The 125,677-nt window shown below is 46.6% G+C and overlaps 8 protein-coding genes and 6 non-coding genes across 26 annotated transcripts in view; 11 read left to right on the top strand and 3 right to left on the bottom strand.

The window, feature by feature from the left end:
* Positions 1-15,647: 15,647 nt before the first annotated feature.
* Positions 15,648-40,741, bottom strand: ZWILCH (zwilch kinetochore protein). 2 transcript variants are annotated; one of them, XR_003570694.1, is made up of 17 exons: positions 39,959-40,047; positions 39,729-39,847; positions 38,852-39,048; positions 38,353-38,432; positions 37,915-38,070; positions 37,637-37,708; positions 37,227-37,320; positions 36,812-36,867; positions 36,063-36,165; positions 35,385-35,464; positions 35,047-35,203; positions 34,512-34,540; positions 33,952-34,088; positions 33,591-33,686; positions 33,397-33,515; positions 32,845-33,044; positions 15,648-15,658 (listed from the first exon to the last, which is right to left on the bottom strand). XR_003570694.1 is itself a non-coding variant. In XM_027879260.1 (17 exons), the coding sequence occupies exons 3-17, from the start codon at positions 39,821-39,823 to the stop codon at positions 32,953-32,955; spliced, it is 1,563 nt and encodes a 520-aa protein (XP_027735061.1). In that variant the 5' UTR covers positions 39,824-39,847; positions 39,959-40,054; positions 40,694-40,741; the 3' UTR covers positions 32,510-32,952. The 2 variants fall into 2 exon arrangements, 1 of the variants encoding a protein (XP_027735061.1); XM_027879260.1 differs by lacking the exon at positions 15,648-15,658 and adding an exon at positions 40,694-40,741 and having other exon boundaries at positions 32,510-33,044; positions 39,959-40,054.
* Positions 24,138-31,610, top strand: LCTL (lactase like). The gene is made up of 13 exons (XM_027879265.1): positions 24,138-24,264; positions 24,951-25,111; positions 26,095-26,182; positions 26,405-26,514; positions 26,765-26,893; positions 27,382-27,477; positions 28,145-28,199; positions 28,293-28,454; positions 29,011-29,285; positions 29,597-29,723; positions 30,112-30,311; positions 30,819-30,882; positions 31,495-31,610. The coding sequence occupies exons 1-13, from the start codon at positions 24,138-24,140 to the stop codon at positions 31,608-31,610; spliced, it is 1,710 nt and encodes a 569-aa protein (XP_027735066.1).
* A 620-nt stretch (positions 40,742-41,361) lies between the features above and the next one.
* RPL4 (ribosomal protein L4) lies at positions 41,362-47,226 on the top strand. The gene is made up of 10 exons (XM_027879258.1): positions 41,362-41,459; positions 43,199-43,370; positions 44,191-44,297; positions 44,596-44,734; positions 45,380-45,504; positions 45,702-45,831; positions 46,227-46,383; positions 46,528-46,611; positions 46,820-46,940; positions 47,021-47,226. Exons 1-10 carry the CDS (start codon positions 41,457-41,459, stop codon positions 47,156-47,158), a joined length of 1,176 nt encoding a protein of 391 aa, XP_027735059.1. The 5' UTR covers positions 41,362-41,456; the 3' UTR covers positions 47,159-47,226.
* On the top strand, positions 43,029-43,128 carry LOC114055302. Its single transcript, XR_003570703.1, has one exon. It is a non-coding gene; the product is annotated as a small nucleolar RNA SNORD16 (small nucleolar RNA).
* Positions 44,045-44,115, top strand: LOC114055296. Its single transcript, XR_003570698.1, has one exon. It is a non-coding gene; the product is annotated as a small nucleolar RNA SNORD18 (small nucleolar RNA).
* Positions 44,436-44,535, top strand: LOC114055301. The gene has a single exon (XR_003570702.1). It is a non-coding gene; the product is annotated as a small nucleolar RNA SNORD16 (small nucleolar RNA).
* Positions 45,101-45,171, top strand: LOC114055298. The gene has a single exon (XR_003570700.1). It is a non-coding gene; the product is annotated as a small nucleolar RNA SNORD18 (small nucleolar RNA).
* Positions 45,872-45,942, top strand: LOC114055300. Its single transcript, XR_003570701.1, has one exon. It is a non-coding gene; the product is annotated as a small nucleolar RNA SNORD18 (small nucleolar RNA).
* Positions 47,227-47,465: 239 nt separating the features above from the next.
* On the top strand, positions 47,466-49,088 carry SNAPC5 (small nuclear RNA activating complex polypeptide 5). The gene is made up of 3 exons (XM_027879259.1): positions 47,466-47,584; positions 48,245-48,334; positions 48,822-49,088. Exons 1-3 carry the CDS (start codon positions 47,495-47,497, stop codon positions 48,927-48,929), a joined length of 288 nt encoding a protein of 95 aa, XP_027735060.1. The 5' UTR covers positions 47,466-47,494; the 3' UTR covers positions 48,930-49,088.
* A 1,721-nt stretch (positions 49,089-50,809) lies between these two features.
* MAP2K1 (mitogen-activated protein kinase kinase 1) lies at positions 50,810-79,211 on the bottom strand. The gene is made up of 11 exons (XM_027879257.1): positions 78,966-79,211; positions 66,216-66,426; positions 64,778-64,924; positions 61,549-61,626; positions 60,939-60,990; positions 56,809-56,933; positions 54,992-55,199; positions 54,472-54,536; positions 53,622-53,683; positions 52,674-52,719; positions 50,810-51,732 (listed from the first exon to the last, which is right to left on the bottom strand). Exons 1-11 carry the CDS (start codon positions 79,043-79,045, stop codon positions 51,619-51,621), a joined length of 1,188 nt encoding a protein of 395 aa, XP_027735058.1. The 5' UTR covers positions 79,046-79,211; the 3' UTR covers positions 50,810-51,618.
* Positions 79,212-84,814: 5,603 nt separating this feature from the next.
* On the top strand, positions 84,815-90,392 carry TIPIN (TIMELESS interacting protein). Of its 2 annotated transcripts, none has more exons than XM_027879256.1 (8): positions 84,815-84,895; positions 85,260-85,419; positions 86,186-86,273; positions 87,123-87,198; positions 87,398-87,520; positions 88,041-88,104; positions 89,273-89,500; positions 89,788-90,392. In XM_027879256.1, the coding sequence occupies exons 2-8, from the start codon at positions 85,287-85,289 to the stop codon at positions 89,922-89,924; spliced, it is 849 nt and encodes a 282-aa protein (XP_027735057.1). In that variant the 5' UTR covers positions 84,815-84,895; positions 85,260-85,286; the 3' UTR covers positions 89,925-90,392. The 2 variants fall into 2 exon arrangements, with proteins under 2 accessions (XP_027735057.1, XP_027735056.1); XM_027879255.1 differs by having other exon boundaries at positions 84,836-84,895; positions 89,273-89,487; positions 89,790-90,392.
* LOC114055297 lies at positions 88,524-88,666 on the top strand. The gene has a single exon (XR_003570699.1).
* A 500-nt stretch (positions 90,393-90,892) lies between the features above and the next one.
* DIS3L (DIS3 like exosome 3'-5' exoribonuclease) lies at positions 90,893-105,197 on the bottom strand. The gene is made up of 17 exons (XM_027879254.1): positions 105,005-105,197; positions 101,980-102,133; positions 101,309-101,437; positions 100,632-100,767; positions 100,316-100,492; positions 99,511-99,589; positions 98,578-98,757; positions 97,858-98,027; positions 97,391-97,552; positions 96,384-96,631; positions 95,522-95,614; positions 93,972-94,505; positions 93,042-93,196; positions 92,777-92,946; positions 92,286-92,431; positions 91,475-91,649; positions 90,893-91,402 (listed from the first exon to the last, which is right to left on the bottom strand). The coding sequence occupies exons 1-17, from the start codon at positions 105,138-105,140 to the stop codon at positions 91,085-91,087; spliced, it is 3,162 nt and encodes a 1,053-aa protein (XP_027735055.1). The 5' UTR covers positions 105,141-105,197; the 3' UTR covers positions 90,893-91,084.
* Positions 105,198-110,842: 5,645 nt separating this feature from the next.
* MEGF11 (multiple EGF like domains 11) overlaps positions 110,843-125,677 on the top strand; it is a 247,115-nt gene continuing 232,280 nt past the window's right edge. For 8 of the 11 annotated variants that reach the window (XR_003570692.1, XR_003570693.1, XM_027879247.1 and 5 more), the window contains exons 1-4: positions 110,843-110,893; positions 112,633-112,895; positions 117,608-117,717; positions 118,636-118,780. The gene's annotated coding sequence lies outside the window, so the exon portion shown is untranslated. Of the gene's footprint in view, positions 110,894-112,632; positions 112,896-114,234; positions 114,329-117,607; positions 117,718-118,635; positions 118,781-120,318; positions 120,340-124,470; positions 124,598-125,677 lie in introns of those variants that run through there. The other 3 variants (XM_027879241.1, XM_027879244.1, XM_027879243.1) reach the window with 3 other exon arrangements.

Genomic DNA, 125,677 nt, shown 5'->3' with positions numbered 1-125,677 from the left:
CATGGGAGGTTTGGGATGGACAAACAGCTGTCCAGAGTGATTTTGGTGTAGGAGAGCACGGGAAGGGAGTAGGAGACCTTCTGAAGAACTTCCCAACCCTCTCTCCCAATTTCCTGAGCATTTTCATGTCACCAGCTGGGTTGTCAAGCGCTGGAACAGCTGCCCAGGGAAACGGTGGGGTCACCCCCCCTGGAAGTGTTGTGTGTGGCACTTGAGGGCGTGGTTTGATGCTGCCCGTGGTGGTGGTGCTGGGCTGACAGATGGAATTGGTGACCTTAAAGGTCTTTTCCAACCTTGACAACTCTGTGATTCTATGGTTGATTTGATTCCTGTTCTTCCCTGATGTTACAGTAACAAACACAGCTCCAACTTCATCCATCATCCACAGAATGGCTCCTAAATCACCTAAAAACCAGGTATCCCCCAGCAAACACTCCCAGTGAAGATAAAACACATCCAACCCTGCCAGAAATGACCTGCCAGCCTCAGCCACCCCAGCAGAGCATCCAGCTCCCGGCTATTCCAGATCCCTGCCCAGAAAGCCGGCCGGCTCCGAGGAGCGGTCGTTGGGAATTCCAGACGAGCGGCTGGTTCTGGCACCAGGACAATGCAATAAACACACATTTCAAAGCCACTTTCCTCAGGTTCCTCTGTTGTTCGCTGGACAGTTGCCAGAAGGAATAAAAACGTTACCCAGGGGTGAGCTCTCCGAAGGCATCAGGGGCTGGAGCTGAACTCCTGCGCTGATGGATCCTGCAGAGCCTCTGTTAGGAGGATGCCAGGAATTCTCAACTTACGGCAAACAAGGTGATTTCTTAACTTATTTTTAATTTATTAGATGGAGCAAAATACAATTAGTGCTCCAATACTGCCATAGGAGATTTCTTAAAAGGAAAGGGGGAAAAAAAAAAAAGGAATCAGAACTAAACCAAACCCCCCACTCACAGTAACCATCAGTCAGCTGTTAAATGAAACCTGCTCTTCCTTTCAGATCAGCTCCTGTCTAGTGGTCCATAATTAATATTGATTTGAAGGCAGCTGCCCAAGGGATCCAGAACAGGGGAGTGCAGCACGTGCTGACACATGAACTACCCTGATGGCCAGTCTGCAGCACAACTCGACTGAGTATCTATCAGGAGGGAAGGGTTTCCCCCCTCAGACTTCCACAAGATGAAATTCTAATTTCACCAGGTTTCAGACACTGGAAAATGGAACTGATATTTGAGGAAAATGGAAAGCCCTGATCTGTTTTTTTTTTTTTTTTCAGTAACTTTAATCGTGTTTTTATGTCAAGCCCAGACTGGGAGTCTCAGGGAAGGAATTCCTTGCTGAAAGTCAATGGACTAAAGGATGGCATTAAAAACCTGCATTCCTGGTGGAGTTTGTGCCCCTATTCCACAGGGCAGAGACCTCCCAGCACCATCAGGGGAGATTTACTTTCCTACTTGTGAAATGGGGGTTACAGGTCACCTCAAAGAGGCACACAAAGGATAAAAACTGAAGAGTTCAGGACAATCAGGCCTCAAAGGGTGAGAAGACCACGGCCTTCTGCAGCTCAGAAAGGCAGTGGAGGGACCAAACTTGGACACACTGAGTGTTTTTAACCAGTGTTTTGCCTCATAAACACAACCAGCCCTTTCCTCAGAGGCAGAAACACGAGGGGGGCAAGGGAAGGGTTATCAGTGCCCTCAGGAGCCACCTCAGAGGGGGGAAAGGAAGAAGGGAGTCCTTCTTGCAACTGGAGCAGCATCAGAGCTCAGGAGAATTCCTGCCCTGGCAGCTCCTGACGTGCAAGGGAGGTCACTAAAACAGAGAGGAACATGACATAATCCAGCAGAACCCGTGCTCATGACCAGGACAGGAGCTGGAAAGATTCCCTGTGTTTCCATAAAACATCCCATTTCCCTCTATACAATCCTATCTCAGGAAATAAACACAACAAAACAAAACCTATTAATTGTGGGCTCTAAGACTAAAGAAGGAAATGACAAGTTATATTAAGAAAAAGAGGGTGGCACTTTAAAAAAGAAAAAAAACCTGAGATGTGTCCCCTTTGGTGCTGAAGCAAAACTGAAACAGTCCTAGAACTACCCCCTTTTCTCCAATTTATTTTTAAATTAGAGTGCTGACTGATAGATTTATCTCAATTTAAAAAAAAAAAAAAGAGGATTAATCACAGAAATTATTAACATATTTCAACGAGATTATTTAATCCCCTTAAACTGTTTGTTTCCAAGCCTGAAACAGTCGAAAAGCTCCCTGTGTAAATACCGGCCTTCCGAGCGTCCTGCTGAACTCAAGAGCACGGAGAGGCACCCTCAGAACTAACACATTGTTTGCATTTTTCATAAAGACATCAAGTGTATTTCATCCCTCTGAAACACGATCCCCCCCCGGGGGAATTACGGATGAGCAAAAGCAGAACAAGTGGAAGTTTCATTTCTTTTTTTTTTTTTTTTTTTTCTTTTAAATGCCGAGAAGCCAAACGGGTTAAGCTCTCAATTTATCTTCGTTCCTCCAAAGCTCTCTCGCAGAGACATTAAGGGCTGAGACCACACCTGGCTTTCTTGAGCGGTGGCCCTGCTGGAAATATTTGTCAGGCGGTTGTGTCAGATCCCAGAGCGCGCATTCCTGCGCTTTCCCCATTAACCTTTCAGGAGATTCCGTGGGGAAAAGGCAGGGAGTGACGCTCACCCCGCTGGAGGGTGGTGATGCTGCCAGGGCTCGCAAACAAAGCCCGAGAGCGCGGCCGGAGGAAACAACCCGCAGCCAAGCGCTGACAGCCAGCCAGGAACGCTCTGCTATTTACACAGGAGTCAATTCGATATCCATTGGAAAAGGGGGGAGAAAAAAAAAAAGGACAGATGAGAGAAAGCGACCCTTCTAATCAGATGTGGTCAGTGGGATGAGCAGATCCAGAGAGTAAAACCTGAGCAGAGGGTGGATTGACACTGAACAGACCCCTCCTGCCCCTCACCCCAAACACCTCCAACAGGTTCTGCCATCTCTGCTGGCCTTGGCACTGCCCCAGCCCGTTCCTTCTGACAGGGTTTGCTCCCTGGATCCGTGTCAGCTGGGGCAACTCCAGCCTTGTTTCATTGAGAGTTTATCTGGGAGACTCAAGCAAAAAAGTCAGAGCCTGCCCGAGTCCGGGCACTCGGCCAGATCTGCAGAGACAAAGAACTTTGTCCAGCACAATGCTAATAAATGATTACACCCTCCTTTTACAAAACATTAATTCACTTGACTCGGGCCACAGGATTCCTTTTCCAAGTATACAGGAGGGGGGTTGAAGAAAAAGAACGTTCCCATTGCAAAGCAACTGCCCCAGACCTGATCAAACACATTTTCCCACTGCACACTGAACAGACCCCTCACCCCACACCAGCCACTTCACAGTAAATGAAGTGGTGGGAGAGGCACAAAAGCAAATGTAATGCGGGTGCTTTGGAGGGAGAAGTGTCAGGAGCACAAGGCAAAGGCTCTGCCGCGTTCCCCCGTGCTCAGCACGTGCATCATTCATCAGCAGGAGAAGGTGATCCCTCAACACCCAGCTCCTATTATTCTGCCGAAGCGCTGCCTGTGGAACTGCTGTCCCATCCCAGCACTCCAGCTTGGACCTCTGCCCGAGCCACATGTTTTTTCCCTTAAATCCCTGCTGCAGACTAACGCAGGAGCGCTTCCAGAGCCCCCGGGCTGGCTCTGCAGTCCCTGGAGGGGAGGGTGACAGAGCTGCCGAGTGACAGGGCCGGGACCAGCAGCCCTGGGGATGCAAACCCTGCGAGCCCCGGGAGAACATTCCAGGTTGTGGAGCACCATCTGGTGGTACCTTGGCCACCTCCACCTGAGGCTGCTCCTGGGAGAGGAACGACGACAAGAGCTACATTATCCCCTTTTTCCCTTGCAAGTTTTTGTTGTTCTTACAATAGTCCTGCAGTCCCAGAACCTGGCTTGGTTTCTCACGGCTGGTGTTTGGCCACCCCCTGTCTGAATCAGCCTCACCTTTGTTTGGAATTTATTCCATCACCCCAAAGTCCATCATTTGAGGGTCAATATTTAGCAGCCCAATCTCACAAATAAAGTGCAGGATGCCCTGCTGAGAACAAGGATTTTTCCCCAAAGTCCTGGGAAGGATTTCAGGTCTGTCAGGACAACCACAGGTTGCATGATTTCATCTCCATCCCCCTGTCTAATTTCTGTTGCTTCTTGATGAAAGGTATGAAGGAAAATTATAAAGTTCACTACAACAAAGCTTTAAATACTACTTTGATATCAGCTTTTTTTTTTTTGTTAAAGGCCTCAGGTATTCCTTTTGTGGTTCAGAAGGATTCCCTGCCTTAAATCATGGAAAAAGCTGTGGCCACAAACAGTTGTTGACCAGTTACCAAAGAGAAGGTCTCACACTCCTGCAACCAGGACAATGCGTGGTTTAAAGGTGATTTGTTGGAATGCTCCAGGCCAGGGAGCTGGCAGCCACTGTCCCTGCATTCCCCAGGAGTCTGTAAACTCCCCACTGGAGCACAGGGAGAATCCCTGCATGTGCTTCCTAAAGCATCTGATACTCAGGAACATCTGGGATTCCCACAGGACTCAGCTTTCTCAGGGGGATACCTGGTGGTCCCTCCCAGGCTCATTTGGGGGTTTTAGTTAATTAAAAAGACTTTAGACCAAGTAAATATTTGGAGCTTCCACACGTTCTTCCCTTGTTGAGTGACTTCTCAATACGTGGACTTTCTGAAGTTGTTTCTGTCAACATCAAGGATTTCTGGCTTTTTTTTTTCCTTTTTTTTTTTTTTAAATAAATTCCAAAAATCCTTGAAAAACACCAAGACAAAGGCATGACTCACATTCAGAATTTCCTGTTGATTTTTTTTTTATTTTTTTAAATGGCCAGGATGTCATTGGACAGCTTGTCCTAAAATAAACTGATTACAATGATTTTAAAAGGCCCAGGGATGCAGAAGGTTTAAATTAAAGCAGCAATTCTGCCCTAGCAGCCCCTTTCCCCTTGGAGTGGGGCTCCCAGGGGAATCCCTGGGACTTCTGCAGGTACAACATTCTCAGGAATGGGCTTTAAAGGTCCAGTTCTCACCAAGGACTCACAAGGCTGTTCCTGTAAACCAACAATCACACTGGGATAATGCTGATGATCTGTCGGCTCCAAAGAGGGAAGAGGTCATGGCAAACCCCACAAAACCTCAGAATCCTGGGGAATAGGGGTGGGAGGGGGAGAGGAGGAGGCAAAGAACCAGGAAAGTACTGGGGAAAGACACAAAAACCCACGAGGAGAGTGGGTTTTGGTGAGGCTGAAGGGTCAGCAGGTGAGAAATGCCCTGCTGGCACACACAGAGATTTTGCTGCCCAGCAAAGCCTTGGTCCAGATTGCAAGAGAGCCCATCCCTCGATCCATCCTCAGCTGGTGCTGCTCCCACAGCAGGAAGCAGCTGAACATGGGATGCTCAGACAGGAGCAGCCTCACTTTGCTCGAGCTGAGACAACAACAAAGCAGGGAGGGAGGTGGGAAAACTGGGACTTGGGAGCACGGCCTGGATGAGTCATTCCCCAAAAAGAATATTTCCAAGTCTTCCAGCTGAGGAGCAGCCAGCCAAGAGACTGCTGCTAGTCAGAAATTTAGTATACAAGGAATAAAAGCTTGTTATGGAGTTGCATATGGCACTGCATCTGCAAATATTTTACATTTTCAAATGTTTAGAGAATCAGAGAAATACTAACTCCTCCAGCCTCCCTGTAAATGTTCTGGACACGTTTTATGGGAGCAGCAGAGGCAAAAAAGTAGCTTTTCCCAAAGCCAGACAGTCAGTAGTAGCTGTGAAGAGATGCAGAGCTAAGAGATATTGCAGAAGATTTCAGAATGCTCACTTCATGGCACACACTGATTTCCCTCAGCAGCATTCACCTCCACTTTTATTCTGATGGCTTGGGGATTATTACAAATTTTTAATTAAAACTCCATGCCATATTTGTGGAAAGGACAGTGGTGGCACCACCACCTTTACACAAGGTACGATAAAACAAATAAAAGAGAAGCCTTTAGTTATTTGTGGATACTTATTATTTCTGCATCCATCTCCTGATATTAATGTTGCCAGTGAATGTTGAGAAAACCAAGGACTTTGTGCAATAATGAACCATCCAGATCAAAGACTCCTTTGGAAATCCTGATTTAACTCTTCCTATTTACAGATTCCCAGTCAGGACACAGAAGCCCCATCGAGCAGTTGAGTTGCTCAATCAAGTACTGGAAACACCAAATGATGAAAGAAAGAGAAAGCAGAAAAAGCTGAAGAACATTTTCTGGGCTCTAATCTGTTCCCAGGAAATGGTCCCTGCCCAGTAAATAAGAGCAAAGCAACACAAATGACATTCTGTCAAAGAACAATCTCTAAAGAGGGGGAGAAGTCAGGAAATCACTGACTGCAGGCTCTGCTCAGGAGCTCCTGGTTCCCATCCCCAGCTCTGCCTCCTACACCACGGTGGTTTCTGCGCCACGAACTCCAGCTGGAAAAGGAGCTTTGGGTCTCCTGGTGGAACAAAAGCTGCAGCCCAGGGACTGGGAACATTCCTGGGGTGGAGTTTGGGATCTGGAGCTCTCAGCTCTCATCCATGTGCACACCCCCAGCAATCAGCAGGGACTGGCACCTCAGGGAACAGCCAGAAAACTCCAGAGTGCTGCTGCTGCTGCAGCCACCTCGTCCTGGAGCTGCTGAGACCTTCCCTCCCTCCTTCCCTCTCTGGGAGCACAGATGGCCAAGCCCAGGCGTGGTTTTAAGGGCTCCCAACTCCTGCCCGTGGATGTAAGCAAGTGTTTTGTATGTTTGTAAAGGACACAGGAACTGAGACAACACATCTGCTCCCACAACACTGGTCCTTTCATCTGCTGGGGTTTTGGCTCCTCGCAGAGGAAGTAATTGGCTGTTAATTATGGGGGCTGAGGACTGGGCACATCCCAGAGCTGCGTTTGCAGGCATGATTCATGACAGCATCATTTCTCAGCAGCTGTCAGCAGCGAGGGCTCAGCACTTACAAGAAACTATTATAATATTCTACCAGCAAAGGATGAAGACAAACGCCGTGCACAGCTGAGAAAGCAGCAAACAAAATATTTTCTTAAAACCTTCATTCGACGGAGAATCGACTTGAAACACGCCGGGTCCTCAGGAGAGATAAACAACAACCCTGCCAGCGTGGCTTCCCAGCCTGTGAAACCCAAATCCAAACTCCTCAGATGTCCTCCCCAGGGCTGGATGAGAAATGAAAGCCCCTTTTCTCATTAATAGCTGGAGATTTTAAACTTGCTCTTATTACTCCCCAGCCTTTCTTGTCTTGTGCTTGAATTGTTTGCTCCTTGGGGAAGACCTTTTGATTTGTTATCTACATACAGGCCCTTAGGAGACCTGGCCAAAATCCAGCCCTGGAGGATTTAAAACCAGGCAAACAATCAACCTGCATCAGATCAGAAGTCCACACAGAACAGCCTCCTGTCCCCAGTGACTCCCAGTAGCAAGCACTTTGGGGGAGAAAATGCAAATATCCGAGCACGTGTGGACTGAACTCCTTCCTGCCTGTGTTTTCCCTGCTCCCTTGCAGCTGAGGGACGAAACAATCAGCGAGGAATAAACCTGGCCTTGTGGCCTGGGTGCACAGCAGAGAGATGCCAGGGCCACTTCTTGTGCAGTCCCTGGTGTTTGTGCTGCCAGAGGCAGTTTTGGCAGGCAGGGCGAGGTTAGTGCTGCAAAGAGTTAACTCCTCCTGGCAGATCTCACCCCCTGAGGCAGCTCCAGGTCCTCCACCAGACCCTGCAGGTCCCATCCCCTGAGGCAGCTCCAGCCCAGTACCCATTGTCCCCATTTTACAACCCTGTGCAGTGGCAGCTCAGGTGAAAATGTTGGGCAGTAAATTGGGACAATCAAGGATTGCCTTCCACAGCTGCCCCTGCTGGAGGGAAAGCAGGAGTGTCCCATCAGCCAGCACTGCTAACTCTGCCCAGACACGTCAGACAAACACTTTTATCACTCTAAACAAAGGCTCTCCTTGGCCAAAAAGATTTCTCCTAGAAACCAAACATCAGCACGCTGGACACTGCAAGGGAGAGCTGCACACAAACAGCTCATCATAACCTCGGCTCTGGTTGGGTTTCCACGGCAGGAATAAGTTCTACAGAACCTCCAGAAAGCTCTTTCCTCCTCAGCAACAAGCACTGAACCTCCTGTTTGCCAGAGCAAGCCCCACGAGGAAGGAGATGGTTTAATGGAGAGCACCTCTGCCCCAACTCAGTCACCAGCCACGGGGAAAAGCAAGGTGGCCCCAAGACAACACCCAGCAAAGAAGACACTCTTTTATATATATCAGAAATTAAAATACTTTTATATGGGCCTCAAACTTCCTGGTGTGGTTTAACATCCAGTTCCTTTCTGGATAATTGGGGCTGGGGAAGAGTCTGGTTGGCAGGAAAAACTGAGGCTTCGTGTTGTTTGTGGGCTAAACCAAAATACCAGGACTTGGATGTAAAACAACAAATGAGAAAAAGGGAAAAAAAGGTTATAAAAATCCCTCAAAGCAGCCTAAAGGGAGCTGAGAGATAACACCTCTAACCTACAGCCACAAAGCAGGGCCTGGGCCTTTTTCCCACTGAATTCCTGAGACTTTGGAGGAGAAACTCAGCAAAATGTTTGTTTGTCAATACCCAGGGAACTTTCAACTTAGGGCTATTTCTGTCAGGAAAATGGGAGCTTTAGGAATTTGAGGAGATGATGATATGCTGCCCTCGAAAGTCTGATTTTCACATCACAGAGAAAAGAAAACTGGTTCTCCCTGGGATTAGAAACAAAATACTGCAGTTTTATTGATGGGGGAAGTGACTGCCAGAGAGAACAAATCCTTTGCCCAAGAACCAGAAAGTGAAAATTAATAATAATTTCTTAAATACCTCTTAAGGCTAGCCAGGGGCAGAGCTGTGGTGTCAGGATACCTCGTTTGGAGGTATGGACAGCACACAGGAGCACATTTAGGGCTGGAGATTAGATTTTGTCTTTTTCCTTCCACGGTGAACATGAGCTGGAGGAACTGGAGGTGCTTTGAGCCCCACAGAACTGTGGCTTATGATCCAACACCATCTGACTGAGCTGAATGGGATGGTGACCAGTCCCTGAGTCATAAATCTTGGTGTAATTTTTCAGGTCGAGGAACTATTGACTCCAAACCCAGTCCCTCAGCACCAAGTCAGGTCCTCGAGGGTGACCAAGGCTCTCAGCACAGAGACACAAACACACAAACCACCTCATGTCCTCACCCCTGTTCAACGCTCCCAATCCCAAGATAAATGAGCGCTGGCCCTCCTGCCAACATTAACAGAAGCTTTTCAAGGAAAAGCAGTAGGGAAGCCTCTGCTCTGGAAGGTTGGAGGGCACCAGCCTGTGTTTGTGCAAGGCTTGTACAGAACACACAGAGTTCTGATGGCAGGTGAGATCTACCAGGTGAAGAATTTAGCTTGTATTACACATCCCACAGAGCAGAAACACCCCAAGAGTTCAAGGGCTATTACCTTAATGAAGAAAATCCACACCGTTATCCAGCTCGTCTTCAGAATTCCTGAACCTCACAAGCACCCAGAAGAGCACGAGCTACCCCAAATTCAGCACCCCCACAGGAGTTTCCAAGACACTTGTGTCTCCTGCTAACACCTCCTCAGCTCTTCCAAAGGTTTCAGGTGGTACCTATTGGACACTAACGAGTCTGCCCAGATTGGCATCACCTGGGAGGATTTCACTGCCACCTTCCCCTAGACCAGGTTGCTCCAAGCCCCATCCCACCTGGCTTTGGCACCTCCAGGAGGCAGAGCTGGGGTGTGAAACACAAACCTTGGCTGCAGCAACTCTTCCCTGTTTGATGGGATTGCACCAAAAGGGTGCACTTGGTGTCCTGGACAGGCTTGGAGGCGCTGCCTGCCCGTCCAACCTCCACTTCCAACGAACTTTGGAGGGAAAAAAAGGAATAATGTTGAAGATCCAGCTAAAAACAAACATCTCAGCTGGATAATCTTTAACCAACTCATCACAAAGCAAAACAGAACTCGGGAGGGAACGTGGACAGTTCCTCCCTGGCCAGATTTATTGGAAAGGTTTTAATAAACACAGATGTTGGGAACGGATGGCTACTGTGTAATCATGTGTGCAAAAAGCCAAAGGACAAAATAGCCCTTAATGAAGCCCCACAGACCGTGCAATATTCCAAAAACAAGGCAGGAAGGAACAGGGCTTGCTGGTACAAACAGACAAACTGCAAGAGCCCAGATGCCAATATTTATTTGTTTTAAGATGTTTAGTTCTTCTCCCACCCCGTTTGGAAGGCCTTGCTTTCTTTGAGTAACACACAAGGCAGCTCAAGATTTCGAGAGACCTACGTGGCATTTCAGTCAGTTTTTAGAGAATCACCCCCAGTTTTAAACTGAAATACTGAGATGGGAGAGGGCTCTGGCTATTTCTGAGATCCTTATTTAATACTTATTGGGGTTGCAAGGAGTGCACACACCTCTGAATGTCAACAGGTGCTTAGTTGAAGAGTTTTAACTGGATTTTCATAGAATCTCAAAGTGGTTTGGGTTGGAAGGAACCTTAAAAAACATCCAGCTCCACTCCCTGCCATGGGCAGGGACACCTTCCCCTAGCCCAGGTTGCTCCAAGCCCTGCCCAACCTGGCCTGGGACACTTCCAGGGATGGGGCAGCCACAGCTGCTCTGGGCAATTTAAGGTTTTAGTCTGTTCTGATTTGGTTTTTAAAGGTATAAAAAAAATATTAAAAGGTCTCCATGAAAATATCTGAGGAATGAACCCCTTATTGCCCTCTGCAATTCCCAGACTCTGCTGTGACCAGAAATAATCCTGGATTAGCACAGATGTGTTTTCTTCTTCCAGAGAAGAAAAGAGAAAAATAATTGGACACTGAAGCAAAGAAGTCTGAATTTCTGGCTTTTACCAGTTTTCAGCACAAAAATGACAAATTTTAATTTTTCTTGAGCTGATTATATCATATACTGGGAGAATATCTGAGCAGCATTTTTAGGGAATTTTCCCCTTCCTTCTCCTCCTTCCTTTGGGACTTTCATTCACTAATCACAACCAAATCACCCCCAAGGAGAAAGAAATACTTTTGCCAGTCCAATATCCCTGTTCTGCCCGTGAACCTTGCTGAAGAATCCCAAACTCAAGAATCTATTTTGTAATATTCAACAGAATAGTAAATCCAGCACATGACACAGGAAATAATAATCAGATGATCTCAGCCCCAGAAGTATTTCAGTGCTGTGGAAATGCCAGGTTGGAGAGTTCATGTGGAAAAGGAAAAGCCTTGTAACTTCTCCAAACATCAGTCATCACTTCCAGATACCTCTAAATACAGCCATTCATTTCACACTGCAGGATATTGTATTGAAAAGCAAGGCAGGGCCAACCCAGCACCTTCTACCACTAAATATGCACTGCACAAACCTGAGCTAAGTGTGTTTTTCCTATTTGGAATAGGGCTCTTTCATTTCCAGAAAAGAGCTCCATGCTTCTCGCTGAGCAAAAATATTTATAGCCCCAAAAAAATATATATATATAAATAAATAAAAATATAAAAGAACTGGAACAGGCAAATCCAAAGGTATTCCAAGATAGCTCCGTGTCAAATACAGAATGACTCATCCAGCTCTTTCAATGAAAATGTTCATCCCAGGCAGATCAAAGGCCCCGAGCACACCAAGCCCTTTTTGCTAAACCTGGCAGGAGAGTAAAAAGGTTTTCAATCGGCAGCCACTTGGTGGGAGGTCTGGGAACAAATGAAAGCCATAAAGACGCTGGCATTCGAGAGAGAGCCCATCCCCTCCAACGCACAATAGGGCCCATGCACAGAGTGTAAGCCCAGTTTGGGAGGAATAAAGGAGAGAGCCTGGATGGGTGTTTTTGTGCAGATGGATCTGATATGAGTTATGTGTTGTTTGAGACTTGCAAAGATCTTCCTCGCTGCCCATCGCCTTCCCAGTGCCTTCCCAGGCACGGCTTTGCAGGGGGGGCTCTTATTGTGCTCCCTTCCCAGCCAGGCTGGATCCCGGCAGGTCTGAGGGGGTCCTGCAGCCCCCGAGTCTCCTTCGGTCCCGTTTGGAACGACCTAACCTTGGGCTTCCACCTCTTCCACCCCCATCCCCGCACAGGCTGGGCTGGGGGGGGGAAGGCAAACCACAAAGCACAGGACAGCAGAATGCCCAGGTCTAATTTAAAATAACCCTGCCCCGCTGCTGGCGGTGGGGACACAGCACAAAGATCATCTCGCACAGTGGCGTTTTGTGCCTCCCGGGATGGTCCCGGGTTCCCCCCGGGTCGATCCCGGTCCCCCCGGCCCCAGTGCCGATCCCACGCTGCCATCGTGCGGCCGCTCCCGGCTCCTCGCACCGCTCCCTCTCCCCCCTCCTCGCAGCCACCCGCGATCGTGGGGTCACAGAACCGGGGAATGGTTTGGGTTGGGAGGGACATTAAAGCCCATCTGGTTGCACCGCGTGGGCGGGGACACCTCCCACTAGACCTTGCTCCAAGCTGGCCCTGGACACTTCCAGGGATGGGGCAGCCACAGCTCCTCTGGGAATTCCATCCCAGCCCCTCACCACTCTCACAGGGAAGGATTTCCTCCGCTATCCCATCCAACCTTGCCCTCCCAACCTCAACCCTGAATGCTTGTGGGAGAACAGCATCCTCTAAAGCTTCCTTAACTCCTTCCCAATTTTCTTTGTCCTCCTACTGCTGTTTAACCCTTCCAGCAGCAGACACAGCAGGCCAGGAGACCTATTTACATCCTGCAGAGTGGGTAACCCCTGGCCAGAGAGGGAGCAGGAATACACAGGCTGGCCAAATCATTCCCAGTGAAGGAAGAGCTGCCTCAACTTTTCCATGCACAGGGATCATCTGGGCCAGGATGCTCCAACCCCACTCCTCTAGCTGAACAGAAAGGTTTCTGGAGCATATTAGGATGAGAAAAGCTGAGCTGCAAGTTTTCTGAGTTGGAGGGTTTTTTGCTGAATATTTTAAATATTAACTGTGCAGAACTGACAACTTCTACAGAAAGGAAAACCCTGACACCGATGTACCCCTCAGCCATAAAGAATTCGTGCATTTTACCCCATTTTAAAACTCACTAACCAACCTTCTGCAAGAAAATTTTCCACGACCCAAAGCAACAAACAGTCTGAAAACTTCTCTGGGCAACAGCCGCCTGCAAAGCACTGAAAATTGATAAACTTCTGGTACAGTTTGTGCCATTTATCACTGCTGAAGTAAATGGAAGCAAAGGAATCGACGATGCATCCTCAGGAATGTAATGCAATGTTAAAGAACACCCAGTGGAGTAGTTTGGAGGCTGAGGGATCTAAATCACGGGCTGGGAAACCAGCAGGAAGATGTGCAGTGCCATTTGTTGGTGGCTGTGGCTGTCACTGCTGCTCTGGGCTCCAGGAGGGACAGCACTGCTTTGCTGGTTGTGTGAATTAGAAGAGAAAGGAGATGTGGGACAGTGGGATGGACTGGGGCACACGGGGAGGCACAGGCACAAATCCTTCCTGGGGCAGGGGCTGTGCTGCTGCTGCTGCTGCCGAGGGAGAATTTTATCAGAAGGATCAGGACAAACCCTGATCACGGCAGAGAAACTCTTAAGATGAAAATGAAAGTGGAAATTCCTTGAGTGTTTATCTTCATTTGTGTATATTTGGCTGTTAAGATGGACCTGTACACAGAACCACCCCCAGTCAAATGGTGAGTGGGTTTATGGAAGATGAAGCAACGTGAACTTCATCTCAAAATACTCTTTAATTCATGTTTGGGTCTTTAATATCAAAAGATATATATTATTTTTCTGGTATGCTGGCCAAACAGTCTCATTGCTCCTCTGGGATAATTATCTGTATTATTAGTAGATTAGCAGCTTCTGAAATCATGGAAACAATTTTCAGAGTGCTCTGTACTCGGGGTTTCTAACAAGAAGTTTCTCACCATCACCATTACACGATAAAAGTTTGGAAGAAAAGAGCTAAAAGAGCCTAATGGCTCAAAACCACAAGGGAAGCAATGAATTTTGAAAGCAGACTTATCTGCTTTAAGCTTATGGTCTTTAACAAAATCTCCCGACTTTGGAGAGCAGTTTTTGGCTTTTGAAAGCTCCCCCTTGGATCTCTAAATGCTGCTCTTCACAGCCACTTCCTTAAAACCCGTGCAGAAAACATCTGGGACTGACACTGGGAGCAGAGAAGGCAGCAGGATTCCCATCAGCACCACTGCTGATGGAATGCTGTGCTTCCCTGATGGTTTTATGGCATAAATCCCATTTATATAACAAACCAGCCCTGCTTTATCAGCTCCCCAATAACAGGGATCACGCCCTGCACCAGTGAGCAAATCTGCCCCAAAAAAACACGGAGATCCCACTTGGCTGGCAGGATTATTTCCCGCAGGAGTGCACGTGGAATTGTGCCTTCCCAGGACAGCTGTGCCTGGCTGGGGGCTCCAAGGGGAAGTTCCCAGCAAGGAGGAATGTGCCAAGAGGACAGGTCAGTCTTCAAATGTCCAGTCTGATGCTACCAAGGGAAAACTTGGGCTGGGTGCACGTGGCACATCCCAAATTCACTCTGGCGGGAAGGAAGGACCTGAGGATCCCATTCCCAGCTCTACCTGACAAGCTGCCTGGTCATCCCATCTCCACCCCCAGAGCCAACAAAGCCCCAGTGAGGGGTCCTCCCACAAAAACATCCCCACCTGTCCTGTGTGGAGACCTCATGGAGTGCTAAATTAGACTCTGAGCTCTTTGAGGATGCTTTGGGAAAGGATTAAAAGGAGGATATGTTCATATTCTAATATTCTGATTATATTCAGTGGAGGGTAAAAGTCCAGTCCCCAAGGCTCTCATTTCAAAAAGCCCCTGCAGGACACACACACACAAACGCTTTGGAAACAAAACACCATAAAAAGATCAAAGATCCCTCTGGGAATAGATTCTCTGCACTCTTCAAAGCCAAATGTCCCCTCGCTTGCCCCCTCACAAACTGATTCATTTCAGTGGGAAGAATCTGCTCACACAATCAGCAAATCCACGCAGGGAGAATAAGTGATTGTCCTTGTTAACTCAGGGGCTGCAGCAAAACCCACAGAACCCTCTGTGTTTTCCTCTGCTTTGGAGAAACAACAGGATTTATACTAATTCCCATTTCCAAGCTGCAAGTGGTATTTAATCTGCTACCAGGCAGCTTTTCCTGGAATCATTTTGCACGTGGATCAGATGGAAGCCCTTGCTCCGAAAATCCAAGCCATCCTCGGCCGTGCCTGTGTGTGGTCCGAGCAGGCAGCTCGTGCAGCGGGGAATGGGAAGCCACTAAAATGATTCTGCTTCTAAATATTTTGACCTTTATTGACATTTATAAGTAGCAGGCAGTTTAATTACCAATTCAAGGAAGTTATTAGCTACAAAAGGAGCCTGTTCTTTTTTCTCCCCCTGCCTCGTGGCTCCTTTCCCAAGCCGAGTGCTGTTGGATGGGATTTGTGTGGCAGGACAAGGCAGAGGAGCCCAGGAGAGCTCGGCTACTTTAGAGCAAATCTGTACAGAAATCCTTGGACAAGCCAAAAACCTTCCTGAAATGGAGACTCCAGAGGTTCCAGCAGAACAACAGGCTCTGCTGTTGGGGTTAAAGCCTTATATTCCAGCCCTGTCACCTTTTCCTCCATGGAATTGCTTGCTGGGCATTCCTGCAGGCTGGGTTTGTTTCTAGCACACCCATGGAAAGGCCATTCCAAACAGCTTTTGGGGAGGTTTTTCCCTTTTTTTTTTTCTTTCACAATATACATTTAAGGCCTGGCAGGAGGAGCTGAGGATATCCAAGACTTGGCTGCTAATCCTGAGGCATTCTGTGAAAACAACTGCGAGTTTTGCCCCAGAGATGGATGAATTCCTACAGCAAACAGAGCAGCTCCTTTCAAATCACCTCCAGCCCAACTGCACCACCAGGCTCACAAGGGCTGGCAGCTCTGCACACACTGAGGGTCCCCCCAGAGCACCAGGATTGTTTGCTGGCTGAGGGCACTCACGAGAACCTCTTCATTAGAAAATATTGATGACAACGAGCGAGGCCCTGCCATGATTTTAGGGTACCTTTCTTTCAATAAACATTAACTCCAACACATTCCAAAACTGCAGTGTGAGCAGAGCCCTGAGCCTCAAAGATCATCAGCACTTCCAGTCATCTGTGATGGTGCCCAGCACCTCCTGTCCCCGTCAGGAGTGACCAGCAGCTCTCCTGGCAGCTCCTTCCCAACCAGCCAGGACAGGAGGGATGGAATGGGATCCCCCCCTCCTGTGGGAACATCTGCTTATCAAATATCTGAGCTTACAGTCAAACATATCTTCCTGAAGATGAATAGCCAAGGAAACCTTGTGCAAACATCAGCCAAAGCAGGCTCCAAGTCAAAAAGCGAGCCCAATTCACCAGCCCAGCTATCAGCAGGAGTGAAATGTCTGCATTTTGACAGCCTCGAACAATTCAGTGAATTCTGACCCTGATGGCAGTCAGGCAGCTGCCCCTGAGAACTGGGCACTGGCTTCTGGGAGGAAGGAAATCGCTGCCACATGCAGTAAATAAAAAGAAGGTTTTGTTTTTTTTTTTTACAAAAAATACACACATAGTTGTGCTGCAGAATCATTCCATTCAGCCTGGCCTGAAACACAGGCAGCTACAACCCCATCATTCATCTCCAACATAAACACACAGTGGGTCGGACTTGCAGCAACATAGGTTGGGATTTTTAGGAGATGACATAAATAAATGTATTTTTATATTTCCTGACCACATTAAGCTCGAAATCAGGAGTTCTAAAATGTGAGCCACACACTGTAAGGCTCCTAATGGCCAATAAATCCAGCCAGTCACACTGGAGCAATGTTTTCTCCTTAAAGGTACGTTTTGCTGCAGGGGATATAAATACAAGGGGACTTGTTTTTTTTAGGGCTTTGTGATTATATGTAGCTGAACATGATCATTCAATCAGGGTTAAAGTTCTCTTAGGAGGACAGCAAGATGGAAACCACTTCAGAAGGCACAATCTCAGATCCCAAATATTATTTCTACATGGCAAGACGTTCAGTAAGGAGAAGGGGGAAGGTTGGGGGAAAATTGCTTTCTCCCAAAAATAGACCAGTTCTGAAGAGGAGAAGTGAAACATCCCAGCTCAAGAGCATCAGTGTGTTCCTCTGCTCCTGTCCCACCTCTGCTACAAAACAAGTTCTTATCCTGCCCAGTGGATCCACTTCCCGTTTGTACAGTAGGGATTACAGTGCAGGAATTCCTTCAGGGGAGGTTAAAGGGATGAACGACCTTGGGAGAATCACCAGTGACACTTCAGAGCTAAAACACTGCCATGCTGAAGGTTATTTTCACTCTTCAGCCCTCTCAGCACTCCAAAGTGGAGATCAGAGTGATCCCCACGACATCCCACACTGGGAAATGGAATACAACAGGGAGCAGGAATTTTTCAGCTTCTCAGAACGGGTCAGTAGCAAAGCCAGGAGTGATTCTGGGGAGCAGCTGGCCAGGAAGCACTGGCAAGGTGAGTAAGGAAACACCTTCAAGTGGAGTTTTGCTGCATGATGGCAAATAATATTAATAAGAAGATTAATAAGAAGCTCTCCACCCACCCATGTGTTAAAAACCCAGGTGGAAAAGTCAAGTGTTCAAGAGCCGGAGCAGCAGAATTAAGGCTGCCACGTGCAGTCCCAATTCACCTCTTCTCTGTGACACACTGAAAAGGTATTTTCCCCCATGGCCTCACCCCATTCAGTGGGCAGGATGAACAGAGCTATTCAGTATTCCTCTTTTTTTTTTCCACCTTTTGGAGTCAATGTGTGGCCTTGGCTTTATTTATAGCGTGTCATTTAAACTCTTCACTGAAAACAGGATTATTCATACCCCTGTGGGTTTTAATACACCACTTATCACAGAAATATTTGCTTCAAAAACATAACAAATGTCTCCTGACAAAAGCCCTGCCAGGGAGGTGGGATGGCAGCACAGCCCCCAGCGCTTCCACAGAACCAGGATTGTTTGGATTAACATGAGATCATCTGAATGGAACACCCTGTGTAACCTATTCTGGGTTTTTACAAACCAGCAGCAACAAAATCCCATTTTTTAATTTCCTTTTTCAGAGAGAAAGCTCCAAAACTTGCGCTGCCCCAAGTTCTGGGTTTGAGGAGCCATCTGCTTGCACTCAGGGCTGGCCACAGCATCTGCAAACCTTGTTTGCTGTGGTTTGAAGCCCCTCCTTCTGTGACCACGGGGCAAACACCCAGCAAGGCCTGATCTGGAGAGAAGTAAAGCAGCAGGGTGAGACTGGAATGAAACTATTCCCTGATTTTGGAAGATTCCCACTGAAATTAGCATTTTAAAAGGGAAAAAAAAAATGACTCCTACCTTTGTTTGCATGTCCTTACTTAGCAGTGTGCATCCATGTGGTTATGGAATGCACCTAAACCCAAAGGTTTTAGGTGTATTGCCAACAAAATAATCACATCTGATTATATATATATTATATATTATAATAATGTATTGTATATTAATTTATTCTATATAATATATAATATTAGATAGTTTATATAACAGAAATAACAATAATATGCAGAATAATTTAATTTTTATGTTAAAAATCTTATCAAAACTACTCTCAGTGTCTTTGGTCATTAAAGTCCCTTATGTGCCACTCCCAGCCAATCTGTGCCTGTTTGGGGCAGGAGACAGGGCCTGCTGTCCTGCCTGCCAGGGCAGCACCACAGGGAAAGTGCCCAAGGGGTGTGTTTTAAGCTGAATTCGAAGCACTGAATTGGAATGTTTCATAATCTAAGCTGACTGCCCACAGAAGGAACAATTGCATGATTTCAGTAATGACCTAATTCAATAATGAACTGATTCAACCCCTTCCAAAACAATTCGTGAACTCTTACCCATTATCAGCTCAGGGACCTCCATTAATTAGCACTATTCTTCCCTCTGTCTGTGTTTATGTTATGGGTGCAGGGCAAAGACGCACATGCAAAGAAAACAGAACTGTGCCTGTTTTGTTCCCACTCACCAACAGCGACAGGAAAACCTCCAAGAGCAGTCTGGATGTTTTGAAGTTGTCAGGACACTTCATTTTCTCTCGTTCCCGAGCTCCAGAAGCTTCCTCTTCTGTGATTGCAAACAGATGATGGCAGGGTCCGCAGCGAGGCTGATCCCAGGGAATTCCAAGCAGTGGAATTCCAGCTTGCAGGGCTCCCAGCAAACACAGGCCCAGTCCAGACGGAGCTGTCAGCAGGGAGAGAGGAAGGAATTCAAACTGATTTTTAGAGGCAAACTTTCATGCCCTTCCTCACAGCACCCAGGGAACAGTGGAAACACCTGTCATTTATTACTGGGATTGTCAGCCAGAAACTGAGCCCGGGCATTCACAATGCCAAGATGCACCTTTGTGTCACTGCAAAGTCTCAGGAGTTTTGACCATCTATCTGGGAGTTCCCCAGAAGGGGGAAGTGTCTGCTCCTCTCTGCATACACCAAGAAACTTTATAAAGAGTAAACAATTCAGGAGCTTGTTTGAGAATGACACCTTTTAAAATTGCAGCTTTTAGGACAACTGGAAGAGATTCTCAGATTTCTCTCCTCTCCCTGCCAATCTTTATGATGTTTCTTTGCAAAATAAGAGATGGCAGATTCTCAAGCAGTTTAATTTTCCCCCAAATTACCCCAGGAAAAGCGAGTGATTTGTGACAACAGCTACTCCATGGGCACAAAACAGGAGTGTGGGAGCTGCTGAGTAAACAGGGTGTGAGTTTTAGCCATCTGCACCTCACCTCAGGGATCTCAGGGATCTCAGGAATCTCAGGATTCAAGCACAAGATCTTCCAGACTCTGCAGGGTTTCTTTCCGTAGGGATTGTCTTCAAGAGCTGCCCACAGAATTCCCAGGATACAAGATTGGTGTGGCCACAGTGGGAGTCAAGCAAGGCATCACTCCCAAAATTTCCTATTTTTCTCTGCAAAGCAAGACCAGGCCATTAATACAGACGAGCTTCAGACAAAAAAAAAAAAAAAAAACAAACATTAAAAACCATCTAAGGAAATGCAAGGAAAGTCATTTTGTAACACAGAAAAATCCAAGCACAGTTATACAAGTGTTCTTGTTCCAAGAACAATTGTAAGTGGGTTTTGTTTTGATTTTGAAACCCCTCCAATACCTCAGTGTAGTTGCATTAGACCACACACTGGAAAAATTACGTGGTTTTCTGGTTGCTGTATAATAAGAAAGGATGTTTCTCTCTGAGACAGAAAAGGCCTATTCAAGGTTGGAAAGGGAGTGTAGTTTGGAGGAATGAAGAATCAGGAAGCTGGGGAGATGGGTCATGATTGTGTGAGGATGATTTGGTCTGGCTGTCTGAGCAGCTGCCAGGGAATCAGGAAAGCCAGGCTCTGCTTTTTAAGTGAAAAAAACAATAAATACCAGTTTTAGGGTATCTTCTGCTCAGAGTGACCCCAGCCCTGGTGTCTCTCTGAACTGTCTAGCTAAGAGGTTTGGCAACACAAAGATAGAAAATTAAGGGGGAAAACGAACACCAGTTTGTTTCAGGTAGTGGGGTGTGTGCCACAGCTGCTCTGATACGGTCACACAGTGTTCCACAGCAGGAGAATCCATAAATATCTACATACTGATGGACGAAGATCCACTCCAGGCTGTGGACGAGTGAACAGCAGATAAAACATCCCCAGAGTCAGTGGTGACTCTGATTTCACACCCACGCAGTGAGCCCCTTGCATAACCCACTTCCCAGGTTACTTTACTGGGAAATTCTGGATGGAATCCACCAAGCACTTTTTTTTTTTTTAAACCATTCTTTTTACCAATAAAACACAATGAAAGATTTTACAGCCTTGATGTGTTTCTGGCCCCTTTTAAAAACCGCTGCTAATAAAAATTTTTGCAAGAGGGAAAAAATGACAAAGCTGTCACAATATCCCCTGGTTTTCCTGCAGAAAACTGGGAAACAACATCACAGGAAAAGACGGTGTCAAGAGAGAAAGCTTTAATCCCCACAAGTCTGGCATCACACAGCACTGCAGCCACTCCGCTTTGTTGCTTGTTCTATCGGGCAGCATTTTGACGCTTCCACTTTATCGAGGAATTGGCCACGAGAGGGCACCGGTTCTGCTCTAAAATAACCGGCCAAAAAAAAAAAAAAAAAAACAAACCATAAACCCGAGGAGCTAAACAAATAAATGGGGGGTTGTTTACAGAGCCTCCCTCTGCCCTTTCATGCAGGTCCCTTCCCTGCTGCTCTTGGGAGGCTCTTCCCCTTCTCCCTGAGCACGGGAAGTTTTTCCACACCTGACAGCAGTGTTTGAAAACACAGTTTCATGGCCTTTTTAGTGCACTTTATCCACGAGGGGGGACTGAAAAGTAACTCACACGACTGAAAGAATGAAGAGCTCGGGCTGAACCTCCAGGCTGTTTTTCCCACAGACAGCACCCCAAGGAATTCCTCTGGAAACAAGAGAAAAGAAAAAGTATGTTATTTCCCAAGCTTGCATCCTGATTCACAGTGATCCACGTGAAAAACAAAGCCCTTGGTCTGACAGAATCTGGCAGTGAGATCGTCCTGGGAAACACCACTCAGGACACAGACATTTACACCAAGAGAAAAATCATGGGATCACAGAATCCTGGAATGGTTTGGGTTGGAAGGGACCTTAAGGCTCATCTCATTCCACCCCCTGCCATGGGCAGGGACACCTTCCACCAGCCCAGGTTGCTCCAAGTTCATCCAACCTGGCCTTGGACACTTCCAGGGATCCAGGGGCAGCCACAGCTTCTCTGGGCAACCTGTGCCAGGGCCTGCCCACCCTCACTGGGAACAATTCCTTCTCAATATCCCACTTAAATTTCCCTTCTCTCAGTTTGAACCCTTCCCTCCTTGTCCCATCACTGCCATTCCTGACAGCAGAAGTCTCCCAGCACTGCAGATGTTTGGAGATCTGTCTGCAGACCCCGTTCGGGATGTGAATGCACAGACAGACCCCTGCAAAGCTGACTGTGCTCACCCAGGAAAATCCCTCCCTGCTCACAGATTCCTCTGGTGAAGCTAAAGCTTGTCCTGCACCCATTGACTGTGGATATAAAAGGATTGTTCTTTTTTGTTGTGGCTCCAGAGTGAACAGAGTGCTGGCTTTCACTGGATGCTTCTCCCGACTTTTTGTGGATTCGTTCGACGCAATTCCCCCTGGGAAAGTCACTTTGTTCTGAACGCCCTGGCAGGTTTGGGGCAGTGCAGAGGAATCTCCCAATTGGGACACATCTGTTGGGAAGAACAGCAGGTAAGGCAGGAATGGGGTGGGGGATTAAAATAACTCTTGTTTATAATCAGGGCAGAAGGTTCTGGAGCTGCCAGAGAACATGAGGGTCAAAAGGGTTTTCCAGGAGCAGCTTTACAGCCTGAACTTATTGAAGCTTTTTGCACTGTTTGAGTAGCTGTTTATTCTACTGCTTTGGAAAGGTACCTGCCAGAAAAACAGAGCAATGCATAGTTCCAAAAGGGATGAACTGATCTGAAAAGTGATGGATTGGATATTCCACAAGGGAATTGTTTCCCTCAGTGCAAGGGGTTGTAAAATCATAACGTGATTCCTGTGCTTGAGCAGTTCATGAGGTACTGAAATGATTTCTGATACTGCTACTAACAAGGAGAATAATAATCAGGCCAAAGAGTGAAAAAATATACTGATTTTGACTCATTATCCTTAGCTCCACTTGAGCTCCCAGCTCCCAAAATACGAATCAGATAGTTAGAAATGTCCAAAGCCATAATAAACACCCTAAAATGTTCACTGGCAGACCCCTCAGAATACACTTTGTTTTTTGCCTTCTTTCTCCATGTGACTGTTGGTCGCTGCTGGCAAAAACACCCAGGGGAACACTAAATATAAATGGACTGAGTGTGCTGAAGAGCCACATTGCACTGTCAGTGTCTAAATTAAAATCACATGCATTTGCAGCCCTTTGATTCCCAATAAAAGTACTTCTAGAGCAGTTAGAGCTGATGTTTTAAATGTTTGTAGCCTGCTCTTTTTTTCTTTTTCTTTTCCCATTGCAATCTAAACGTTCCCATTCAAAATGCAGGGGTGGAGGGATTTTTAATCCCAGACTAAAGGCTTTGAAAATGAACCAGTTCCATTTTTGCCAAGCCAGCTGTGCAGCCCCTGTGTTAATCAGGAGACAGGGAATGATCATTAATAAACACAGAGGAACCAGAGCTCCCTGAGGTTGTACATTTATTCCACGTTCTGCCAAAGGGTTCCTTTGCCTTTTGGGTTTTGCCAAACTTAGGGGTTTATTTTGGTCAGGGACCAACCTGCAAGCAGCACAGGCACTCCAGTGCAAAACCTGATTATTTTTTATAAGATATTTGTACTTTTTCTGAGGAATCCTCGGAGAACTGTATCAATCTGGGGGAAAAAAACTGCTGTCCTACAAAGCCCTTCTGAAACTTCAACACAGTTAAGATAGTTAAAACTATTGGTCCAGCGAGAGTTTAATTTGATGTCAGGGTTCAAACTGAAAACTGAGGCTGGGACTGGATGAAAGGGACATCACTAAGATAAAAGCTGCAGTTAATGAAAGCTGCAATAATTGCAAGAGTGAAATTTTCAGTACAACTTCCCCCTCCCCCCCCCCCAGGGTTTGTTGCCGTCACAGATTTAGGTGTAAGAGGCAGATTTCAGGGGTTTAGTCACTGAATCAGTGGGAGAGTCTGACATTCAGAACAAATCAGAACGAAGAGACTTTTAGAATAAAGTAATGATGGAAAAGAGGCAGGGTGTAGTAATTATGATCAGGTGCTTCATTTTCCCCTGGTTCTCCTCACCCTGCCAGCAGCTGCATCTTCCCCTTCACCCAGCGCTGCTTTTGGCCCTCAAGGAGCACTAAAAGCAGCTTTTCCCTGGGGTCCCCCAGCCCGTCTGGGCAGCAGCAGCTCCTGACAGGACCCTTCCTTTTGCAGGTGGCACCTTGCAGAGAGGCTCTGCAGGCTGAGGATGGACATCCTGGGGCTCTGGGCTCTGCTCCTGCCCCTCCTGCCCCTCCTGGCGCTGGGCACGGCCGATGACTTCCAGTGGACCAAAAGCAACCCCGGCTCCTTCCACTATGGCACCTTTCCAGCCGGTACCTGCGAGCCACTCTGGGCTCCCTCCCTCCCTTCTCATCAATAATCTACAGTGAACAAAACATTTCCAACTCAAAATAACCCTTTGCTGTGCAGCTGACTTAAGAAATAAGTGAAATAACCGTGCTGGGCTTGATTCCAGCTGTTAATATTATCCAATCCATCCTTCAGTACTGATTTATGAGCTTTACCCGTTCTTCAACATATATTGATATACACATTTCACTCAAGCAAAATCAGAACTAGAAGGGTATCTGATTGTTTTTAAGTGGTTCGTGAAATGGATTCCTCGTGGTATTCTGTATATTTCTATTTATTTTACATAAGAGCTAAACTTGTGGTTGCTAAAACCACCACTAAAACCAGCAGGGAGAAACGACGTGAAAACCTCATTATTTTTTGTTTGGTTTGGTTTTTTTTACAGTAGGATCTTCCTGCCACGTTATCCAAGCACTACCTCATCACTACAAACTAGATTTTATATGCTGAATAAATGAAGGAATGAGATTCCTTTTCCAGTGCCTTAGAACACCTGCAGTTCATACCCTGTTTTCAGACAGTCCCTTTTGAGGCACTGATGGATTTTCACATGGAAAACACTTCCAGTTCCTTCTCGTACTCAAACTGGGTACCAAGCCCAGCTGAGCAGGAAAATGTTGGAATAACTCCCTTGTTTTCCCTTCAGGTTTCCTCTGGGGTGTGGGAAGCTCTGCCTACCAGACCGAGGGGGCCTGGGACAAGGATGGGAAAGGCCCGAGCATCTGGGATGCTTTTACCCACAGGAAAGGGAAAGTGCTCGGCAATGAAACGGGAGATTCAGCCTGTGATGGATACTACAGAGTCAAGGTATCATCTCCCTCTCCTCTGCAAACATCCTGGAGCCATTCCATGCTCCTGATTTCCCCACTTGGAAATAACAGCTTGACTTGCTCTACAGGCTCATTGGATTTAGGAATCCCAGGGACGATGTTCTTAATTAATTCTTAATTACTTCTTCTTTCCCAGTAATCTCGTTGAATCAATCACACCACAGTATTTCCCAAATATGTCTCATTTTGTGTCGGTCTAAATCTGGTGGAAATTCCAGATCCTTAGTTAAAACACATTTGAGCTTGGAATAAAACTGACTTTTTTTTTTTTTCTGTGTGTTTGAGGTTTTCTATGTATTTTTAAGAGGCTTTGAACTCCAGTCTGAATGTTTCCCCTTTTTTTGAATGGGTAACAAATAAACAACCAATGCAGCTCTATCCACAAGATGTTTTCAAGCTTAAAACTGTCAAAACCAAGTTTCACATGAGTGTCCTGGAGGAAAGACAGATCTGCAGCCGGAGGAATCCAAATGCCTGGGATAAACCAGTAACCCATAATTGGGATTCCACCTAGTTTTCAGTTCAAGAGCTCAGAGGAAAGGAGCTGTGTGATTTCTTACAAGAATTTAGGGTTTTTTGGAACTGCAGGGTAAGGCAGTGAATGAAAGCCTGTGCACTCATGTTTTCAGACTAAGCTGGAATGTCTGAGGTCAAGATTTACAGGCCTCTCTTATTTCCTGACAAATTCTGACATAAATATAATTGTGGTGCAAAACACCTCAACTTACATTTCTTTCAGTCCTGGGGGTCAAACCCTTCCATTTCCATAGTTACCCAAAACATCACAGGACTCCTTTGGGGTGCCCCCCCCCAAAAAAATTATGCCAGCGGAACAAACCATCTCAAAACTGAAAATAAAGGATGGAATCCCCTTTTTGTGGAACTCCTGTGTGGATTTGCTGCACTCAGGACCTGAGGAGGTTGTGCTCAGGCTGGGGATGGGGGGGTTTCTGTTCCCAGGATGACATCCAGCTGCTGAAGGAGCTCAGAGTGAATCACTACCTGTTGTCCATCTCATGGCCTCGGATCATGCCCACTGGAATCAAAGGTGAGCACAACAATTTCCCCCCATTCTCACTGGCACTTTTGTCAGTGATTTTCCTCCTGAATAACCCACAGCTGTTTAAAATTACTGTTTTAAAACTACAGATTTCTGCAAAGTGTTCCCAATGCTGACACGTAAAATTCCTTAGTTTAAATGTTTAGATTTCTGTTCCTTCAGTTCTTTGAGAGCCAATCCAGGGGATTCCTTGTCTGTGCTTTCCATCAGCTGAGCAGCTGAATGAGAAGGGAATCCAGTTCTACAATGATACAATTAACAGCCTCCTGGAAAACAATATCACCCCAATTGTGAGCCTCTACCACTGGGACCTTCCACAGGTAAGACAATATCGAGATTAGTGAAACATCAAATATAAAGTATTTCCAAGCTTAAGGTCTTAAAGTACTTAGAAAAATTAATGATATCTGCATGATTGTAAGTACTTTCAATTATTTCCTATTCATTTATATTTTATGTGCATTGAAGTTTTGAAAAATCTCCTTCTGAGCTACTGAAATAAAAGTCTTCGTTAACAAGCAGCTGGACTTGAAGTATAACTATTAATTCTTGCAATTCGTATTCCCAAAGGTTCTCCAAGAAAAGTATGGAGGCTGGCAGAACATAAGCATGATAAATTACTTCAATGATTATGCAAATCTGTGCTTTGAGAAGTTTGGTGACCGTGTGAAACACTGGATCACTTTCAGTAACCCTTGGGTAAGTTATTGACGCTGTCCTTCCAAACCCTTCTGTTCCCAGAATTCCAGGGAAGTGACACTATAGAGGAGAGCAGGTTAGAAATTGGAGGGGGAGAGGGAAAGGGAGAGACTGAGACCATCAATCTTCGTGGCCAAAAATCTCAGTGGGCAGAGTTTGCACAAAGGCAGAGTTTTAAGATGAAATTCCAGTGTGAAGTTTTAAAAAAATCATCAGCTAGAAAGAAGGACAGGAAACAGAGAGGGAGAGGAATCAGAGAGGGAGAGGAATCAGAGAGGCCCTTCCTGAATTCCATCAGCTCACTCCACTGACACCAGTTCCCAACAAGCCCCAGCACGTTACCCACCAGGCAGGGGGGGAGCAGATGGGGAGCCAAGGGGAGGGAAAATGGGCTTGGAGAGGGACATCCCGTGCAGGGGAGCACAGAATCCCAACCCACAGGATGGCAGCACGTTCCCTGGAGAGGAACTAACTCCGTGTCTTTGCAGGCAGTTGCTGAGAATGGTTATGAGACAGGAGAACACGCCCCAGGACTGAAGCTCGGCGGGTGTGGAGCATACAAGGCTGCTCACCACATCATCAAAGTAACACTGATGTCATATTTTAAATTATATGTCAATTAAGAATTGTTTAGCCAATTTTACTCTTTAAACAGAAATATAGTGTCACAGCAATGGAGTTTCCAAGTAGGACATGGAAATTATCACCTGCCTTTGAAGCACCTGTGAATATTTCAGTGTAGCCTGAAATTGGAGGTGCTTGATGTGACACTGCTGCAACAACTTCCATTTTCCTTGTAATTTAAGTGCCTCATAGTAAGTTTCAATCTGGATGAAAAGAAAATATCCAGGTTACTCCAGAAACAAGCCATAATATCCTGACCTGTTGAAATGAACTGGAATTTTGCAAGGGACTCCAGGGAGGGAAGGAAATTATTAAAATTAATGTTCATCTGCCTGAATAAATTAGGCAAAGACATCCAGAGACTGGGGACACGGCCAGCACACTGCAGTGACTGCACATAAACAGTTACTGTGTCTGTGCAGGAACTGTGTGTTCCCTCCCTGGGCATCTCCAGGAGTTCAGGGAAGGGATCTTGCATCGATGCTTTTTGGCTTCTTACACGAAATGAAAGCTCCTGTAACACACCTGAAGGAAATTCTGTGACATTTTCAGGCAGCTCTTGGTGCCAAAGCTGCTCTTGGCACAGCAGGGTCGATACAAGGTGATTTCTTGTGTCCTAATTCGCAGACTCACGCGAGGGTTTGGCACTCCTACAACAGCACGTGGCGCAGCGAGCAGAGAGGTAACCACCAACCATCCTGGCATTACCCTCTACTGGTGTTGCAGGGCTTAAAGGTGATGCCCAAACTGCAGAATTGTCCCTCTGTGTTTGAAGGGATGGTGGGAATCTCCCTGACCAGCGGCTGGGGGGAACCTGTGGACCCACACAGCCAGACGGACAGAGAGGCCGCTGAGAGGTACATCCAGTTCCACCTGGGCTGGTTTGCAAACCCCATTTACAGAGGGGACTACCCCGAGGTCATGAAGAATTATGTGGGTAAGTGCCAGTGACCAAGTAAAGATGAATGAATCCCACACTCTGAGCACACTGCAAGGGAACAGCTCCTGCCCAGCAGGTGCTTTAGTCAAGGATGAGGCCACACCGATGGCCCCAGGCTGGGCACGGCTCCTGAGCAGTTTGGGGACACAACAACACTTTAAATCACTGGTTTTCCATGTATTGCACCCAGCTCGCTTCTCCAAACCAAAAGGATGAAAGATTCTTTCCCAAGTGGCCTCTACACTTACACCAGGCTCAGGAAAACCATCAGAAATCCTTCCCTGGGTGGGTGGGCAGGTCCTGGCACAGGTTGCCCAGAGAAGCTGGGACTGCCCCTGGATCCCTGGAAGTGTCCAAGGCCAGGTTGGACAGGGCTTGGAGAAACCTGGGATAGTGGAAGGTGTCCCTGCCCAGGGCAGGGGGTGGAACAAAATGAGTTTTAAGGTCCCTTCCAACCCAAACCATTCCAGGATTTCTCTGATTTCCTGTTGGTGAGTAAAGCAAACCATCTCCCTGCTCCTCAGAAGAGTCTTTCCTGCCATTATTTTGACAGGCAGGAAGAGTGCCCAGCAGGGCCTGGGGACATCAAGATTACCAACTTTCTCAGTGCAAGAGAAAAGCTACATTAAAGGCACGTCAGATTTCCTGGGCATAGGGCATTTTACCACTCGCTACGTCCTGCAGAAGAACTTTCCCTTTCTCCAAGTGTCCGGTTACCACACTGACAGGGACTTGGCTGAACTGGTGGACCCCAACTGGCCAGCTCCAGGTCCTAAGTGGCTTTACTCTGTTCCCTGGGGGTTCAGAAGGTTGCTCAACTTCATCAAGGTGAGTAGAGGAGATGTTTCGTTAAAAAGGAGCCAACAAAACGCCTGGTTACACACAGGAGCTGCATTTACAATTTACACTCCTTTAGATACTCAGCAATTCCACCTTATATATTTATCTTTGCCCAAAAAAACCCCTTTAATTTCAGTGCAGAAAACTACAGAATTCAATCGTTAAATTAGTTAAATTCCAAGCTACCTTTTTCTTACTAAGTACACCTGGAAAATTGCTTTTAAGGCGTTTTGCTGATCTCATGTTGTCAAAGTGAATTTATTTTATGTGAGCCAGTGCAAACACAGCTCTGTTTGCAGACCCAGTATGGGAACCCCCTGATTTACGTGACAGAGAATGGAGTGGCTGAGGCAGTGCCGTGCACTGAGCTGTGTGACGAGGGCAGGATCCACTACCTGAAGGGATACATCAACGAGATACTCAAAGGTAAACTGAAACAGCTCTTTCATCTTGGACTTTCGGAGTGTTGTCACCCTTCTGATTATCTCTGCTTGTCTTTCACATCATAAATATTAACAGGTCAAAGGAGAGATAGTGAACTGTCAGCAACACGACAATCGAAGTGTTGGTGCTAATAAATATAATAAATAATGAGATTTAATATTGCAACGGATCAGCAGCTTCCACTGTCAGAGAGGAGAAATTGCACTTAATGACCACGTTCCCAGAGCTCTGGGACCCCACTTTTAAAGACTCTACATGACTTCCTAATTTGCTTTTTTGCTGTGCTCCTCCCCACCTCGGCCTGGTACAAACCCAAACACATTTGGTGCCACAAACACGTTTACCAGAGCCTTTTGGTTTGTGTTTGCAGCTCTCAATGACGGGGTCAATGTCAAAGCTTACACTGCCTGGTCCCTGCTGGATAAGTTCGAATGGAACAAAGGATTCTCGGAGAAATTCGGGCTCTACCACATCGACTTCCAAAACAAGAACAAGCCACGGTACCCAAAGGCATCTGCTGACTACTATAAAAAGATTATCAGTGCCAATGGATTCCCAAATCCAAGAGAGGTGATGTGAACTGCTGGTTTTGTTCTTTTTTATTTCAATATATGGGCAAATATCTCATGGAGAATTTCAGGAGATTTGGCTGAATAGGGTACATGGAATGATACTTTGGTTGGGTAAATTAGGGATGTGTTTAGCAGACAGGTGTCCATACACTGAAATGGGAACAGCTTCAATTACTGCTTCCAAAGCATTCCAAAAACTCCAACTTACTGAACCAGAAGTTAACAGTGCCCTGTCAGATTTCTGGGCTGAAAAACCACATATAGCCCACATTATCCTCCAGCAAGGTAGTACATACTAGGATGTCATTAAAAAAATTTTATCAAACAATTGACTTGGAGAAATAAATTGCAACAAACCTCACATAGATACAAAGAAACCTGGAGAAAAATCATTGAGGTTTTGAGAGAATAAAGTAGTTTTAGGTCTATTATAGTGGACAAGTGCTGAGGGGCAGAGAAGGGGCACAATCTTGCACTGTAACAGAACTGCTGTCGACATTCCCAGGTGGAAAACTGGTACAGGAAGGCCATGGACTCCTGCTCTTCCACACACCAGCACCTCTCTGCAGGTAATGATGTGTCCTGTTTGGGTTTAGAAAGCAGATTATGGAACTTCCAGGCTTGAAATTTCTCAGGGAACAGCCCTGTTAGCAGGTCCTAAGAGGGGTTTTCTCCCTGAAAGCACAAAAAGCCTCTAAAGTAAAATGTGTTGATTTAATTTACTCTCTCCAGCTCAACCCACTGGAGGGGAATGGGTTAACTTCGGGTGATGATGGAATACATGAACTGACAGAGACGCTGCTCAACTTTCTCTTGCATAATTTCCTACCCTTTCTCCTTCAGGTGGAGGGAATAAAAATCAAAGGCACAGTGAAATGCTGTTAACACACTGACGCTAATTCCTAGCAAACGTCATTTTTACAGCCCTTTGAGCACTGAATGTCTTCCAAAAATTACCTCAGAAAACAAAAAAAAAAAAAAAAAAGAGGGAAAACTGTCATGGATTTGCTCCAGCTTTTGCAGACTGATGAAATTTTGATTGTTTTCTTTGCTGTTTATGCCAATGTCAACAATTTTATGTTAAAAAAAAAAAGTCTTTAATTTATGTTAACTCTCAGTTAGAAATCAGTGCACTCCAAAGGAATAAAATTCTTACATATTCCTCATTTCTCAAATTTTAGATTCCCTGATAACTCACATGGAAATGGTGACAGAGATTGTTCTCCCTACAGTTTTCACACTCTGCATCCTCATCTGCATTGTCCTGCTCATTTTCTACCTTCGGAACCACACCTAAAATGCCACCTCCACACACTTTTACCTTGCAAAAGGGACAAGATGCAACTGGTTTAAGTGGTTCAAATTTACCACAGATGCCTCTTTTCAGACCCCTGTAAAGAAATTTGACTTTTCCCCCTAAGCTTTTTCTGCTCAATTCCCAAAATACCACTTTTTTTTTTTAAATCAGAGCCCAAAGTACTTTCTACATCAACTTCTACTGATTTGAAGTAGCAGATTTGGCATTATTTTGGAAAAACGTTATAGATTTGCTCACCAGAAATACATTTAAGATTAAAGTGATCCCAATCTTGACAGCACGAATTTCAAGGGATTAAAAGCTGCTTGCAAGTCCTGATTTGAGTCTGTTCATCACCAGACTTTTAATTAGCATGTAATTGCGATTGGAAGAGAGACAGGCACCTAATTTTCAAATAAAAAATGAGAGCTTTTCTCCAAATTATTAAACTGATATTTATTAAGATGTAATATTAGGAAAGGGGTTAAGAAATAAGATTTACTGAGGAGAAACCAGAAATGGTAGAAGTTTAGTTTTTAAAGGCATGAATGTTGGAGGGTTTGCTTATTCTTATTTATCAGTAGTGAAGTTTCTTTATGCAGATTGTTTCTGTTTCAAATTATTTAGTCAGCATGAACTGTGCGAGTTGTTTAAAATCAGACCCTACACTATCCAACCAACAAGACAGATGCAACTGCCAACCCAACAGATTTAAATGATTAAGCCCAGCCAATTACACTGATTTGCTTTTCAAAAATTATGCAAAACATACAAACCAACACTGTTAAAATAACTCACTTCACACTGGAGGAAGGGAAGAATCCTTTGAAGAGCAGAGAGAAGCGTGTCCAAGAATACTCCCAAATATAAATACCCCAAAATATAAACACAGGGACAAAGGAAACCAGACCCCAGGACCCTGGATGAACAGTTTCCAAATCTATGAGGATGATGAAACATCACTTGATACTAGGAAAACATGACATTATTGCTTGGCTTGTTGGTTAAGATAACTGACCCTTTGAACAGTGTCTGACTGCACTTTTAATGAGCAAAAATAAATATATGAAACCCCAAAGTGCACAACTTTATTGAATGCTTGTAAATATAACAACAAAAAAAAAATCTATATTTTCAAAGTATTTATACTGTACAGGCTTAAATGCACAATATTTACAAACAAAATAGGTGCCTACAGGTGAATTGTGGCTGTGTAGGTCCCACTGACACATACTGCAGTGAGATGAGCTGTTCTTTAAATCAGTGTTCCTAAATTATCTGCTGGGACACAGAAGACACTGAACATTCCCTTTACTGTACCTTTCCTGCAGAGTAACTGGATCTATGTGAAATGCACCTGACTGCTCTTGGTCACTGTGATAAAATACAGCCTTTCCTCGGTGCTTCCATTCACTGGGGAGTCACAAAGGAGACCTGGAGGAAAAAGGGGAAGGTTGGGATCAGTCCCTGTTCTTGGGAATGGCACAGATCCGTTCGTGGAGCAAAAGATTTCAAAACTAAGTTTCAAGGTTTTCTGGATTACACTTGATCGTATCTGGAACTGTGTTGTCATTTCAGTTTTAAAAACATAACTCAGTCAAGGTGAGAAGGCCAAAAGTCACCACTCCCTGAAAATCTCCAGTTCTGTAAATACCACCTCACTCTTAATTTATTAAAAGGCAGAACACCATTTTGCTCTGATGGAAAGTAAAATGTAAGTACAAAAAAGCTCAGCCCCACTGACTGAATTGGTTTGAAGTGTGTCCCTTCATTCACCATTCCCTACCTGAATGGTTTGATGCCACATGTTCCACAGGAGGATCGGTACTGACTTGCCACGTGGTTTTCACCTCCTTTGCTCCGTGTCCACTGCTTATCTCCACCTTCCATAACTCAGGGTGTTCACTGAGAGAACAGAAAAGCCATCAAAGTTCAGTCCCATCTGAATTTTAATGCTGCAAACACTGAAGTTTCTCTTACTTTTGGTAGAATTTCTTGACAAGAGCTGGTCTAATGGGCAGCTGAAACACGTGCTTCTCGTTGAGGGGGTTCTCCTTGTAATACTTCATGCAAATCCTACAATACACATCAACCAGCTCATTTCTTTTGGAGAAATGCTTGTGCAAAAATTAACTCTACTCCCACACTTTATCATCTCCTTTAGTTTTCAATTTTAGCCACAGAGCAGCGTTCAGCAGCAAGATCCACCTGCCCCTTCTGCAGCCTCACAAACATCAGCGTTAAGAAGGGCTGCTTTTTTAAAGTGTTCCTTTATAACTGTCAAAGAAATTCTATTTTTTATTATCATTTAAAGAGCAAGAAGTAAAAATGCAACAGTTACTGTGTCAAAGGGAAGAGGTTCTCGTGTCTGAACTGGAGTAGGACTCTGCAGTTGACCATTATCTCCAGCATATGGTGAAGCTTTTGGACACGATGAACTTGCTCCTGCAGATCCACTGATGTGGAAATGAAGTAATCCTGGAACAGCAAAGAGCTCCTGCTCTTACCTCAGCACTGGATTTCTGCAACCAGCACATCCTCAATCAACTAAAAAAACCTCCCTGCTCCTTCTGAAAAGCCAGAGTTTTAAGAGAGGCCCAGCACATTCAGAACAAAGTTCTATCAAAGTGTGAACAAAGGTTCACTGCCCTGACAGTGACTCCTCTCAGATACCAAACAACATATAATTTATTATATATATAATACAGAGATAATATAATATTTATTATATTAAACAAAACAATGGCATTCCTGCAGTTTGCTGTTCCAGCCTCATGATCTGCAGTTCTGTTTCTCAGCTGATAAGTAAGACATGACTTTTATCCCACCATCAGCTGAGCTTGCTCTACTTTATACTTTCAACTGCTTTCAGAGTTTAAAAATAAAAATAAAGCATCTCACCAAGCAGGTTAATGTTGCAAGTTCCTGACCTGTAAAATGATCAGGAGAAATTAAAAATAATTAAAATTTAACACACAGGATCAGATGAAATATAAGTAGGATTTGGGTAATCAGACAGGGAACTCTACCAAAGGAAAGTGTAAAGGAATGTTATTTATTGAGATGATTGCTCTTCAAAACAAGAAAAAAAATCTGCCAAGTGGCCTGGTAGAGGCATGATTTTATTTACCAAAAAGGCTGCCCAATGAAAAAACCTATTCCATAATTTACACAACCACCCTCCTGGGGACACACGGGTTTACAAGTACTGAAAATAAAAAAGCAAATGAAACAAAGAATGAAAACAGGATGACAGAGCAAAGCAGGAATGAAGGGATTAACAGCAAAGCTAAAAATTCAATTCTTAAGGAGGCTGGAAACTGTACTTTGGCAGATGGGAACAGGAGAGAGATGGAGGTTACCAGAAAGGTCATTATTCCTGCCTGGAGCACCTTTTCCCTTGAATTCCTGATCATGGAACAGGTCTCAGGCTCACCTACAAAAAAACTGACATAATCCTTCTTCATCTTATCCAGCCCAATCTCGAAGAGCATCTGGATGGGAGTGATGCCAGTGAGGGGAACCACCTCCATCCTGCCGTGGTAGGACTGCTGGATCAGATTCCTCAGGGAACTGCTGCTCCCCTGATGGATCTAAGGGTGGGAAAGGTGTCCTCGTCAGGTGGAACATCAGGGACATCAGCACCACGAACAGAAACAAACTGTGACAATAATATAACACAAGGGAGGGCAGGGAAACGACAGCAAACATGTTTTGCTTGACTCTACTCAAAATCTTGAGATTTATTGTGAAATATGAAATACAAACGCATACCCAGGGCTGGATCTCACCACGTTCCAGGGATGTTATGACCCGTGTGAAACAGTCTGTCAGCTCCTGGTAGGAACTGACACCTGCAAAGGAAAAGACACAATAATTTAATTATCAGTCCAGGACTGTGAAGTCAGTAACAATAAGCCAACACACAAGAATAAAACCCTTTAATTAAAGAATGAGAGCTGGACTGACAGACTGCACTGCTTTTTGGTGACTTTGTCCTATGCTGGCTTTAAAAAAGGTCACTAACAAATATAAATTATCAGAGACCACTGAACTGTGTGTGATTTAGAGCATATTGTCATACACAGATTTGGGCATCAGTCTCTCTATTTACATTCAAAATTGTTTTTCAGATCTAAACTGAAAAACTGTATAAATTTTCTTTTCAGTTTTAGGGCAGATGGGCACTGCTGATTGTTTAGTACCTTTTACAGTCAAATAAAATAAAATCCAGGATCTGCTGCTGGATGCTGGACTGCCTCTGGATGTTGTAAGAAAGTGCATCAACTCACATACCCAAAATGAGCTCTTTTAGAGATTGTTCATATCAATTTTCTGAAGAGCTGATCAGGCCTTGAAACTCAGAGATGTCCTCCCATTTCCCTGGCAGCAGTAGTGCCCAGCAGGCACAGAGAAGAGGGCAGTGAAAGGAAAGCCCCACCAAACACTCACTTCTCATTTTGCACCACAGCTGCTCAGCAAAATCCAGGTCTCCTCTCTCGCTGAAGATGGATTTGATGTAACTGTCCACTGCAGCCGTGTCACATTTGATTTTCTGAAAGAGTTGGGTGACTGAGATTCACAAACTTTATATACCTGAACTTCTCCAGGGATCAAAACTGGGTGCGTCACTAACTTTCCCACTTTTCCAGGGAAATTATCACTGCACAGTAATTTGGAAGCACATTTTTATTTAGAAGTGAGTCTGATCCTTTCCAGGATTATCACACTGGAGATCTGCTGGCCTTGGATCAGGAAGAAAAGCCTCTTGTCACAGAGACCTCAGATCCCAGCAGTGCCCTGGGGGGCCAAAATGCATCCAAAATCTCCAATCAGAGAACTAATTCCCTGTTATCTTGATAGGGAATATTTCTGGTTTACCTGATAGAGAAATCAACATATTTTTAGCTTATCAACAAAAATGCTACTCCTCTCTTGGTAGAAAATAGACCTAAACCTTTCCTTGCAGACTGAAAGGGAAGAGAAAATCTTAATATAATCAAACACATTTTTATGTGTTAATTTGTACACTGCTTTAAAATATCATAAACTTTTAATAAATAGGACAGATATCCAGTTGATACCATTACACTGAGCTGAAATCATTAAATTAGGCAAGAAAAGCAAATTAATGATAGAATTGCCTGCAAAACCTTTTTCCATTATTTTTACATAGGAAAAATTTAGGAAACTGCGCAAACCTCTGTTTCATCCTTGCTCCCAGACCCACAATCTCCATCCAGCTTCTTCTTTAAATCTGGTAGAGGAACAGAAATAAATTTCACCACCATGAAAAAGAAATACCCTCAAACCAATTGCATTAATCCCCAGGCACGTGATAAAAACCCACAACTAAGAGACAAAATGCGCTCAGGATATGGCCTGAAAAGATTTTTTTTTTTTTTTAGTATTTTTTATTATAATTATTTTTATACACGATATTAGGTCAAAGGAAAATGACAGATATTTGCTAAGCTTTTAACTACTCTGTGCAGGTGGTTATAGCACAAAAAAAATGAACAACTGCAGTTCTAATGCTTTAGAAATTGTAAGTGGCACTTGCTTTTATTTCTGTGAAATGTGAAACCCTCCCCCCGTGGAAGCAGCAGCCATTACCAGTCAGGAACTCCTGGACCAGCTCAACAGCTGATTCACACTCCAGAGGTTCAGGCCACTCAGTCACACCCGTCCTCAAACCTTCAGCCAAAGCCTAAAGGCAGAACGAGAACCAAAGCAACAAATCAGTTCTTCTGGGAGGTTCTGCACAAGTCACACTTCAAAATGTAAGTAACTTTGCCAAGAATCATCAGTCTCTGCACAGAGAACCAGGAATTAAAAACTTCCAGAATTTCTGGATGAGCTGTCCTTTTTGTATCCAAAACTAAAAGTGAACTCAGAGTTTAATTCAAAATAAAAGCTTAGAGTTATCATTGAAATGTGATGAAGCGTTAAATCAAGTAAGTTATTAACACATAAAATCCCTATTTCATGTAGGTGTGAGATGGGAATTCCTCCCTGGAACTCACCAGGAGAAGCTGCAGCTCCCGAAACACCTGGTACACGGGACTCCTGGGATCCCCAGACTCCAGGGCAATGTTCTGCAAGTTCCACAAGTTCCATTCAGTTCCAAACTTTACAAATCAATTCTAAAACTGTCCTTAGTGAAATGCACGTCAGCATCACTTCCAGTTTAGATGATGAACTAATCTAAAGGTTTGTTGTCGTATTTTCTGTCCTTTACACTGCTCATGATGTAAGCTGTGCAAAGAGCTTGGGTTTGGTTGCTTTTCCCAGCTGGACTTACCAGAGTGGCAGCTGAAATCAGCGGGGGAGTCTCCAGGATCTTATCAACAACATTCCAGGTAATGTCAACACAGATATTGCTTCCAGACTCTACGATGGTGTCCTCTATTGCAGCAACTTGGATCAGTTCATACTGAACAAACCCTTTTGTCGTCACCTAAGAACGAACAGATTTAAAAACGAACACAACGCAATCACCACAGCGTGGATTGGTTTGGGTGCAGGCAAAGCCACTTTAAAAGCACTTCACAAACACACAAAAAAAGGTTAATATCAGATAAACACATTACAAATATTGCCTCAGCACAGACTCTTGTACTACAGAATCATACTGAGTTTCTCTATAGAATCTATAAAGCTTTTCCAAACCAGCACCATAAATCCCAAAACAAGAGTTTTTAAACTGAAATTGAAGCTGTGATAGGGTGTAAAAACCTACAACACATGAATGATGTCTTCTTTTGTGTTCCATTTTGAGCTCTTCCAGGTTTGCAAAACAGGTTTTATCAGCTGTAGGACCTAGGAAAGGAAAAAAAAGTGAGAATTAAAAAAAACCACATTTGACACAACTCAAATCTGACACTTCAAATTCATTCTCAGATGCTCTGTTTGGTCAAGAATGATTCCTGATATCCTTTAAAAAACAGGGATTCTCCTTGCATTTGTCCTGTTGATAGGAACTGCTGTGAACACAGAAGGGTTTAGTGTGAGTCAGACTGCACAGACACAGCTGAATTAATTCTATTAAAAAGCTATTTTCCCCACACAGCACTGGTTAAATTCATATTTTCTCTCTTTTTTTTAATCCCTTTTGTTTTTTAAAACCAGGAATATAGAGCGTTCCCAAGCAAACATCACACACAAAGAGCAAAGACAGCGCCGCCACATCAGAATCCCCGTATTTTTAAGCCTTACTCATGTGCAAAGTAAAAGCTTACCCTCACATGACACCGTGTAAATGTTGAGCCCTGTGATTTTCTGTCCAGCTCTGAGAGGGTCAGCTCCAAGCCAGCAGGTGTGCTCAGGATCAGAACCATCACACCTGATCCAGAGGGGAGGCAGCACCACCGGGTCGCTCAGCCCCAAGTGGGTCACGTTTGGATTCTGCACCATTGCATACAAGGAAAGCAACTGCCTACAAATGGGAACAGCAGGGAAATCAGATGCCAGCAAATATCCTAAATCTGCCCCTTAGTAAAACTTGACTGCTCTCTATCGTGCTTTGTGAGCAGACTCAAATCATTTCACAACAAGAATACAGGACTATAACCCTCTTTTTAAAGGTAGCACGGTTAAGTCACAAAGGAAGAAGTCTAAGATATTGTACTTCAAAATATAACCAATATATTAATTTAGATTGAAGAATCTAAAATCATATTGAATTTTACATCTTAAACTCATTAAAATATATTAATCAGGTAAACCCCATTTTGGTACCATGCCTTGGTATTTTAATAACACCAAAGAACCCAATCATATTTTAAGCTTTTTTTAACAGAACCTTTAGTGGAAAAAAAAAAAAAAAGCAGTGAAGTCTTGGGAAGCTTTTTTTGGTCTCCTACACCCAGTGAATCCCATGAACCCAGTGGCACAGCTCACAAGTGCTTTCCCAGTACCTTGATTTGAGCTGCTTTGTTAAAAACCTTTAACCAGAGGAGACAACTTTGCAGGATGGAAAATGGTAAAATCTCCTCACAAACTAATGAGTGATTTTATTTTGGGGATTGAAAATGAGAGGTTCTGAATATTGGGAAGAGGGACAAAAGCTGCAGAAGAAAACTACATCAACAGGGCAGGGAAACCTTTGAGACTTACTTTGCTCTTCCCACAGAAAGAGCTGCTGGTCCAGGACTCTCCTTTGGCAAAAGCTCAGAGTGAGAAAGAGCTTCATCTTCTTTTGATTCCTCCATTGAGTCACTTTCTTCATTCTGTGCCTAGAAATGTGCAAGTAGATCAAAAAGTGCAAAGCGTGTGCAAATATTTGATGGGAATCCAAAAGCCTGGATTACATTTAACAAAAATTAACAACTGACACGCCAACTTACTGCTTTCTGCAAAATATACAGTGGGCTGCCCCCACTCCAGAATCTTTCCACGGGACTTTTGCAACTGCCACCGACCAAACGGATCTCCACATCAGCCTGGAAAATCACAATTAAAACTTTTTAATACACAACACAGGAATGCTGCATTCCATCAAATTTTTATACCAGAAACTGCAAAATTAACTAATTCCACGGCCTGTTTTCCAACCCTGTCGCACCCATTGGAGAATCCCAGTCTTTTTTACCTGAGGAGAACACAGGTACTGCGTGCTATGGGTGGAATCAAATCAACTGGGAAAATGCAGCGACTTTCAGCTAATCATAGAAAACCTAAATTCAACTGCTGTCACCAGATATCCTTGAGATGGAAGATGCTCCTTTAGAGTAACATTAAATATCAACCAGTTGCTTTTTTGAATGTCTCGTGAGAGGTCTAAACGCTGTTTGGAGACATGAAAAAAATTACCTCTGTCTCAAGAATGAAGGAATATCAGTTTTTACTTAAGCTTCCCCAAACAGAGAAGCATTGCTTGATTCTTTATATCTAGTCCGCTCTTTTATATTACTATATATAAATAACTATATATATATATAACTATATATATATAAACAACTATATATATAACTATATATAAATATTTAAATAACCACCTGATTTTATTTTCGAACTATTATCAAACTTACAAAAATCCCAAGATTAACACAACTATCAAAACAAGCATTCTATGATTTTACCTCGTAGAGATACGGATGTTCAGGGATATTCTCCCTTCCCTCTTCATATATTCTGAAAGAGAACATTGATTTATATGACATTTTCCCCTCAGCATTCCTAATCAAACAGCGAATTACCCTCCCACACTCAACACCACCACGACCGGCGGCTCCGCCGGGGCCACAGATCCCTCAGGGCGGAGATCCCTGGGAATGACCCCGACCCCCAGGGGAACAGGAGCCCGAACAAGCCCGGGAATGACCCCGATCCCCACGGGAACAGGAGCCCGAACAACCCCGGGAGTAGCCCCGATCCCCACAGGAGGAGAAGCCCGCCCAGCCCCGGGAATGCCCCGTGCCCACCGCCTCAGGAGCCCGCCCAGCGCAGCCCCCGCCCGCCGCCGCCGCTCCGCCATCGCCGCCACAACCGAAAGTCCCGCGCGCCGCAGCTACTGGAGCGCCGTGAGGGGAGGGACGAAGCGCCACGCCGGATCCCTCCGCCGGAAAAGAGTCCCCCGCTTTGGGAGGGGGTAGAGAAGGACAGAGGCGGCCGGAGGGCTCGGGAGGGCACCGAGAGACGCGGCGGAGCCGAAGAGACCGGGGGCTGCCCGGAATCCCGGCTGGGGTTGGGGCTGGGTCGGGAATCGACCGGCGGGCGCGGCAGAAGCGGCGCGCCCGGCGCGGAGGGACATAGATGATAAGTACAGGAGGGTGACGCGTCCTTCCTTTTCCGGGTGGGGCGCGGCGCGGACGGGCGGCCACGATCAGCTCCGGCGGCGCCGCCATGGTGAGGGAGCGCCGGGCCGGGGCAGCAGAGCCGGCACCGGGCAGCGCGGGGGGCCGAGGGAGCCGGAGCGGCAGCGGGGCTGGGCCGGGGAAGCCCGGCCTGGCCGGCAGGGCCGCGCCGCGGGCAGCGCTCGGGCCGCGCTGGCGGCGTGGGGAGCGCGGCCGCCATTTTGGACCCGTCAGCGGCCGCGTGGGGACCGGGAGGGACCGGGCCGGGCCAGAGCTCGGCGTGGGGGCCCAAAATATCCCCCCTTCTTAGGGCACAGCGGGATTTGGGCCCCCATCGCCACCTGGAAGGGCCTTTTAGTTGAATCACGTGTTACTCTAAAGCAAAACAGGCCCCACGGGAGCGTTTGGGCCCACGTAGAGTGAAGAAGAACGGCTTCTCTAAACTCCCTGTTTGTGTTTTTTTTAACCTTTTCTAACTTATTTTATTGCGAAACAGGCTATAGGAGGCCTTGGTCTGGAACCAGTTTGCAGATGAACAGCTTTTCCTGCCAGTAACAGTTCAGGCTGTACTCTGGTCCCTTCACCCCACTCGGGTTTGCTGCTCGTGTGGGGCTCTGCACCCACGGCAGGGCCAGAGCCACACGCACAGATAGGACTTCCATCGCCACGAGCTGGTTAATTTTAAAGGGGTTTAGTTTTTTCAATACCTCCAAAGCGAATTTTGGATGGGAAAGGGAAGGAATAATACAGTGTAATGCTAAAACATTCTTTTTTAAAGGGTGCTGTTCACACTGGCAAACTAATTTTGGTGCATCCTCTCAGCCTCTTTTTTTCAGGCAACTGGTGCTGAGGGCAGTTTAAGTCCTCACCCTGCAGATTTTGAAACGCCAGGAATTTTCAGGGAGCCCAAACTTCACTGACAGTTTGATAGCCTGCAGTCATTGAGAGTGTCTGAATTGTGTTGGAGAAGTTGGTTACAGCATTTCAGCTGTTGAACATAATCCAAATAATGTTAATAAATGAATTATCTAAATAAGTATTTATCTAAATAAACAGAGGTTGCTTTTCCATGGGCTATTTAACAGCAGGTGGGAAGTAGTTTGGAAAGTGTTTGTAAAGAGTGCACAGATTCAGTCCTAGAGTGATTCTGCCCAAATTCCTTGGAAATCTATTAAATTTGAAACCTAAGTAATGCTAATATTAATAAATGAATTATCTAAGTAAATATTTGTCCAGACAAACAGGTGGGTCGTCCATGGACTTTTTAGCAGCAGGTGAGAAATAGTTCAGAGAAGGAGTTAAGGTGGTGTTAATTAAAGAGTGCAGAGATTCAATCCTAGAGTAATTCTGCCTGAATTCATTGGGAATCAATGAAATCTGAAACCTAAATAATGCTAATATTAATGAAATATCCAGGTAGCCACATGTGGGCTTTCCATGGGCTGTTTAACAGCGAGTGGGAAGTAGCTTAGAAAGGTGTTAATCAGAGAGGGCCGAGATTCAGTGCTGGAGTGGTTCTGCCAAGATTCCTTGGAAATCTCTTGAATTTGAAAGCTGGGGTGTAGTTTGTGGCTGTGGATTGTGCTGTGGAGTTTCCCACTCCCACGTGGAGCGGGAGCATTGCTGTGATGACGTAATTTGCGTCCTACCCAGTGCTCAGTGACAGTTGCCTGCTGTCGGTGAGCTGGCACTGCTGGGTGACGACTCCTGAGTTCTGAGCAATATCCCGACCCTGGCGAGCCAGGAATTCAGGAATTGCCTGTCCCTGTGCTAAGAGTTCACCCTCCCCAGGCTTGTGCTCGGCCGCTGATCTCGGTGTACTCGGAGAAGGGGGAGGCCTCGGGGAAGAATGTGACCCTCCCCGCCGTGTTCAAGGCGCCGATCCGGCCCGACGTGGTGAACTTCGTGCACACCAATCTGCGCAAGAACAACCGGCAGCCCTATGCCGTCAGCGAGCTCGCAGGTACCCGGCACCACCACCACCACCACCACGGCAGCCACGGCTCCCTGCAGCACTCCAGGGATTCCTCACCCCTGGGAGCTGCTGCCTCACCGGCTCGGCCACGAGTTGTACCTAAATACGTAGATTTGGGGTCTTCAGTACCTCGGGGTGGCGTCAAGGGAAGCCATGGGTTCCTTCCCAAGGGATTTCTGTATTCGTTTAGGGCTCCTGGGGCTGCCCTGGGGGATGTGATGCCACCCCACCTTGGTGAAGTTTGACCCACCACAGGGTGGTTCTGAGCCAGTAATAATTGATCTGGTGTCTAACACCTGGGAATTGGAATTAAAGAAGCACTTTTAGTAGGATTCTGGTTATTAACATTGTTAATTATCTCAGTTCTAAATTGTGTGATGATAAAGCTCAAGGAGGAGCAGAGGGCAGGTCTTTCTCAGGCCTGGTGTTCAAAGCACCGTTAAAATTTTCTTTGTTAAGTCTGGTGTTCTCGACCTTGGAATAATTTTTCCTGAAATCCTTCCGCTGCCTGGCATTTCTAAGGTTTTTAACCCACTAAGAACAGCAGTGCCAAGTGCTCCAAATGGAGGATCAAGCTTAAAAATGAGTGTGTTACACATCTTAAGTCAGCAGCAAGTACATTAATATGCTGAGAATAACTTTATCTGATCCGGGCTGTTCTGCTGAAATGATGAGGTTCCACTTCATTGGTCCGTGTTTCTGAACCACATGATTGTGTGGAAGTTCTGATTGGTGCCTGGAGCTGAGCAGGTCCCTGCCTTTGGGGGGGTCAGTGCTGTCACTGTGAATGCCCCTGTGTCTCTTGCAGGTCACCAGACCAGTGCTGAGTCCTGGGGTACCGGCAGGGCCGTCGCTCGCATCCCCCGCGTCCGAGGGGGTGGCACTCACCGCTCCGGCCAGGGGGCCTTCGGGAACGTATCCTTCCATGGCTGTGCTTCCAGCAGGGGCACTCAGCTCAGCCAGCTGAAAAGTTATTCCTGAGTCTCTAAAAGTGAACTGGGATCCTCCAGGGGTTGCCTCTGCACCTCCTGAACCACCTGATACGTCCAGTCTTGCCGTGATGTCGTAATTTGCGTCTTACTCTGTGCTCAGGGACAGTTGCCTGCTGTCAGAGTCCTGGCACAGGTGGCTGACGACCCACTAACGCTGAGCAAGCACTAAAGAGTCACTTTGGGAAGAGTATTCCAAAGGGTTGTCCTTAACTCCACGTCAGATGTGCCGAGGCGGCCGCATGTTCGCTCCCACCAAGACCTGGCGGCGCTGGCACCGCAGAGTGAACATCACGCAGAAGCGGTATGCCATCTGCTCTGCTCTGGCTGCATCTGCCCTGCCAGCTCTGGTCATGTCCAAAGGTGGGAATTCTGTCTCTGGGAATGTTTGCCTGAGCCAGCATTGGGTACCGTGTGGTGACTCCAGAGGAGTTTTGCACTGCATGGCAGTGCCGTTGTCTTTCTGTGCATGGAAGCAAAGGTTTGCTTAATGCTCAGGTACAGCAAGTCCTGTCTGAGACAGACCTGTGAGACTCTGCTGCAACTTCACTGCTGGGGTTGCTGTGCCTGAATATTAATTCAGTCATTTCATTGGACAGCAGTGCCAAGTTGCACCTCCAAATGGAGCATCAGGCTTAAAAATGAGTATGTTAAACATCTTAGGTCAGGATCAAGTATGTTAATATACTAGGAATAAATTTCTCTGAATAATAACTGAGATTTGTTTTACTGAAATGATGAGATTCCACTTCATTGGTCCGTGTTTCTGAACCACATGACTGTGTGGAAGTTCTGATTGGTGCCTGGAGTTGAGCATCTCTGACTTTAGGGGGGATCACAGTTTTGTCACTCTCTGAATGACCCTCTTTCTGTTCTAGGCCACCAGACCAGTGCTGAATGAAAAATTTAATTTCCAGTTTATTGTGTTGTATCATTTGTGAATTCCCAAGGCAATGACTTTCACACGTGGGTCCAGCCAAGGTCAGTGGTAACACAGTCTCTTGTTAGGTCACCGCATCGAGGAGATCCCAGAACTCCCCCTCGTTGTTGAGGACAAAGTGGAGGGTTACAAGAAAACCAAGGAAGCCGTTCTGCTCCTTAAGAAACTTAAAGCTTGGAATGACATCAAAAAGGTGAGTTGATCAGATGTGTTTCCAAGAGGGAATTCCAAACAGTTGTGTTTTGACCCCAGAGAGTGATGAACTCCTCACTGGTCCGTGTTACAGATATGCAGTGACGATGGTGACGTTCTGACTGAAGCAGTCTAGGGTGGGGTGTGCCTGGTGGGATTTGAGCTGTTGGGGCGCTCACAGGTATCCCCCTTTGCCAGGTTTACGCCTCCCAGCGCATGAGGGCCGGGAAGGGCAAGATGAGGAACCGCCGGCGCATCCAGCGCAGGGGGCCCTGCATCATCTACAACGAGGACAACGGCATCATCAGGGCCTTCCGCAACATCCCAGGTACCTGTGGGACACACCCGCTCCTCCAGCAGGGCACTGCCTGGAATGATGAGATTCCACTTCATTGGTCCGTGTTTCTGAACCACATGACTGAGTGGAAGTTCTGACCCGCCGCAGTGGCTGATAATGCTCTTTGTAACAACCTGTTCTGGTGGTACTGAGGGTGTTTGTGACAAATGTCACAGCTGTTCACCCTGAACTGCATTTGGGGCAGTTAAAAATGAGCCTGTCGAGTTTTTATCTGGAAAAATAGTGATTGCTATTAATTGAATAATAGATTTCCACACATGGGGGTGTGTGGCTCTGTAGCGTCAAAGCTGAAAAGCCACAGCGTTTCTGTGTCCTCCTTGATTTAATTACAAATTAAAGGGATTTCTCTGCCTGGTTTGCTGCAGGAATTACTCTCCTGAACGTGAACAAGCTGAACCTGCTGCGACTCGCTCCCGGGGGCCACGTGGGGCGCTTCTGCATCTGGACAGAGAGCGCCTTCCGCAAGCTCGACGACCTGTACGGCACCTGGCGCAAGGCGGCCACGCTCAAGAGCGACTACAAGTGAGTGCAGCCCCTCACACAGCTGGGAGAGCAGCCCAGGGGCTGGGGGGAAAAAGGACACTGGGACTTCTTCCTGAGTGCCTGTTCTCAGGGAGTCAGCCGTGGTTGTGTCACCCGCTCACACTTGGAATGTTTGTTTCGCAGCCTGCCAATGCACAAGATGACCAATACAGATATCGGAAGAATCATGAGAAGCCAAGAAATCCAGAAGGCCCTGCGTGCTCCAAAGTAAGTGTTTTTGTCTAAGGAATGTGATGTGTGATTTCTCTGGTCGTTGCTTAACATGAGGTCTTGTTGTGGGGTCAGAAATCTCCGCGCTGGGATTTCTTCATTTCTGGGTATAAACACCAGGAATTTAGGCTGCCCAAATTTCAGGGAGAATCTCTCAGAGCTGCCACTACAAAATAAGGTGACACTCCATGTCTGTGCTTTTCAGGAAGAAGATTCAGCGCAGGGTCCTGAAGAAGAACCCGCTGAAGAACCTGAGGATTATGATCAAGTTGAACCCCTACGCCAAGACCATGCGCCGCAACACCATCCTGCGGCATGCCCAGAACGTGAGCGAGGGGGCAGCGGGATGGGCACGCCTGGGGTGGTGCTTCGGGTGTCACACTGATCACCTCTCTGTCCTTTGCAGCACAAACTCAAGGAAGAGAAGAAAGCCAAGGCCAAGGCCAAGCTGGCAGCGCAGGCCCCACCTGCGCCCAAGGCAGAGCCTGCAGCCAAGAGGCCGAAGGCGGCCAAGCCCACGGGCAAGGCCAAGGCCGAAGCGTGAGCACCGCGGGGCTGCCCTGGGGCCGTGCCCGGGGCTGGCAATTAATAAATGTAGTTGGAACAGAGAAACGGTGTCGGTTGTGGGTGTTGGGTGAGCAAGAGCTGAGGAGGAAACTGGTGAAGTGAGAGTGGAAACAGGGCGGGCCCGTCGTGCCGGTCGCGCTGCGGGTGCCGTGAGCGGCCGCGGCCGCGCGGGGGCAGCACCGCCGCGGGGATGTGGTGCGTGACGTCACCGGGGCTGCGGTGCCTCCTCCCCCGCGCCGGGGGCGCTGCGGGGCCGGGCCGGGCCGGGCCGGGCCGGGCCGGGCGGGGCGGGGCGGGGGCGGCGGGGCCCACCATGCTGAGCCGGCTGCAGGAGCTGCGCAGGGAGGAGGAGACGCTGCTGCGGGTCAAGGCGGCGCTGCACGACCAGCTCCGCAGGCTGCGGGTGCGCGGGGACGGCAGGGGATGGCAGTGGGGACCGGGAGCGGGATGGGAGCGGCGGGGCCGGGCCTCCCCCGCGGTACGGGCCCGTTCTCTCCCGGCTCCGGGCCGGGAAGCAGCGGCACGATGGTCCCTGCGCGGGTTAGACCGCGTTAAAGGACACCGGTAAATGCCCTCAGTGCGCCGGGTGAAAGTGGGATCCATCTGCTGCTGCTCCCAGGGGATACGCTCACATTTACCTCCCCAGGTGTACGGTACACCTGTGGTTTGTAGGGTGCATCTCCAGGGGGTACTGGGAATTGTGAGTGTGTGTTGGATACAAGAGCTGAATGGAATTGTGAGTGTATGTTGGATACAAGAGGTGAATGGAATTGTATGATTTGCCTTCTTGGCTGTTGCACAGAGAAGGGACAGTGAGCCTGAGGTAGCTGAACTAAAGCCTAACTGGGTTTTGAGAATCCTGGGCACGGTAATGAAGGAGCTTAGACCAGCAGAGCAGAAGGAAACAAAAGCTTTTCCAAGACTGACAGGTAAAAAACCCTGAGAGTCTGAGCGAAAAGCGTTGTGGAGTGTGAAATCCCCCGCGCTGGGGGCCGGGTTTGCACGTTGAATGTTTCGGCAGAATCCAGGCGGTGCTGAGGGTTGTGCTGCTCCCTGTTCCCAGGTGGAGGAGCTGGCGCTGCAGTCCATGATCAGATCCAGCGAGGAGAACGTCGCTGTCCCCTCCTCAGCCCTCGCAGGGGACGCTCAGCAGGTGAGGGGGGTCGTGCCTGGGCCGGGGAGGGCCCGGCTGGTCCCAGGGTGGGGGCTCAGCTGTGGCTGGGGGTGTTCACGTTCCTCGTGTCGACTCGTCTGTCACTGCAAAGCTCAGCTGTAAAATGCCTGTTCTGGGGCTGGTTTGTGTTTCGAGGGGTTTGCCTTTTCCCATCCCCGTTTCCAGGGGGTTGGGAGGCACCACTTTGGTGTAGGTTTAGTTCTCTGCTCATTAATGATGTCTGATGTGTGTAATGAACACTGGGGTAGCCACTGATGGTGGGATGGAGGCTCAGATTCCCTCTGAGTTTTGCACTAAATGCAGGGTCAGCCTGGACCAGCTGAACTCCTCCATGACCAAGTGCTGGTGGCTGGGAAGGGCTCAGCCAGCAGCTCACAGAGCTCTGATTAACGCTGGGACTGCACAGCCTCAGTGCTGATTTGAGAAGTGATTTGGGGTCTGATAATCAGCTCTTTTCTCGTGCCAGACTCTTGGGCAGATGGACAACGAGGCTGCCATCAACCAAACCGAGCTACACCTCAGCCTTCAGGGCCATCAGGAGGAGGAGGAAGAGGAGGAAGAATCCGATTCTTGAGAGAGGGGGGGAAAAAAAAACCAGAGCTGGTTTTTGATACAGACTCAGGAATTTCTTCTGCATTCATTTAAAACTCACCAGGTGATTTCCATGTCGTGCTGTGTGTGGATATGAACTGTGTGATCCGTGAGGCAGAGTCCAGGGCAGTGACACCCAGCACTCCAATGTCACAGGCTGGGCACATCTTGACTCAGATGTTAAAATGTTAAGATGTGACATGAAAGCCTGCTGCACAAATATGTAGCACAATCCATTCCACACTGAAAACCTAATGTAGCTTTTTACAGCATCCTTGGGTGGGGGAAGGGAGAGGTAATTAATCAGCCAGACCCATTGAACGTGGACACTGAAAGCAATAACTCGCCTGCTCTCGTTTCCTGATGCTGACAAACACAACCAGGTGCTCCACCAGTTATTATGTTACAACCTCACCTGCCTAAACTGGGAATCCTGGATGAGTGGTGAGATAAGATGTGTCCAGGGTTGCTCCATGGAAAACTGGAGTCGCTCCCAGTGCCCTGGGAGTGCAGGTCCAGCACCACCAACCCAAGGGTGAGGGCAGCCCTGAGGTCCCTCTGTCCCCACTGGTGCTCTTCAGTACTGTCAGTCTGGCCAGGGAAGTTCTTTCTGCTTCCTGCTCTTCAGAGTAGCAGCCAAGGAGCCTTTTATTTGTCCACAAATTGTACAGCAGAAATTGGTGCTTGTATCAAGGAACTGATGCTCTTAAATTGGTGTTATTTGCTTTTCCTCTCACGGTAACCTCATAAATCAGGGCAGTGCCACCTGCTTTCCTGGGATCTTTGAGGAGGAGTTTAAGAGCTTAGTTATGAATGGAAAGTGAAGTCTCCTCCACGATTTCTGTACTGGGAGAAGGGTCTGGAATGCTGGCTGTGGGCAGAGCACACCACTGAGCCTCCAGTGAGTTCCTGCCCCTGCTCAATGAGAGATTGTTGATGTGTCCTTTATTTGGTGGGTACTAATAGAAACCGAATGTTGGGATGTAAATGCAGCTTCATCCTGTACTAGACTAACTGGGCTTTGAGGATCCTGGATGTCTGAAGGAGTGCAGAAGTTTTAGCAAAGCTTTCCCAAGCCTGACTGGTAAAAACCCCCAAAAGTCTGAGCTGAAAATGTCACGGAGTGCCCAATAACTCCCTGCAGGTCTGGGTGGGAAGAGCTGGTTTGGGAGGAGCTCAGGGGCCAGCCTGGCCTTTCTTGGCACATCTCTGCTCCAAAGGGTGATTTGGACTGTGAGAAGTGTTATTTGTGCCCAGCATGGTGCAGAGTAATTTCCATGGATATAATTCCTGATGCCTTTAGTGAACGAGCCCCCTGCTTGCTTTTGGGTTCCAACAGACCAGTCCTGTTGCATGTTGCAATAAAGTTCTTTCCCTGCTGTCCCTCCGTACACCTGTGCCTGCAGTGTCCAGATTATTGCTGGTTTTGGGGGGGGGGGACATGGGAAGTGGGTGTTAAACCCCTAAAGATTTGCTGTTCCCACACTGCACATTTCATTTACCAAACAGTGGAGTTGTGTGTGTGATCCACGTGCAAAGCTGAGGGAAGGGTTTAATTTACACACTGCTCAGCTGGCACTGCTCCAGCAGCCCCATTCCAGCCAGGACAAGCTGGAGGGACCTTGGATGTGTCAATGAGTCACTTCCTGCTCTGCTGGGCTAAGGGATGTTCTGTCCCTTTGATATTCAATACTGCTGGCCATGTGGAAGTTCATGTCCAGGCTGCTGGGGATTCCTTTTGGGAAAGAATTCCAGGCATTTCCTGATCAGGAGAACACTGTGAAGTGCAGTGAGCAGATTAAAGCCTTGGTTAAGTTTGGTTTTTTTTTTTTTTTTTGAGTCTTAAAAGAAAGCTTCAAGGAGTTACTTGATAATATATTTATTAAGAGAACCCATTGCTAAACATCTGAGAGAATAAAACAATAGAGGATCTTCATACATTTTAGACACTAAACACAGTTGTCATGAATCTTTAGGTTAAAAGAAAGCAAAGTGCTTGGATCATTGTCTTGATTCCATAGGACATTTCCAAGAACTAACTTTTAAAAATCAATTAGAAAGACAAACATCACTAAACCCAAGGAGGATGATATGTTTGAAAAATAAATATAGAAATATGAACAAGTCTACAATTAGAATATTGCCCTGTACATTCCAAGAAATGCAGAGCTCTTGCCTTCTTCACCTGGAAAGAGAGAGATCTCTGAACAAGAGCACAATTGGAACCCTCAGGCCTAACTTTCAGGTACAGTTGGGCAGCAGCAAAGCTCGACAGACAAGTTTGGGAGCATCCCTATCCCGTTCTGCAGGGGGAGACCAGGGAAAGCATGATTGAAGTACCAACGATTTACAAAGAGTCTGGAGAAAGTTCCAACGAGCTGGGGGGGCAAACCCCCTCCCCCAGTTCAAGTTTCATTAAGAAAGAATATCCATAATCACCTAAAATCAGCAAGCACTGAACTCACACAGCTCACGTTTTGGGCAGTGAACGAACGGGACCCGAAACGATACCAATTAGTTGAGGACGAAGTTGAAAACCGTTTTGGCACATGCTAATCAAGACATTCTTCCTTAGGAGGTGAAATACATGTTTGAACAGGTACAAGCTGAGGGGGTGGGACTGGAGCAGCATCTCTGTGCCCAGGGGACAGCCCAGGAGCTGCTGCCCCAGCTCAGACTCCGGCGGCGTGCGTGGGGGTGCTGGGCTGGTTAAGGCCGATGGTGGAGCAAAGCCACCCCGCAAAATCCACCTCCTCTGCTTCAGACCTCTTAATGAAAGCGTGGATCTGAGCACAGGAGAACAGCAGGTTAGTCAGGCACTCGGTCTGCTCAGTAACAACCCCACAAAACACAAGAAACCCAATCAAGCCACTTGCAGGAGTCGAGCTAAGTAATAAAACCCGGCGGGGCACTTGGAGTGACAGGAGAGCTTTCCTGGAGGACACAGAAACAACCAAAGTATTCCAGAGGAGTATCCATCCCTAACTAGCCTTCTGCAATCCTTTTCTGCAAGATACAGAAACAAGCAGCACATGAAACGTGCACATGGCAGAGCATTACCATTGCAGAGGAATCCTGCCCACACAGAGCCTGCTGCAGAGAGCACTCACACCACTCAGTGTGATAAGGATGTGACTCAGCCACTTGAGATAATACCCTGGAAAACGCCTGCCTGTGCTCTGAGAGGCTTTTTGGAACACAGGCTCTTTGCATTTTGCACCACGGGGCAGGGAGAATTGTGCTGCTGATTTTCTGCAGCACAGCTCAAGTCCTGGCATTGCACTTAGAACCATGAAAAAGATTCACTGACACTCGTGAAAAAATGCAGGGTTGGTTTGTGTCTGATTCTACAGATTTTGCAAGGCAAAGCTGGCAAAAAGAGAGAAGTTTCGTGTTTCATAACAGACGATAAAAATGCATTTAACTATTAATACACTATGAGGAATTTTGTTCTTCTGTCACCCTAAAAGTAATCATTTATATACTTTATTAATGACTGATAAATCCAAGAGAGGACTCTTCTGATAATTGATTTATAAGCACTAAGTCATAAGACTAATTGTGATTATCCCAAGGCAGACCCCAAACCCCCCCTGTTTTGGTCTCCTTGACTCTCCCCGTTCTGGGAGTGTGTGGAACCTGCAGCCCTGACCTGATGCGGGGCAGCTGAGGAAGCCCAACCTGCAGGGAAGGGGGGTCTTAATTCATAGGAAGAACATGCACTTACCATCAGCTGCTTCAGGTCGGCTCTCTCAGCAGGGTTTTTAATTAAACTGGGAAAACACAAAGTGTTGCACAAGTTACACACTGTTCCCTTTGAGAACAAACACGGGGTTGTATCGTGCTGGGTGTGTCCTGCTCTGATAAAAGCATTGTGGTGACCCCCAAACACGGATCTGGGGCTGTGATTCCCTTCTGGGGGTTGCACAGGTACAGATTTAGGGGTGAAACCCTCAGTGGTGACACTGTTCAGGGGAGGCAGCAGGAGTGTCTGCACCCAAGCTGGAGAGAGAAATCCTCATGTAAATAAAAACAACAGGAACCACTTCACTGCCAGGGTTTTTTACCCAAGGCTTTTTGTGCTCAGGTAAGGCTGGGGCATTGTTGTCCTTCCTTTTGGAAACTGGAAATACATAGATTTCATAAATAAACTAACTTTTCAAAGTGCAATGAGCTGCCTCCCTTAGCAGTGACTATCTTGGCTCAGTGCTGGAAAGGTGAAGGGGCGGGGGAATGGTTGCTGTGACACTCTGGGAAAGAAAAGCACCTGGAGCCTGCAAAATTCCTGCATGCCATGGCACAGCCCCTGCAGGATGAGTGCCAGTTACCCCCACAATCAGGATCCTTTTCAGGGGCTGTAGGATCAGTCCCTGAGGGCCCCCTGGGGGGCCTCCCAGTGCTGACCAAGTGCTGATCTCAGGCGCACAGAGCAGCACAAGTTCAGTGGGAAAGAGGGGAACAGCTCCCAGCTTTGGGGTTCCCTGTGCTGTCAAGCTGTCAAATGAGCTTTGGGCACAAATTAACACCCCCAAGAGGACTGTGCTAATTGCAGTGACGTCACACTGGCCACGGCCTAGAGCGGGGACGTTGATTGCCAGGGGGTTGATTCAGAAGGGCAGCAGGGCTGACCCCCAGGGTGCCCCTTTGCCACCCAGCCAGGGAGGAAAATACTCACCATTTGTTAACAAAATCTTGAAATTCAGAACCAAAAACACCGTTGGGCAGTTTTGGAGGTGGCTATGGATGGATAAATAAATAAATCAATCAATACATGTTTAAAATCAGCAGTCATTCAGCATAACTACGTGTCTTATATCTGAGCAGAGCTGTGAGGCCCTGCCTGATTTGGGTTATCCCTCCCAGCTGCAGAATTCAGGTTTTTCAGCAATAAATCAGAGCAGGGACACTTTCTAAGGTGTGGGCTGGGTTTGGGTGGGTTTATTTTCCCTACACACAGCCCTGAGTGGGGTGGGCAGCCTGAGCTGAGGCTCAGGGCAGGAACTGGCAGTGTCCTTCTCCACACTACCGAGGGGAAAATGTCCTGCACATCATTAGTTCCACAATCATCTGGATCTAAATATTCTGCTCCAGGGAATGAGTTTGTTCAGGCTCTGAATTCCAAAAGAATTCTGATACATAAAGAGGAGGGACTGCAGAAACCTGCCTGTCACTGCCTTGTTCCCCAGGACATCTCCTGCAAGGCCAGGGTTCAGTTCTCCTTCTGTGGGCCCTGCAAACTCTTACCCTGGGCTGCATCTGCAGAGCAGAGATGGCACCTGCTCTCAGGTGCTCAGACAGTGTTGGAGGGAGCAGCTCTTGTCTGACTGTGCTACATGAGCTTCAGCAGAACTTGTGAAAACACTGGAAACACACCATCAATCCTAAAATATCAGCCTTAGAGCTATTTGAAAGGCATTTTTGTGAATTAGGCTGGTCATAAGACTAAACCCAAATTAAACAGCACCGACCCCACGTCCCCTCAAACTCTGGGATGCTTTAAAACTTCACAGTCGTGTGTAAATTACCTCATTGACGATGTAATCAAGAAGTTCAAAGATTGCCATGGGGGGTCTGCTGTCTGGTCCATAGGCTGAGAAGGAATTGGAGAAGTGGAAAAACACAGTTTTAGTCTCCTGCCATGCTAGGGGGGCTTCAGGAAGCCCAAGTCATGCACTGCTGTTACACAGCTCCCAGCAGGTTTACAGGAAAAAGAGGTGCAACAGCAACTGGGGAACAGTTTCCCACAAGGAGATACTGGTTTAGGTCTGATCCAAAGCATAAACTCCCCTGGGAATCGTCCTGCTGCTCCTGGATCAGCACTGCCTCTCGGAGAGGAACAAGCGGAATGGGATCTGAGTAACTGGGCTGTCCACGAGCACCAGGACCAAAAGGATCTCTGCTCCTCAACTCTCTGACACCTCAGACGAGGCTGAGCCAGTTGCCCAAACCAACCCTGTTTTTTTTCAGTTTAAAGCCACCCTGTGCAGACCAAAACCAGCCAAAAAAAACCCTCTGAGGTGCCAGGACGGGCAGACCCAAACTCACAGCTCATCGGTCGACCCGGTGCTCTTTGCCTGGGGGAGGTCTCTGTGACTGGAGAATCCCCCTCCACGGGGCAGCCAAACATTAATTCCAGCTCCTTGGAGTCAGGAGGGGGGATGGGGTACCTGCCAATAGCCATTTCCACCAGGGACAAGCCCATGCTCCAGATATCCGACTGCACGGAGTAGTGAGTGCCCTGCAGTCTCTCTGGCTGCAAGAAACAGGGAGGGGGAGGAGAGAGAACAGGGAGACAAGAAATTAAACCCTGAATTCTGCAATAAAACACAAGAAGTTAAGGATGAAACCCCAACTTATTAGTGTGGCATGCTCCAGTGAGGGACTCACTGATACTGGATCCATTTTTGCTCAAAGAAAATGCTCCCTCTGCTTTCCTGTTGTCTTTTTTAAGAACCAAACTCATATTTTATGGAAATGGTGCAGATTCTTGTCCAATTCCAAAAATATGCGCATTTTGGAAAAATCTATCTGTAATTTGAGCCCTACTCCCATAGAATGTGGGAGTGCAGCATTACTGTGTCCCCTCTGCCACAGTAGGTGAGAGTTTTTGTTAAATTGGATCATAGTTGAGCTTTCTCCAGGGTCCCACCTCAATTAGTTCCAAAGTCCCCTGGGTAAACAACACAACTGGACAACAGATGGGATGCCCAAACCCCAAGGTTTTCATAAAACATCAGTGGAAAGGAAGAAGTGAGAGGATGAGGAAAAGCAAGAAACGTGGAGAGTAGCAGTTCTAAAAAAAAAAAAAAAATTAAAATCTAGACATTTGCTCAAGTTAAACACTGCTGATTGAACACACCTCCAGATGGCAGAAAAGGAGGTTTGGCATGGAACAATTCCATATGTGCATGAGTATGGAAAGGGAGCTGCTGAAAAAAAAGGTACTTCAAACACTGTGAGAGCAAAATCACCCTCGTGGCTTGGGCTGTGGTGTGAGGAGAGCAGAGCTAAACCTCACCTGTAAAAACAATAAACTGAAGAAATCTGAAGGCAGAGAGCACTTGGCTCTCGTTCCTTCCACCAAAAGGGAGACCCAGCAGAATGAACTGGAGCTGTAAATTGGGGTTTGCTCATCAGCAGCAGGAGAACACAACCCACAGTTTGATTGCAAGCATGCCACCAGTGTTAAATGACAAACACACAGTGCTGGCTTTGCTGCTGAAATGCAGCTCCCCTGCTGAACAGAGCCAGCACGCTGCTCTTTTCTCCTTGAAGTCTGAACCCACACAGCTTTAACCCTGCAGACAAATCTCTGAGCGACTGCCCGGGCTCCTGGAGCGCCGAGCAAGGTGTGTGTGACATCACAGAGCTGTGGTTTCCATCGGCTCTGCCTCTCCCACCGGGCAGAGAGCTCAGTTCCAAGGTGTTCCCCATCCCCAGGAACACAGAACTCTCTGGGATGTGGGAGCAGCCCCACCAGCAGCGCTGCCCAGGCTGCACCTTCCCCGCCCAGGGGACCCCAGCAAAATGCTGGAGTGGGGAGAGCACCACATTCCACGGGGAAAACAAACCCCAGACGCTGTGCTTTTCTGCAGACACATCTACACAACCCCCAAATGCATGAAGCAACTGGACTCTGGAATGCAGAGCCTGCTGCATCTCTCTTGGAGGGTTACAAATATTCCAGGCTCGTGGCTTTTCCTGCAACACTCTGGTGTGACACTGGAATGCTCCTGGAATGCAGGAAGTGCTGAACTACAAACAGCAGCGGGCACAGCAACAGTTGGGATCTTGTTTGATCACCAGAAGTTTTGGGAACTCCCCCATGACACACTGATCAGAGCTGTGAAATCTGCACTTACAGACATGTAGGAGCGAGTGCCGACGAAGGAGTTGGCCATGGAATCGATCAGCTGGCCACTGACCCCGAAGTCACAGAGCTTGATTTCACCTCTAGAGTTTACCAAAATGTTGGAGGGTTTAACATCTGGGAAAAAAAACCAAACAAAAATAACAAATGGATGATTTATACTGACGAGAGATAAAATGGGAATTTGACAATAAAAGGGACATGAGAGGAGAGAATTCCGTGTTTCCCTTTGTTTCCCTTCCATGGTACAATTCTGTCCCTTCTCTGGGAATGAGCAGAGAAGAGATTTGGTTCCCTCCCAGACTCTCTAACCCCAGATAAACAAAAATATCTGAACTGACACAAAAGTTGTTAGTTTTTTGATTTCACCCCATTTCCTGCTTTTCCATGTTAGGTTTGGGCACCTACAACCCCTTTACAGGTGAATTATCTCCTCTGAGATAAATAAGTGTATGCCAGCAGAACTCCTCTTGAAGGATGCTCTTTTGCCTGGAAATGATCAATAAGGAGCCCCTACATATTTTATTTACAAAGGTCAATCAACTACAGCAGCCACACTATCACCCCTTCATATCTCCATAAGCACAGGGTGTTCTGCCTTTGGGTTTGTTTGGGTTTCTTGGGGTGCTGATGGTTGTTTGTTTGCTGGTCTGTTTGGTTTTGGGGTGTTGTGGGTTTTTTTTTAAAGCTCTGAAAAAATAATTTATCCTGCTGTTGAAAACGTGTATTTAAAACACTTTGAGGTTTCCCTGCGATAAAAAACCCCCTCACGACTTCGAATTCATCTCTTTTTGCTAAATGGAAATTTAATAAGGGTCACTGGTAGCCAAGCAACTAATAACAGCTCTTTGTGAACACCAAGGTACAGGGAACAAGTGTTTAGTGTTTCTTTTAGAGCTGCAAAAAGGTTTTTTTAATGTATCTCACTGCTTAGCTGGTCATTACCAACCCATCATCCAAACAGGCGACCAACAGCCCAGGGTGGCAAAGCCGCAGGAAAAGAAAAGGAATTACAGATTTGTTTTGGAGAAAAGAGGATCATGATTTCCCTTTCGAGCAGATCCAGTAATCCAGCACGTTTTCAGTGCCTGCCCAAGGAGTTTTCAGTTCAGTGACTGCAGATCTGACCTTCCCTCCTTCGGGGTGTCGATGGGATGGCCCAGGGAACGGGGCACGGGTGTGACTCCTCAGCACTGCAGAGACATCTCCAGGCAGGGGGTTCTGCCCCACTCAACAAGATCCACAGGGATTGGAAACGTGGACAAAACTCTGTTTCAGCTGTTTCTCCCCCCACTCCCCTTTTAAGGAACAACACAAAGTTTGGATAGGAGGGACTTTTTCCAAAAGTCCATTTTCTGGTCCCTGACGTTCCCCATCCCACTGGGATGTGTCCTGGGATGATTTGGGGATGCACAAGCTCATCTGCAGGACAGGCAGCAAGTCCAGGAGCTTCACCTTCCAGTTAAATTCCAGCAGGAGGGAAAAACAAGAAAAGAAAAAAAAACCACAAAACCCAGACACAAACACAAAGCCCAAGCAGATGGTGCAGGGAAGGAGGCAGCAGAGCCTCCAGATTCCCAGCTGCACAGGAATCTGCACCTTAAGCTCTGTGCAAAAACAAGGTGGAAAATGTTGACAAAATACTCCGGAAGCAGAGCAGAGCCTGGACACAAATCCCAGATTTGTGCTGCTTCCCAGTGCACATCCACGGGTTCAGCTCAGAACAAAGAGGCAAATCCTCCCTTTAATCTCCGGAGTTCATTAATACTTCATAATTAGATGACAAAAAAAAAGATCATTAGCGCTCCCCTGCCAGTGACCCAAACAACATTCTATTTTTAAGCATCTTGAGGCGGTTCAGAACCCACCTGGACCGGGATGACTTCACTGTGACCCTCAGTGACAAAGCCCCTCTCCCAGCAGCACAGCCAGGAGCATTTCCCTGCATTTCTGCACAAAAGCTGCACTTCCCTGGAGCATTCCCCTTCTCCTCAGGCAGTGGGATCAGCGTGATGTTTGGGAGGCTGCTGCCTTCCCACCCCTCTAAATGTAGCACCTCTGCTATTTTCATTCCAAGGAGCCTCTGAGAGCGCTCGAGCAGTTTCTCTGGAAACCAGAGATCTGGATTGCCAGAAGAACAAGGAATGCCTGCAAGATCTGTGCTGGGGCTTGGGAGGAGACGACAAGAGGAACACAAAAGTGTGTTATGTAAGTATTTAAGTTTTAAAGAAAATTACAGAGATTTTGTAGATCATCCTAGACAAGGCAGGAAGAGAATTCCAGAGGATTCCTTCGCCAGTCCAGAGGGAGGGATACATGGCACTGAAAAGGGAGGGAGTTAACACAAAGAAGTTTCCAGAATGCCCGGAGATGTCTCTTGGGAGAGGTTTGTACCCTCTGCTCTGCCCCAAAGGCACAAACCCAGCTCTGAAAGGTGGCCCTGGCCATTATTATTTTATTATTTTCCATTCCTGCTCCAATGAGCCCCAACAACTCCTTCCTCGAGCTGCCTGCAATCACCACTGAACACTTTTCCCCACAGTTGCTGTGGTGCAAGCAGCTGAAGCTCAATATTAGAAATGTGCTGATATTGCCACACCCCACACACCAAAACACAAGAATGGGATGAATTCCTCCCCGAAAACGAGCTCTCCCCAAGCCTTGCTCTCTTTAGATTTAAGCACAGATTTTTTTTTGGCCCTGTGTTCTCCTCGTTTTTTAAGCCACCCACTCTCCCCACAGCACAAACCCAACAAATCTTACTACAGCAAGCCCACCAAGTCACACATTTTTTTTCCCCAGGGGTGGATGAGTGAGAACAAACAGCCCCTGTGGGATGCTGTTCACACCCTGTCAGTGCAGCTCTGCTGTGGCAAAGCTGGGGAAAGCAAAGCACAGGACCCTGCAATTATTAGAGCTGGGTCACCAAAATAATGCTGACACAGAGCAAGAGGAAAGTGGTTTTGCCAGCACTTTTTTTTATTTTTTTTTATTTTTTTTTTCAGCTGGGATTCAAGGAAGAGGCAGTTTGGAAAAGTGGAACTGCCAGAAAAAGCTTCACCTGCACTACAGTTTAAACGTGGGGGGCTCCAGGTCCTGCAGGAAGGGCAGCCTGGAGCACAGACACGCTGGAGGACAGAGCAGGGGCAGGAAACTGAGCTGCAAAACTAGAAATCACCAGGTTGGACATGGAATTTCACACTGCAGGGCACACCCAGCAGTCACACTGAGAGCAGTGTAGAAGAGGAACTTCTGCTGGTCCGTGAATGGAACCTCTGATGGAGCAGATACTGAGGGGTTCAGCTGCACTTCAGCAAGGGCAGGAGGGCTGCTTTTGGGATTTATCACACTTAGAGACTGTAAAACTGCTTAGGAATAAATAAATAAATAATAATTGCTGTCCCTGCTGAGCAAGAACAACCAAACAAGCCCCCAAAATCCCCAGCAACCAACACAGCACCAAAGCCCTGCTGTGGCTGCAGGGAGAACCACAAAGCACGGCAGGGACTCTGCCAGGATTCCCTAAAATAAGGTGCTCTGAACAGACAAATGACTTCACAACTACCACCAGAAATCTTTGCAGAGCCCACCTGCAGCCTCCCTGCTCCAGTCAGAGCTCCTTTGGATGGTTTGGGGTGTTTTTTGGACAGGAATGTAGGACACACACGGTGTAAGGTGATCCCAGCACAGCCCATACGAGGCAGGAGTGCTCATTGCTCCTTCTGGGCTGGGCAACAAACGGAAACCCAGACACTTTAATGTTTGCTGAAGGTATTTCTGTACTCTGAGGATCCATCTCAGACGGTCCAACCCTCCCCCAGCAGCTGGTGGGTCTGTACACACGAGCACAAACATGAAGTGCTCCATCTCCAGCCTTCCACTGACACCCCACAGCACCAATAATGCATTTGTTGCCTTCCCAAGCGTAATTTTCCTTTAATGGAACATCCAACAGATTAATGAAAGAGCTGGATTTTAATGAAGGGCATCTATAAGCAGAAAATAATCCAATATATCGATTCTAAAGTAACTAAAGAACCAATCACAAAACAAACATGTAATTTATCTTGAATTAAAAAAAAATATGTTCAAGAAAAGTTACAATGTCGACTTTTATCTCACCTCTGTGCATTATTTTATGCTTTTCTCTCAGATATGTGAGTCCTTTTATTACCTAAAGACAAATAAAAGAAAAGAATTTAATTTGGGATGCAGAAGAGCTGATTGTATGCTTTGTCTCTATCAGAATTCCAACTGAACATTCCAACTTGCATTCTCTACAAAAATGCAACTTAACAGACACCCCAAAAAGTAATCACTGCAAATCAACTTCGAGTTTTAATCTGTGCCTCCAGCTCAGACTGGAAGAACAGCCAACCAACCCCTTGCTGGAAGTTTTAGACACAGAGCTGGTTGCAGAACAGACATGGAAAGGTGATATCCCAGATGAGTTAAGGAAGGGTTAACTCAGTTCTCACCCAGCAGCATCAGCTCAGCCAAAGGCAGAGTCAAAGCACACCCCAAGGGAATCACTCCCAAAGCAAACCCCAACTTCCCCTTCCCAATGCCCTGAGCTCCCAAACACCCACAGGCACAGAGATGCTGCTGAAAAGCAAGCCCTACCCTTCCAAATCTGGGAATATTGCCCCTGTCTCTCATCCCGAAGGGGGGCTTTGTGGCTGGGAGAGCAGAGCCCCTTGTCCCAGCCCTGGGGATCGATGGCCACACTCACCGCAATGCTGACTTTGCCCAGGATCTGCTCGGGAATCCTCCCAGCCTTCTTCAGCACCTGATCCAAGGAGCCACCATCCTAAGGAGAAACATTTGACCAGTCAGGTTTCATTTAAACGACTCTCAAACACTCCAAACAGGAGCACAGCCCAACCACAGCCTAAGGACGTGCAGAGAAAGAAGCTCTTCAGGTTTGGTTTCCCACCGTTCCCATCTGACACCAATAAATCACCCCCCGGGAGGGATCAGCCAGTTTGATGTTTAGTTCAAACAAACATTTGGCCACCAACGACATCCCCTCAAATAAACACTGCAAACAAAGCTCTTCCACGCAGCGTTTCCGTGCTTTGGATCTCTCTCTCTGTCCCCAAACAGCTCCAAACCGAGCAGCGGGAATTCTGCAGATTCCTGGAGCTCAAGAGGAAGAATTTATGGAGCCTGATGATGGGGATGAGAAATCTCCACATGAGACTGGAAAAGACAGAGCTCTCTCCCTGAAAATCAGGAGATCCTAAACCCTTGGCCTCTTATTCTGCATCTCCAGGGTGGCTCCGTCAACTCGGCCTGGCACAGAAAGAACCAAAACTGGAATAAATGGTTTTAAAGTCCCATGGTAAGTGATGGCCTTGTTTATTAGATTAAATAAACTGCACACACACACACGCACACCCAGCAAAGGCAAATATATCCCACTGTTGCCAAGAGCTTTGAAGGAGGAAAACTGGGGGAAAAAAATGCTATTTATTTTTAGCAACTGATTCAACAATAGGCTTGTGCAGAAGGTCTAGACTCTCCAGAGCAGGACCAAAGAAGAGATCAGAAAGCTGTTTTTCAAATTTAAAACAACATCCTCTTGTCTGGATCAGCGCTGGATAACTCCCAGGACTCAACATAAAAACCCAGCTGGGTTTTAAAGGCCTTCTGCCTTTTCCCATCCTTTGGAGTTCTCACCACCGTTAAAGCACGTGAAGCAAAAACACTGGGATGTGAAGAGGACCAAAAGCTAAAACTTCTGTGAGAAGGGAAGTTTATAAATACTTATTTGATCGTGTATTTTTGTAAAAAAAAACACACCCACACACTCCACACTCGATTAAAAATACACCAGCAGAAAAAAAACCAAAACAAAACACATCTATACAAATGTCTTGTAAAAGCAGTCTGGATTTCTGGACAGCTGTCTCTGCTGAGACACTGGTGTATTAACAAGGATTTTGTACAGAAAAAAAAAAATCACCTTTTTCCCCCCTCCCTGAGGACCAGACAGGGCTGAACACAGCTGAACCTTCGGTGCCTCCACTCCTTTCGCCTGTTAAACCCCTGCTGCTGAGCAAAGTCAGGCACTGATCTTGAATTTAGGTACCTATAAATATCAAACACTCAAGTCCCATGCCCGTTCCACCTCCAACTTTTTGTTCACATCCCTACTTCTGTTTTGTAACCCACTGCTAAAAATAAGATTTCTGAGTGGTAACAACTGAGAGGTACGTGCAAAAAAAATAAGACAATGGAGATTTTTCATCCCATCTTTTCCCCCAGAGGAGGCCAAACAACTTCCACCCAATGATCTGCATGGAGCTTAATGGCTTAATTAAGACCACAATTTAAATAATCTTTCTATTTTAGAACTTGGCGATCAACTGTTCTGTGTGTAAAATCTTTCCTCCAGCCTGACTTCGATCCAGCCCTGGAACCACCAGAGTCCACACTTAACTCCACCCTTAAGTCAAAAATATATTTACTGCCAGATACATTATATTCCCTGTCAGATATATCAATCCCTGGGATTTGCAAACACTGATCACTCCTGTTTGTTTCCTGGTGGAGAAATACATTCATTTCTTTAGGGTTTTTATTTCTCTGATCCCATCCCCTCCATCACCACCTCTCGTGCTCTCTGACCAACTGCAGGTGCGCCCAGTGAGTTTTAAGGTCTATTTTCCTGGTTTTCAGCATTCTCCACGAATCTGAGAGCCTGTTTGTCCCTAGCCCCCCCTTCAGGGCTGTGAGTTTTGGGGGGTGCACACCTTCCCTCGGCTCCCTCAGCCTCAGAACTGGATTGGGAGCGCTCGTTCCTAAGCAACCATCGATTCCTGCTCCAAATTCGGAGAGGCCACAGAAGCATTAAAACAATCACATGTACCTTCCTCTCAAAAACACTCCCCCCCCCATCCTCCAAAGGAACAGGTTTTGGGTGGTTTGTTGTGGTTTTTTTTCTCAAGGGGAAGAAAATTAAAAGGTCTGCAGGTGTGTTGTGTTTGGGATCGTTCAAACCAGGCATCAGAGCTGGCTGTGCTTTAATTACAGGGAATTTACTTGTCACGTTAGGCTCCATATGGCTGCAGAAAGGCAAGCAGATGCCCAGAAGAATGTGTACTTTGTATTAAAATGAAGCACGGGTAAAAAATGTGGGGGTTTTTTTTGGCATTAAAAAAAGTTGTGTAAGATCGTTCTGGGCTCGTTCACGATTCTCTCTGTGTTTGCATTTTCTGTGGAATTTAAAAAAAAAAAAAAAGGGACAAAATATGGGTTTATCTTAGTAAGGAAAAAACTAGAAGTTATCTGGTCCATTCTGCACATAAAAAAACCAACCTGAATCCAAACCAGAACAAGTGTTTAAGTAGCAGAATTGGGTAAATATTGGAAATAAAACAAAACAGGGGATAAAGGAGAAGCCATTGGGAGGCTGCACTTGTACAGCTTCAACTTCCAGAGAAGAGCAGAGACTGGAGACGGGGATAAAGCAAATCCAAGCAAAATGGATTCACCTAAATAAGAATATACTAGAAGTTATCTGGTCCATTCTGCACAAAACAACCACCTGAACCCAAATCAGGATGAGTAATTAAGAACTGGGTAAATGTTTTGACAGACAGAAAAACATGGATAAAGGAGAAGCCTCGGGAGGCTCCACTTGTGCAGCTCCGACTTCTCCAGACGAGCAGGGACTGGAGAAGGGGGTGAAACAAATGCCAGCAACCCCAAGCTCAGCTTTGCAGAGCAAACCCAAACCCCAGAACTCTCTCGAGTGACACTCTGACACTCGAGTTTTTGCACTAACGAGCTGCTAATTACCCAGCTCAGACCCGTTTCTGCTGAGGCAACAACTGAAAGGCACCCACAAAAAGAGCCAACATAAAACCCCATCCACCTTTTATCCCAGAGGACACCACAAACTTCCAGCCCGGGAAGCTGCAGGGATGGCTTTAACTCAGCCCCCCGGTGCTCACCATGTGCTCCATGCAGATGGAGATCTCCCCATCGCTGTAGAAGGCCCCGTAAAAGCCCACGATGTAGGGGGAGTTGCACTCGTGCAGGACCTGCAGCTCCCGGATGATCTGGTTCCTGATGGCCGGCTTTATCTCCAGGTGGATTAACTGCGGGACAACCCACTCCTGGTTAGTGGCGTCATTGTTGTTATTATTGCCCTCCCCGAGGTTCCTCAGGGAGCTTCCCAATCCCCCTGACTCTGAGCTGGCATTTCAGGAGCTCCAGAGGCCCCTTCCAACCGCGATTACTCTGCAATTTAACTCTAAAATCGCCCATCCTCGTTTTCTTTAATGGCACCACAACCCACCACAGCAAAGCTGTAACCCCAGCACCCACGAAAAGGCAGGAATTCCACCTTCTTTTTCACAAAATACTTCTCCACCACAAACTTTTTCTGTTCCAGCACGTTTCCCTAAGGAAATGTGTCAAAGGTGCACGGAGTCAGGAGCAGCTGCTGAGAAGTATCTGTACAGGGGCTTGCAAAGTGGAAGGAAGGGGCTGAACCCCCAATTAAAAACTCCCTAGTAATTTGTTCCACCAGGCTGTTCCTCTCACACAATACAAGAAGTGTAGTTCTTTTATGAAAGGAGGCATTACAAAAATAAAATTTTAGTTAATGTATCAAAGAGAACTGCAATTCAGCAGCCAGTTCCATCAAATATTAATGAATTCGGGCAAAATTTCCTGTTAAACCCACAGCAGGTGGGGGGAAAAAAATCAATTAAATTGATTTAGATCAAGAAAGCCTCAGTGACTTGTATATTTTGTAATTCTCACACCTCAAAATTGGGCTTTTCTCTTTGCTTCTCTTCAAAGCATGCCCTGAGCATGGTTTATTCATAAAGTCAGCAGCGTATCCCTCTTAAAAATAAATACTTGAGATCTTTAATTTCTCTCTGAAAAAAGGAAGTTCTCAGTGCAGCATAACAACGGGACCCGGGATGATGTGACCTGTGCTTTATCCTTGGCACTGAATTTTGTTCCCAGGGGAAGTGAAAGCTCCTCACATAAACCAAGTGACAATGAAAACATCCAGCTATTTCAGCTAGCAACAAAAATTAAACTCTCAGTTCTCCTACAGAGCAGCTCCCAGCCGCTGCAGGTTGTTAAGCACGAGGCTGAATCACTGAGAAATGCTCCCAGCACAAGGGCAGGTCCCTGCACAGAAACCTGCACCCCACGATGGAGCTACACGCAGGAGGTGTCACTGAGCTCCAGGGCATTCCCTCATTGCCCTTTCTGTGAGTTCTCTTTTCCTCCAGAGGCTCATTGCTGGTCCAATTCCCTGCCAGGTGGCACTTAAACAGTCATTTCTGTGCGTCACCACCGCTTCTTCCCCTAACTAAAGGCCCTGAATTTCAAACAAACGCCATCCCCAAGCTGGTTTGGAGCCCTCACCTTTCTGGCCATGATGAGCCCAGAGGGCTTGTGGGACACTTTGAAGACCACCCCACCGTTCCCCGCCCCCAGCTCGCTGATCTTCTCGAAGTCATCGTCCTTCAGCTCCCCAACCTTCTGCTTCTGGGTGAGGAAGGCCTCGAGGCGCTTGCGCTGCTGCTCATCCAGCTCCAGCTCCTCCAGCTTCTTCTGAAGGGCTTCCAGGTTTGTCCTGCACGGGAGACAAAGGACAGCAGGGTTACTGAGCTGAGCTTACCCAGCAGTGCCGGAGCATTGAGGTCACTTATTAAATCCACATTTTTTGCACCTAAATATGTCATTTAGGACCTGACACCGCCAGGGTGTTCCTGTAACTCTGTGTTGCTGCAGCTCTGATTGAAGTAGAACGGTATTTCGTTCCAGACTCGTGATACCCATTTTCCCCCTTGAGGTTCTGCCCAAATCCACGTGGAGTTTCACTCCCTCCAGAACTGCCTTAATGACTCTGCATTTCCGAGCTCAGCTCCCCAACCCCAGCACAGCACTCCGGGCTATTTTTAGCCCTGTGCTCTCAAGGTTGTGTTGTGATTTCCTCCTGAGTTTGGTCAATGTTTTATCTGCTGATTTTCAAGCAACTACGGAACTAACAATTCATTCAGGAGCTGCTCATTTAGTAAAAAGTCATCAAATCAAGCACAGCCAAACACAAACTCATTAAAGGCACAGTCACTGGAAACATGGAATTACTTTGCCCAAAGGTTTTAAGCTTATTTTTCCAATCTGTTTAAGGGTACATCTGCTGGAAACTCAGTTTTAACATCATTAAGCCACACAGAACAGAAGTACAAAACTTTCAGCAGTAGTTAAATTTGGGACTACAGGCACAAGTTCAGTTTTCCAGGAAGATTTCAATAACTTCAGTTCCTATGGAAACGCCTCATTCCAATATGACAGCTTCAAACTTCCTGCTTCCAACTGCAACAATCACTTGCTGCAAGAGTAAATGTTTAACAGCAAACACCCGTTTTGCTTCACCAAATTTAATGAAGAATTCCCAGGAAATACAGTGTTGCTGGGATGAAAAACTTGAGGGAAAGAACCTCGTCCTTCAGAGCCTAAACTGCTTCCCATTAAAAAATTAAACCAAATTTCACCAATAATCAAGACAACTATTTCTATTTATAACGTTATAAAACGTTAACTTCAACCCTGTTGGACAAAGGGACACCCAGTGAGGTGCTGGTCAGGCTGAATCTCCGTGAACAATGATAAATAAACCCCAAACTCCACTGAAAGACAGAATAATACCAGTTTTTATACCTGTATATTCATACAAGGATTATCCCAGAAACCCACGATGGGAAATTCCCACGTGTAGATGAGCAGGGCTCACAGGAACACCCAAGTCAGTCCAACTTACAGACTCTGCTTTACAGATCAAGCATTAAGAGAGAGACAAATCTTTGAAACAAACAAAAATTAAAAAAAAAAAAAAAAAAATCAAACCTGAAACATGAATCACGGGATTACGTTTGCCCCTCAGATGCTCCCAGGGAAGCAACAAATCCCAAGTGTGTTTTTCCCAGGACAGAGCTCAACCCACACTGTGATCAGGGGATAAAAACTGAAGCAAAGCACCCCTGACTTTCCTACTATAAATTCCACAGTGCTGGCCACAAACTCCATATTTTACCTCAGATCTTCTCTCTGCTGTGAGAGACAGAACTCACACCTTTATCTTCATTTACACCTTTTGAGAAGGAACTCGCTGTCATTTTAGGGATTACTGAGGAGGGCAGGGCTGTCCATTTGGAAAAATAAAAATCCAGAGACACAAGAACCAGGATGAAACGAGGCTTTTCCCTGCTGTGCTTTGAAGAAAACAACTGTTCAGTTTTTCTCTCAAGCACAGGGGGGGTTTCTGGCCCTGGAGACAACACAGGGATGTTCGAGCACATGACTGGGAGCAGCCAAGTGCTGCTGGGATGGAGCAAAACACTCCTCATGCTGCTGCTTCACTGACAAAAAATGTGCTGGGGTAGCATTTAAAACACCTCTTTAGTCTCATGTTTACCTGGATAAAGCTTTTTTTATTAATAAATTGCCCGTTTCAACCTTGGCGTTCACTAAAAATAAGCATTTCGTTGCTCGAAAGTGTAAATTATTGTTGGGGTGTCCCTGCTCAAACACCAAGTCGAGAAATTCCACAGGCTCTCCTAGATGGGAAAATCTTGATTCCATGAATTTCAGCACATCAGGTTTCTCAACCTGGAGAAAAATCCCCAGAATGTTCTCAGCTCTCGTGATAAAACCTTCGTTACTCGTGGGGACGAGCAAAGAAGTTCTCAGACCTCACCTGAGATTTTCAGCACCAATTCTTGAACTGCAAAGCAAATTAATCTGAAGACTTGCTGTGAAAGGTATTAACCCAATAAATGCATTGTCAGAATCACTCCTCAGAATGCAACTATAGCACCTCCAGTTGGTTTTTAGGAGAAGGATGTAACTAGAATTGGTTTTATGACACCTGAATGACAGACACGAGGAAAGAACTGATTTGGTTTTTTTTCCATTCTGGTCCTTTGCTTGAAGCACTAAATGTTAATCAATTTAAAAAGCAAACAGGTAAGTAAAAAGAGTACTTCTGTCATCAAAATTGGTGGTGGCAATAATCTCTGAGTATTTCCAGGGGGCAGGAATTAACAAGTTTCAGTTTTTAACTCGAACTGCTCTAAGAACCCTCCTCTGCCAGGTACCCAGGGCTGTTCTTTGGACCCTCCCCACATAAAAACATCACAACTCGCAGTGTAAAGCACCAAGAAACGGGTGGATAAAGAACTCATTGCACACTGAGCTTCCCAAACTGAATTAAAGCACACACAAAACACAGAGGAGGGAACACTTGGGTTAGTTCATCACCAGGACACCACGAGAACGTTGAGGAAGCTCTGGCAGCTGAAAGCAGCAGCACACTGAAGGAGCACCAGGAGTCACTTCATCTTCTATAAAACTTTTGTTCAGAGACAAAGATTGCCATTAAAATTCATCCCCACTACCTGCTGCAGTCCTGGAGTTGTGTTTTTCCCCGAGCCTTTGCCAGGGATCCATCAAAGCAGGAGATGATCCAATCAGCTGGGGGCTCCCCCGTGCCAGCAGGAGGTTATCATTTCATTTACTGCTCCCAGCCTGCAAGCCAAGCACACTCTGCAAGATCTGCCCCTGCCACGCCGAACAGGGAGTTAAAAAGAACACGCACTCAGGGCAAGTTTTTGGGGGAGCTGGTTGTTCCTCTCCCTCCTCCAAGTGCAGCAGCAGGTACCAGGTGCCCCAGAGGAGGAATTATCTCCACCCACAGTTGTTTAGGGAGGATCCTGAAGTCCACAACATCTCTTCCTTGCTGTGCTCAAGGAAGTGCTGCTGGAGCCGTGGCCTCCAGGTCAGGAGGCACTTCCATCACCTCGTGGGTTTAAAGAGTGCAGAGCAGCACTCAGAGCACACAGACACACCTCAGCTTCCCAAAACCAGCCCTGCTGTGTGCAGGGACACCTCAGCTTCCCAAAACCAGCCCTGCTGTGTGCAGGGACCTCTCAGCTTCCCAAAACCAGCCCTGGTGTGTGCAGGGACACCTCAGCTTCCCAAAACCAGCCCTGGTGTGTGCAGGGACCCCTCACCTTCCCAAAACCACCCCTGGTGTGTGCAGGGACCCCTCAGCTTCCCAAAACCAGCCCTGGTGTGTGCAGGGACACCTCAGCTTCCCAAAACCAGCCCTGCTGTGTGCAGGGACACCTCAGCTTCCCAAAACCAGCCCTGCTGTGTGCAGGGACACCTCAGCTTCCCAAAACCAGCCCTGGTGTGTGCAGGGACCCCTCACCTCCATCCCTGTCCATCTGAAATCCCGGGGGAACACACATCCAGCCGGCTGCTGGAGGTGAGAAAGGTGGATCTCACCACCTTTCTTGGGATCTTGGGAGCTTTGCAGACTCAGTGCCACCTCACCCGTATGGAACCTTTAAATTGTGTCGCCTGTCTCCCAGTCCCTCACCTTCTGACAGTGGCCAGAAGTGGCTGCTTAGGAAAAAGAATCACAAACTCAACCGTAAAGGCCACAGCAAAGCCGTAACTCCACTCTGAAGCCTAGTTCAGAGAGAGAAGAAAAATGTGGTGCTGGGGGGAGGAAAAAAGTCTGACAGTTTTTACCAGCAATTTGTCAAATATCTGTTCAAAGCCATTACTATCAGTTTTGCAAGCTGAACAATTAGCGGTGAGTGAAAGCATCAAGAAGTACTTTCACTTTCAGCTCTCCTGTCGCATGAGGATACAGGCTTGGGGGTTGTTTTGCAGAGCAGTGACAGTAATGCTTTCCCCAAGCCCACACAACTGTCAATTTAGAGAAGAAAGCAGGCACTTCACTACATAATTTCCATGAACAAGCTCAATCAGGGAGCTGGAATTAAGCATTAGGAACATGAAGACACGGTGTGGTTTGGAGAACACACACTACTATGTTACGTGACTGTGCCAAACCCGGGCAACAAGACAAATTCCTAGCAAACCTTTCCTTGAACCAAGACCAGTTCACAGAATCACTTGGGAGATGAACAGAATTCCAGAAGTCTCCTGGCTCAGTGCACAGGTGAGTGTGTGGGCTGACTCCGGGGCAGCCTCATAAAACTGGCAGTTAAAACATCATCTCCGAAAGATCCAAATTCCCAGGAGTCTGATTTGGAAAAAACAGACAACTCCTGTTTATTTACAATCCCTGCAACAGGTTCGAGGTTCTTTATAAGTGACCCTCGCTCTTAGGTGGGATATATCACTGCCCGAGGCACCTGCTCATTTCTAGTATGGATTTTAACACCTGAACATCACAGATTCTCAGACTGCTTTGAGTGGGAAGGGACCTTAAAGCCCATCTTGATCCTCTCCCTGCCATGGGCAGGGACACCTCCCATTAGCCTCATTTTTCTAAAGCTGAAGGCACATATTTTAAAGAACAAAATACATGACATGACTTCAAATCTCCCATTGAGTCTCCAACCAACACGACCTGAACTTCAAAAATTCCTTCTAGGCTGAGCTGTTGGGGAGGGATCTTTGCTTTAAGCCTCCCTCTCTTTTTCTCTGGCCTAACCACAATCCCATGACACTTTTTGGGCTGTTTTTCCTCAGCTAAGCCAGGTAACACAGGTGAATTGAAGGCAGAGCTCACCAGAGGGTAAAGTCACCGACGCCAGCAGTGGCCCAGAGTGGCCCAAACGTCACATTCACGCCCTGGCTGCCTCTCCCCACCAGATTTTATTTACAGCTGTTCCCAGCCACCCCTTGGAATTGCAGCCCTTTATCCTGTAGGAGCTGCCAGCAAGGCTCAGGCACCCTGAGCTCTGCGATTACAGTGAAACCAGGGAAGGTTGGGATTTTCCCCAGAAGTTAAAAGGCTTCCTCAGGACTTGCTGGAGAACTGCTTTTAAAGTTTACCACGAATCAACTTGGTCATCCCAAGTTAAGACATTCGAGAGCCACATTCTCCAGACCCTGAAATGCAAGTTTTCCATCTCCCTCTCATACATATATATCTGTGTACCACCCATCAGTGATTGCTTCCCAGTCAGCACTGGAAATCACTGGGATAAAGGAACCACGGGGCAACTTCATTTCCTTATGGACTGAACTTCTCAGGAATTCAAAACACAGAATTATAAATCCTGATCATCAGCTGGCACGAGGTGTTTACCCAATCCCTGCACTTCCATCATTTTATATCTCTGCATTGGGAGTTAAATACAATGACAGAACCAAAGGATAAATACATTTAATGGCAATGGTAACAGTACCTTCCCAGCCCTCTCCTGTGGTAGTTACACAGCCTTTGAGAGACACTACAATAATAAAAGGGATGAAGTTACAGGCTCAGTTTTCAAGGCCAGGATTAAAACTGAGCCTCCCCTGTGCACGGGCTGAGCTGGGAGCAGCACAAACTCCAGCCAGAGCCACAATTCCCAGAGCAGGGACTGGGAAAGGAAACTGCCAGCATGGGCAAAAAACACCAAAAAATCCCCCCCATAAGTGGGATTCTGAGAAAGCCAGGGGTGGGTGCTTTAGATCCTTGCCTGTGTTCTAAAAGCATGGATTGCATAACCCAGAACACTCCTCAGCACAGCCTTTGAGTGTAAGAAATGAATGCCTTTCACTCAATGCCATCCCAATACACACAGAAACATTCCCATGGAAAGGCACACACACACACACATCTATATCCAGACAGAACATTTTCTCCCAAAATAACGTATTCTGCAACCTGCTGACTCATCTTCCCACCACGCTGAAGCAAAAGTTCTGGAAAAGCACAGAACAATGCTGAGCTGCCCAAAACCCCGCGAGGAGGAGAGAGGAGTTGCCAGGAAGTTTCAAGGGTTTGTTTCCAAAAGCCATAAGGAGATTTTTTTTTTTTTTTGAGTATTTTTTTTAAAGAAGATACTGGTTCATCCAAAGAATCCCACACTGCTGGAATATCTCCATGCCAGGTCTCAGGGAAACAATCTGTTTTTCCACCTTTACTGCTCTGGCATCACTCGATATTTCCTGCTGAAGGATTCCCGAATTCCAGGCCCCCAGCTGCCAGGAGGGAGGGATTCTGCTGGAATCCACTCTCCTTGTGCTCACACAAGACTCAAGATGCCAAGGGCTCCTCACCAGATGTTTGCCAGGAGGTGCTGAGCACTGAATGAGCCTTTCCCAGTTGTTCAGTTCCCGTGGGCACCGACTGGCACGAAGCCTCGAACATTTGTTCCAAAGCGTAATCAAGATTTTTGTCTGAGTAATATTGAGCACATATCAAAGCAGGAATCATCTGATTACTAATTTCTAGCGACAGGGGGAAAGAAAATCCATTGCTTCCTCAAAAAAAAAAATAAAAAAAAAAAAAAGGAAAAAAAAACCAGAAAATTGGAAAGTCTTTGGAAGAAAGAACCTGATCCCCAAATATCCAGACACCTGGAAAATGGTGTTGCCAGCAAAAAAAAAATGCTTTCTCCAAGAGGCATTTCTGTGTTTTGGCAGTGGAATTTCCACAGCATAAAGCCCAGCCAACCCCCAGGGCAATGGGAGGAGAAGAAATGCAGCTGTAAAAGGGGGAACACGGAAAAAAAGCGGGAAGAGCTTTTTTTACTGGAAAATTTAGAACTTAATAACTGAAAGGGAACAAACTACCTAAAGGTTTGTAATACAGAATAGAAAACTCCTTCCTCAGGTAACTGCAGGATGTCCCTCCTGTATACAGTGAAATATTTAGTCCAAACCCACTCTCGTAACTGGTTGATGGATTTCTCATCTCGTGTAAATTCCCCATGATTTTCATGCTTGTTTTTTTAAACCAGGGCTAAAGCAAAGCCCCCTCTCCCAGATGAACAACAAACAGCAGCACTGTTGTTATACCCACAAATAATTCAACCAAATGCGAGAGGGACGAGGTAAAGCCTCTTTTTTGGCCATAGATGAGACTGGAAGGTCTCGCAGGTCACTCGTTCCTCTGGAGACAAAGACCTGAGAGTGTTCAATTAAAAGCTGTGCTGCTCAGAAATGGCTGTAATGACTGGATTTCCACAGTTCTCAGCAGTGTCTCTCAGGCTGGCAATGTGCAGTCACTCCATCCTGCAAAGGCCTGGGCTCCTGCCAAAGGAGGTGGCTCAGCCTTGTCCCTGCCCTGAGCCATTCCCAAGTAAAGATTAACTACAAATCCAGCCCATTTCCAGCAGGATCATTTCCCTGGGTAAACCCACCATGAGAGGACAGACGCCCAGAAACCCACGTGGGTTTGTGTGGAGGGCGAGTCCCCAGCCAGGAGCATCCCCCTCTGACTCAGGGACAGCAGCTCCAGGGAGGAGGGGACAGGACTTTGCAGAAGGAGCAGGATCTTGCACAACCTCGGTTGTGAAATCACACCTCCGACTATCTGCAGGATCAGCACAAGGGACAAGAAAAGCAGCTGGATCCACAGTTACAGCGGCACTTCCCTCGCCGACGTTTATTTTTACTCCCCCCCCCCTTTTTATTTAACTCTCCTAAACCAATTTAAAAAAGAAAAACACACATCATAATCACTAAAATATTCCTCCATTACCATCACTGTGCTTAAATATGACTGTCAGAACATAACAGGGCAGTATTAAATGCCTTAAAATCTTCCCTACATCCATAATTGTCAACTAAAACCTGCCTAAAGCAGCACAGGTCAATGTGCCACTGGCATTAATTCCTCTGCTAGTGGTGTACTCTCGTTTTTTTTTTCCAGCACATGCATCCAGAAATAAAAGAAGAAGCCAGTGAAGTGCTGCAGGCTCTCACTTTTCATTATTTTATTAGAGCAGATCACATGTTCTATTAGTTTACTTAAGTAACATTAAAATGCTGGTTCTAATTCAGTGAAGGCTCGTGCACATTAAAAGAGAAAGCTGGGCAGGAGGATATTTTAATCTAAAATATCTCTCACGCCACTTGTATTTGGAAGCTTTGTTAATCCTTCATCAGTAGGGGGTAAAAAAAGAGAAGTTTCTAATTTTTGGTTTTTTTTTAATATTTACAAGCTTGCAGTAATTCTGGGTACATATAGAATGCGACTGCAATCCAGGCAGACCAGTCACAAAATTCCAGGGTCTAATCCTCCAGAACACTCCACACAGGCACAAAGCTCCCCTGAAATCCAAGGAATTCCATGAGGAGGGAAAAAAAAAAATAACAGCAAAGCAAAAAGCTCCCTCCTGAAGCAAAAACCTCCCCCTGAAGCCAGGCAGGAGTGACCCAGAAACCACTACAATTCCCAACTGGGAAAATCTTCCCCCTCCGTTTCATCTGAACTCACACCCAAGAACACTGACCAAAAAAAAAACATCACTCCATGGAGGACAAACCCTCTTGGAACAAGATCCACTCACTGGGAAAAACACCACAAAGGGACCTTAAAGAGCATAGAAACCCCAAACTAAAAACCCCACGGCTGATGGGACATGACCCTCCTACTCCCCCAGAACCCAGATGGGAGTTCTCTTGAGAGAGATGAGAATTGCAAGGTGCCCTGTTCAGAAAGCAACGGCTTTTTTTTTGCAAATTATGATGTAAATTGAAGTTCAAATCACTTCTGCACAATCCCCAAATTCTTCTTTGCCCATCAAAGCCAAGCAGCTGCGCTCGGAGGTCCCACCAGCCATTCAGGGGCTTCTTTAAATGCAATTTAACCCAGAATAAACAGCAACAACAAGCAAAAAAAAAACCTCCAAACCAAAACCCTAAATTATGTACCTAATATAAAATCTGATTTAAGATATAAAGTCTTATCTGGCATTTAGTGGCCTGGTGGGTGTTTTTTTTTGGTTTTTTTTTGGTTATTTAGACCTTAAACCATCCCAGCACGTTCAGCCCAAACACTGTTCCTTCTATCAGTTTTCTTTCAGGTTTGGCTGTTGGTTTTTTTTTTTCACCCCCCCCACCCCGTGTTCTGTGCAGAATCTCTGCACAATTACAAATTTGCAGCTCTCCAAAGCACCAGAATGGAATCAGAGCTGCAGCTGGGTAGTGTCAGCCTGGCTTTTGATGCTCTGAAGGAACACAGGGCTGGGGAGCAGCAGCAAAGTGCAGCTCCCTCCATGGGATGTGTCAAAACCACGAGTGAAGCTCAGAAAACCCTTCTTTAAGTTGTCTCCATTGTCCAGCAGGGCAGAGCCAGGGATTTGGGAGGCCCCAGAGAAAACCACAACATCTCGTACAAATAGTTTGGGTTTGGTTTAAAATGTTAGTTCGAATAGTTTAATATATTTAATATATTAATTTAAATAGGTTTTTTTAATTTTTTTTTTTTTAGCAAATAGAATGTGTTGTCGGAGCAGAAATCAGGAAATTTTGATTAAATTGTGTATTCATTAAATGTGTGTGTGTGTTATTTATTGCATTATATATTGCATACATTTATATTGTATATTGCATACATTTGTATATATATTATATGTATATATATGTATATATATATTGCATATTAAATCCGTGTGCATGTATATATGGATGTATATATTAAATTTAGTCATTACATGTACATTTAAATTGTAAGTGCCCTAACTCTCCTTTAGACTACTTTGCCAGGAAAAATTTAAAAAAAAAAAAAAAAAGAGAGAGAGAAAAAAAGAAATAAAAATGAGGAAAGAATGGTGCTCATGAGACCCAGGTCTCCTGCAGCCCTGCAAGTTTGTCTGGCTCCAGTCAAGGAGTTCCCATCACCAAATAAGGATGAGACAGAGGACAGGACACAAATGGAAAGCAGGACATCCTCAATCATCCAGCCCCTGCTTTCATTTCCTCCCTTTCCCCTTCCCTTGTGCCAGGAAGTCCCAGTGTGTGCTGGGCTCATTCCTAAATAACCTACAAAACCTTCCCCCCACCGTGACACCCCGGAATTCCAGCGTGGAACTGCCCCTGGCTGAGGCACATCCCCATCCCTTTGGGCCTGGGCCAACGCTGCCTTTGGGCCTGAATAACTTCCTTCCTTCCTCCTGGATGTTTGGGTCCTTCACGCGCTCCCAGGCAGGAATTCCATCGCCTCGCTGGGAATTCTCCTTTCCCCCGGCCCCGTCATTTGAGCTCTTCCCATTCTTTCTGGTCCCCAAAGAGCAGGGAAGGGTTTGTAGAAGGACAGGGTTGTATGTGGGGGAAGCAGAGGAGGCTCTCCCATAGCCAAAATTCCAGGGAGGCAGGCCCAGAGCTTTAGGAAGTGCAGGGATGCATGGAATACTCGGAATGCTGGTCGGTGCACAAACACCTCCAGTGTGGAATTCAGGGGGAGAGCACAGAGCAGGAGAGGGGGGGGAGAATAAACAACCTCACACATGAAGGAAATGAAAAACAACACTGTTTTCACCTTAATTCCAGCGACATTCCCAAATCCTGATGCAGCTGCTCTTTGCTCTTGGAGGCCTTTCACGACCAGGGTTTAAAATTAGCAGGACGAGGGGATATTTTCAGGATTAATTAATCCTGGCTGTTTACAGGACAACTGGCTGCTGAATTTACTTTCACTAAGCTACTTCTTTTAACAATACAGGACATCCCTAAGCCTGGCAAAAGCTTGGAAGACCTTCCATCTGCCAAAAAAGTCTGGGAGACACCCCCTTCCCCCCCCAAGCCGGATCAACACACTGAGCAGAAAATGAGGCAGGACAGCTCATCTGCGCACACAAACCTCAACATTCCCGTGTGTCCCCAAAGGTTTCCAACAGGTAAATGAGAGTCAGACATGGAAATGCAATTTAAAATTGATGGCACTCCTTGAGGGAAGAGATAGGATATTTAATGTGTTGCCAGCGTGGGGATTGACCTCAGGTATCACAATCGGCAAGTGATGGTTTATCAGATTTAGTCTGGAGAGCAAAACTGGTATGCAAAAGGATCCCTGAAGACTAAATCAACCTATCCCCAACTGCCTTGAAGGAAACCAACTGGAAAATGCTACACAGGCAAACATAAAATATCAGTATTTTCCCCCCTGTCAATCCAGAATAATATTGAGATCATAATGCTGAAGTACAATCAGCAACTCCAGCCAAAGAATAGTTTTTAAACAGCTCATCTACCAGTTAATCATCAAAAGAGTTTGCTAGAAATGTCACAGCTGGAGCTGCTAGATGTTGAATTTTTTATTTTTTGGGGTGGTGTTGGCTCGTTTTTGGGGTTACATTTCTGTTGTGGTTGGGTTGGGTTTGGTCGGGATTTTTTTTTTTTTTGGTAGATGTTTGGGTGGTTTAATGAGCTCTGAGCCCGCCTGAAAATGAGCAACGACACTTGCAGTGCACTTTAAAGCCCTGGACTCGCACACATCTCTGCAATCCTGCCTCCCATCCCTCCCTCAGGGTGGTACCTCAGCACATCGGAGCTCAGTTTACACATCCCAGAGGACACCCAACTGACCATACAGGGACAGGAATCTGCTCCTCCAAGCCACAGCTTTGTCTCAGAGCCAGCCCCAACACCTCAGTCTGAAAATCAAGGTGTTAACCCCGACCCAAATTAAAACCTGCCACAACACTTGGGGTGCTGCAGCTTTATCCGCACGACTGAGCCCACCCTGCTCACCCACAGGCAACATGTAACAGAGGTTCATCAGCAACATGTAACAGCCCAATATTCGGCGTTTTCTCTCCCAGAAGTGTCCCCGCGATCAGCTCAGACCTTGCCACATTACCACTGTCATGTTTGTATCGCGCCCAGCAGAGCTCAGAGGCTTTTGCCCCCCCCCCCCCCCCACACACACACACACTCCCAGTACACGTTAATCACCCAAAACCAGATTTACTGCAACTCGCGATTGTTTGGTTTAACGCCAAGGACAGAGGGGAAACCAAAACAAAAACACCTTCTCTACAAATCTGCGGTTTTCAATGTAATTTCTCCCACACACGCGCTGATGAAATATGCTGCTGGAAACGTGTAATTTGGCACTTACTGGATAATTATATAAGCTAAGAATCGAGCAGACACCCTTATCGGCTGGGAGAGGAGAGTTAGTCAAGTTTCCCTCTGTTTTCCCACCCGGTTTTTTCTTTTCACCTCGCGTATGCGACAGAAGTTTGTTTATGGCCGACAGCACCATCCCCTTAGCCGGCAGCGGCGGCTCCGAGCAGGTGCCACGCAGGGGGTACCGCGCAGGGGTGAGGATGGAGAGCCGGGATGTTCCTGGGGTACCGAGGGGCAGCCCCGCAGCCCGCCCCGCACCCCGCGCCCCCCGGCCACACTCACTCTGCGGAGCTGGTGCCGTTCACGGCGGATCCATCGGGAGCGGGGTTCAGCTGGATCGGCCCGGGCTTCTTCTTGGGCATCGTGCGGGGCGCGGGGGCGGGCGGGGCCCCGCTCGGGGCGGCACCGGCCCCTTCCTGCGCCGGGGAACGCGGACGGGGCGCCCCGGGCGGCGCTGCCCCCCGCGGGCTGCGGCGTGTGCGGGTGGCGGAGCGCGGTGCCCGCTCCGAGCGCTCGGCGGGTGCGGCGGCGCTGCCCGGGATGGGACCGGGACGGGATCGGGATGGGATCGGGATCGGGACCGGGATCGGGATGTGCCCGGCAGGGACCGCGCCGGCGCGCGCCGACCGCCACCGCGCCGCGCACGCGCGGGGGGGATGGCGCATGCGCACGGCGAGGAGCGAAGCCCCGGTGGAGCGCTGCCCTCAGCCCTGCCCTCACTGCCCTGGCCGCGGAACCGGGGCCAGCCGGGGAATAAAATCCTCCCGGGGAGGGCGGGCAGGCCCCGCCATAGCGTGCCCAGAGAAGCCGAGGCTGCCCCTGCATCCCTGGAAGTGTCCCAGGCCAGGTTGGACGGGCCTTGGAGCAGCCTGGGCTAGCGGAAGGTGTCCCTGCCCGTGGAATGAGCTGCTCTTTAAGGTCCCTCCCGACCCAAACCAGTCCGGGATGCTGTGACGTTCAGATGATGATATTCATGCTAGAAATGAGCAGATGCCTTGGGCAGCCGAATATCTCACGTATGTAGAAGGGTACCTTATAAAGAGCTTCAAACACGTTGTAAATAAGCAGGAGTTGCAGTGTATTTTTTTCCCAAACAGGCTCCTTTGCGTTCACAGGTGGGATGTGGAATATTCGGATCAACAGCGCCAACCTGGGCAGTGTGACCGTGACACTGAGATGCTGCTCGCGTGGTAAGACTGAAGAGGTGAAAGTAGTTGTGTGTGTCGAGTTTCTGACCTTGCAATGCTGTCTGTGCCACTGAGATCTGCAGAGAAACTTTGGTAAAGTTTGGGGTTCTTTATAGGGTTAATTTCTCATTGTCTGAATCCAGCAGAAGTCAGAGGAAAACTCAGATTTCAATCCTGTAGAAGTGATGCACTGGGAAGGGATTGCAGATTCCCTGTGGTTTCTGACACAGCTGGGACATTCCTCCCATTGCACTGTCCATGTGTGTCCCACACAGGGCTCCATCTGTCACCAACCGTGAGACACGAGCGAAGAAACCCCTGCAGTTACTCATAAACTTGCTGAAGTGGTCGATGAAGCCTCACACACACACACACACAGGAGCCACAAAGTGAAGCAGCAGCACTGACTCAGTGCTAGGCTGGTGCTTCATGGCTGGGACCGATTCAGGAGTGACAAAGCAGAGTGTGTGGCAGTGCCAGCACTGAGCACGGGTCACTCGTGGTGTTTCTGTCCTTTGGTCCTTTCTCCTGGAGCAGGAAAAGATCAGTGCCTGGGGCTGCCTCCGTCTGGGAAGTGTTCACAGTCACATGCTCCTCATCACTCGTGCCATAAACCACATTTTTTCTTATATTCCCTCACGGTCTTTTTCATATACAAGACATGTGAACACATCACTCGAATGAACTTCTTTACAGCTGTGGACAGGTTTTATATTCCCGTGAGTCGATCCAGACACAAATTAAAAAGAAGTGCAGGAGTAACTTCCTCGACAAAATTTATACTGGAAATACTTTCTGTGAAGAACTAGTCTGAATTCTGCTCGTTTCGATTCTAAAATTAAAATTGTATTTTTAATCGTTAAGTAATCGTTAACTGATGAACAAATAATTAACTGAAATGATGAAACAAATCATTAACTGAAGTGATGAACATATGATGCAAACATGCCATAAAGCTCCTGACATCTTACATTTCTAGAGTTAAAAAAAAAAAAGGATTAAACTACTGTTTTCACAGCTTTGCCGTTCAAAGACCTGTTCCCTCCATCCAATTCCAGCTATTAAGGGACAGCTCCCTCCTCTGGAGCGTTTTATCCTTGCACTGAGAACATCGGGCTGTGGTTACTGAATTCGGGAACCTCTTTTAAAATCACCTTTGACCCACTGCACAAAGCCCAAAATACCTTGGATTGACTGAATATAGAAATAAATTCACCTGTGTACGGGTTGACACCACCGAAGAAATCCTTTTCTGTGCTCTTGTAGGTTGGTTGGAACATCTGTAAAACAAAGCCATTTAACCTCGGGGCATTTGCAACTTTAATTTAAATTAAGCACATTTCCCCAGCCAAAAACAAAACCCTTGTTTTGGGAATTGGAATATTCTCCGTGGAAGGAACTGCGTTTTCTTTACAAACAGGTGTTTCTGGGGATGAATCACAGAGGAAAAGATGAATTAAAAATAGGTGGGGGTGTGATTTCTGTGAGAGGCTTCTGAGCAGGGAGAGTTTCTGATTTATTGATTCCACCACTGCTCGGGGAAATAGAAGTAATTTGTCTCTGTAAACAGAAGTGGAACAAAGAAACTTGTCTTCATTACCACTTTTTTCCCCTTATGGAAACACAGTGTTTTTCTAATTTCTTGTCCGAAAAGAAAAACACAATTACTATGTAGAATAATTACAGCTAAATTAACCCAACCTTTCAAACCCGATTGCCACGTAAAGCTGCATATTCTACTGCCAAAACATACAAAATCTTCTGTTTGTAAGATTTAATACTTCCTAATCTAGTTAGTGGTTAGCAAAGCAAGTTAAGGAAATAATTAGTCCAGAAAGGAATGGAATTTAGGAAGCCTGGTTGGAATTTGATTGAAATTGGCCAACAGGATCAAACCCCTTGTTCGAAGGGGGCTGACAGAGAGACTGACAGATCCCAACCTGCCTTGAACACCTCATTTTCCTCAAGAAACAGGAGCTCTGTGGGGCAGAACAAAATTTCAGTGCTTTGTGATCTACTAAAGTAGTGTTTAAAGTGACTGTATGACATAAAATTCAGATTAGATTAGCAAGATATAAACATAAATAAATCTAAATGCCAAATAGCTGAAATTTGCCTAATTTTAAGATGTGATTTCCCACTAACACAGCTGCGATGGGACCGGTTGTGCTGAGGGTTTATTCCATGAACAGCTTTGCCAACAGAATATTTAGAGGTTTTTTTTTTGTTTTTTTTTTTTTTTGCAGAGGAAATGCTGCTCCCTCAGGAATAAACCCCTCCAAGCACAGAAAAGGGCAATTATCCATCTGACAGATTTGCTCTGCCATACATTACGTGTAACAAACCAGGAAATGGGGCTGAAATAGAAAATAAAGTGCGAATTTTCTGCAGCTTTTCTAATGGAACTGCATTAATCCACACAGAAACAATCAGTAATATTTCCATGTCACCTAAACTCAAAACCAGAAGCGTTTTCTGGAACAGAAGCAACCTGTGCTGGGGCTTTTATTTGTTTGTTTGGGTTTTTTTTTCCCCCCGACTTATTATTTTATCAGCATGTGGCTGGTTATTCATTTCCTGAGGAAAAACCAATAATCAATGTCTGCCAGCACTTGCTTTTTATTTAATTAGGAACACAGGACTGGAAAGAACCTCTTAGATCACCAAGCCCAGTCTCTAATTAAACAATCTTCGGAAATATCGATTCATCCAAGTTGCATAAATATGGTCAGTTTTGTAACACTCTGTCTCTGCAGAGACTGTGAGTGATCTTCTGCTTTTTTTGCTTGTAAGGATTTTTTTGGTATAAAGAGTGACTGTTATTTTCAATGCAAGGAGCTCATCCTGCAGACATCTGATTTTCAGTGATTTTATATGATACAATTACAGTGCTTTGCACTGGAAATTAGCAGCATTTGATCTATTATTATTATTATTATTATTATTAAATCTTTGTGTTAATTTTCATATTTCAAGTGCCTCAGTCGGTTGAAGAAATTGGCCTTCTCTAAAAAGTTAAGATAAATGGATTCAATCCTAAAAAATCTATTAGTGTGTTCTCCCTATATTTAATGTATTCTTGACTGTAAAAGAGGCTGCTGCAACTGGGCATACACATTTCAAACATTAGCTGTTAAAATAATTTTAACCAGAAAGTAACTTCAATTGATTTTGTCGTACTAGAAGGAATACATTAAATTACCAGCAACGTTATATGTCAAATTTGAATTTATAGAGGAGGGAAAACCCGATTCCTTTAATGTATTAATATTTTTCATTAATGTCTATAATTTTCTTTGAATGAAGAGGCTGTAATTTAAGCCAGATACCCTTCTATGGACTGAGCTGTAAAATATGAGGACGATTTTACAGCCTGGAGCCTCTCCTGTTCCTGCAGCCCAGATCCTTACATGGCACTTTCTGTGCCCAGCTGCCAAGTCTCTGAGGGCTCAGCGTATTTATTCCAGGTATTTATTCCAGCCTGGACAACTGCAAACTGCTCAGTTTGAAATTCCTACCTGGCTCTGGCTGGCATCTGGATGGAGAGGAGCTTGGGATCACTCCCTGTCCTGGGGCTGGAGGTGTCCAAGGAAGGGGCTGGAGCGGCAGGAGCGGCTGAGGGAGCTGGGGGGACTCAACCTGGAGAAAAGGAGGCTCGGGGGGACCTTCTGGCTCTGGAATTCCCTGACATCCCGTGGGCTGGGATGGCTTTTCCAACCTCAATAATCCTGTGATCCTGTGAAGTGAGAAAGGGCTCAACAGGCACTATTTTAAATCCCATTCCTGGGGCTGATTCACTGGGGGGGCTTTCCAACATTCGATACTTCTAATTTAACCCTCATCCCCATCAAGGTTGGACAGGCCTTACAGCAACCTGGGCTAGTGGAAGGTGTCCCTGCCCATGGAATTAGGGCTGGAATGAGCTGGTCTTTAAGGTCCCTCCCCACCCAACCCATCTGGGATTCTGATGTTAAAATCCACGCTAGAAATGAGCAGATGCCATGGGCAGTGATATAACCCCCCTAACCACAAGGGGATTTTATAAAGAACCTCAAACATGTTGTAAATAAGCAAGAGTTGCAAAGTGATGTATTTTTCCAAATCAGACTCCTTTGCGTTTATGGAATTTGGGTCTTTCGGAGATGTTGTTTTAACTGCCAGTTTTATGAGGCTGCCCCGGAGTCAGCCCACACACTCACCTGTGCACTGAGCCAGGAGACTCCTGGAATTCTGTTCATCTCCCAAGTGATTCTGTGAACTGTTCTTGGTTCAAGGAAAGGTTTCCTAGGAATTTGTCTTGTTGCCCGGGTTTGGCACAGTCACGTAACATAGTAGTGTGTGTTCTCCAAACCACACCGTGTCTTCATGTTCCTAATGCTTAATTCCAGCTCCCTGATTGAGCTTGTTCATGGAAATTATGTAGTGAAGTGCCTGCTTTCCTCTGTAAATTGACAGTTGTGCACTGAGCTGTGAGGCTTCTGGAATTCCTGGCTATGACACTTGTGGAATTTACCGGTATGTTGTGGACTCCCCATCCCTATGGGAAGCGTCCAACGCCAGGCTGGACAAGGCTTGGAGCAACCTGCTCTGGCGCAGGGTGTTGGAACCAGACCACCCTCACTGTCCCTTCCCGCCAGTGCGTTCAGTGACTCCACAGCACATCCCACAGGGAGCGGGGACGGATCAGCCCCCTCATCCCCTCCCGCCCTGGAGCCCCCTCAGCCGCCCGGCCCCGCCCTCCGCGCTTTGGCGCCAACCCCCCTCAGCCAGAGCTCGCGAGACGCGCGGCTCTCGCGGGACTTGGGGGGTCCCTCACGGCCCGGCCCGGGCCCCTCACGGCGGGACCGGCGCGGAGCCCTCTCCCCGCCGTGATCTGCCCGGGAAAGAAAGGGCTTCTCCTTCGAAACACAAACCCGCCCGGAGCCCGGGGAGCGCAGCCCTGCCGCCCCCGCCCCGCCCCAGTCCCTGGAATTCGCTTCGCTGAAGAGCCGGGAAAGGGACTCCTCCTCCAGACCGCCTTTCCAAGTAAGCTGAGAATCTGGGGAATTACCCCCCCCCCCTTAACCTTCGATATCGGGGACGTGAGTTTGCGCAGCTGCCCGAATAAGCGCTGTGGTTATAAATCTATTTATTTTGTTTTATTCCTGCCACTCCCGAGTAACTTCGGCGAGTTGAAACATGACAAACCCTTTTGTTTTATTCGGCGGGGTTGTGTCATCCCTCAGCGTGGCATTGCTGCTTAATCTGTGGGACGGTCCGGTTTCTGCTTGGCAAATCTTCGGAAAATCTGTAGATTTACTGTGTATAACTGATGTTTCTCTGCCTCTGTGGCAGCCTCGCTGCTTCTCTTTAACGCTTTTGGTGTTTGTTTTGTTGGGTTTTTTTGCAGGAGGGGAATAAAAGCTGCTTTGTGGCAATGTTAGATCCTTTGGAGAACAACCTGTTTGATCTCCCTGATTACGAGAACACCGAGGACGAAACATTCCCACCTCTCCCACCTCCTGCCTCTCCTGGAAGAGACGATGCTGAGTGGGCTCAGGCTCATGCAGGTGAACACCCACCCCCGAGCCCTAAAAATCGCATTTTAACACTGTATAATCAAAATTATCCATGTTGTGCTTCACTGCCTTTGAGTTCACTGCATGAAAACAGTCAGAAAACCAATGGCAGATTTAAATTGTTAACCATTCTGTGCTTTCCAGCTTGTGGGGAGAGTTTATCTTGGTGGATTCTGTGAAAAATATGTAAACAAAGGGATCTTAATAGAATTCAAGCTCTTCTGACAAAGTGATGCTGGAGAGATAATTATCCAGTGATGATCTATAGCTACACTTGATAACTTGGAATTCAGAAGAGATGAGAGTGTTGAGTGTAATTTTCCAGGGAGTTATTAGTAGATTTTGTAGGGCATATAACCCAGGAATAATACCACTCTGTCAGTTCACTAGAAAATAGGATTTGGGATAGATTTAATTCTTTGAGGCATGAAAAGGAGAACTTCTGAATTCCTGAGGGTCAAAGGAACAAAAAATAATGAAAAAGTTGCACTTTCAAGGAACTTACTGTGTTAGAAAAGTTGATTCTTTGTATTTTGCAGAGAAGGATTTGCTTAAAATCTGTCTTGTGGGAGAAGCAGCATGAAACATGCAGGTATTTTTTTAAATACTGTACCTGCCATGGAATGCTTGTGATGCTGCTTTTCTGGTAGGGCAGAAACTTAAAATGTGTACATGATGCAGTTCTAGCTGATGTCAGTTGAATTATATACTCAATTATTTACTCAAAAAGTGTTCCCTTCCCCTTCCCTGGGTGCAGATGAGAAGCAGCAGACACAAAGCAAGGACTCTGCTGTGGTCCCACGGAATGCTCTTAAAAGACCAAGGCCCAAACTGGATGCCCAGAGGTAAAATTTTGACAGGGTATCTCTTTTTGTGATGAATTTGGCTGTGGGAGGAGGAGGAAGGGTCCTGGTGATCCCTGCTGAGTGCAAGATCAGGAGATGGGAAGTGCCTTTGGGATGCAGTGGCTGAACCTTGTATTCCCTGCCTGCTGTATAATGCTATTTTTAGCCACACTGGCTTGAATTCTTCTTGGGACTTGGTACATGACTGGTACTTTAAGAGATACTATTTATAAATATTTATTGTTTACACCTGAACATCTTGATTTTCTTTCAGGCACAGAACTGTAGATTTCTTGGTTTAGTTCAAGTCTGCTTCAAAATAAAACCTCAATATAATGGGGCCTGTAAGACACTAAATAAAGCACACTTACACCTGATTTATGTACAAACTGGATAAACTATAGAAGGGATTTTTATGTTTTCTTTGCTGTTATCACTAAAACTGGTGTAAGTTCCTTACAGCCAATAAAGAATCCAGGCACTGGTGGGTTAGTCAGTGGTACCACAGGTGAGTGCTCTGGGCACACATCAAATTGGGTTAATGTGGCCAATAAATATTCTAGGACTGACCTTTCAATTCTCTTTCATGTAATCAAAAGCAAAAAGCTGCCTGGACCAGGACTACAAGTACTGTCAATTAAAAAGATCAAAAAGGTGTGGGTCTTGCAGCAATCTTTGTCCTATTTTGTGCATTTTCTTAATGACTTCTGTACTTCTTTCAGGTAGAGCTCTGGAGCTTTGGGCTGTTTTAAGGAATTTGAGAGGGTTTTTTTATGTTTGGGGTTTTTTTACTTGTTAATTGAAAGAAGAAAGCGAGTTTCAAATGACTTCTCCTGTTTCCTGTTACAGGTTAACCTCAGACAGGGGACTGCCAGCCCTGAGACACATCTTTGACAACGTCAAGTTCAAGGGCAAAGGGCACGAGGTGAGACTTGGGCAGCGGGAGAGCCATGTGGGAGGGGGAAGGAAAAGTTACCCACGTGTTCATCCTGCCTAAATTTTCAGGAGACTCTGGAGCTGCAGACACTTCATGTTTTCAGGAGTGTTGCTGTCCCCTCTCCCTCTGCAGCCCCCTGACTTTGCCAGCTTTGAGCAGCCAGCTGTTGTTGCTTTTTATGCTGCAGGCAGAGGACCTGAAGACACTCATACAGCATATGGAGCACTGGGCACACAGACTGTTCCCACAGCTGCAGTTTGAGGATTTCATTGACAGAGTGGAGAGTCTGGGAAACAAAAAGGAAGTGCAGGTATGTCGTGCCCTACGGACCAGTCCAGGAGGTTGGTTTGGGAGATCAGTTATGCAGCAAAAGGAGCCTGAAGTTGTTCACACTGCTCAGAATTATAAGGTTACTTAAATTAATTTCTCCCTGTTTAAAGCCCTTTCCAGTATTTATATTTAGATGTAAATACTGGATAATAATTTGAATTAATAATTCAGAGAGTTGACTTCAGGACATCTTTAACCAGAGTGAGTTGTTTCAGAGTGCTGGGGCAGGTTGGGTTTTGGGGTTTTGGTGCTTGTTTTTTCATGTTTGAACCTGCCAAAGAAGATGAAGAATGTCTTCTTCACCTGGCTGGGTGATGGGTGTAGGACTGGGAAAAATGATCTGCAGCACTGACAGTTGTGGGTCTGACAGACATGGAGTGAAGGGAGTATTTTTTCTGAGTAATAAAGTGTAAAAGTGCTGTGGTTTTAACATTGTTTCCAGTGTTGACCAAAAAAAGTTGCTAAAGCTGAAATACCACTATCTAATCTCTCCTTTGCAGACCTGCCTAAAGAGGATTAGACTTGATCTTCCTATTTTACATGAAGACTACAAAAATAATGAAGGTATGCTCTCTGTGAGGTTTGTCAGTGCTTAAAATGACTTCACTTCCCTTTCTACTGACCAGAAATTAATGGTCATGATACGTTTTTCTAATGTGGAAAAAATTGCTGAGTGGTCTCTGTTTTAAAACCAAACTTCTGTGAAACTTGTGATTAGACATGAACAGTTTTTTAAGTACAAGAGGAAGGAAGCAGAGGTAGCTTGAAAGAAGCTTTATTAGCAGAAATGGAGAATTCCATCGTCATTCCCAAGGTGCTGGGCAGGTTTCCACCCTTCCATCGGGGAGTCTCTCCTGAAACCATCGTCCAGGTTGTGTTCACGTGAAGATCAGACTCCATCCTGCCAGTGCCTGGGAATGTTGTTCTGGGGGCTGAGTTCCCCTGGTGTCCCCCGTGGGCTGTTCTTTGGCAGATGGTGACCCGTGGCTCGCCCTGCCCGTGGGCTGCACTGGCTGGAGGTGGGTGCAGCCCTGGGCAGCCACACACAGTGACACGCAGTGACAGTGGGTGCTGCCGACAGGCCCTGCAGAGCCATCAGGCGTCCTGTGCGATGCTCCCACACATTTGGGTTCCTCTGGGCTGCTCTCAGCTGGGGGTGGTGCTGCAGCTGCTCTGCGGAGCGTGGGGGGGCATCTCCCAGAAACCAAACCTGGAGCTGGAGTGCTGTGTGAACAACCAGCACCCACCCTGTGTCAGCTCACGCTTCTGTCCCCAGGCTCAGGGGGTGCAGAGGTGCTCCAAGCCCCGTCCAAGCTGGCCTTGAAAGTTTGGAATTCCCATAGCTACTCCTTCCGCTTCCTAAAGGACAGTGTCACGTGAATAGGGGGGGAAGAACATTTCCTGGCCTTTCTGTAAGGATTGCCTGGATTTACTGTGTCCTTTGAACCTTCAGGCACAGGTCCTGTAGCTCCCTCAGTACACAGATAGACACTGATTATTGTAGAGGGATCTCTGATGAGCAATTCCTGTATACTTTTGAAGATCAGGTATGTGGACCTTGGCAGAAAATTACCCATTAAAACTAAACTATGGGGTGATCTTCAGCTGCCAGTACAACTGTAAGATGTAGAACATAGAAATGCTTTGAAAATGAACTTCTGATAGGTGTGTAGTGGGTTTAAAGTGTTGATTTGCGTCCCTCTTCCCCCTTCCACCCCTCATTTTTACCCAGAAGGAGAAGAGGAAAGCAATGGACTGGATGCAGCTGCTGCAGATGCACATTCCAGCTCTGGGAATGCAGAAGAACTGCAATGCCTGCCTGGCACAGCTCTCACAGAGGAGCAGCAGGAGCGGATGAAGAAGAACAGGCAGCTGGCACTGGAGAGGAGGCAGGCGAGGCTGCAGGGGCTCAGCCAGGCCCAGCCCAGCCAGGCCCAGCCCAGCCAGGCCCAGCCCAGCGGTGAGAACCTGGGTCAGGGGTTACCCTCAGGGCAGCTGCTGGGGAAAGGGGATGCAGGGGCTGCTTTGCTGATAAGGGGCAAGATGTGCAGCTCTGGCATTTCAGGAGTTCCCTGCAGTCCAGCTCCTCACTGCTCTGTGCCCAGCCAGGATAGCTTTGGCCTTGGTGAAGGGAGCTCAGCTTGCTGGCTCTCTCTGAGCTGCCTTTCCTGCAGACTGGAATTCTGGTGCTGGAAACAGCAGGTAAGCACAGCAGGTGTTGGCTCATGCTCTCCCTGTTCTCTCCAGAGCTGCCCCCCAGTTCCTCAGGAGAGGAGCTGCTCACTCAGGATCCCACTGACCTCACTGAAGATGCTCCAGTTCCTGCAGCTGCTCTTACAGAGGATGGAGATGGAGCGTTGGGATGTGCCAGGGAAGAGCAGTAGCTGTTCCCACACTCTGGATGCCTTTTTGACCCACAGACCCTCGTGGTTGAAGTCCTGTCATTAAACTGAGGTGTTGCTGGCTCGCTGCATCCACGAGCTCCAGGGCCTTCCTCACCGTGGCACTGCTGGGCTGGGGCAGAGCTCTCCCTGCAAGCTGCAGATGAGCAGCTCCACACACCAGGAACCACAACAGACTTCTCCAGCTGCACTTAAACCATCTTTTCCACCTCCCACGACATTTTTAGGATATATTGAGGTTTTTTACTTACTTTGAATTTAGTTTATAATTTATGCCAAACTGAATTACCTCGTATGTTGACAGGTGAATTTCTATTAAAGTTGTGCTGCTTGGGGTTTTTTAACAGCTCTGTTTGGGTCTGAACAGGGGGACTGGAATTTTTGAACATGTTTATGCAGACCTGCATCTTTTTCTTATAAAATTAAAGTTATTAAATTTCAGAAGTCAAACCTGAAATTCTTCTATGAGGCTGTTCCAAGGCCAGGCCCTCCAACCTTCCCCATCCCTTGGGTAACACATCTCTTCCCAGAGAGATCCCTGCTCTCAGCCTTTGGCTTTGAGCAAATCCCTGACCCTCCCTCACCTGGTTCTGCTCTGTGCTCGAGGCTCTGCTTCACCCTCTTCTCACAGTCTGGTTTTTCCCTGCACAACAGCTTTCCCCTGCTGTGGAATGAAGAGGAATCACCCCCTCCAACAACCAAAGTACTGAATGAAGCAGTAACCTCCCGGACACGGGTGGATTTTATGCTGATGTGCAGCTCTGGCTTTTCACTACACAGAATTCCCTGTTCCAGGTTAGTGTGAGGAGTTTGCCTTTTATATCCTTGTAGAAATGAGTTAAACTCAGGGATTTAGAGTGGAACAAGGAAGCGTTTAGGTTTTAATAATTTATGGACAATGCGAGGAAAGGATTTTTGGAATGATATTTAGAAGGATTCACCACACTGCCTTTAGTCTGAAAGATGAGTTTTATCACATATAAAATCTTTTGGTAACTCAATACATGTTCACAATCAGATAAAAATTATTCTTATTTAAAATAGACATTTAGCTTCTTATTAAAGGGACTCTTGAATATTTAAATAAACTGCTTTGTAAAACATCCCCCAAGCACTCGTGAGCAGGAGCAGCTGCTGGTGGGTCACAGCTCAGGTCTCGCCTCAGTTGACACATCCAGCAGCGCCAGCTCCCGGATCTCCTCCAGCAGCTGGTACAGGCTGGGCCCCTTGGTCTGGCAGAATTCCCGGTATTCCTCCTCCAGCACTTCCCCCCTGCCTTTCTCCTGGGCACGCTGGGCTTCCCCTGCCCCCTGACTGACCGCCTTGACCAGGTCAGCCCTGCCCATCTGGGCACTCGTGGGGGCAGCCTCGCGGGCTGCGTGGGGCTGAGGGGCATCGCTGAGGATTTCCAGCCGGATGGTGTCGGCGTGGCAGCGGGAGCTCTGCACCAGGATCCTCACCTGCAAAGCAGTCATTCTGGAAATTCCTGACGGTGCTCCTTCCTCTCCCCCCACCCCAGCTGCCAGACTCACTGTGATGTGATCGAAGAGGCGCAGTGTGAGCGAGCCCCCGCAGGTTGGAGTGGAGGTGATCTGGCCCTGGGAGCGATGCAGGGATCCAGGTTTCCACTCGCAGCTCCCGCCCCCTCCGCACGAGATGACCAAGCCCTCCTTGTTCTTCATGTAGGCAGCACCTTTGATTCCATACCTGCAACACAGAGAGCACACACAGCCTGCTCTGCTTTCACCCTCAGCAGTTCTCTTGGCTTTGAGAGAACTCCCTGGGGTTACAGAAGAGCAACACGAAGGGCAAGCACAGCAGCCTGGGAATCCTGCAGGAACACTGAGGGGGCTGCCAGAGAAACCCAGGGAGTACAGCACAACAGTGCTGAGACACTGAAGTGCTTTGAGGGCAGTGAAGCCAAAGTGAAACAGTGCTCCCTTATCTGAGGGTTGGGTGGGGCCTGGGATGGCTCAGTGAGGGGAGAAGAGCAGCATTACAGGTTTTTCCAGACAGCACAGTGAGGACACAGTTCTGCATTAAAAATAAGGTTACTTCAAAGCAGCAGCACGTGTGCCCTGGGTTCTCTCTAAGGAAGCTTGTCCCGGCTGGGGAGGTTCTGGCTCTTCAGCCATGCAGCCCACCCTCTGGAATGCACACCACATCTAGGAAACTTTAAAATGCACATTGAGAAGCTCAGAAATTCAAGCGTAGTGTTTCATGTAACTGCTTCCTGCTGGCATAAATCGGGCTGAGCTGGTTTGGAAACACCTCTGTGTGTCCTGGTGCTCCTGGCACCACGTAGGTGTGGTTGTTGAGCTCACTGAGCTCCAAGGGACCCACCTAGGCACGAAGACGAGGACGCCGTTGGTGCGGATGGAGTAGATGACCCCGTCGGCCACGCAGCGCTCGTCTGTCTCGGGGCTCCTGTCCCTGAAGTACATGCACTGGAACAGCTCCGTGGACTGTTTCTGAGCTCGCTGGGCTGCCTGGGAACACCCCCCACAGAAAGAGAAGATAAAAAACCCACATAAAGGTCTCAACAAGCGTGTTTGGCTCCGATTTCCACGGCTGCTTTTTCCCATTACTTACTCCCTTTCCCGTCCCCTAGAACAGTTACATCTAAGAGGGAATCCTCCAGGTGGTGCAGTGAAGTATGAGATCACTGTTACTTCCACTCTCAGAATAAAAAGTGATATTTTAAAAAGCCCCACAGCATTCCAAATAAAACCAAAGGGCTCCTGTGTCCTCACAGTGCCCCAAAGCCACAGTCAGGACAGGATTCCATTCCCTGGGGCAGCACAGACGTGGGGACTCCCCAAGGAGCACCTTACCCTGTTCCTGTTGTTGATGTGTCTGCACAGCTCCTCCAGATCCTTGCTGCTGCTGACATGGTCCTTGCCAGGCCCTGCAGCTCCCCCTGCCAGCAGCAGCCTGTGCACAACGATGTCAGCGTATCTCCTGATGGGGGAGGTGAAGTGGGTGTACTTGTCCAGGGCCAGCCCTGCCAGGGAGAGGGGAGCAGAGATGAGCAATCCAGCCATCCTCTGCCTCCCCGCCGCCCAGAAACACCAGAACAGCACAAAAACGAGCAGATACCATAATGGTGGAACTCCTCCTCGGGGCAGGAGCCAGTGGAGAAGTACAGGGCGTTGGCCATGGCGTGGGTGGCCATGGAGCGCAGCAGTTTGTTCACCAGGGGGTCCGAGGGGTCGTTGGCTTTGTCCAGGGACTCAGCCAGTGCTTTGTTAGACCTGGAAAACAGTGGGAGTCCTGAAGGAAATGACACTGTCCCTGCTCAGCAGGGCTTAGAGTTAACAACAGCATTTAAAACCACTGAGAAATTACAGTTATTAATACAGAGATGGAAAGCAGGATGATCTTGAGACTTTCACCCCAGTTTAGAAACAGCTCTGCTCAAGGAAAATGTTTAGGAACAAAAGAGTTTTAACCAACAGGCCTGTCTGCTGCAGCCTGGAGAACCAGGGACTGGAGCAAAACCCCATCCAGTGCACCACAGAACAGTGAGCTGGTCCAAAACCTTTCTGTCAGCACAAATGGGACAAGGTGACACCCAAGTCACAGAGGCCCTACTGCTGCCCTTCACTGTGATGTCCAGACATGACTCCCCCGATGTGATGAGGCTCGTGGCCTTCTCATTGTCTTGACCAAGTAACTCTGAATTATTCTGAGTCATTGAAAATGACCACATTGCACACAGCTCACCTGATTTAACCCAGTACTCCCTGACACAGGACACACGGTGCAAACAAGGCTCTTGCAGTGCTTACCCACTGCAGTGACTGAGTAAATGCTTTTTTGGGTATGTCTACAATGACTCAGCCACTGCCACTTGCACTGGAACAGTTTCTCCTGGTCAGAACATCATCAGAGAGGTTATTAAAAATCTTTTTAGGAATTGCTCTGCAGTGAACATTGACACTCAGAGCTGGAATGGTGTGTAATGATAACATGGCCAAACAGTTAATTGCTTAACTTAACTTAAAGAACTAAATGACCCAAAGGTACCGTGTGTCTATGGAGAAGCCTTTGGCACAGGCACATTCCCGGAGCTCCGTGAAGAATTCCTGCCGTGGGGGAGGGTGCTGACGCAGCAGAGCCTGGTGGGGGAAATCCTCCCAAATCTTTTTTGCCACCCAGTGGTTGGCCAGGATCATGCACTCTGCCACGGTCTCGTGCACCTCCAGCGGCTGCCGGGGGATGAGGTCGTGGATGTTCCGTTTCTCATCCAGCTGCACTCGGATCTCGATCCCCTCCAGCTCCAGGGCCCCGCTCCGGTCCCGCCTGGCCCTGGCGTGCCGGGCGATCTCCGTCAGTTTGGAGATGGCCCAGGCCAGCTCCGACACCTTCTTCTGCCTCGCCCCTTCATCCAAGTGCTCCAGCTCGGGGATGTCCCCCAGGACCCCGGGATCCCCATCCAGCAGTCCCTGGGCCACCTCGTACTCCAGCTTGTAGGAGGAGCGGATGACGCTCCGCGTGTACCGCACGCTCAGCGCTTCGTAGGATCCCTCCTCCAGCTCCCACAGGACACTCACAGCGTACCTGAAACACAACAGCCCGGCCCTGCAACAGCCCTGCTGCACCTCAACCTCACTGCAAGCACAGTCACCTACTGTGTGTAGGAAATGTCATTAGGAAATGTCCTCATTTAATTCTGGTTTGTTTTCTCCATGAAACTAGAGTTCAGCAACATCAGCAGTGTTCTCAATCCAGCCAAATCCAATGTTTTCAATCCCATCTAGGGCAGAGAACCCCTTAAGATATAAGGTCACATCTATTTTCAAGCGGTTACACTGCAATTGTTATTTTTATTCATTTTCATTTTATTAGATGCATCCACAGTGAATGTCTCTGTGTATCCTCATGCCAGCCACCAACTGACCCTGGGAACTGAAACAAAATGGGAGAGTGGCCTGTTTGAGGAACAGCACAACAGGAAAAAATGTGCCCATTCACATGGATGCACTTCTTGGCAGCAACACTGAGTGGCACTCCATAAAACTGCCCCTGGAATTACAGCTGGGCATTTAACATCCAGTGTTAAATCACACAGAAAAGAAGTTTACACAGCAAATCATTCCTGCTGCTCTCTGGGAACAGGGATAACACAGGTAGGAAACCTTGCTTTTGCTTCACAAGTCTTCTGTCAGCAGTTACTTTCATCCAAGAAAATACTCAACACTGATGAGAGATAAATATTACAAGAGCTCTCTAGTGGGGAAATGTGTCAACAACAAACGATTTCAGGAATGCATTTTTCATGTTTAAAGAAAAAAACCCAACCCCAATCTTCTCTGTGATTTCACATCTGTGTTCACCTGGATTCTGCTCAGCCAAAATGCTTCAGCACACACAGAATAAAGGATTCCAAAGGATAATCCTTTCAGCTACCTCTGGTAGAACTGAAAGGTATTTTTTAATGTACACTGTTCTCGCACTTGAGGATTTAGTAACAAAGCAAAACCATCCAAATACAGAAAATGATAATAATTAATAATAATTAAATAATAATGAAAATAATGGAAATGTCCTTCCTCAGAAGGATTAGAAAGCCTTACCTGTCAACCCCGCTGAGCAGGGAGCAGAGGTCAGCACTGAGGACAGCGGGCAGCATGTCATAGCGACGGTCAGCCAAGTAACACGTGGTGGCCCTGAGGAATAAACCACAGAGTAAACCCTGGCCCCAGGGTTCCTGGGTGGGCAGCTCCCAGCAGTGGGGCGGTGGCAGATTGCTCAGATTGTTTCAGCTCAGCAGGAACACATGGCCTGGCTCGAAGAGGTTATTCCTAAAGAGCACACACAGCTGCAAGACCCGAGTCAAGTGGTTTAAATAACTGATTTTGCCTGCCTTGCTACTGCAGCTCCTTTCAGGCCAGAACTAGGGCTGGACAAAATATGCTCAGGGAGGAAGAGGTGATTTAATGGCTCCATCAAACATCTCTGCTGCCTACACCGTTCACACTCCTTTGCATCTACAAAGAATGCAGTTCATGAAGTGATTCAGCAGTTTAAATTAGTTCAGAAAAGAGAATGAGATATGGGCACATTAAAACACCAGACTGAGTATTAAAGCATAATCCTGACAAATACCCCTGGCATTAAACCCATGTAAGACTTAATTCCATTTTGTGGCTGTTCTGTGCTCCGTGTGGAGATTCACCCCCCTTGCAATGCAAACACGTGGATTGCAAAAATACCTCACGTCACAGGGCAGTGGTTAGGGAAAGATACAATTAAATCATAACTCTGGGGAAGATTTACCCCAATAAAAGCAGAATGCTGTACATCAGTTTCATACATTAATCAGTTGCTCCCACGACACAGAGCGAGCATTTCCCTCCTTCCATCCCAAGTTTCCCTGGGGCAGTGTCACCAACTCGTGAGCTCTGCTCATTGCCCAGCTTGCAGGAGCCCCTTTACCTGGCTCTGGCCTCCACATCGGTGTAGGAGTTGGCAGGCACGAAGTGGGTGACGTCTGCAATGTGCACCCCCAGCTCCAGGCGGCCGCGGGGCAGGGCCCGCACGGACAGCGCGTCGTCCACGTCCTCGCAGCCCTTGGGGTCGATGCTGAAGATCAGGTGAGTGTCCCGCAGATCAAGGCGCTTCTCCACCTCCTCTGGCTTCACCTGCCACGGATTCTTGGAAGAACTGGCGGGCATTTCGCTCATCTGCACACAAAAACGGTGGTGGTGAACGCAGGTTTACGTGTTTTCTACCAAAAAAAAAAAAAAAAAAAAAAAAAAAAAAAAAAAAAAAAAAAAAAAAAAAAAAAAAAAAAAAAAAAAAAAAAAAAAAGCCAGCAAATCAGATTTAATTGGTTTTTCGAACTCTTCTTGCCTTGTGTTTTCCGAGTCAGTCCATTCCATTTACTTTATGGAAAACATGAGACAGAACTAAAAAGAGTTCTACTGTATCAATGACAACTGATATTGCTGTGGTACTGCAGTATCACAGTGACAACTGACATCACTGTGACTGCAGCTCTGGCACACATCACCACTGCATATTGGGGGTTTTACATTCCTTTTCTTTCCATTAATTGTAGGCACAATCAAAATAGTTCTTTATGAAACCTGGGTTGAAGACAAAAGGATTTAAGACAAAGATTTCAGTAGGACCAGGCCTTTAGGATCAGTACCATAAGCACCTATTAAAGACAGTAATATCTTATAAGTTTATCTCAAATTAAAATTAAGAGTTTGTAATCTTCTCCTCATAGAGAACAGATTATCTTAAAATCATTCTTGGCTTGAAAATTTGTAGTATCTTTAGAACCACTGATCCAAAAGATTCCAGAAAAATAAACTCTCAGTAGTTTTCAGCTTTCAAACACCTGTTGGCAACGAAGCCAATCAGCTGTAAGAGGCTCCCTCTCTTTGAGGAACAAGAGATGAACAGAAAAGAATGTGTTTGATCCCAAAACACACCTGGATTTCCGAGAAAGGGGCAGCACAGATGCTGTTCTCCACCAGAATAGCTGCAATTTCCCCCTCAAGATCTCCAATCCTCCCCAGGACTCTCACAAAGTGCCCGTTGGGATACAGGGAAGTTGATTCCCAGGAATCGATTCGCACGACAACCCTGTAATCCTGCAGGGAGACACCTGGTGAGAGCAGGCCATGGACAGCAACCCCAGGGCACACAGAGCTCCCACAGGGACTGCAAACTCCATCAACTTTATGGAAAGGAAAAAGAAACCCGCAGTGACAGATATAAATACTGAGAATTATATTTCTGTCCCCATCAGGGGCCCACTGGGTCGTTATACGGAGAATCTCCAGTTTGAAGTGTTTCAGAAAAGCAAGGCCAAGATGCACACAAATGTTGTTACACCACCAAAGACACAGCTGCAATTTAGTTCTTGGCTTTCAAGAAGTACTTAATGTCCCATTACCTGCAGTGCTTCAGCTTGCTGGGTACTGATCCGGATCTTGGGAATTCGGTAATCCCAGGGTGTTACAAGGACTTTCTGAGTGTTCCTGCCCTGGGACTGACTCTCTTCTTTGGAGGGAAAAGTGACCACATAATCCCTCCAGTTCTTCTGAGTGATCCCAACAACTTTACCTTTAAATAAGGAACATTGGAATTCCAGGGTGAAACAGGAACATGAAGGAACGATGTGGGAGGCAGAGCAGGTTCACTGCTTTGTCACACGACGTGCACTGACGCGTCCCCAGATGTGTGCCCCCAGTGCCCACAGTGTTTGGTGAGCACACAATGCCCGTGGGTTACAAATTACTGTTGGCACAGCCAGGTTTTAACAAGCTTTACTTATGGGGAGACTATCTCAGTGTATAGATTTCAACTGATCCAGTCCATAAATTATTCAGAGGTTCCCACTGCTGCTGGAATGTGGCCAGTTCCAGTGAAAGATACAGAGAATTTTTAAGGAGGCAGAGCAAAACCAAACATCTTTTCCTTGCAGTAAGAGAATTAGCCTCTTAAAACTTTTAACTCTGACCTCAACAAACCTGTAGCTGCAATAATAATAATAATTTCAAGACTCCAAGTTCCCATGGCACACAGGCAGGTCACACTGGGATACTTTATCACCTTAAAATTGGGGTTTCTCGTTATTCATCAGCAAGGCATTAAAAGGATGCTGTGTCCTCACCTGTGGGCATGGGGTCACCCGTGGTGTCTGCAGGGGCTTTATCCTCTGTCTCATTTTCACAGAGGGCAACAGTCCTTCCCTTCCATTCCTGCACAGGGAGCAGCTCCACAACCACCACATCCCCGTGGATGGCACGATTCCGAGCCTTGGTCCCGTAAATGAGGATGTCACTTTGAAGTTCTGGATTTCAAATAAAAAGAAACAGAGCTAGGATCCTCCCAAAAATTTCAAACCCCTCCGCTCTTGGCAGCATTCTGCTGAAAGAACAGAAAATTACATCTGTGGTATGTTTTCCTCCAAAAAAAGGACTACTGGCAAGTAATTAATATTGCAAAGAAATTAAAACCTTTTCCACTATTTTTTTAAGGAGATATTAAGCAGTTCTATAAGTGAACTCTCGGAGAAAAAGCAGCAGAGTTCATCGTTCTTAGGCAGCAGCTTTAAAAACACACAACACTGTCAAATTGTGGCAGCCACTGGCACAGGATTCCGGGCAGGGTTCAGAACAAAACCAGCTTTTAAAAAATAATCAGTGTATGAACAGTGGTTTGACTGCAGGGTCTGTCACAGGAACCTTTCAAAGTCATTGCTGAGAGCTGGGCCAGTGTATCTGGGCAAGGAAAATGGGCTGTGCCTTCAGTGGTGTTTACTGGGGACAATGAGACAGTGCTGATCACTCTGATCCAAAGGGCATTTTTCCTATTTTTTTATTGCAGTCAAATAGAACGTGGCCAAAGGTGCTAAGAAAGGAAGGCCAGAAAGACTCCTGTGTTTGCTCTCAAGGCCTCCTGTCCAGCCCATGAAAATCACCCAAGCATTGCACTATCTCAGCTCTCATCTTGTTTAACAACAGCTACATCCACGTTTTCCTTCATGGAAAAAGCCCAGTGTCAGACAGGCCCTGAGAAAAACACCCCCCGTGTTTTTTCCCACCTGAGTCTTTCCTGCCACACCCCTGAAGTCGAACAAAAGCTTCCAGTTGTGCTCGGTGCTTGTTGACGTTCAGGGTGCCCTGAAAGAAAACAACAAACCCATCAAGAGAATGGAACAGTCCCACCCCTAAAGAGCCAACTTTAAGAGACAACGTTTTGGGGTTTGCAATTATCTTTAGGAAGATCAGTAATGTTTTTTTGATAGGTGGGTTATTTTGAACACAGCTGTTCTCTCTGTAGGGGGACAATGCAGGGTGCAGGATTTGAAGTACTCACGTCTGGAAAAGAATGGTAAATTCTCCTAAATGCTCAAATTATCTCTAAGATGGTAAAGGTCATTTTATTCCAGCCACAGGCAGTAGCTGGAATAAAAAGATTACTTTTGCTGCCTGCTTTAACATGGCATCTGGCATTATTCCAACAAGAAAGAAAAACCTCAGTCTCTCTGTTTGTATTTCATTCCTGCCTTGCTGCTGAAATTGCCAAGAAAGGAACAAATTACTGCCCCTAATTCTTTAAATTATTTTTAAGAGAAGGACACTTGTTCACCAGCAATCCATACTAAGGCCCTGAACAGCCATAAAACCATAAATTAATGTCACTGACTGAGAGATCTCTGTGCACATGAAGTAAGAACTGCTGCCCTTGTGCAGCATTCTTTGTATTTAAGATCCAGCTGATTCAAAACACACCTGGTTTCTCAATTCACAGGTATATGTTTCTTTGTCTGGTCAGTCTCATTCAGGCTGAAGGAACCAAGCACAAGACTGCCCTGTTCTGTGTGTGTTCTCTATGTAACAAATTACCTGCAGGTACCTTCCAGATTTGATGCCAGCCTCCAGTACTTCCAGAGGTAAGTGCTCAGGATATTCCTTTCCGTGGTTCTCTTGGCTTTCACTCTCCCGTTCACGCCGAGCTTGAGTTATGGAGTCGAAGAGTTCATGGGCGGCCTTTAAATCAGGCCAAAAGTTATCCAGGTAATTCTGCAGGCACAAATATAAACAGACAGGAAGGTATTTAGAGGCCTCTGTTCCTTTAATAATGCATTTGGAAAAGCCCTGATGGACACGAAGCATCTCAGGTTTATTCTGGATTCAAGCTATTCATGGATAAACACGTTACCTTGAAGGAAATCACAAACACTCCTTCTGTTTCATTCCCAAACTGCCTGATGGCATCTTCATCTTCTGTCACCATAACAACTGGCATCTGCCCCAAGCAGTGGTTGTAATACCAGGCCGCTGCGTTGTAAATGTTCCTAGAAGAGCAAAGTTTGAAATAACTTTTCTGGCAGAGTTCCTTTGCTGCTTGCAAGACTTTTGCTGGCTTTGTATAAAGGAGATTTTGGTTTAACACACAGGCTTTTGAGAGGTATACCCGAACTACATAAACCTGTTGCCTGCAAAAATGTTTATGTGTTTGTAAGCCCCGGGAGAAGAGAGGAAAATTGGATGTTTCCTGCCCAGCACACCCAGTTGTGCCCTAGCTGCAACACAACATGTTGTTCCTCTGAGTGGAGGTTTGTAAAAAGCAAGGGGAGCTGCCAAGACTCCAGTGCTGTGGTGTAACTTTACAGTGACCCAGCTTTCTTTTAGCACTATTACACTTAATTTAGTACATTTTCACTTTATTTGTAGACTTCTTCTTAATCATTAATGCACAATTTAGACTGTCAGTGGCTGTGAACTGCTCCAAAGCCAAGCAGAGCAAGGGCCTGAACTCTCAGTACCCAAAGCTCACATTCCTAAACACGGAGCCATGATCCTGTCCAGTGTGGCACTGCAGAGGTTAAACCCAACCTGCTCTGCCATTTCTCCATGGATTCTCCCTTCTCTCTTGGCAAGTAGCAGTGCTGGTGGAATTCATTGGCAAACACCGTGCAGTCGTGCCGGGGGTCCTTCAGCAGGTTTCGTAGCTTGTTGTACTGCCTGGAATACAAAAGAGATAAATACACTTTTGTCCCACAAAACGTCCTAAGTGTTCAGGAGCTTACCTTGTCACTTCGGGCCAACAGCTATTTCTGCAAAAGCATTTGTGCTTCAGAAACACAGGAAGGCCTTGGGAGCAAATTCTGCTCTAAAAAGCCACGGGGACACCCAGGTTCGTGTGTGGTGAGTACCACAGAACAGCACTGATTGCTCCCCAGAGACAAGTGCTCAGTCCTCAGCAGAGCAAACCCAAAGCTGCCACAATCCAGCTGTGGCTCATGATGTGTCATTACTGCAAAGCCTCATTCATTCCTGTCACAAACCATCTCATTAATTAAGAATGTCGCAGGTTTAATGCCGCTCCTATCAAGTGAAAACTATGCCAGGCATTGTTGCCCGTGGATCACAAAGGTCCCCAGTTCTTCCCCTGCTGTAAAATTATATTAAGGCACTTGAAAGACCTAAAAACAAACGATACATTTTACAAAGTCACTCCTCTCGCTTCAATCTAAATAAGAAATAAGGTTTTATGGGATAAGTACCTGCGTCCTTTTTGGTGCTGCACAGCCTGACAAGCTGTTTGCATGAAGATAATCCCTTTCAGCTCTGGAAACTCCAGAATCTCCAGGTACTCCTGCACAACTTTGCAGTCGGGGACCACGTAGTGCGTGACGTCATCTGAGAGCAATTTGCCATCTGAAATATAACCAAGAGTTTAAAGGCTTAAATCTCACTTCTAACATTGGTTCAGACCTCAGGGAATTCGAGTTGTGTGTCCCCCAAGATGTTCATCTCCCTTCTTCTGCTGAACAAAAGTTATGGTTACAACGGTACAGTTCTGTGGTCAAGTCTCCACATTCCTGACAGAACCCTTTTTGCATCCACTGATGCCAAACTTTAGTGTCAATTCTCTCCAAAGGAGTGAAAAAGAGCCACTTTCATTACGAAAAGCCTGTAACTTAAGGAGTACAGGCGACAGCCCTTTTTTGTCTCCCTCCATGTGAAAAAGGGAGCACACCTCTGGCAGAGAAGATCTTTTACTGGAATTTTCAAGGGGTGTAGAATCATGGGCAGTTCTGTTGTGCTGCCCCCACAGCTCTCTCTGTTCACAATACCCATTTACAGTAAGGGTTTTTTTTGTATATCTTTATATAAAAGAGCACAGGTGGAGAAAAGCAATGCTATTGCTAAGAGATGGTGTTCTTGAACCCAAACTATTAACCATAAGTGCTAATTTTCTCTGAAGAGACTCCCTCCCTTAGGAATAAACCATCAAAATACCACAGCCAGCCCATCACAGATGACACCTTAAAATTAATGAGTTTAACTGGTTTTGGTATTTCAAAGATTACCCACTAAACTTTCAGATGGGGGAGATCTCCCCTGTATTTTCTCTTGGTACCCGTTTAACCTTCATGGTATTATAAACACTGAACTGCTGAGCTCACCAGAGTGCAGGTAATAATAAATACATAATAAAAGTACACAGACCCTGACAAGTCATGCTATTCTCATGTCTTTTTTAGAAGCTGACCCAGGACAATCTGTCAGTGAACTGTGACCACTGGAAGTGTGGATCCAGTCAGCACAGCTGTAATTTGGCTTCCTCTCCCACTGAAGGATTATAATGGATGATGGCAGAATGCATACAAGAAAGCTAATATTTATTAATAATTCAGAAGAGCATTAGAAGTGAAATGTCACCAGGAGATTTATGTAATCTGCCCACACTAAGCTATCCTTGCCTAACCTATACATCCAGAACAGAATAACTTCTGAGCAGGCACAGCTCACCCTCACAAGCACCTGCAGATGTGATTTATTCAGGCAGTCCCTCACAGCGCAGGAAATAAATTTGCTCAGCTCACTGTGCAGAGTCAGGAAGGAAAACAAACGTTCCCCTCACCTCTGGGTTACCTTGAATAATTACAGAGGCACATATTCTGACAGTCACCTGCAGCACAATTTACACTGGAGTGCAGAAGAGGGGAAGTTTGGCACGGCAGGAGAGGTAAGACATTTCTTCTGTGTGTTTTTAACTTATCCTTAGGGAATTCAAACCCAAATGCAATATATTAGGGAGCAGTGACTATCATTAGGCCTGACATCCTATGCAACACACTGTAATAATATAACTAATATACCATCTGCCCTCAATTGTAACAGACACCTAAACCAAAAGGGACAACATCTATGGCAGCGACAGTTCCAAAGAATTAAAATTCTCAACCTCTTCTTTTAGGCAAGCAAATAATTTGGTCTATTTAAACAGGTTAGATATTAATGTTTAATAAATCGTGCTGTTTTAACACCAACAAAAAAACCAGACTGAAATATCAACCAAAGCCCAGGTGATGATCTATGATGCACATAAACAGTACCACAGTCTGTAAAAACAACAACAAATGCAGACACCAGAGCCTGGCAGCCTTCCCGTGTCTGAAATGCCCTGATATAACACAGGCAATTACATTTAATTACTGAACAGAAAGAACTGCTGATGCAGAATTACAGTCGCTTCAAGATAATGGCTTGGCCCCGTTGTTATACTTAACAGGTATGTACAGAATTTAATGCATGCTATAAACCACCAGCCTGCAGAAATTAATGCCTTTTTTAAGGATCTTTTAAAACACGGGGAGTGTAAAAATTGAACAATCCTTCAGCCCTTTATCACTGCCTGTAAACTGCTCACAGTTAAGCCCTGGGACAACCAACTCCGCGATCCCTTTCTCAACGCCTCGCTGATTCCCGAAGGATCTTGCTGTGAAGGGAAACTTTTGCTACAGCCGCGACTTGGGACTGTTTGGTCTTTCCAGGGTGGTTCAGCAGCGTCCGAACCTCAGCCCGGGGATCACCCCCCGCCCAGGGACCACTCCTGTTCAGGGACCACTCCTGTTCAGGGACCATTCTTGTTCAGGGACCATTCTTGTTCAGGGACCACTCTTGTTCAGGGACCACTCTTGTTCAGAGATCACCCCCCGCCCAGGGACCACTCCTGTTCAGGGACCATTCTTGTTCAGGGACCACTCCTGTTCAGGGACCATTCTTGTTCAGGGACCATTCTTGTTCAGGGACCACTCTTGTTCAGGGATTACCCCTCGCTCAGGGATCACTTTTGTTGAGGGATCACCCCCTGCCCAGGGACCACTCCTGTTCAGGGACCACTCCTGTTCAGGGACCACTCCTGTTCAGGGACCACTCTTGCTCAGGGACCACTCTTGTTCAGGGATCACTCCTCGCTCTGGGATCACCCCCTGCCCAGGGGTCACTCTTGTTCAGAGATCACCCTTCGCTCAGGGATCACCCCCTGCCCAGGGATCACCCTTCGCTCAGGGATCACCCCTCGCTCAGGGATCACCCCTCGCTCAGGGATCACCCCTCTGTGGAATCACCTCATCCCGGGGATCAACCCTGCTCAGGGATCATCCCCGCTCAGGGCCCACCCTCTGTGCCCAGCTCTGCCCTCCGCCCCCCTCCCCGGCTGCCCCCGCGGTCTCTCCCGGCCGTGCCCGCCCTCCCTCGCGGTCCCCGCGCACAGCCCGTCCGGGGCCGGCCCTCACTCACCGCGGGCGCGGCACAGCGCGCTGCGGCACAGCGCGGTCCGGCACGGCACGTCCGCCCGCAGGTAGTGCTCCCGCACCACCCGCACGGCGCGGCCCTGCTGCCCCCGCAGCTGCAGCACCTTCTCCGTGCGGAGCATCGGGACCGGCGGGGAATGGAAGGGACCCGAGGGGGGAAACAACAGCGACCGGTGGGGACCGGCGGCCCCGAGGCCGCGACTGCCGGGGCGCCTGCGCGGGGCGGGGCGCGGGGTCACCGCGGGGAACGGCCCCAGCGAGGGGCGGGCTGAGGGAACCGGGGCGGGCTGAGGGAACCGGGAGAGCTCTGAGGGAACCGGGAGAGCTCTGAGGGACAGGGGGGAACGAGCTGAGGAACTGAGAGAGCTCTGAGGAACAGGGGGGAACGAGCTGAGGGGACCGGGAGAGCTCTGAGGGACAGGCGGGAACGGGCTGAGGGCACGCGGGCGGTACCTGAGGGACAGGGGGGAACGAGCTGAGGGAACTGGGACTTGAGTTGAGGGACAGGCGGAGCGAGCTGAGGGAACCGCCAAGACCGGGCTGAGGCGGACTGAGGGAACCGGGAGAGCTCTTGAGAGGCAGGCGGGAATGAGGTGAGGGAACGGGAACTGGAGCTGAGGGATGGGTGGGAACGAGCTGAGGGAACCGGGGCCAGAACTGAGGGACGGGGGGGAACGAGCTGAGGGAACCGGAGCTGAGGGAACCGGGCGGCTCTGAGGGGTCGATGCCGGGTGAGTGCTGAGGGGACCCCGGCCAATGCAGGTGCTGAGCCCCAGCTCATGTGGGTGGGCGAGCGGAGGGAAAGATACCCTTCCAGTGAGGGAAAAACAGAGATTTTAGGGGTACAGTGGAGAAAATGCTGAAAAAGTAGTTGGGTTGTCCATGGGAGGCAAATGAGAAGAACCGGTTAAACTCTGTTAGGCTGCAGTGGCAGGAGGATGGGGTGGTTGGAGTGAAAATACATGTGCGGGGTTTCTGTTTGTTTTCAGGTTTCCCACTCCAAGGAGAGTGATGTGGAGGTATTGGAGGCACTGGAGGGTTGAAGAGGATGCAGGGAGGAACAAGAACAAATCGAGGATGCCTTGCTGTGCCTAAGCTCTAGACCTGCATGAGTGCATATGTGTGACCCTCCGTGGTCTTCCTGGCATCTTCCAGGAGAGATCCCAGGTCCATTCCTCAGTCCTGATTTTGTGGGATCACCTGCAGCACTCAGGAAGTTGAGGTGGGGATTTGGGTATGAGAGTTGCAACCCTAATGCCAGCTAATTTTACAGTGGGCGTCAATATTGTCCTTCACATTTACAGCGGGCGGGAAATAAAGGCACTGACAGATTAAGTCTAGTCCAAGATGAAACAGAAAAGCAGTGGAAGGTCATGAGTCCAGTGCACTGTCTGGGTCTGAGTCACTGCCCTGTGAATAAGGCTGTAATGCTGAAAACATGACATTTTGAGGATGATTATTTTGGCTATTAGAAAAGTATTCCTACTTTCCCACAAAATGCCTCCATCATAACCTCACTTGAACATAAATACATGGTGTGAGCTGTGTCGTGTTTGTCCTTAGGAGGAAAAAAAACAAAAACTGGGAAGGAGCCAAGGCAGTATGTCACTGTATGTTCCTGTTTATTCCACTTTTTATTTTTCACATGTTTTATAAAATGTGTATCTGCAGTGACTAATACTTTCAAGTAACCAATTGGTGCCAGTAAATGGAAGCACCATCTGCAAGGAACTGATTTGCAGGAGCCAAGTTCTCAAACATCTGAGGAGGAGGAGGTGTTATAACTTAGTGAGAGACGACCAAAGCGTAGACTTGGGCTCGGTAGTCAGGATGATTTTAGATGTATTATGTAAGCAGGATGTGAGAGGAAAGGGGAAATGGAGACCAAACGATGGAGCTCTTGTTCAGTAGGAACAAAGATGAAGCAACCCGTGGTGAGAGAAAGGGTAAGAAAAACACAACATTTGGGAGAAAAGACATTTAATTGAGTTTGAAATGTGGAGGATGCCGAGTGCTGACACAGTGAGGAGCACAGACCAGCGTGCTTACTCAGTGACATTCAGTGACTGCAATAAAGTGAAGGTTAATTAAAGAAAAGTAGCTGAGATCACTGCTCTCATTTGTTCACTGTTTCACAGAGGAAAATGGAAGACCTTTGGGCCAAGTTCCTGCCTTGCTGGTGCTGTCAAGTAGCTACTTATGTATTTCTAACATCCTACTCAGAACAGTTTTAACCTTCTCAGCTTCCCCCTTCCTTCCTCTTTTGGAGAGCAAGTTCCTGGGATTGCAAAATGGAGCCGCTGAAGCCAAAGAGAACTCTTGGTACTTTTATGTAACAACTGAGTTTGCCCCTGTGAGATCCGAGATGAACTTTGGTGCTCATCTGGTGACTTGTCTTTATACAGGGCAAGAGGTTTGTGCAGGAGCAGCCCAAACTAAAGGGCTAACAAGGGCATTTTCAGGAGTTTTGAAAGAAAAGCTTCAGAAATGTCTGAGCATCAGCATTAGAAGACCTTCTCAAATGTTGAAGGAGGAAGGTGCAGCGAGGTGTGGCTGCAGGTCGATGGGACATACATTTCTTTGTGCAGTTTTACTTCACAAAGTGCTTTGTAAAGAAAAAAAATCGTGGTACAATAGCAAGAAATTGGTACAAATATTATTTTTATACAGTATTCCTCACTTCAAACAGTGCTCCTTGGATAACACCAGAGAGTGCTAGAGAAGCTTTTATTTCAAATGAGCAAGGGAAGCCTTTAAAATTCAGTTGTGTGTTTGTGCTTCCTAGAATGGGAAGTTTGAGCCTCTCAGGAGCAATCCCTGCTTGGAAAAGCATGTGAGGAGGTGCAGCTCAGAATTTCAGTGGGTTACCTTTGGATAGAAGTTGCTCAATATTTTGATAAAGAACCCTGAGGTCACTGGAGAATACCAGAGTTCGGCTCGTGTTTGCCAAGCCTGAAGCCCAACTTACCTGGCAAATACCCCAACCAAGAGACAGAGTGTTAGTGTGGGATCAACACAGCCATGGAGTCAACACAAATCATATCTTTTTATGTGAAAAGGGCCTTTTTATTTTTTTTCCCTTCCAAGTGTTCCGTCACTGAGGGAGAGGATGCGAGATTTGATTATCTTACAGCACGTTTTTGAAGTGGGTTCTTCCATTCTTAAAGCAATGGTGGAGCAATTGGCAATTCAGCATCTCCTCCTATCTCACACTAAACTGGATAAATGCTGTCTTTCCTCTTGGAGATTCCTTCTCCTGCATTGCTGGCTCTGTAGAAAGTGTTGTAAAAACAGTACCCACATCTAGATTGGTCTCAGGATTAACGTGTCACTCCTTGCACTCATAAAAAAGAAAGATATCAAGTTATTTTAGCAATGTCTGTTTTCTGGAGTCCCGTGTTCACTGACAGTAATTATGTCACCCCCCCTTCAATTATTTTTGTCAGCACCCATATTAATTAGACTCCCTGTTATATTGCACTTTGATGATTATCCCATTTAATCATTTGAAATTATTTATATAGCCTTACAAAGTACACGCGGATGTTCTTTTTTATTTTAGCCACAAGAAAAGGATTTTTGCTGGGCTTGGGAATGTTCTCCCTGGATTTCAGGTTCGCAATACCAGGCAGCACCACTGGGAGACGCTATTTAATCGAGTTTGGGTTGGAATGGCACCTTCTGCCCCCCTGCCCGTGTCTGATGGGCTCAAATTCCTCCTTTCAGCTTCCCCGAACAAACTGCTCGGAGTTGCTTATAACGCAACTCGACAATTCTCTCCACAAAATAAACTAGAAACTGATGCTGCTCTACAACAACAATAAAAACAAGGCTCGCAGAGCTCTTCGAGCATGGCAGGAATATGAAACTCCTCCGTGTTTACAATTATTGGAAGCATAAAAGCAATTTATCACAATTCCTGGTATTTACTGTGCTGTGCATTGGATTTTTCTCCCCACCACCCTTTTCCTCGGTGGATGCAGCTCAAAAGTTTACAGCACTGAAATCAAAGTTATGTACTGTTGGGCTTCACCTAATTTTCTGTAACTTTACTAAGTTTATGCCAGGATTTTCACTATATTTAGTGATGAGAGATCTCAAATATTATTTCAAGGGGGAAAAAAGCCTTGCTAGTGCCATCATTAGAATGTTAAACCTTATCTGCTTGAGGAGGTTTACGTTATTTACAGCTGATGGATTCCAGAATTCCTGCTTTCACAAAATGTGTTTGTATGCTGGAAGTCATGCTGGAAGTTAGGAAAACAATTTGAATCAAAGGACAAGGCCACCACATCAATCTTTCTGTCATCAAAATGCCTTTGATTTGGTCAGAGCCTTTCCCCTGATGCTCAGAGGTGCCTCGGCCTCCAGGTTCAAAGGACAGTGGTGGTTAGAGGTGGAAAGACCTCACAGGTCACCTTTTCCAGCCACATCCAAATTGGGATTGCTCCCTATAGTACCTCCAGCTCAGCTTTGGGGTCAGTGCTGCACAACATCACTCTCTGAGCTTTGCTTATTTATAAACCTCGGGAAACAGAAACCAGAATTGCCAGGGGGACTTTTTTTAGTCCCAGTTTCTGTGGAGGAGTTTGTGGGTGAAGCTGATGAATTCCCTCTTAGGCTTCCATCATAAAAAACCAGCTGGGGTTGACTTGTGGGGAATCTGCTCTACAAATGGGATATAAAAGGTTTCTCCTTGAGGGCTCAGTGATGTACACTGGAACCAAAGCAAAATATATCTCACTGCTTTTCTGGGCTGCACCTGTGCTTTAAATTTTACTCACTAAAAGCCCTTTGAGTAAAGATTTTATACCTATAACTGCTCCATCCTCTGGCAAATCATGTCACCTGGCAGGGGCTGAATAAATAACAGGTTACTCTTTTTCTAAAAAAAAAAAAAAAAATTACAAGGGAAAAAAGTGCAAGATTTCAAGATTTTTTCTTTTGTCATAATTATTGTCAAGAACTAAGTCTCAGGCAGCAAATAATTCAGGAATGTCTAACTGTATATAATAATATTTTAACCTCTGATACCCAGTTCTGCTTGTAATGATATTATTTAGGTTTCATTGCTGTGGATGTGAAAACTGACCAGCAGTGAATATTTTTAATTTAGTGGAAAAGTCATAAAATGACACATGCACTGCAAACCACTGTGCAATTGGAGGGTTTCATTTGGCAAACGTTCAAGCTTAAAATGTGTTTTTCATGATTATCCCCCTTATTAAAGCTCATTTGCTATTCATGGAAAGTGAGCACAAAAGGGATGTGAAGAGTCAAAGAAACCCATTTTAAAAATTCCAATGAATATCCAAGGGAAATGGGTTTCAGTGTCTGCCCAGCTCTGCTGGGACACTCTGCTGCTCAACCTCTTCTCACTGGGTGCCTTTGCCATCGTCCTTAAGGCTTCCATGCCAAATCCTGGGTAGTTTCATTTACAGCTGCACGTTGCAGTCATTCTGCAAAATCAGTTCTTGATGTGGCTCAAGAGCTTTGTTGGAGTGGGGAAGGTGAGAGGGTGTTCAGTTAAAAACTGATTGGTTGTGAGACTGAGCTTGAACGGGGTGGTGGGGTCAAAGCAACTCAGGTGTTTGGCCCTTGCAGAGGGAGACATTTACTCCCAACACTATTCCCAACAGCCTCGGGACTCCAGTTATCCCTCTGTATGTAGGAAAAATACCTGGGGAAGGGAAGAGTCCGGATCATCAGCTGTGTTTATTTTCCACACAGGCTGAGCTCCTGCAAGCTGAGCTCCACCTCCATTCTTCACTTGCTTTCATGGGAGCAGGATGTGGACTGAAGGCTCTTCTCCCTCCACTCCACTCTCATCCACAAGGTCTCACTGAAGGAAGAGTCAGGTGCCAACAACTGTCCTGTGAGTACCAAGCCACTGATCCAACTGCCAAAGTGCACTTTATGGCAGATTTCTGTGCCATAATCCCCTACTGGGCTGAAGAGTTCAAGTTCTGTGAGCAACCACATAGTTTCTGGGGGTAGATAACTGAAAAATTGTTGCATCACTCAGCCTGAGGTTCTGGAGGTGCATTTCCTCACACAAGCTGAGGTCAAAGGCTGGTGCTTTTCAGAAAGGTCTTGCTTCTCAGCCAAATTTATCACTTCTGCAATTAAAGAAGATCAAATTATTGGCCTGGGGTCACATGGCAACTGAGTGGCTCAGCCAGGACTTGAGCCAAAGATCCATTCCCTTGGTTCATCACCCTTGACTGTCAGTAGTAGATTTAATTCTGGTTTATGAAGATATTAGGAAGGGTTTATATGTTTTATAAGTTTCTGAAAAGAGACTGAGCAGCCATTTTAATGAGGAAATAGTCTAATGGGCTAATGAAACTTCAGAAAAAACAAGATGCAAAAAAAACACTGTCAGAGGAAGAAATGAAACCTTGGGCCAGCAGTTTGGGCTGCACAATCAGGCAGCCTGTCACCTCTGGCTGTCCCCACCACCTCCAGAGGGAAAATCCACCCTGGATTGAGAGGTTGGCTTTGCAGGGCACAGGGAAGAAAGTGAATGCTGGGCGTGGCCCAAAGATGCCTAAGGCATTATAACTATGGATCAGGGATAAGAGCATTCCAACACTTCCTGGGGAGACAACTCTTGTGTTTAGTTCTAGAGATGAAGCTCCTTCCCGTGGGACTTTCTGGGGACAGGAAGGACATGAGAACGCCAGTCAACCCCCAGAATGCTCATTCCATCTAGTGAGATTGCTGCCTGATTTTCTGTATTGATGTTATTTTAGATGTTCTCCCACTCCTTCTCCAGTCCCAACTGCACATTCCAGTGTGCAGGTGTGGAGGGAGGGCAGAGCCCCAGGGTGAGCAGGGGCTGGATGAGCCGGTGCAGCTGCACTGGGTGCCAAGTGAAGGCCAAAGAGCAGCCCCAGTTCTGTGGCAGAACAGTTCTGCATTCGCAGTCAGGTGCCAGGAAAACTCTCACAGACACAGCTCAGACCTTTAGAAGCAGAGGAAAAGCTGGAGAGACAGCCCCTGATTATTTCAATCTAATATTTTGGCTTAAAATTGAGTTCAGCACGTTATTTTCCAGCTTATCTCACCTCCTTTTTTCTTTTTTTTCCCCTCCTAGTTTGTCCCATCCTTTCAGTTTCATTTTTGGAATTTAATATCTCCCGCTGATGATTTCTCTTCCTTATCTTCCCTTGATCCATTTCTGCTTCTCTTTCAGATTCTGTCCCCTTGAGTCTCCAACTAATGTCTCCCCATATGTCAGATTAAAAGAAAAAAGAATTTACAAGATGCTGGGCTATGAAAGGAAGTAGGGAATGTTTATGTGGTTGCAGCAGACTGACCATTAAAGTGACTTTATTTCTACATCATTTCATATGCTGGGCTTGGCAGTTTCATTTCCAAAACTATTTATACTCACAAAAGTCCATAACAGCATTTCCATTATTTCCTTATATGATTTCTTTTTTTTTGCCTATATTTTATCAAGTTATCTTCTTCTATTCAGGCCTGATTTCAGACAATAGGAATACAAAGTGGAAAAATCCTTTCTAAAAGAGACTGTGGCTTTTTTTTTTTATCTATTAAAGCATCTTCCTGTGTCCCAACACATTTTAATCTCAGTTTTCTTTTCAGCTTCTCCTGTTGATTTGATCCAATGGACTGACATGCAGGGGAGACTCAGATGAAAGTTGCACCCGAGGAGTGTTTGTGCTCATGGCTGAGGAGCCTTCCTAAAGCTGCCTTCCTCACTATCCACCAAAATCCTCCCGCTGTTCCAGGCACTAATTCCAGAGGGTGGAATCCATGCTTTCACATGGCAAAGGCCAGCTGTAACTGTTGCCTCCCACTGAAAACACAGAGGGAGTAAAAACCATCACCAGTGGATGCCACAACAGGTAGGATGGATAAAAATGATCAATTTTATTTTCTTGCTTTTCTAAATATAATGTGGTCCAAGCCTTTATATAGATGATGTTCCATTTTTGCTTCCTTGCAAGGAAAACAAACCAACCAAGCCACAATTTGAAGTTTTGAAAAGGAAACCACAACCAGCATTAAATATTCTCGAAGAGCATGTATTACATTCTGTACATTTATTTTGCATTTAATTCTGGCACAGTTTGCATAAAGAGGTTGTGGACTACCATTCACTGACACATTTGTAAGAACAAGTGAAATGAGCAGGTTAGGAGGTGTCAGGAATAAAATCAGCGATTCCCAAGCTTTTCTGTCTGGGAAAGCATTGTCAGCCCTCAGGATTTGTGCCACCCGCCCCCCTCAGTGCCAGTGGCTGTTGCAAACATCCTAAAGACAAGGCCAGGGGACAAAAGAGGCCTCTTTTGAAAGAGCTGGGTGAAGATGGGTGCTCTCCCTAACCCCAGTGGCAGTGTCACCTCCTGCAGATGTGCTCAAATCAAACTCATCCACGCTCAGCTCGGGTCCCTCCCTGCCCTGGCAGGGCAGGAGGAGGGGAGGGGAACCGCTGCTCTTGGTGTGGCATGAAAAGTCACCAGGAGCAGGTGGATTTGACAGCCACAGTTATGTGCTTTAGAGCTGGTGCCGATTGTAAGTGCAAGGTGGAATGGATTGCAGGAGAGACGAGGAGCTCCCTGAACTGATTTAAGATGAGGGAAGGTGCTGTAAAAAGGACACGTGCAAGGCCCAGGGGAGTCAGAGCAAGGAATCTTGTTAATGTTTATGGGCTTTTGATCAAGTCCTTAAGACAGACTCGAGATTTAAGATGTTCTACCTTTGAAACAAAGGTTCTGGTGCAATCACACAATTTCTATTGTCCTCCTTTAAATTGGTGTGTGTTGCTCATCACACTGATCAGAACATGCTTTATATCACTGCACTGTTCCTGGTTTGATCACTGGGATAAACTCAGGAACCTTTGGCAGCCTGGGAAGTTTGTACACTTCCTTCAGATCCTTCAGATGGCTTGTGAAAGTGCCTTTTTTAAGTTTTAAAGGACAAAATTTATGTTTGTTTTCCCCAATTAGGGATTCCCGAGGGGTAAATCTAAAGCTATAGCAATGATTGTGATAAACTTAGTGACCCTTTTCAGCCTCTGAAGCTTCATTTAGCTCATAAAAGTGCTTTTTAAGTTTTAAAGGACAGAATTTATGAGGGTTTTTTTTTTTTAATTTTTATTTCACCAATTAGAGATTATTAGGGCCTAATGGTACTCTGAAAATACAACTTCTGGTACAGCTCCATCTTTGCTTCTCTCAGAGATTTCCATCCTCTCCCTCTGTGTGGAATGTGCCTGTTGCTGCCATCTCCCTATAACAGAGGGCTATCTGTTTGGTATCCTCAGGATTTGCAGGTTTTAATTAGGATGGATTTATGTTGATTAGAGTTGATGGGATTGAAATGCCATGTAGTTATTAATTTCCTAGTTTTAATTTTGCTACTTAGTCACACGTTACCAAAAATATCTTAGAAATGTGGGGTTTTTTCCCTTGTAAAGTGGCAAACCAAAAAAAAAAACAAATGCACTGCAGCATTCTCTCATTTTGGGGATCAGCTCCTGGTAGATCCTGACTTATCATTCTGTGAGTGCCTGTGGATGGGTGAAAATGAAAAGAATTACTTGCAGCCAAGTTTTCTTAGCTTTTCTTTGAAAACAGAAGTAAAACTTGCAGGAATTTCCGTTACGATTTGATTTCTTTTTGCAGTTTGAATGGCACTGAACATAATTCCTCAAAATTCCATTGTAATTTTAATCTCTGGAGCATGTGTAGGACAGACCGAGATTCTGGGCAGGAATTTTGCTGCAACAATACATTTCCTACAGACTTGAGCCCTCTCCTTAATATTCTGTGTGTCTGGAGACACCTGTCTGGAGACAACAAGTTCAGCTTGATGATAAATTTGCTCCAGCATATTTAGAAGCGCCTGTAAATAAGGTCTAAATGAATATATCCTGTGCTTGTTTCAGAATGCCAAGCACAGGAACTCCTGTCTGCTTCCCTCCTCATCTTAACTCTGTTCCTGGTTTGCTACCACTTGCAATCCTGGGCAGCTTTCTCCAAGGGGGAATTTCCTGAGGGAAAGCAGCCTCTGGAAGGCTCTCCCAAGGGAGAACAGCCTCTCTGGGAAGGAGCAGAACTTGGGGAACCTCAGTTGATTGGGGAAGGCAGATGGAGTGAATCAACCTTCTTTTTTATTTTTTTTTGTCTCTGCTTGCTCTTGGCAGTTCCAGCCTTTTTGGGTTCAGGTGAAAGAGGAATTCAAAGAGGTACAAACTCAAGAGATTGGTAATAATCAAATAATGAACTCAAGCACAAACATAGCTGATAATGTTCAGCCTGTAAATGCTTGTGAGCTGGTAGGAAATTGGGAATTGGTCAAAATCCTCTCATAGCCTGGATTTTACCTCAGGCAGGAGGAATGTCCTGGGGACAAGCAGGGGCCTGGTGGGTAAATTATCCTTTACCTCTCACAACCAGAAGGTTTTGATTCAGTTGCAGTGGGGGCTTTCTTGACAGAAAAAAAAAAAATGGTGGTTTTGCAGCTTTCCATAAAAGAGTTTTCACAAGACAGCCAAGGCGCTGTTGACCTGTGTGACGCTGCTGTTAATTATGCATTGTAAATGCTGCTGTTCAGAGGGGTTTTCTGATGGTGAGGGGTCTCTTCGCTCCTCAGTTCAAATGGACAGCTCTCATTAACATTAATAAGAATTTCGGTGTTGTGGAGGTTGGTCAACAATTCTGACATGGAATAAAAAAATATTTTGAGGGATCAGGGATAGATCAGGGAGTTCAAACAAAACCTGTGCAGAACTGGCTCTAGTTCAGGCTGTATTTCCTACCCTGCCTCCAGCTAATATGTTTGTATTGGGTTTGGACACTTTGTCTGGGAGAAGGGAGTCGTGCATAAATGAGGCCAAGGCTATTATTCAGGGTTATTAATGTGGTTGTCTACTCTTAGTTTCTCAAAAACCAGAAAACTAATAAATTTTACATATTGGAGAAAAAAAAATCACAGATAAATCAAACAAACATATAAATTCTTTAAAGTATTTAATATGTGTTAAGAGGACAGAATGATGAATTCAATATTGAAAACCAATATCAAGTTTACAATTATGGCCCATTTATCATCACTGATTGCACAGACAGTGTATTATTGCAGGGAACAGAATGATGCATAAACTAAAACCCTGATTGGTTTTCTGAAAAAAAAACCCAAAACCCACGAGTTAAAATTCATGTTATGTCTGAAAAGCTTTGTTTTTCTTTTTCAAGCATTATTTTCAATAATAATTGCTCATTCAGACACAAATGATGCATATTTAATTTCTTGAGCTTTAGTATTAACAGAATAATAATTTCAGAGGGTTGATAACCGATGCTTTCACAAACAGTAACATGACTCAGTTTGCTGATGTTTTTGAGGCCCAATCACCCCTTGGTGCAAAAAGAACATGTGGAAAGCGAGAAAGTGGAGAGGAGTAGTTTGGAATTGGACATGGAGAAGGAAAGGGAAGCAGGAAAATGCTCTTGAAAGGTGAATGGACTTTGCAAACACGTGCAGGGGGCTGTTCTGCGCTCGGCAGTTCTGCCAGGGTAAAGCTGGGCCTCCCCAAAAGCCACAGCTCCCAGTGACTCCAGTGCTGCCCAGCTCGCTGGCTGCTCTGAAGGACATTCCTGCTCACCTTCCTGAAAGGCTGCACTTGCTTAAACTGCTGTCACCTCAGCTGAGCTCTGGGAGAGGGAAATGAATTCTTCTCTGGCTCACACTTTATCAGCAGAATTATTAAGCAGTTTTCTGTGCAGAGTCACTCTTGTAATACACTCTTGCTTGCCCTTTTTTTTTTTCCCCCTTTTTTTTTCTCCAATCCTTTTCTCATTTCCATGTTGGTGCTCAGGTTTCCTGGGGATAACCAGTTATCATTTCACCAAACTCAGGCTGTGCACTCATAACTGAGAGCTATTTTGCCCTTCAGAATTTCAACAACTCCTTCTGATTTATGAAAGAATCTGGCTAAAGCTTAAAGATTCAGCTGGAGTTTCCAGAGTTATAACTCTAGGCTACACTCATTGAGTCAACAGAAATAAGAGAGAAAGGGGAAAAAAAAAAAAAAAAAAGCCAAACTGTCTTTTATAGCTTTATTTGTAAACTGCCCATTTTAAAAACAGAAGCACTGGACTAGAACCAGTTTGCTGCAATCTAGTGCTGTTTGGACTGAATGTCTTCTTAGAAGGGGGTTGCATTTAAATTGAGGCAAATAATAAATGAATATTCCAGCAGTCACATCCACAGCCAGATTCATTGGCATTTACTACCCTCTGCTGCCCTGCAAGCAGACAACCATGTTGGAGAGAATTCCAGAACTTTCCAAGTGAAATAAATGCTCTGGATGGGATTTTAGAAGGGAAGGAAGAGCAGGGCTGAATGCTTTGTGTCCAACATCTGCAAATAAGCCACACAACCGTGTAATATCTTGGTATTTATTGATGCCCAGGGCACTCATAGTTTGCCAGGCCACTTCTTTGGAAAGTTTTAAACAGAACTCTGGAAGGGAAAGAAAAGAAAAAAATTGAAAAAAATTATAGCAGCAGGCTGGCCTGATTAATTTTAAGCATTTTGTTCGTTTCAGAGAGCATCTTTTGTGTTTAAAAACTAAAATCGGGGCTGCTAAGTAGTTCCTCAACTGGAAACTGGTGACAAAACTGAGTTATAAACAATGCCATCAGGACAGAGCAACTGGTGGGTTTAATATTCTTATACAAACAACCAAACCTAATTATCTTTATTTATTCAACAAATCGGGTTCAAATTTGATCTATTAAATTGTATTAAATATTGAAAATAATTTAATAAATAAACACGATTGCTAATTTATTATTGATACTCATCACTGGGATGTTTGTAAAAAATAATTAAAAGCAGGCTGGGAAAGAGGGGGATGAGCTCAGCTGAGGCGCCAGAACTGCTGCAGAACCTGCTCAGTTTGGGTAATGAAGAGAAATGGCTGGTGGAGCTGGGGAGGGAGCAGAGCTGGGCTTGGAGCAGGAGGTGGGAGTGTAGGATCCACTCCAGCACACGCTGATTGCCCACTGCCCCGTGGGGTAGCTGCAACCAGCCCGGCCAGGGCAGCTCGGGAACCCGCAGGCTTTTGGGAGGCTGGGATTGCAGGCAGTCCCCCATGGAAGCTTTGTACCAGCGCTGGCCCAAACTATCTCCATCCTGAAACGCTGCCACCACCTGCAGTCACGGCCTGGCAGGGCACCAAGAGACACACGGTGCAGGACAAGGGATTTTGGCAGCCTCCCACGGCCATAAAACATCGTACAATGTGGGGATTCATCGCGTGGCGACGGGGACAAAAAAAGTTCTGTGAGCCATTCTGGTGTATTATCAAAAAGGGGCTTGGTCTCGTGTTTCTTACAGATATTCTTGAGGGGATAAAAAAGCGGGAACCCAGCCAACGTTATTATTCTAATTAGAAAATAATCAGTAATAGTACATAGCACAAGTAGAGCATTTCATCTGGAACAGCCCGAGCAAGCTTGAGGTTCCTGGCTAAGAGCTAAGTGAGCGCAGCTGTTCAGATCACCTGTCATGAGCCTTTTGGTCTAATGATCTAAATCATTACACGTTTGTAACTTCTGGTACGTCTTTCAGGAAGAAAACGACACCCAGGGGGTGCGATTCCCTCCCTGGCTGATGCCGCTCTGAGCACCCAGAGCCCCCCGAAGGCAGCGGCGGTGCAGTCGCTGTGACAGCGCAAGGGCAGAAGCTCTGGACGGTAGAGGATGCTAGAGAAGAGGTAAATTCTCCACGGCGCCTTTCCCTGCCAGCATCCCCTCACACATCCATACCTCGCCTGGTATCAGCTCTGAGCAGCTTCTCCCCATCCCGGGGCTGGTTTAGGCACCGAGAGCTGCGTGTGCTCCCCTGGGTGTGCAAACCGAGGCACCCCGAAACGGCTCCAGAAGTTTGAGTGATCTCCCGCTGGAACCTGAGAGGTCTCCGCTCTGGAGATCCCGGTTTTCCAGCCGCAGGAGGCAGAGAGCCGTGCCTTCCCCCCCATCTCCTACCTCTGCTGAGCCGCCAAGTGTTCCTCCCTCAGCTATAGTTCGCTTCCTCATCCCCTCATGCGCTGCTCGGGATGCCGGGCTGAGTCTTTGTCCTTTTAGTCTATTTAAGGCATTGTAATGGAATCGGGCGGAGAAAAAAACCCAAACACATACCCAACGCCCGAGGCATCAGGACTAGACCCGACCCCCCCCTTCCCTTCCCTCAAACAACAAATGGTTAAATAAATAACGAGATGCCAAACCAACCATCACCAAACGAATAAGCCAAAAATCAGCGTCAGCGCCGCAGCAAACGGCAAAGTTTCTGCGCTCTGAAGCTGGAACCGCGCGGCAAAGCAGGAATCCAGGGGGAGGGAGCGGAGCCTGCGGGAGAAGGGATGCGCTGGTGTGTTCCCAGCCCCGCATCCCGGAGCGCCAGCCCGAGCCGCGCCGCTGAGAGACGAGAACAGCCCCGAGCCGCCACCCCCGTCTCCTCCCTCCCTCCCTCCTCCTCCTTCCCCCTCCCCCGGGTCCTGCGGGGAGGCGGGTTTAAGGTGGGTGCTGTGGCCGCGGTAACTTTCCTAACAGAGCCAAAGAGCCGCCCGGAGTCCCCCGCAGCAGCATCGCCCGCCCGTGCTGGGCAGCGGCCCCGGCTCGGCCGTGCCTGCCCGGGCCGCCTCCCGCCACCTCCTCCCGCGGCCCCGGCCCCGCATCCCCAGGTAGGTGCGAGCCGGGACAGCTCCTGGGCGCTGCCGGGGACGCGGCACCGGAGCCCCCCACCCCTGTTTGTTCCCGGGGTTGATGCTGCGGGGCGAGGAGCCCCCCCTGCACCCTCCGGCTGCCAGGAGAGAAACCCCCTTCCCTCCTCCTCCTCCTGGAACTGCCCGGGCATCCAGGACGAGCTGGCAGGAGGCAATCTCTTCCCCGCCGCCCGCTCCTGCCCCTTCCCTCGATTTTTGGGTGCTCGCCGGTGATTTTGGGAGTGCTGAGCTGGGAGATGTGTGCGTGGGTGAGATCGTACGCCTCGATTAGGACTCTCCCCTATCAGCCGCTTCCTCCCCCCCGCGCGTGGTTTATTGGGCTGTTGTATCGGCAAGAACTTTCTTGTGGTTGCAGCAGCCGGATTTGGTCCCCGCGTGTCCCTGCGTGTCCCCATCCTCGGGCTGCTGCGCTGCGCGGGCGAGCGGGCTCGGGCTGGCGCCTGCTGCTCGGATTGGAGCGACTTTCCTGGTCTGGGCTGAACTGGGCTCCTGCCGAGAGGGTGTTTGGGGTAGGGAGATGCGCAGGGAGAAGTTGTAGGATGCGGAGTGTAAGTGACACCTCCGTTTCTCGAGGCTGGGGAGTGGGTGGAATCTCACTCTGGCTGGTGCTACTCGCAGCTGCCAAACATTCCCTTCTTTTGCCTAGGCAGGACTCTGGCCACGCTGCCAGATGGCTCCTAACAAAGCGAAGTTAGGGAGCGTCGGGATATCGGCTCCCAAAATCAGTGCTCAGCTGAGATCCGCAGGTGACAGCACACGGTTTGATTCCTGTGCTCGCGTAATGCCTGTTCTTCAGCTGCGAGCACAGGGCACCTGCTTGGCCCGGGAGGTGGGCAGAGGATCAATAGTTTGAGAAACGAAGGCAGCCATCGCTCAGAGTTGTTTAAATCTGCAGCCCCTGTGGTCGCTAAACACCGGGGTTGGCCGCTGCCCTCCCCCAGGAGCTGGAAGAAAGTCCAGAGTTAACTAAAAGGAAGTCTACATGTCCGTGTCTTTATTACCTGCTGATTTAGAACATGACAAAAATTAATTCGAATGTAGCAGCCTGTGTGCCTTCCCTGACCTGTCAGATAGGGGAGATCCCACCCCCCAACATGCTCAGCCCTGTATTTTGGTAACAGAATTATTAAATTCACATTATGGGACTGAGGGAGTGAGTGCAGGTTTTTCTGGGATATCCGATCTCAGTCCGAATCCTTCCCATGCTGGGACTTCTCTTAGAGCTCAACCAGAGCTTTGCTGTCCCTCTCTGCTGGGACCTGCCTTCCATGTTCACTTTGTTAGTAAATCCCACAAGTTTTCCTTCTCAGAGTAGTGAATTGTTTTAGTAAAGGTGACTAAAGCACCAGCCTCATCCTAGCACTGGATTTTCTGTGCTCTTTACAGACCGGGGAGTTGATCTTCCAAAAGCTTGTGAAGTAATTGATGTTCAGGGGACCTGCTCTGGAGTCTGTTAAAGTTGGTGTGGGACACCGGAATGGGCTCTGCATTAGTTAATTAATGCTAATAAGCACCCGTGCTCAAGCATAATGATAATTTGCAAGATTAGTTTCAAGGCAAGTGGCCGAGTTCTGATTTGCCAGCAAAACCGCCGGGGGCTTCCTCGATGTTTAGACTGTTGAACTTAGTTTTATTTCTGCTCCTTGTTGATACCTGAGTAAATATGTTATGGAATTGTAACAGGCTTATGGTGAAAGGGTTTCAACACATTAAAATGGTCATGTGGTCACTGTCTTTTTCATAATAAGATTTCGGTGTTGTCTTTCCGGTCAGCTGCTTTATAAAATTTTGTCATTTTAGTTAAAAAAACCACAATGGGCCGAGGTTAAATATACAGTATTAGGCTGCATTATGTCGCTCCCACTTTTTACTTATGAGAAAGAACTCATTTGGTCTGTTGTTTTTTACAATTAACTCTAAATTAATACTCAGAAGTATCAAACAGAAGCCCGTGCTCTCTGGTAAGAAGTCCCATATTTCCTGTGAATGGGCCACTCAGCCATTTTCACTTTGAACAATCCATCCTGCTTTAAACACCAGGCAGCAGAATTAATATTTAAGCAAATGCATACAGCAAAACTATAAATCTCTGAAAACAGTTAATTATATTGGAACTGGGAATGTACCTTCGAGTACAGCCTTGTATAAACCATTTCCCTGTAGCGTGATCACAATTCCTGCAAACCTTTTATCCTCCTGTGTGAAATCATTTCTAATTCCATGTTCCTGCAAAGCATGTGCTTGCTTATTGTTTTCCAAACCATGTGGTTTGAGCTACTATTTAAATATAATATTTATGATATTACTTTGGCTGCTCAGCTCAAGAAGAGAAGTGCTGCACACCACTGCATATTAAAAAGCTTCTAGATAATTACCACTTTTTGCAGCACTGCTGTGCAAATCTCTGGGTCGGGAATTCAGATGGAGACTTTCCACACTTCACAGTTATTTTATATAAAAGCTGTAAGTCTTTCTTCTTGAAACGTGGGGGTTGCAGCCTTTGGGGAGTGTGAGTGCGGTGCCTGCACTGGTTTTCACATTTTTATTATTGCAACATGTGTGCTTGCCACTGGCCTCTGTGTGCTCCCAGGTGCACGGAGAGCCTGGTGGGTTCCCACAAACTGTCCATCTGCTGCACCACTTTGGGTTTCAATCACCTGTTTATACTTTTTTTGCCCTGTTGTTGTTTTATGTAAATATGTCCATTCTGGTTGTGTCACTGGGAGGCCCTTCCACTGCCCTTCTGTCCCTTGCCTGTCCATGCAAGGGAAACTCTGGCACTGCAAGAGCCAGAACTCAGTGCCAGTTCCAAGCCAAGGTCACTGGGAATTCCTTCAGGGATGGTGATGGACTTTGGACCCCACTAAGCAGTCTAAAGGTGATTTAGACCATGTAGAAAGATGGTTTGGACCATTTAGATGGTAGGGGTAGGATTCAGCTCTCCCATTCTCCTCGTGTTGTCCAGGGTGTCCTGCCTGCTCCCTGGTTGCTGCTCCAGCAGCTGTGACACATCCATAGGATCTGGTGCCCAGTGAGGTGTCCTGGTTTTCCTCATGTCCCTGTTCAGGCAACTGAGCCTGCCCTGCCTATGAAAAATGGCCAATACATAAAACCTGGGATCAAGGCAGTAGTTACAATTCCCGTTGTGAGCCCCAGAAAGGGTTGGTTCAGATGTTAATGGAAAAGCTGGATAAAATTCAGGCTCATTGTTGTGTTCTGCACAGACTGACCCATCTGCCCCAGTGACTGGTGCTTCCCTTTGCCCAAGCTGATTGAAACCTCAGTGGGGAACTGCTGTGTGTTAAGGGCAGGCAGATGAGAAAGCTTGTAGAAAATTAAGAACTGCTCTCAAAGGAAACAAATCCCAGTAGAATCAGCTTTAGATTGCCGGGTGGGTTCAGCCACATGACACTTGTGTGTGAGTGAGGTAAATCGGTGTGTTCGTGTGGAGAGGAGGAACTGTGGTGAAGAGTTTGCAGAGTGTGACTCTTACCTTGTAAATTAATATAGACCATGTACCAAATTTATGAAGAGGCAATATTGCACAGCCTTGTGAAGATCAGACTCAGCACTTGCAAGGGAGAATCTAAGTCAAGATGTCCAAAGACAAGTGCAGAATTCTCCAGGATAAGTGTGTTTACAAACACTTGGATGTGACCAGTGGTGCTCAGCCAGAGAAACAAGAGTTTCTCTTGTCTGGCTGCTGCTCTAAAGGGAAAGTACTGAAATCTGTAGGAAAAGTTTCTTCCTGAGAGAGGCAGGTGAAGGTCAGCACTTGGCCTGCCTGCAGACGTGAAGGAATGGAGAGCACACCCAGCTCTCAGCAGATTGTAAACAGGAGCACAACTGCAGGGCTCCCTTCTCCCTTTGCCAGGAGAACTGGGGGAATTTCCCCCGGTCCCAGCCTGAGTGCAGGGGCTGGAATCAGATTCACTAAACATGTGCTCTGCACAGAACAGGAGTAAGAGTAGCTGAGCAAAAATAGTTCTCTGTTCGAACTCCACATACTTCATTTTCTAGTTTTCTCATGCAAAACACTTTATGAGCACTAATAGTCACTCTGAAAAAAAAAACTGTGAAGGGTCAAAAAGGCACCAGAGAGCTGCCAGAATGTGACAGCTTCAAGATTGGCCAAGTGTGAAATTTGTGAACAATCTTTTTTTATATATATTTAACTGGTAGATAGGAGTGGAAATGGGTCTGGGTTCCCCCAAGCTCAGATAATGCAGCTGAAGTTTTACTCAGCCTTTTATCTTGGATTCCTTGTTAACATCTAGACTTGTGTTAACCTCCTCTTTTAGCACAACTCTTATGGTTCATGATTTTTTGCAGGGTTTATGGGGTGTTGTGAACACATGAAAATCTGATTTCTCTGGGTCGAAGAAAGTAGAAAAAGGCTGTAGAGAAATGATCAGGTGGAGGATTGGAATTCACAGTGGGCTCCTTAAGGGGCCAAACCAGGGAGGTGAATGAACAGCTCCAAAGCTCTTTAGTTAAAGGATATAACCCACTTCCATAGGCTGCACAGCTGGATAAGGTGATCTGGGAGCATAGCCTGCTTTTTCACGGGGTTTGAGTCTTTCACACTCACCTCTGTTTCGAAACAAACACTCGAACGGTAAAACCTCTATTTTGACAGGGCTGTTTTGAGAGCCTTTAGAGGGTTTGATGCAAATATTTCTCCCTTTTTTTCCACCAGTGTAAAACACGGAGGTGTCCTGATATAAATCCAGTGTAAGCATGAGGAGAATCAAGTTCTTTATCATGCCTTTAAAATCTACCAAGTGAGGGAAGCATGGATGATTTGTAAGTAGTCGACTGGCATATGGTACCATTATGATAACATCATGTTCACAGCACTTTCCAGATTGATATACAACCTTTCTAAAATAGGCTCTGTAGAAAAAGGAAAAAAAAAAAAAGGATGTAAAGTCATTTAGCAGCCAACAGGCTGCTGGGAGCAGCACAGGACACTGGGAGGTGACTCCTGTGACACTCAGGGTGTCAAGGGACTTGTGCAGCACAGTCTGGGAGCTCCACAAAGTGCCACTGCCCCCCCGTGCTCCGGGGCCTGGGTTGTGCTTCCCTAATTCCCAGGGAAATCCCGCTTTATTTTGCATCCCTGGTGGATGCTGGGGGTCAGCACAAGGGCTGGAATTTGTTTCTCAGGGGCAAGTGCAGCACTGAGCCCTTTGTTGGCAGTGGAAGGAGAAAGGCTGGGGTTGTGTGGGGATGGAGACTGAATGATGCTCTGGTTCTGCATGGAAATATCCAGACTGAGAGGGGAACTGTCTCAGTGACCTGCTGTGTCATCTGTGCTTCTCCAGGAACAGGAAAATCATAAATATCCTCAGAAGCAGGAGCCTTGACAAGACAAACTGTGGCAATGTTTCACTATTCAAAGGGGTTTTATCTGCTTGCCACAGCTAGCCTAATTCTATTAAAGAATTAAAACAATGATACTTTATGTGGCATTATTGTAGCATAAATTATACTTTTGTTTGCCTTCATTTGAATGTACAGGCTGTAAATATCAGGTCAAAGAAGTGCTGACTGATTAATTTGAACTTGTGTTAACTCCTGTGTGTTAAAATGGAATGGCAGATCAAAACCATTAAAGTTGTAGCACCTACCATCCCTCAACCTGAGTAAAAATGTCTCACGTACCAATGCTCTTCATCCCTTCTCCTCTTTCATTTCCTTTCCCCTGCATATTTCAGGGATGCATTTTATCAACCAAACAGGGCCAGCCAGTTATTTTATAGACACAAATTCAAGCATCAGAAAATTTGCTTCTGGGTGTTATTGTGTTCTCCAAACACCACGGGACTCCAGGGAGACTTCTGAGCCTGTGTTTGTTTGCAGAGGGATTGGGCTTTTGGAGGT

This window comes from Empidonax traillii, unplaced genomic scaffold (genome assembly GCF_003031625.1).
Source record: "Empidonax traillii isolate 1590-97213 ecotype Southwest subspecies unplaced genomic scaffold, ASM303162v1 scaffold52:size1600334, whole genome shotgun sequence".
In the NCBI taxonomy this organism is placed as follows: domain Eukaryota; kingdom Metazoa; phylum Chordata; class Aves; order Passeriformes; family Tyrannidae; genus Empidonax; species Empidonax traillii.
The sequence above is the reverse complement of the archived record's forward strand: the minus strand, read 5'-3'. Positions and strand labels throughout refer to the sequence as shown.

Excerpts from the sequence above, each read along its gene's own strand:
- LCTL (XM_027879265.1), top strand. The coding sequence starts at position 24,138 with ATGGACATCCTGGGGCTCTGGGCTCTGCTCCTGCCCCTCCTGCCCCTC. Across the intron at positions 24,265-24,950 it reads CTATGGCACCTTTCCAGCCG|GTTTCCTCTGGGGTGTGGGA; the intron begins GTACCTGCGAGC and ends TTTTCCCTTCAG. Across the intron at positions 27,478-28,144 it reads CTGCTCACCACATCATCAAA|ACTCACGCGAGGGTTTGGCA; the intron begins GTAACACTGATG and ends CCTAATTCGCAG.
- ZWILCH (XM_027879260.1), bottom strand. The coding sequence starts at position 39,823 with ATGGAGGAATCAAAAGAAGATGAAGCTCTTTCTCACTCTGAGCTTTTG. Across the intron at positions 35,204-35,384 it reads GTGGTGAGATCCAGCCCTGG|ATCCATCAGGGGAGCAGCAG; the intron begins GTATGCGTTTGT and ends TCCCACCCTTAG. Across the intron at positions 33,687-33,951 it reads AACCTCTTCCCTTTGACACA|GATTTGCATGAAGTATTACA; the intron begins GTAACTGTTGCA and ends TGTGTATTGTAG.
- RPL4 (XM_027879258.1), top strand. Across the intron at positions 45,505-45,701 it reads CTTGGAATGACATCAAAAAG|GTTTACGCCTCCCAGCGCAT; the intron begins GTGAGTTGATCA and ends CCCCTTTGCCAG. Across the intron at positions 46,384-46,527 it reads ACGCTCAAGAGCGACTACAA|CCTGCCAATGCACAAGATGA; the intron begins GTGAGTGCAGCC and ends TTTGTTTCGCAG.
- SNAPC5 (XM_027879259.1), top strand. The coding sequence starts at position 47,495 with ATGCTGAGCCGGCTGCAGGAGCTGCGCAGGGAGGAGGAGACGCTGCTG. Across the intron at positions 47,585-48,244 it reads ACCAGCTCCGCAGGCTGCGG|GTGGAGGAGCTGGCGCTGCA; the intron begins GTGCGCGGGGAC and ends CCCTGTTCCCAG. Across the intron at positions 48,335-48,821 it reads TCGCAGGGGACGCTCAGCAG|ACTCTTGGGCAGATGGACAA; the intron begins GTGAGGGGGGTC and ends TTCTCGTGCCAG.
- MAP2K1 (XM_027879257.1), bottom strand. The coding sequence starts at position 79,045 with ATGCCCAAGAAGAAGCCCGGGCCGATCCAGCTGAACCCCGCTCCCGAT. Across the intron at positions 56,934-60,938 it reads GCATAAAATAATGCACAGAG|ATGTTAAACCCTCCAACATT; the intron begins GTGAGATAAAAG and ends TTTTTTTCCCAG. Across the intron at positions 52,720-53,621 it reads CAAGATTTTGTTAACAAATG|TTTAATTAAAAACCCTGCTG; the intron begins GTGAGTATTTTC and ends GTGTTTTCCCAG.
- TIPIN (XM_027879256.1), top strand. The coding sequence starts at position 85,287 with ATGTTAGATCCTTTGGAGAACAACCTGTTTGATCTCCCTGATTACGAG. Across the intron at positions 85,420-86,185 it reads GTGGGCTCAGGCTCATGCAG|ATGAGAAGCAGCAGACACAA; the intron begins GTGAACACCCAC and ends CCCTGGGTGCAG. Across the intron at positions 89,501-89,787 it reads CAGCCAGGCCCAGCCCAGCG|AGCTGCCCCCCAGTTCCTCA; the intron begins GTGAGAACCTGG and ends TGTTCTCTCCAG.
- DIS3L (XM_027879254.1), bottom strand. The coding sequence starts at position 105,140 with ATGCTCCGCACGGAGAAGGTGCTGCAGCTGCGGGGGCAGCAGGGCCGC. Across the intron at positions 102,134-105,004 it reads CGCGCTGTGCCGCGCCCGCG|ATGGCAAATTGCTCTCAGAT; the intron begins GTGAGTGAGGGC and ends GTTATATTTCAG. Across the intron at positions 92,432-92,776 it reads ACATCAACAACAGGAACAGG|GCAGCCCAGCGAGCTCAGAA; the intron begins GTAAGGTGCTCC and ends GGGTGTTCCCAG.